Genomic DNA, 112,246 nt, shown 5'->3' with positions numbered 1-112,246 from the left:
GGGTTAGGGTAAGGCTTGAGAACCTCTGTGGCACTCACTTTGTTACAGTTACAGTGGAGAAATGGGTTAGGGTTAGGGTTAGGGTTAGTGTTAGGGTTAGGGTTAGGGTTGAGTACCTCTGTGGGTCATTAGAATGCTCTTGAATATGCTTTATTTTGCTCACTTTGTTACGTTTACTGTGTTTTCCTATATATCTCTCTATATAGTATTACACTCACTTTGTTACAGTTACAGGGGAGAAATGGGTTAGGGTTAGGGTTATGGTTAGGGTTCGGGTTAGGGTTAGGGTTAGGGTTAGGGTTAGTGTTAGGGTTAGGGTTAGGTTAGGGTTAGGGTTAGGGTTAGGGTTGGGGTTGAGAACCTCTGTGGGTCATTAGAATCCTCTTGAACATGCTTTATTTTGCTCACTTTGTTACATTTACTGTGTTTTCCTATATATCTATATATATAGTATTACACTCACTTTGTTACAGTTACAGGGGAGAAATGGGTTAGGGTTAGGGTTGAGAACCTCTGTGGGTCATTAGAATGCTCTTGAACATGCTTTATTTTGCTCACTTTGTTACATTTACTCTGTTTTCCTATATATCTATACATATAGTATTACACTCACTTTGTTACAGTTACATAGGAGAAATGGGTTAGGGTTAGGGTTAGGGTTGGGAACCTCTGTGGGTCATTAGAATACTCTTGAACATGCTTTATTTTGCTCAGAGCAAAAAACAGGGAGCAGAGGCCAAACATTCATGCTCTACTCAGTGTGTTGCTGGGCAGCAGAGTGCAGGCTCCGGAGAGGTTGCATTCAAATGCACTTTCATGTATGACAGTGAGCAGTGAAAGCAATGATGGAGGCACCGTTGCAAAGCTGCCTGTGTGCTGAAGAGGCCCAGCACCAGCTTTCCCTCCTGGCTCTTCTGCTGTGGGAGCAGAGGCCAAACGTTCATTCTGTGCTGGCTGTGTTGCTGCGCAGCAGAGAGCAGGTTCTGGACTGATTGCATTCAAATGCTTTTCATGTATGAAAGTGAGCAGTGAAAGCAACGATGGAGGCACCGTTGCAAAGCTGCCTGTGTGCTGAAGAGGCCCAGCACCAGCTTTCCCTCCTGGCTCTTCTGCTGTGGGAGCAGAGGCCAAACGTTCGTGCTCTACACACTGTGCTGCTGGGCAGCTGAGAGCGACCACCCGAGAATTTGTATTCAAATGGACTTTTAGGTATGAAACCGAGGAGAGACTGCAATGATGGTGACACCATTGCAAAGCTGACTGTGTGCTGAAGAGGCCCAGCACCAGCTTTCCCTGCTGGCCCTTCTGCTGTGGGAGCAGATGCCAAACGTTCATTCTGTGCTGGGTTGCTGCGCAGCAGAGAGCAGGTTCTGGACTGATTGCATTCAAATGCTTTTCATCTATGAAAGTGAGCAGTGAAAGCAATGATGGAGGCACCGATGCAAAGGTGATTGTGTGCTGAACAGGCCCAGCACCAGCTTTCCCTCCTGGCTCTTCTGCTGTGGGAGCAGAGGCCAAACGTTCGTGCTCTACTCACTGTGCTGCTGGGCAGCTGAGAGCAGGCTCCGGAGAGATTGCATTCAAATGCTTTTCATGTATGACAGTGAGCAGTGAAAGCAATGATGGAGGCACCTTTGCAAAGCTGACTGTGTGCTGAAGATTCCCAGCACCAGCTTTCCCTGCTGGCTCTTCTGCTGTGGGAGTAAAGAACAAACGTTCATGCTCTACTCACTGTGCTGCTGGGTAGGTGAGAGGTGTTGCATTCAAGCAGATATGAAAGTGAGCAGTGAGAGCAATGATGGTGACACCGTTGCAAAGCTGACTGTGTGCTGAAGAGGCCCAGCACCAGCTTTCCCTGCTGGCCCTTCTGCTGTGGGAGCAGAGGCCAAACGTTCATTCTGTGCTGACTGTGTTGCTGCGCAGCAGAGAGCAGGTTCTGGACTGATTGCATTCAAATGCTTTTCATGTATGAAAGTGAGCAGTGAAAGCAATGATGGAGGCACCGATGCAAAGGTGATTGTGTGCTGAACAGGCCCAGCACCAGCTTTCCCTCCTGGCTCTTCTGCTGTGGGAGCAGAGGCCAAACGTTCGTGCTGTACTCACTGTGCTGCTGGGCAGCTGAGAGCGACCACCTGAGAATTTGTATTCAAATGGACTTTTAGGTATGCAACCGAGGAGAGACTGCAATGATGGTGACACCGTTGCAAAGCTGACTGTGTGCTGAAGAGGCCCAGCACCAGCTTTCCCTCCTGGCTCTTCTGCTGTGGGAGCAGAGGCCAAACGTTCATTCTGTGCTGACTGTGTTGCTGCGCAGCAGAGAGCAGGCTCTGGACTGATTGCATTCAAATGCTTTTCATGTATGAAAGTGAGCAGTGAAAGCAATGATGGAGGCACCGATGCAAAGGTGATTGTGTGCTGAACAGGCCCAGCACCAGCTTTCCCTGCTGGCTCTTCTGCTGTGGGAGCAGAGGCCAAACGTTCGTGCTGTACTCACTGTGCTGCCTGGCAGCTGAGGGCGACCACCCGAGAATTTGTATTCAAATGGACTTTTAGGTATGAAACCGAGGAGAGACTGCAATGATGGTGACACTGTTGCAAAGCTGACTGTGTGCTGAAGAGGCCCAGCACCAGCTTTCCCTGCTGGCTCTTCTGCTGTGGGAGCAGAGGCCAAACATTCATTCTGTGCTGACTGTGTTGCTGAGCAGCAGATTGCATTCAAATGCTTTTCATGTATGACAGTGAGCAGTGAAAGCAATGATGGAGGCACCTTTGCAAAGCTGACTGTGTGCTGATGATCACTAGCACAAGTTTCCCTCCTGGTTTTTTGGCTGTGTGATCAGAGGCCAAGAGATCATGCTCTGCTCGCTTTAACTTCCGGGCAGCAGAGAACAAGCTCTGGATAGGTTGCATTCAAATGGAGTATGACAGAGGAGCCACAGCAAAGAGTTGCAAAGCTGACTGTGTGCTGAAGATTCCCAGCACCAGCTTTCCCTGCTGGCTCTTCTGCTGTGGGAGTAAAGAACAAACGTTCATGCTCTACTCACTGTGCTGCTGGGTAGGCGAGAGCAAGCTCCGCAGATGTTGCATTCAAATGCACTCTTAGATATGAAAGTGAGCAGTGAGAGCAATGATGGAGGCACCGTTGCAAAGCTGACTGTGTGCTGAAGATCACTCGCACCAGCTTTCCCTCCTGGCTCTTCAGCTTTGGAAGCAGAGGGCAAACGTTCGTGCTCTCCTCGCTGTGCTGCTGGGCCCCCTAGAGCAAGCCCCGGAGAGGTACAATTCAAATGGACTTTCACGTATGAAAGTGAGCAGTGTCAGGAATGATGGTGACACCGTTGTAAAGCTGCCTGTGTGCTGAAGAATCCCAGCACCAGCTTTCCCTCCTGGCTCTTCTGCTGTGGCAGTAAAGAACGACCGCTCATGCTCTACTCACTGTGCTGCTGGGCAGCAGAGTGCAGGCTTCAGAGAGGTTGTATTCAAATGCTCTTTCAGGTATGAAAGTGAATGGTGACAGCAATGATGGTGACACACTTGAAAGCTGACTGTGAGCTGAATAATCCCAGCATCAGCTTTCCCTCGTGGCTCTTCTGCTGTGGGAGCAGAGGCCAAACATTCATGCTCTACTCAGTGTGTTGCTGGGCAGCAGAGTGCAGGCTCCGGAGAGGTTGCATTCAAATGCACTTTCAAGGCAGGGTAAGTCAAAACCAGGCCAGGCCAGGCAACGCCATGTCAAGCAAGGACAGGAAAGACAAGGCAAGGCAAGACAAGGCAAGTCAAGGCAAGACAAAGCAAGACAAGGCTAGGCAAGGAAAGACCAGGCAAGGGAAGGTAAGGCAAAGCAAGGCCAGGCCAGGAAAGGTATGGGAAGTCAGTGCAAGGCAAGGAAAGGAAAGGCCAGGAGAGGCAAGTACAGTCAAGACATTGCAGTGCAATGAAAGGCCAGGCCAGGGGAAAGAAGGCCAGGCCAAGAAATGCAAGGCCAGGAAAGGCAAGGCCAGGCCAGGCAGGGCAAGGTAAGGCAAGACAAGGCAAGGCAAGGCAAAGCCAGTATATGCCAGACCAGACACTTCAAGGCCAGGCAAACCAAGGCAAGGCAATATAAGGCAATCTAATGCCAGGCTAGGCAAGGCCAGGCCACTCCAGGCCAGGGCAGGCCATGCCAGGCCACGCAAGGAAAGTCCAGGCAAGGCAACGGCAGGGAAGGCAAGGCCAGGCAAGGCAAGACAAGTCCAGGGCAATCCAGGCCAGGCAAGGCAAGGCAAGGGAAGGCAAGGCAAGGCCATTCCAGGCAAGAATAGGAAATACAAGGTAAGGCAAGGGAAGAGAAGGCAAGACAAGGCAAAACCAGGCCAGGCCAATCAAGGCCAGGGAAGGGAAGGGAAGGGAAGGGAAGGGAAGGGAAGGGAAGGGAAGGGAAGGGAAGGGAAGGGAAGGGAAGGGAAGGGAAGGGAAGGGAAGGGAAGGGAAGGGAAGGGAAGGGAAGGGAAGGGAAGGGAAGGGAAGGGAAGGGAAGGGAAGGGAAGGGAAGGGAAGGGAAGGGAAGGGAAGGGAAGGGAAGGGAAGTCAAGGGAAGTCAAGGGAAGTCAAGGGAAGTCAAGGGAAGTCAAGTCAAGGGAAAACGAGGCCAGGCCAGGCAAGGGTAAGCAAGGACAGGCCAGGCCAGGCAAGGCAAGCCCAGGAAAGACCAGGACTGCCAATACAAGGCCAGATAAAGCAAGGCCAGGCAAGGAATGTCCAGGTAGGCCAGGCAAGGCAAGCCCAGGCCAGGCCAGGCCAGGCCAAGCTAGTCCAGACCAGGCCAGGGCAGGGCAGGCAAGGCATGGCAAAACAAGGCAAGGCAAGGCAAGCAAAGGCAAGTCTAGACAATGCAAGGCAAGGCATGTCCAGGACGGGCAATGCAAGGCCAGTTAAGGCCAGGCAAAACCAGGCCAAGCAAGGGCAGGCCGAGCAAGGCCAGTCCAGGCCAGGCCAGGTCAGGCCAGTCCAGGCCAGGTCAGGACAGGCCAGGACAGGCCAGGACAGGCAAGACAAGGCAAGGCCAGACAAGGCAAGGCAAGTCAAGTCCAGGACAGGCAAGGACAGGCAATGCAAGGACAGGTAAGGCCAGGTCAGGCAAGGCCAGTGAAGGCCAGGACAGCCCATGAAAGGCCAATCCAGGCCATGATAGGAAATGCAAGGCCAGGCCAGGCCAGGCAAAGCCAGGGAAGGACAGGCAAGGCAAGGCAAGGCAGGCCAAGGCAAGGCCCATCCAGGACAGGCAGTGCAGGCGACATAAGGCAAGGGAAGGCAAGCCCAGGCCAGGCAAGGGCAGGTAAGGCCAGGTAAGGGCAGGTGAGGACATGCAAGTCCAGGCAAGGCCAGGCCAGGCAAGGGCAGGCAGGGCAAGACCAGGCCAGGCCAGGCCAGGGAAGTCCAGGCCAGTCCATGCCAGGATAAGCCACGCCAGGCAAGGCAAGGCAAGGCAGGTCAGGCAAGGTAAGGCAAGCTAAGGCAAGGCAAGGCAAGCAAAGGCAAAGCCAGGCAAACCAGGCCAGGCCAGGCGAGGAAAAGCAAGGAAAAGCAAGGCAAGCGAAGGCAAAGCAAGGCAAGGCCAGGCCAGGCCAGGCAAAAAAAAGGCAAGGCCAGTCAAGGCAAGGCAATTCAATGTAAGTCCAGGACAGGCAATGCAAGGCCATGTAAGGCCAGGCAAGGCCAGACAGACTAGGCCAGCCCAGTTCATACAAAACCAGGCCAAGCCAGGCCTGGCCTGGCCAGACAAGGCAAGACCTGAAAAATCAAGTCGAAGTAAGGCAAGGCAATGCCAGGCCAGGCCAGGAAATGAAAGGCATGGACATGCAATGCAAAGCAAGGCCAGGCGAGGGCAGGCCAGACCAAGAAATGCAAGCGCAGGAAAGGCAAGGCCAGGCCAGGCAGGGCAAGGCAATGCAATGGAAGGCAAGGCAAGGTAAGGCAAGACAAGTCAAGGCAAGGCAAAGCCAGGCAAGGCCAGGCAAAACAAGGCAAGGCAATGTAATTAAACCAAGGCCAGGGCAGGCCATGCCAGCCTATGCAAGGAAAGGCCAGGCAAACCAAGGCAAGGACAGGCAAGGCCAGGCCAGGCAAAGCCAGGCCAGTCCAGGCCAGGGAAAGGCATGCCTGGCCAGGCAAGGCAAGGCCAGGCAAGGCAAGGCCAGGCAAGGCAAGGCCAGGCAAGGCAAGGCAAGGAAAGTCCAGGGCAATCCAGCCAGGCAAGGCAAGGCAATGCAATGCAATGTCCTTCCAGGCAAGCCTTGGCAATGCAAGGGAAGGCAAGGCAAGGCAAGGCAAAACAAGGCCAGACCAGACTAGGCCTGGCAAGGCAAGTCCAGGGCAATCCAGGCCAGGCAAGGAGGGTCAAGGCAATGCAAGGAAAGTCAAGGCCATTCCAGGCAAGGCTAGGCAATGCAAGGCCGGGCAAGGCAAAGCAAGGCAAGGCAAAACAAGGCCAGGCAAGGCAAGGCAAAGCAAGGCAAAACAAGGTCAGGCCAGGCCTGGCAAGGCAATCCAGGGAAATCCAGGTCAGGCAAGGCAAGCAAGGCAATTCTAGGCCAGGCAAGACAAGGCATGGCAAGGCAAGACAGGGCAGGGCAGAACAAGGCAGGGCAGGGCAGGTCCAATCACGGCAAAGCAAGACAAGTCAAAGCAAGTCAAGGCAAGGCAAGATAAATCAAGGCAAGACAATGCAAGTCAAGTCAAGGCTAGGCAAGGCACAAAAAGGCAAGGCACAGTCAGGACAGATAAGGCATGGCAGGTCATGTCAGGTCAAGGCCTGGCCAGGACAGGCCGGGGCAGGCCAGGACAGGACAGGCAAGGCAAGGAGAGGCGAGGCAAGGCTAGGACAGGGCAGGCAAGGCCAGGCCAGGTAAGGCAAGATAAGACAAGGTCAGGCCAGGCCACTAAAGGGAAGGGAAGGGAAGGGAAGGGAAGGGAAGGGAAGGGAAGGGAAGGGAAGGGAAGGGAAGGGAAGGGAAGGGAAGGGAAGGGAAGGGAAGGGAAGGGAAGGGAAGGGAAGGGAAGGGAAGGGAAGGGAAGGGAAGGGAAAAAAAGGTAAGGCAAGTCAAGGCCAGGCAATGCAAGGGAAGGCAAGTCAAGGGAAGGCAAGGCAAAGAAAGGCCAGGCAAGGACTGGCAAGGAAAGGCAAGGCGAGGCAAGGCAAGGCAAGTCACGCCGAGTACGGATAAGGCAGGTTAGGTCAGGTCAGGAAATGGGAAGGCCTGGCCAGGCCAGGCCAGGCCAGGCAAAGCAAGGCCAGTTAAGGCCAGGCCAGGCAAATCCAGGGAAGGCCAGAAGGGCAAGGCAAGGCAAAGCAAGGCAAGGCAACGCAAGGCCAGGCAACGCAAGGTAAGGCTAGGCAAGGCATGGCCAGTCCAGGACTGGCCAGTCCATGCAAGGCCAGGTAAAGGCCAGGTAAGGCAAGGTAAGGAAAGGCAAGGCCCGTAGAGTAGTAGCAATGCAGGACAGGCAAGGCCAGGACAGGTAGGGCCAGGTAAGGAAAGGCCAATTCAGCCAAGGGCAAGCAAGGGCAGGCAAGGCAATGCAAGGCAAGGCCAGGCCAGGCCAGTCCAAGCCAGTCCAGGCCATGCAAGGCAAGGCAATGCAAGGTAAGGCAAGGCAAGGCAAGGCCAGATAAGGCAAGGCCATGCAAGGCAAGTCAAGACAAGGGCAGGCAAGGCAAGTCAAGCAAAGCAAGTAAATGCAAAGCAATGCCAGGCTAGACAAGGCCAGGAAAAGCCAGAAAATGCCAGGCCAGGCAAGGCCAGGGGAGGCCAGGCCAGGGATTGCCTTGCCTTGCCTTCACTTGCCTTGCCTTCACTTGCCTTGCCTTCATTTTCCTGGCCTTGCCTTGACTGGACTGGCCTGGCCTGGCCTTGCCTTGACTTGCATCGCCTTGCCTTGCCTCACCTCGCCTGGATTGCCCTGGACTTGCTTTGCCTGGCCTTGCCTGGCCTGGCCTGGCCTGGCCTTGTCTGGCCTGGCCTGGCCAGGCCTTCCCATTTCCTGGCCTTGCCTTTTCTGGTCTTGCCTTCCATTGCATTGCCTTGCCCTGCCTGGCATGGAATGCCCTTGACTTGCCTGGAATGGTCTTGCCTTGCCTTGCATTGCCTAGCCTGTCCTGGAATGGCCTTGCCTTGACTTGCATCGCCTTGCCTTGCCTTGCCTGGCCTGGATTGCCCTGGACTTGCCTTGCCTGGCCTTCCCTTGACTGGCCTGGTCTGGCCTTGCCTTGCCTTGCCTGGCTTGGCCTGGCCTGGCCTTTCACAGTATCACAGTATCACAGTATGCTGGAGATTGGAAGGGACCTCAAAAGATCATCTAGTCCAATCCCCCTGCCAGAGCAGGAACACCTAGATAACGTTACACAGGAATGTGTCCAGGCGGGCTTTGAATGTCTCCAGGGAAGGAGACTCCACAACCTCCCTGGGCAGCCTGTTCCAGTGTTCCGTCACCCTCACTGAGAAGAAGTTCCTTCTCAAGTTTAAGTGGAACCTCTTGTGTTCCAGTTTGCACCCATTACCCCTTGTCCTATCATTGTTTGCCACTGAGTAGAGCCTGGCTCCATCCTCGTGACACTCCCCCTTTATATATTTATAGACACTTATAAGGTCACCCCTCAGTCTCCTCTTCTCTAAACTATAAAGACCCAGCTCCCTCAGTCTTTCCTCATAAGGGAGATGCTCAACTCCCTTAATCATCTTGGTTGCCCTGTGCTGGACTCTCTCCAGCAGCTCCCTGTCCTTCTTGAACTGAGGGGCCCAGAACTGGACACAATATTCCAGATGGGGTCTCACCAGGACAGAGTAGAGGGGAAGGAGGACCTCTCTCGACCTACTAACCACCCCCCTTCTAATACATCCCAGGATGCCATTGGCCTTCTTAGCCACAAGGGCACAGTGTTGGCTCATGGTCATCCTGTCGTCCACTAGGACCCCCAGGTCCCTCTCCCCTACACTGCTCTCTAGCAGGTCGTTCCTCAACCTATACTGGAACCTGGGGTTGTTCCTGCCCAGATGCAGGACTCTACACTTTCCCTTGTTATATTTCATCCCGTTATTCCCTGCCCAACTCTCCAGCCTGTCCAGGTCTCGCTGGATGGCAGCACAGCCTTCTGGCGTGTCAGCCACTCCTCCCAGCTTAGTGTCATCAGCAAACTTGCTGATAGTACACTCAATTCCCTCATCTAAATCATTGATGAATATATTAAATAATACCGGTCCCAGTACTGACCCTTGAGGCACTCCACTAGTTACAGGCCTCCAACTAGACTCAGCCCCATAGACTACAACTCTCTGGCTTCTCTCCTTCAGCCAGTTCGCAGTCCACCTCACTACCTGGTCATCCAGTCCACACTTCCTCAATTTAGCCGTGAGGATGCTGTGGGAGACTGTGTCAAAGGCTTTGCTGAAGTCAAGGTAGACCACATCCACCGCTCTGCCATCATCCATCCACCGTGTTATTTCCTCATAAAAGGCTAAGAGATTGGTCAAACATGATTTCCCCCTGGTGAAGCCATGTTGACTGCCCCTCATAACCCTCTTATCCTTGATATGCTTTAAGATGGCACCAAGGACAAGGTGTTCCATCACTTTCCCAGGGATGGAGGTGAGGCTGACCGGTCTATAGTTACCCGGGTCCTCCTTCTTGCCCTTTTTGAAGACCGGAGTGACATTTGCCTTCCTCCAGTCCTCAGGCACCTCTCCCGTTTCCCAGGACTTGGTAAAGATGATGGCGAGTGGTCTAGCAATGACTTCCGCCAGTTCCCTCAGCACCCGCGGGTGCATCCCATCTGGGCCCATGGATTTATGGACGTCCAGATTGCTCAACTGATCTCTAACCCATTCCTCATCGACTAAGGCAAGTCGCTCCGTCGACCTGACTTCATCTAAGGTCTCAGGGGTATAGGGCTCTTCAGGACTGCCTGCAGCAGAGTAGACAGAGACAAAGAAGGCATTCAGTAACTCTGCCATCTCTGTATCTTCTGTCACCAGGGCACCCATCCCGTTCATCAGTGGGCCTACATTGCCTCTGGTGTTAGTTTTGTCTGCCATGTACTTGAAAAAGCTCTTTTTGCTGTCCTTGACCCTTCTTGCCAGGTTTAATTCTAAGGAAGCCTTAGTCCTCCTAGCTGCCTTCCTACATCCCCTAGCAGCAGCCTTATATTCCTCCCAAGTGGCCAGCCCCTCCTTCCATGACCTGTAAACTCTCCTCTTCCACTTGAGCATACCCAGCAATTCCCTATTTAGCCACACAGGTCTCTTGGCCCTCTTCCTTGACTTCCTGCGTGTCGGGATGCTCCAATCTTGAGCACGGAAAAAGCAGTCCTTGAATGTCAACCAACTATCTTGGGCCCCTTTACCTTCAAACAGCGTTGCCCATGGGATTTCCCCTAGCAATTGCTTGAAAAGGCCAAAGTTTGCCCTGCTAAAGTCCAGGGTTGCAATTCTACTTGGTATTCTACTAGTCCTACCACACAGGATCCTGAACTCCACCATCTCGTGGTCGCTGCAACCAAGGCAGCCCTCAACCCTTACTGCTTCAACCAGACCCTCCTTGTTAGTGAGGATGAGATCCAGCAGCGCTCCTCTCCTGGTCGGCTCATCCACCATTTGCAGGAGGAAGTTATCATCCACACACTGGAGGAACCTCCTGGACTGCGGCTGGGTTGCCGAGTGGTCCTTCCAGCAAACATCAGGGAAGTTAAAATCCCCCATGACGACCACAGCCTGTGACTCGTGGCATGGCCTGGCCTGGCCTTTCATATGCTGGCCTGCCCTTGCCTGACCTGGCCTTACCTGGCGTTACCTGCCTTTGCCTGATCTTACCTGGCCTTGACTTGCCTTGTCTTGTCTTGCCTGGCCTGGCCTGGCCTTGATTGTCCTGGCCTTGCCTGGCTTGTTTTTGCCTGGCTTAGCCTGGCCTCGCCTCGCCTCGCCTCGCCTCGCCTCGCCTTACGTTGTCTTGCATTGCCTGGCCTGGCCTTGCCTGGCCTGGTTTTGCCTGGCTTAGCCTGGCCTTGAATTGTCTGTCCTGGTCTTGCCTTGCCTTGACTTGACTTGCCTTGCATAGCTGTCGTGGTTTAAACCCAGTCAGGCAACTTGTTCACTCACTCCCAGTGAGTGGTGCCGGGCTGACAGCAATCGAGGCCCCCACCCTCCACTGGGGCTCTCCCCTTCCCCACTCCCAGAGGAACGGGGAGGAGGATCAAAAGGGTGCAACTCCTACCAGTTGAGACAACAGTCCAGCAACCAATGTACAACACAAATCACCACTGCTACTACCAACTACAACAATGATAAGGGAAAATAACAAGGGAAGAGAATACGATACCACCGGCCAAGAAACGAGTCCCACCCGGAAGCCGGTGTCCTTCCGAGTAACTCCCCGTTACCCCCCACCCCGGGCATGACGTGCTGTGGTATGGAATACCTCCTTGGCTAGCATGGGTCAGGCTCCCTGTCTCTGCTTCCTCACAGCTTCCCCTCCTCCCTGGCAGAGCATGAGCCTCACAAAGTCCTTGGTCAGGGTAAACATCACTTAGCAACAACCGAAAACATCGGTTTCACCAACATTGTTCCCAGGCTGGAAGTCAAAACACAGCACTGCACCAGCTACCATGAAGGAGAAACATGACTGCTACTGCTGAACCCAGCCTGGACTGGCCTTGCCTTGCCTGTCCTGGAGTGGCCTTGACTTGCCTGACCCTGCATTGCCTATCCTGCTTTCTGTCCTGACTCTTCTGCTGAGGGAGCAGAGTCCAAACTTTCGTGCTTAACTCACTCAGCTGCTGCTCAACTGAGAGTGGGCACAGGAGATATTGGATTGAAATGGACTTTTACGAGATAAAGGGAGGAGTGAGAGCATTGTGTGTGTCACCTTTACAAAGCTCACTGTGTGCTGAAGATGCCCAGCACCTGCTTTCTGTCCCGGCTCTTCGGCTGTGGGAGCAGAGTCCAAATGCTTGTTCCCTGCTCTCCTGCTGATCGGGCTAAACCAGGCACAGGAGATTTTGGATTCAAATGGACTTCTAGGAGATAAAGAGAGGAGCGACAGCAATGTGTGTGTCACTGTTGCAAAGCTCACTGTGTGCTGAAGATGCCTAGCAGGAGCTTTATGTCCTGGCTCTTCGGCTGTGGGAGCAGATTCCAAACCTTTGTGCTCAACTCACTCTGCTGCTGCTCAGCCTGGAGTGGGCACCTGAGAGGTTGGATTCAAATATACTTTGAGGAGATAAAGCGAGGAGCAACAGCAATGTGTGTGTCACCCTTGCAAAGCTCACTGTGTGCTGAAAATGCCCAGTGCAAGGTTTATGTCCTGGCTCTTCAGCTGTGGGAGCAGATTCCAAACATTTGTGCTCTACTCACTCTGCTGGCGAGCAGTCGTGAGTTGGCATAGGAGATGTTGCATTGAAATGGAGTTTAAGGACATAAAGAGAAGAGTGAGAGCAGTGTGTGTGTCACCTTTACAAAAGTCACGGTGTGCTGAAGACATCCAGCACCAGCTTTCTGTCCTGGCTCTTCGGCTGTGGGAGTAGGTTCCAAACGTTCATGCTCTACTCACTCGGCTGCTGCTCAGCCGAGAGCAGGCGCAGGGCATATTGGACTGAAATGGACTTTTAGGAGATAAAGCAAGGCATGAGAGCATTGTGTGTGTCACCTTTACAAAGCTCACTTTGTGCTGAAGTTGCCCAGCACCAGCTTTCTGTCCTGGCCCTTTGTCTGTGAGAACAGAGTCCAAACGTTTGTGCTCTACTCTGCTGGTGCTCAGCCTACAGCAGGCACTGGAGATGGATTCAAATGGACTTTTAGGAGATAAAGCGAGGAGCAACAGCAATGCATGTGTCACCATTTCTAAAGCTCACTGTGTGCTGAAGGTGCCCAGCACGAGCTTTCTGTCCTGGCTCTTCAGCTGTGGGAGCAGATTCCAAACTTTTGTGCTCAACTCACTCTGCTGCTGCTCAGCCTAGAGGGGGCACTGGAGATGTTGGACTGAAATGGACTTTTAGGACATAAAGAGAAGAGTGAGAGCAGTGTGTGTGTCACCTTTACAAAGTTCATTGTGTGCTGAAGATGCCCAGCACCAGCTTTTTATACATAGATAGATGATAGATAGATAGATAGATAGATAGATAGATAGATAGATAGATAGATAGATAGATAGATATAGAGATATAGATAGATAGATAGATAGATAGATAGATAGATAAAAAAAACGAATGAATGAAGGAATGTGAATGAATGAATGAATGAATGAATGAATGAATGAATGAATGAATGAATGAATGAGTGAATTGAAAAAAAAAAAATCCCCAGATTCAGCAAAGGAAATAAATGGACAAAGGAATTAAAGGTTGAATTAACGAATGTATGAATCCAAGAAACTTGTTAATGAATCAATTGGGAGGGCGGGGTGGCAAAGACCTAAATGCATGTCGGGACAAGGCGGGGAGCAAAGGCCCAGAGGCAAGCTGGATGCCACAGAACGGTGAAGTAGGTCCCAGGAGAAAAAAAAAAACAACGTTCGTGCTCTACTCACTCTGCTGCAGGACGTCTAGGAGGGGCAAAAGAGAAGCTGCCCACAATTGGACTTTAAGGAGGGAAAGCGAGGAGTGAAAGCAATGCGGGTGGCATTGCTGCAAAGAACACTAGGGAACTCAACAGAAGGCTACATCTCCTGCTCCCACATTGGAGGTGGCAGGCCAGAAAGTTGGTGCTGGGAATCACCTGCACAGAGTGAGCTGTTCTCCAGTGTCAGTAATATGGCAATGTGCACAGCCTTTATAATGTAAAGTCCCTCTTCCTACAGAGATTCTTTGATGTTCCTTTGCAAGATCCAGGCGCAGCACTTACAGACTCCAAACATCCAGCTAATGCACACAGATCTGAGGAGCCAGAGCAGAAAGATGCTATTCACAGAAGCAAGCAGGGATCTCTGCGGCAGTGTCACCAGCATGTCAAGTCACCCCAGGTTTCCTGCTCTAAACAGTAGAGGGAAGGCTCTCAAAGTGAGAACATGCAGCTCTGCTTCTCCAATGGAGGAGCCAGAGTGGAAAGCTGCTCCTCGGCATTAGAAGCAAACAAGCACCACTGCAGCAGTGTCACCAGAATTTCAAGGCATCCCAGCTTTCCTGCCTAAAACAGTAGAAGCAAGACTTTGGAACCTCGAACATGTAGCTTCCAATTCTCCAGTGGTGGAGCCAGAGCAGAAAGCTGATCCTGGACATTCAAATGAAGGAAGGCTCCATCCCCTGCTCCCAGTGTGGAGGTGGCAGGCCAGAAAGCTGGTGCTGGGATTCACCTGCACAGAGTAAGCTGTGCTCCAGTTTCAGCAACATAGCAAGGTGCACAACCTTTTTAATGTAAATTCCGTCTTCCTAAAGTTCCTCTCTGATGTTCCCTCACCAGCTCCAAGCGCAGTGCTCACAGACTCAGAACGTATAGCTAATGCATACAGATCCGAGGAGCAAGAGCAGAGAGCTGCTCGTGGTCATCAGAAGCAAGCAGGGAACTGTGCAACGGTGTCACCAGTATGCTCCTCAGCTTCCTTTCTAAAACAGCAGAAGCAGAAGCAAGGCTCTCAAAGTGCGAACAGAAAGCATCTGCTTCTCCAGTGGACACGTTGCTGTCGCTCCTGGCTTTCACACCTAAAAGTCCATTTGAATCCAACCTCTCCAGTGCCTGCTGTCGGCAGAGCAGCAGCAGAGTGACTTGAGCATGAACATTTGGCCTGTCCTTCCACAGCCGAAGAGCCAGGAGAGAAAGGTGGTGCGGGGCTACTTCAGCACACGCTGAACTTTGTAAAGGTGACACACACACTGCTCTCACTCTTCTCTTTATGTCCTAAAAGTCCATTTCAAACAAACATCTCCTGTGCCCACTCCTGGCTGAGCAGCAGTAGAGTGAGTTGAGCACAAACGTTTGGACTCTGCTCCCACAGCTGAAGAGCCAGGACAGAAAGCTGGTGCTGGGCGTCTTCAGCACACAGTGAGCTTTGCAACGGTGAACACACATTGCTGTCACTCCTCACTTTATCTCCTAAAAGTCCATTTGAATCCAACCTCTCCAGTGCCTGCTCCCATCTGAGCAGGAGCAGAGTAACCGGAAACCGGACATGGGAGGAGAATGTGGAGGAAGCTGTGTGGGTCTAACCAATACTGTTGCGCCTAGGAGGAGTGGCTGAATACCACTCCTATATAAGTGAACTGCGTCACAAATAAAGTAGAAGTTTGCTTCTCACCCATATTGGGTTGGCCTGTCTGCTTCTCCTTGCCGCTTACAAATGGCGCCCGAACAGGGACCATGGGCTAATGGGCCCCAGCTACCATGGGCTAATGGGGACCCGGAATACAGGGCCCTGGTTAACGGGGACCCAGATTACAGGGCCCCGGTTAACGGGGACCCGGATTACAGGGCCCCGGTTAGCGGGGACCCGGAATACAGGGCCCTGAGTATCAGGGACCCGGAATGGTGAGTGAGCGGCGCCGGCGGCAGCGGCTGGGGCGCGCGGGCAATGCTGCTGCAGTGGCGTGACGGACCTGGGTGCTTGGACTGACTGAAAGGAGTCCACCGCTGGGGCGAACCAGACACTGCTGCATCGGGAGGCTGATCCGGAGACCGAGGTTACAGGACGACCCAGAAGAAGACGATCCGGAAAAGGCCGGCCATGAAAATGGACCGAGAGGTAGCCCTGGACTTATTACAGTGCTTTTTATAAAAGCAGGGAATTGAGCCTGAGACTCTAAAGCAGCTAGCAGGTCTAGTGGCTGTAGGGAAGGCTAAGGGGTTTTTTGTAGATCCTAATACAGTTTTTGAGGAGAGTGAGTGGCGAAAGTTTGGTGATGAACTATTTGACTCAATGCTTAATGATGATAAAACGGCAAAGAAACTCAGTAAACCACGGAGAGAAGTAATAAACTGTATAAAAAGATACAAGGCAGAAAAGAAAACTGCCGCGGTAGCAACGGAGAAACTAGGAACAGACGTCCCCGGTCGGTTGAAACCGGGGGAAGATTACAACTCGTTTCTCCCAACTCGCGGGAGCACAGGGTTTCCCCTCCCCCTTCCTTTTCTCCCCCTCCTTCTTCATCAGAAGGTGCCGCGGAGGAGGTGTCACCCCCTGCTCCCCCACCACCCCAGTTCTGAAAGCAGTGATGCGCGGATTGACTCCACAACTCGTTAAAGTTGTAAAGTAGGTATGCTTTTTATTCAGCGCTGAGACACACGGGGATAATTCCTCAAAGTCATGCGTACCTCAGTGTTGTTTCCCTCTACATTTATTCTCTAAAGTTATATATATTCATAAGGTTGCACAACACGCCTATACATATTCATGTCCTATCCCCGCTTCGTATTATAATGAGCCAGAAGGTCCTCTGCACCTGCGCAGTGCCCCCTGTGGTCATGGGCAGGGGTCTCAAGATGAAGTAACTGAGTCTTCCTCCTGTTGGTAGGGGTCTTCAAGATGAAGTAAATGAGTCTTCCTCTTCTTGCACTTTTCATCTTTCAGTCTTCACATATGGCCTTAGGGTTTGTTCGGTGTCCCAGCCATAAACCATCTGCTTCTCCCCCTTATCAGTAGATTCAGGTGTCTGCTTTTCCTTATCAATAGCTGCTTATCAATAGGATCAAGTGTCTGCATTTCCTTATCAATAGCTGCTTATCAATAGGACCAAGTGTCTGCTTTTCCTTATCAATAGGACCAGGTGCCTTTGTTCTGCTTAGCAGGCATTTACAACAGACAATACTTTTGTTTAAGCAAGCAAATTCTTCTAACCCCCTTGTATAGCCCCCCTGTACAACCCCCCTGTACATTGGTCAACTCTCTGCATCAACAGGGACTTTGAAAAGGACAGAGAATGTATATTAGAAGGGATACGCATGATAAATGTCAAGGAATCCGAAAGATCAGCGCCGGATCTATTGGGGCGCCATTTTGAAGCACACAGTAGAAAATAGAGATCATGCGCTAGTGGGAGATTTAAAGGAACTGCAAGCCTCTCCAACCCACTATGCCCTAGAGTGGAAATTTTTAACTCGGTTATGGAGGAGCCAGGTCTGCAGAGGGCTACATACCGAACGAGAGACATCTGACAAGAAAGGCATAGCTGCGAGCAACGGAGACCCTGAGTTCAGCCCAGGATCAGACCCCGAATCCCCTGAATCTGAGCCAGATTTATATTCTCTGCTTCCAGACTCTGCCTTTTCGTCTCCCGGGTCGGTCTGCTTAGACTCACTGGCCCTGGAGACGCTCAGCTGTAACAATGGGTAACCAAGGATGCGATCATTACTGGGGAATTTTCTGCAATGGGCATCTTTGCATATCCTGTGTTTACTACACAGCAGGGGGCTAAAGAGTGGGAAGCTCTTGATCTCAAAATAGTTAAGGAGGCCTGACAAACAGTGACCACGTATGTGTTAAAATCCTCTTATACTCAAGCTGTATATGTTATGATTTTTTCTTGCAATTGACAGGGGGAGCCCATACAGTTTCTCTGTGATGCTCCTGTACTAGAAGTTGGTAAATATAAGTATGTCCAGGTTTCTATCAACCCTTGGAGACCTCTGTAGATACTGCTGGCCACTTCTTCCAGCACAGGCTGGCCACCTGTGTCGGAATGAGTGTGCATTTTGGTCAGTATAAAAGTCCAAGCCTCATACGATGTGGAGGAGGCAGAGCCTCTGCGGGGACGCCCGCTAAGGTTGAGCCTGCCACCTCGCACTGCAATGATGCTTCTCGGAGCTGGTTTGCTGTTAGTCTCCACAGGGTCCTTGTGCCACGTTCTGTACGTGGAACTGTAGTGGGAGTAATGATTGTCTGGATTTTGTGCTTCAAATATTGTAGTTGTGTGGCGTGTGCTTCTGGGATCCCATACGCATGTGTGTTTGTGTATGCTGAGGGCAGACGGTGTTCTGTGTATTTTTCTTGTAGTTGGGTTCATGTAAAAGCTTTCAACAGGTAGCTGTTTAACATTTCGGGCATGAACGTGTTAACGTAAAGGTGCGGTTGCCGGCGGGTATTTATGGTTGCTGCTGAAGCAGGCAGGCCGCTATAGTTGCTGCCCAGCAGGACGGCTTTTGCAGAGATTAAAAAAAAAAAAAAGAAAAAAAAAGGGGGGGGGGGGGAGAGAGAGAGTAATGATGCTACATTTAACTTTAACCTGTCTAACCTGTCTGCTTCTCAAGAACTGAAGAGCTGATAACCTGGGAGAGGGGGTACATTTGTGTCCTCCTGCCTACAGGTCCATAGCGACTGCCTGCAAAGTTTGTCAAGCCTTGCCATGAGCTGGACAGACGAATGGATAAACCTGATGCCTCAGCTACAGGAGCTGACCGTGAATACCCCAGGCAGAATGAGATAGACGAAGAGAAAGAACGATTAACTGCAAAACATCACTTGGGGACAACTGAAAAGTAACATCCTGAATGTATGTGCTTGTAAAGTAGCTATTATTAGAGGTTGTGATTTTGTGTATAAAACCACCTGTATTTACTAGCTAGCTGCTAATAAGAAACTGCACCTTGTATTGTATAGATTTGTCACTTGTAAAAGAGATGTTAGATTATGGAAATTTGCAGTAACTGCTAGAAAATGCTAAGGCAAAAGCTAGAAAGATTTTAATACAATGGTAGTCTTATAAAGCAGGTGATAGAACAAATTAAGAGGGTGTGAGAATTCCACTGGTAAGAAATTTCTTTGGCTAGTCCCTCACAGCCATCAGCATCTTCAACATGCTGCTGCACCCTGTAACAGTTACTCTGCTAATGTAAATGTGTGTGTGCCTTGCTGTAGTAGCGACTTGTTACTGGATAAAACAAAAGGGGGGAGATGTGGAGACAGTGTTCTCACAGGAGAATGCATAATTGGTACATAAACTTTGAACAGTCCTGAAAGATACAGCAAGGCCATGAGAGGCCCGAAGAAGCTTAAGCAAGCAAGATAAGAGGCTGGAATTCACCAAGTTAATGAGAACTGTGGACTGTTGCCAAGCTTTCAAGGTTGAGTTCTCACACCTGTGTTTAACCAATTATATGTTAGTCATTAAGGGTCTTCAAAACATGTATCCAATCATAATATGCCAAATCACTGTAAGTGCTTCAGCCGGGGCCTTGGCTCAACTAAGCAGACTGAGTTGCTGAGCTGCTAAGCAGACAAATACTACATCAAAGGCAATTTCTGATTTGTTGTTTAAATGTTGACTCTCTAAGACATGCAGTACTGCAGAACCTTTTGTTGTTGGAACAGGGACATGGATGTGAAGAGTTTGATGGAATATGTTGTATGAATCTTTCTGGTCATTTTAATTTGATACATGCACAGCTGAAAACCCTGGCTCAGCTTACCCAGCAACTGCAAGTGAGCAGTGACCTAGGGATAACTAAATGGTTGTCCTCATGAGGCATTACAGGTTGACTTAAAACACTGCTATTTGAAGTACTGCCCTTATGTATCATTGTTAGGTTAATCATTGTAACTATTAGACTTGCTTATAGTTGTGTGATAAAACAGGTGAACAGAATAAGCCACAATGTCTTGCTCGCACAAAGAAAAAGGGGGGAATTGTTGCAGAATGACTCTAAGAGCAGGGCCATGGAGCCCTGGAGGCCTGTGCGGGCAAGGCACGGGGTGGCCCCCACAGGTAACCGGAAACCGGACATGGGAGGAGAATGTGGAGGAAGCTGTGTGGGTCTAACCAATACTGTTGTGCCTAGGAGGAGTGGCTGAATACCACTCCTATATAAGTGAACTGCGTCACAAATAAAGTAGAAGTTTGCTTATCACCCATATTGGGTTGGCCTGTCTGCTTCTCCTCGCCGCTTACAGACACACACACACTGCTCTCATTCCTCTCTTTATGTCCTAAAAGTCCATTTCAATGCAACATCTCCTGTGATCGCTCCTGGCTGAGCAGCAGCAGAGTTGAGCACAAACATTTTGAATCTTCTCTCACAGCCAAAGAGCCAGGACAGAAAGCTGGTGCTGGGCATCTTCAGCACACAGTGAGCTTTGCAACGGTGACACACACATTGGTGTTGCTCCTCGCTTTATTTCTGAAAAGTCCATTTGAATCCAACCTCTCCAGTGCCCACTGTCGGCTGAGCAGCAGCAGAGTAGAGCACAAACCTTTAGGCTCTGCTCCCACAGACAGGTAGGGATAGGCTGGAGAGTAAGGAACTCTGTCTGGAGACAGGTGGTCAGTTAATAGAGTTTGTAGGTCAGGGTGTCCTGGGTTCAGCAGTAGCAGTCATTTTTCTCCTCCTTGGTAGCTGGTGCAGTGCAGTGTTTTGACTTTCAGCTCGGGAACAGAGCTGATAACAAGCGATGTTTTGGTTTGGCCAAGGACTTTGTGAGCCTGATGCTCTGCCAGGGAGGAGGGGAGCCAGGAGGAAGCAGAGACAGGACACCTGACCCAAACTGACCAAAGAGGTATTCCATACCACAGCACGTCATGCCCAGGATGTAACTGGGAGTGAGCCGGAAGGGCTGGGAGACTGCAGGGTTGGAGGAGGTATCGGTCGGAGCTTGGTTGGGCCTGGGGGGCGAGTTATCGGTCGGCTGGTGCTGAGGTGTTGTATTCTCTTCCCTTGTTATTTCCTTTATCATTATTATCATTGGTGGTAGCAGTAGTGATTTGTGTTATACCTTAGTTACTAAACTGTTCTTATCTCAACCCGTGGGAGTTGCATTCTTTTGATTCTCCTCTCCGTCCCTCCGAGAGCAGGGGGAGGGCAAGAAAGGGGGGGAAGTGAGCGAACGAATTACCTGACTGGGTTTAAACCACGACACAGGGTCAGAGGGAGAACAGCAATGGGAGACATTACTGTTGTGATCTGTCGCAGAGTGCCTGATCAAGAGGACACTGTGTATGGAGTGCTCTGTAGACAGATAGGAACAGCTTCATGCTCGCAGGCCCTTGTCCTTATGGGGACTTCAATCATCCTGATATCTTTTGGAGGGACAGTACAGCCTGGCACAAGCAATCAAGGAGGTTTCTTGATTGTGTGGAATACAACTTCTTCTGCAAGTAATAGAGGAGCCGAAAAGGAGAGGTGGCATGCTTGACCTCCTGCTTACCAACAGGGAGGGGCTGAGTTGGAAATGTAACACTCCAGGGCAGCCTTGGTTTTAGCAATCATGAGATGGTCGAGTTTGAGATCCTCAGGACAGTGAGAAGAGCAATCAGCAAACTCACTGCCCTGGACTTCAAGAGAGCAGACTTTGGCCTCTTCAGGAAACTGCTTAGTAAGGTTCCATGGGATATAGCCATAGAGGGCAGGGGGGCCCAAGACTCTTGGTTGATATTCAAGGATCACCTGCTACAAACTCAGGAGTGTTGTGTCCTGACTAGAAGGTAGTACAGCAGGAGGGCCAGGAGACCTCCATGGGTGGATAAGGAGCTGCTGAGGAAACTTAAGAGGGAAAAAAGAGGCTTATAAAAGGCGGAAGCAAGGACAGATGGCCTTGGAAGAATATAGAGATGCTGTCTGGAAGGCTGGGGCCCGCATTAAGAAAGCTAAGGCCCAGTTACAATTAAACTTGGCTAGGGATGTGAAAAATCCAGGAAATGATTCTATAGGTACATTGTGAATGAAAGACAAACTAGGGACAACATGGACCCTCTCCGGAAGCTATCAGGAGAACTGGCTACCCAGGATTTGGAGAAGGCTGAGGTTCTTAATGACTTCTTTGCCTCTGTCTTCACTGGTAAATGCTCCAACCATACCACCCAAGTCTTGGAAGGCAGACACAGGGACTGTGAGAATAAAGACCTTTGGCCCACTGTAGGAGAGGATCTGGTTCTAGACCATCTTAAGAACCTGAATGTGCACAAGTTCATAAAATCCATCTGCGTATCCTGAAGCAGCTGGCGAATGAAGTTGCGAAGCCGCTGGCCATCATGTTTGAGAAATCATGGCAGTCAGGTGAAGTTCCCAATGATTGGAAAAAGGGAAATATAACCCCCATTTTCAAGAAGGGGAAAATGGATGACCCAGGGAATTACAGACCAGTCAGTCTCACCTCTGTGCCTAGCAAAATCTTGGAGCAGATTCTCCTGGATGGCATGCTAAGCCACATGAAAAACAGCAAGGTGATTGGTGACAGCCCAGCATGGCTTCACTGCCTGACCAGTTTGGTGGCCTTGCATGATGGGGCTACGGAACTGATGGACAGGGGTAGAGCAGTTAACGTCATCTACCTGGACTTGTCCAAAGCATTCAACACTGTCCTGCATGACATCCTTGTCTCTAAATTGGAGAGACATCAATTTGATGGATGGACCACTCGGTGGATAAAGACCTGGCTGGATGGCCACACGCAAAGAGTTCTGATCAACGGATTAATGTCCCTTTGGAGACCAGTAATGAGTGGTGTCCCTCAGGAACTGCTGTTGGGACCGGTCTCGTTCAATATCTTTGTCGCTGACATGGACAGTGGAATTGAGTGCGCCCTCAGCAAGTTTGCCAATGATGCCAAGCTATGTGGTTCAGTTGATACACTGGAGAGAAGGAATGCCATCCGGAGGGACCTTGACACGCTTGTGAGGTGGGCTGATGCCAACCTCATGAAGTTTAACCATGCTAAGTGCAAGGTCCTACACCTGGGTTGGAGCAATCCCAGGCACAGCTACTACAGATTGAGTAGAGAAGGGATTCAGAGCAGCCCAGCAGACAAGGACTTCGAGGTGTTGGTCAATGAGAAACTTAACATGAGCCAGCAGTGTGTGCTCACAGCCCAGAAATCCCCCATGTCCTGGGCTGCCTCAAAAGCAGCATGACCAGCAGGTCGAAGGAGGTGATCTACTCTGCTCTCGTGAGACCTCACTTGGAGTATTGTGTGCAGTTCTGGTGTCCTCAACATAAAAAAGGCATGGAACTGTTGGAACAAGTCCAGAGGAGGCCACAAGGATTATCAGGGGCTGGAGCACCTCCCTTATGAAAACAGGCTGAGAAAGTTGGGGCTGTTCAGCCTGGAGAAGAGAAGGCTGCATGGAGATAAGGGTTGAGGGCTGCCTTGGTTGCAGCGACCACGAGATGGTGGAATTCAGGATCTTGTGTGGTAGGACCAGTAGAATAGCAAGTAGAATTGCAACCCTGGACTTTAGCAGGGCAAACTTTGGCCTTTTCAAGCAATTGCTAGGGGAAATCCCATGGGCAACGCTGTTTGAAGGTAAAGGGGCCCAAGATAGTTAGTTGGCATTCAAGGATTGCTTTTTCTGAGCTCAAGATCAGAGCATCCCGACACATAGAAAGTCAAGGAAGAGGGCCAGGAGACCTGCGTGGCTAAATAGGGAATTGCTGGGTATGCTCAAGTGGAAGAGGAGAGTTTACAGGTCATGGAAGGAGGGGCTGGCCACTTGGGAGGAATATAAGGCTGCTGCTAGAGGATGTAGGAAGGCAGCTAGGATGACTAAGGCCTCCTTAGAATTAAACCTGGCGAGAAGGGTCAAGGACAGCAAAAAGAGCTTTTTCAAATGCATGGCAGATAAAACTAACACCAGAGGCAATGTAGGCCCACTGATGAACAGAATGGGTGCCCTGGTGACAGAAGATACAGAGATGGCAGAGTTACTGAATGCCTTCTTTGTCTCTGTCTACTCTGCTACAGGCAGTCCTGAAGAGCCCTGTACCCCTGAGACCTTAGATGAAGTCAGGTCAACGGAGCGGTTTGCCTTAGTCGATGAGGAATGGGTTAGAGACCAGTTGAGCAATCTGGACATCCATAAATCCATGGGTCCAGATGGGATGCACCCGTGGGTGCTGAGGGAACTGGCGGAAGTCATTGCTAAGACCACTCTCCATCACCTTTACCAAGTCTTGGGAAATGGGAGAGGTGCCTGAGGACTGGAGGAAAGCAAATGTCACTCCAGTCTTCAAAAGGGGCAAGAAGGAGGACCCGGGTAACTATAGACTGGTCAGCCTCACCTCCATCCCTGGGAAAGTGATGGAACACCTTATCCTTGGTGCCATCTTAAGGCATATCAAGGATAAGAGGGTTATGAGGGGCAGTCAACATGGCTTCACCAAGGGGAAATCATGCTTGACCAATCTCTTAGCCTTTTATGAGGAAATAACACGGTGGATGGATGATGACAGAACGGTGGATGTGGTCTACCTTGACTTCAGCAAAGCATTTGACACAGTCTCCCACAGCATCCTCACAGCTAAATTGAGGAAGTGTGGTCTGGATGATCAGGTAGTGAGGTGGACTGTGAACTGGCTGAAGGAGAGAAGCCAGAGAGTTGTAGTCTATGGGGCGGAGTCTAGTTGGAGGCCTGTAACTAGTGGAGTGCCTCAAGGGTCAGTACTGGGACCGGTATTATTTAATATATTCATCAATGATTTAGATGAGGGAATTGAGTGTACTATCAGCAAGTTTGCTGATGACACTAAGCTGGGAGGAGTGGCTGACACGCCAGAAGGCTGTGCTGCCACCCAGCGAGACCTGGACAGGCTGGAGAGTTGGGCAGGGAATAACTTGACGAAATATAACAAGGGAAAGTGTAGAGTCCTGCATCTGGGCAGGAACAACCCCAGGTTCCAGTATAGGTTGGGGAATGACCTGTTAGCAGTGTAGGGGAGAGGGACCTGGGGGTCCTGGTGGATGACAGGATGACCATGAGCCAACACTGTGCCCTTGTGGCCAAGAAGGCCAATGGCATCCTGGGGTGTATTAGAAGGGGGGTGGTTAGTAGGTCGAGAGAGGTCCTCCTTCCCCTCTACTCTGCCCTGGTGAGACTGCATCTGGAATATTGTGTCCAGTTCTGGGCCCCTCAGTTCAAGAAGGACAGGGACCTGCTGGAGAGAGTCCAGCACAGGGCAACTAAGATGATTAAGGGAGTTGAGCATCTCCCTTATGAGGAAAGACTGAGGGAGCTGGGTCTCTATAGTTTAGAGAAGAGGAGACTGAGGGGTGACCTTATTAGTGTATATAAATATATAAATGGGGAGTGTCACGAGGATGGAGCCAGGCTCCACTCTAGCAAACAATGATAGGACAAGGGGTAATGGGTACAAACTGGAACACAAGAGGTTCCACCTAAACTTGAGAAGAAACTTCTCAGTGAGGGTGACAGAACACTGGAACAGGCTGCCCAGGTAGGTTGTGGAGTTTCCTTCCCTGGAGACATTCAAAACTCGCCTGGACACATTCCTGTGTAACATTATCTAGGTGTTCCTGCTCCGGCAGGGGGATTGGACTAGATGATCTTTTGAGGTCCCTTCCAATCTCTAGCATACTCTGTGTGTGTGTGTGTGTGTGTGTGAGATCTCCTAGCAGCCTTCCAGTATCTGAATGGGGCTTTCAAGGATGCTGGGGTGGGACTGTTCTTTACAGACTGTAGTGACAGGACAAGGGGTAATGGATTAAAACTTGAACAGGGGAAGCTTAGATCAGATATAAGGAGAAAGTTCTTTACTGTAAGGGTGGTGAGGCACTGGAATGGGTTGCCCAAGGGAGCTGTGAGTGCTCCAACCCTTGCAGTGTTCAAGGCCAGGTTGGACAGAGCCTTGGGTGACATGGTTTAGTGTGAGGTGTCCCTGCCCATGGCATGGGGGTTGGAACCTGATGATCTTAAGGTCCTTTCCAACCCTAACTATTCTATGATTCTATGATTCCTCTTCCAAATGAAGAGTGGCCATAGTAGAGTACCAGCTGGTTTTTGAAAGGCCCAGTAACCGGAGGCAAAGGCTCCAGCAAGGGTACACTGACCCAGTGCGATTGCAAATTTCACCAGCCAGAGAAAGACAAAGGCATCAGCTAACTGGAAGATGATGTATGTACAGTACAGGCTTTGTCCTCCATGAGAAGCAAAGGTACACCAAGCACCTGGACACAATTAGTCACCTTGGTTGTACATATAACCCCCATTTCAAGAAGGGGAAAATGGGTGGCCCGGGGAATTACAGACCAGTCAGTCTCACCTCTGTGCCTAGCAAAATCTTGGAGCAGATTCTCCTGGATGGCATGCTAAGGCACATGAAAATCAACAAGGTGCTTGGTGACAGCCCAGCATGGCTTTACTAAGGGGAAATTCTGCCTGACCAGTTTGGTGGCCTTCTATGATGGGGCTACAGAACTGATGGACAGGGCTAGAGCAGTTGATGTCATCTACCTGGACTTGTGTAAAGTGTTCGACACTGTCCCACACGACATCCTTGTCTCTAAATTCGAGTGACATCAATTTGATGGATGAACCACTCGGTGGATAAAGAACTGGCTGGACGGCCACACACAGATAGTTGTGGTCAATGTCCGGCTGGAGACCAGTAACGAGTGGTGTCCCTCAGGGATCGGTGTTGGTACCGGTCTTGTTTAACATCTTTGTCGCTGACATGGACAATGGGATTGAGTGCGCCCTCAGCAAGTTTGCAGATGACACCAAGCTGTGTGGTTCAGTTGATACACTGGAGGGAAGGAATGCCATCCAGAGGGACCTCGACACACTTGTGAGGTGGGCTGATGCCAACCTCATGAAGTTTAACCATGCCAAGTGCAAGGTCCTGCACCTGGGTTGGAGCAATCCCAGGCACAGCTACAGGTTGGGCAGAGCAGAGATTCAAAGCAGCCCTGCGGAGAAGGACTTGGGGGTGTTGGTTGATGAGAAAATGAACATGAGCTGGCAGTGTGTGCTTGCAGCCCAGAAAGCCAACCGTATCCTGGGCGGCATCAAAAGGTGCATGGCCAGCAGGTCGAAGGAGGTGATCCTGCCCCTCTACTCTGCTCTTGTGAAACCTCACCTGGAGTATTGTGTGCAGTTCTGGTGTCCTCAACATAAAAAGGACATGGAACTGTTGGAACAAGTCCAGAGAAGGGCCACGAGGATGATCAGGGGACTGGAGCACCTCCCGTATGAAGACAGGCTGAGGAAGTTGGGGCTGTTCAGCCTGGAGAAGAGAATGCTGTGTACAGACCTCATAGCAGCCTTCCAGTATCTGAGGGGGGCCTATAGGGATGCTGGAGAGGGACTCTTCATTAGAGACTGTAGTGACAGGACAAAGGGTAACGGGTTAAAACTTAAACAGGGCAAGTTTAGGTTGGATATAAGAAGGAAATTCTTTCCTGTTAGGGTGGTGAGGCACTGGAATAGGTTGCCCCGGGTGGTTGTGAATGCTCCATCCCTGGCAGTGTTCAAGACCAGGTTGGATGAGGCCTTGGGTGATATGATTTAGCGTAAGGTGTCCCTGCCCACGGCAGGGGGGCTGGAACTAGATGTTCGTTAGGTCCTTTCCAACCCTAACGATTCTATGATTCTATAAGGGAAATAAAAAGGGAAGAGAATACTCATCGCTACCCAACCCGACCAAGCAGTGAACTAGCCCTTCCAGGTAACTCTCAGTTACATCCTGGGTATGGCGTGCTGTGATATGGAATAGCTGTTTGGCTAGTTTGGGTCAGGTGTCCTGTCTCTGCTTCCTCCCGGCTTCCCCTCCTCCCTGGCAGAGTATGAGACTCAGAAAGCCCTTGGCCAGACTAAATATTTGAGCAGTAACTAAAAACATTGGTGTTATCAGCGCTGTTCCCAGGCCAAAAGTCAAAACCAGAGCACTGCACGAGCTACTAAGAAGGAGAAAAAATGACTGCTACTGCTGAACCAAGGACAGTATCCACCCCTTATTCCATACCATTCACCTCATGCTCAGATCCCACATTTTCAATATACCATCACTCTTACATATATATATGCATTCACACACACACACAGAGAGAGAGAGAGATCATTCCTTAGTGCATGGACCGATCGCTATGAAGCTGCTGAGTCCATTTGGTCCATGATGTCGGGTTCTATCCCTTCTAACAGTCTTTTGGGGCAGGAGAGGCTGTGTGCAGTGTTGGATCGTTGCCTGCTGATGCTGATTCTTTCTTTACTGCAGAACTCATCTGGTTTCATCAAAGTTCATTCTTGGGATGATGGTCGGAGGGAAGTCAGGGCCAGTCACTGGTGACCAGAAGACATCTAGTTGGTGGGCTGTAGAAGTATTACATAGCAAGCAACAGCATACAGTTGAGTTCATTGGCTGTTTTCCCCTAAAATCAAATCTCCTTGAGGTATACATCTGACTTCCCCATCTTCCCGCATTACCCACCAAGTATACCTAGGTCCCTGAGCAAAAGTAATCCCATGAGTGTGTTTGCCTTTACCTGAAGCAGGAATAACCCAGACTATCTTCCCAAGCAAATTCTTCATGTGCACCTGTCGTGGTTTAAACCCAGTCAGGTAGCTTGTTCACTCACTCCCAGTGAGTGGTGCCGAGCTGACAACAATCGAGGTCCGTGTCCGTCTCCCCCCCCCGCCTCCCTGCACCGGGGCTCTCCCCTTACCCGCTCCCAGAGGAACGGGGAGGAGGATCGAGAGAGTGCAACTCCTACGGGTTGAGACAAAAACAGTCCAGCAACAAATCACCACCGCTACTATCAGCTAAAACAATGATAAGGGAAAATAACAAGGGAAGAGAATACGATACCACCGGCCAAGAAAACGAGTTCCACCCGGAAGCCCCCTGTCCTTCCGGGTAACTCCCAGTTACCCCTCACCCCGGGCATGACGTGCTGTGGTATGGAATACCTCCCCGGCTAGCCCGGGTCAGGCGCCCCGTCTCTGCTTCCTCACAGCTTCCCCTCCTCCCTGGCAGAGCATGAGCCTCACAGAGTCCTTGGTCAGGGTAAACATCACTTAGCAACAACCGAAAACATCGGCTTCACCAACACTGTTCTCAAGCTGGAAGTCAAAACACAGCACTGCACCAGTTAACACAAAGGAAAAACATGACTGCTACTGCGGAACCCAGGACAGCACCACAGGAACTTTGTCCCCCTCTACAGCATGTAAAAGTTCTGACTGGGCTGGACCAGCCCTGTTGGCAGATCCTCTGGTGTTGACCACCAGTGTGTATCCCAATGATTGAAAGTTTCACCACCCATTGCTCTCAGTGTCCTTCGTATCCCTGACTCCAAAACCCAAGGGGTCGACCTCGAGTCTCCTGGAGCTTTCTGACAGAGGCTCCAGGTAGGACCGTTCTCCCCAGCTGTGGTGTACAGTACATTTTTTACATCTGGCCTGGTCCGGCCTGGTCCAAGGGCTACTGCATGAACTATCTCTCATTTGATTTGCTCAAAGGCTTGTTGTTGCTCAAGGCCCCATTTTAATCATTTTTATTCTGGGTCACAGAATAGAGAGGGCTTACAATCAAATTGTAATTTGGGATGGGCATACTCCAGAACCCCACAGCACCCAAGAAAGCTTGAGTTTCTTTCTTATTAGTTGGTGGAGACATTGCTGTTATCTTGTTGATCACATCTGTGGAGATCTGGTGACATCCATCTTGCCGTTTTATTCCCAAAAATTGAATCTCCTGTGCAGGTCCCTTGACCTTACTCCGTTTTATGGCAAAACCAGCTTTCAGCAGGATTTGGATTATTTTCCTCCCTTTCTCAAAGACTTCTTCCTCTGTATCGCCCCACACAATAATGTCATCAATGTATTGCAGGTGTTCTGGAACTTGCCCCTGTTCCAGTGCAGTCTGGATCAGTCTGTGGCGGATGGTAGGGCTGTGTTTCCACCCCTGGGGCAGTAGGTTCCAAGTGAACTGGACACCCCTCCAAGTAAAAGCAAACTGTGGCCTGCACTCTGCTGCCAAAGGAATTGAGAAAAATGCATTGGCAATATCAATCGTGGCATACCACTTGGCTGCCTTTGACTCTAGTTCATACTGAAGTTCTAGCATGTCCGGTATGGCAGCACTCAATGGTGGTGTGTCTTCATTTAGGCCACGATAGTCTACTGCTAGTCTCCACTCTCCGTTAGACTTTTGCACTGGCCATATGGAGCTGTTAAAGGGTGAGCAGGTCCTGCTGATCACTCGTTGACCCTCAGGTCTATGGATCAGTTTATGGATGGGAATCAGGGAGTCCCGGCTGTTGCAGTATTGCCGGCGATGCACTGTTGTCGCGACTGACACTTGCTGTTCTTTGACCTTCAGCAACCCCACAACAGAAGGATCCTCTGAGAGACCAGGCAAGGTGGACAGCTGCTCAATTTCCTCTGTCTTCAAAGCAGCAATACCAAAAGCCCATCGGTACCCTTTTGGGTCTTTAAAGTACCCTCTCCTGAGGTAGTCTATGCCGAGGATGCATGGAGCCTCTGGACCAGGCACAACGGGGTGCTTTTGCCATTTCCTCCAAGTCAGGCTTATTTCAGCCTCCAGTACAGTTAACTCTTGGGATTCTCCTGTCACTCCAGAAGTATAGATGGGTTCCACCCCTTGACAGCTTGATACCAGGGTACGCTGTGCACCGGTATCTACTAGAGCCTTATACTTCTGTAGGACTGATGTGCCAGGCCATCTGATCCACACAGTCCAGTAAATCCGATTGTCCCCTACCTCCACCTGGCTGGAGGCAGGGGCCCTCCAATAGTCATCACAACGTTGGACACTTAAGTCTTGTAGAAAGGGATTATTCTTCTTTATCACAGGAGCTGGAGTAAAATCTGCATTGCCACTCTGTATGGGAACCTGCTCACCAGAGACTGAAGCTGCAGCTTTTATGGGATGATCATCCTTGACTCTTGTTTTTGTCTTCAATTCACACACCCATTCCTCCAAAGCTGAAGTAGGTTTTCCATCCCACTTGCTCATGTCTTCTCCGTGATCCTGCAGGTAAAAGCATCGGGTGGCCTGTGGTGTACACCTTCTATATCTTCTCTCTCGAACAATAGGATGCCTTTTGTTAATAGCTGAGACGTGTGTTGGTACACGTGAGGAGCTGGATAGATCAGACAGATCCTCTCTCAACTGTTTGAGATCCTGGGACAGTATTTCCACAGCTGAGAGGATGGAAGGGGTGAGATTGTCTTCGAACTCTCGGAGTTTATGAATCATTTCATCCACTGTTAGTGGTACTATGTCATTCCAGGTTACTGTTGCCAATGAATGGGCATATGATGACTGTGCATTCCGTCTGAGTTTTCGCCACATGGGCCATGTACATTCGACTTCATCTGGATTTAAGGGTATATCCCCATTATTTGGCTTGATGTTCTGAGGTCAAGAAGTCACCTCTTCTTCTTCTCTTTCGTCATGTGATGATGACTCCTGATCAGATGCTGGCCCGGGTGGTGAGTACATTGTTTCTTCATCTTGCTTCAACTTTCTTGCCTCTTTTTTGCTTTTCCTCTTGTGTACACGGGCAACTGATATTGGTACAAATTGGTCCTCTGGTTTAGCTGCAGTGATTATCATTGTGGTTTGAGTAGCAACTGTACTTGTTACTGGGGGTGGTGTAGCTGCTGTGCTTGGAGCTGGAGTAGCTGCGCTGTCTGTTGCAGTCAAAGTTTGAGTAGTGACTTGTACTTGTCACTGGGGCTGGTGTAACTGCTGTGCTTGGAGCTGGAGTAGCTGCACTCTCTGTTGCTTTGCCCTCAGATCCAGGGACATTTTTTTCCTTTTGAAGGTGCTGAATAGTGTTGAACAAGGCCCTGTAAGCATAGGCCAAGCCCCAGCACATTGCCATGATTTGTCTGTTTCTGGTATGGCCAGAATGACAACACACCTCATTTAAGTGTTTTACTAATTTTTCTGGATTTTGCACTTGTTCAGTGGTGAAATTCCAAAGCACTGGAGAGGCCCACTGACCTAGATACTTGCCCATACTACCCCACACACCCTGCCACTCATGGCTGTCCAGCCTCGGGGAAAATCTCTTGGTCCTCCTATATCATTGTCTAACTCCAGACAAGGCCCAAACCTGACTGCTTAACTCTTGAAATCAGATGAAATGGTCGTGGGTAAGACACACTATGTATGTGTGCCAACAGCAAACAGGTCTCAAGGGTACTTAAAGGCCATTCAAAACCTTCAAAACTCCCCAAAGATGCTGTAAATGAGGGGGTAGGGCTGGGAGGGTAAAAGACTGTCTCCTTCACAGGTTGACCACCCAAGAAGGAGAAAAAAGATGTGTAATTGCTAAGCACTTCTATTATATATCTCCCAAAGTATAAAGGTGGTGACCACACTGGGAACATAAGGCAGATCAGTTTCATGATCAATGATTTTGTTGTATTACAAATCATTACCATAAAGTGCAATGAGACAAGAACCTTAGCCTAGATAAACACTAAGACAGCAAATACCAGCTGTAAGTAAGGTACAACATACTGAAACTGTGAGATCAGGAACAACAACTTTGAGAGCAAATAAATCAGCATTGTGATGAGTGGCTATTAATCCCAAACAATGAATGCTTATCACAAATATGATTGGACACACTCTGGTCAGATCTGTTGTTATCTCAAGCCTTTGTGCCCCACCAAGAAGAACTGTCATGGTTTAAGCCCAGGCCGTAAGTCAGCCATGCAGTCCGCTTCCTCACTTCCCCCGCTTCTCCCCCCTCCTCGCTCCCAGAGGGATGGGGAGAAGAATCAGAAGAACGTAACTGACTCCCACAGGCTGAGATAAGAGCAGTCCAGTAACTAAGGTATAACACAAACCACTGCTGCTACCACCAATAATAATAATGATAAGGGAAATAAAAAGGGAAGAGAATACTCATCACTACCCAACCCGACCAAGCAGTGAACAAGCCCTTCCAGGTAACTCCCAGTTACATCCTGCGCATGGTTTGCTGTGGTATGGAATACCTGTTTGGCTAGTTTGGGTCAGGTGTCCTGTCTCTGCTTCCTCCTGGCTTCCCCTCCTCCCTGGCAGAGTATGAGACTCAGAAAGTCCTTGGCCAGACTAAACATTTGAGCAGTAACTAAAAACATCGGTGTTATCAGTGCTGTTCCCAGGCCGAAAGTCAAAAACACAGCGCTGCACGAGCTGTGCAGGAGAAAAAGGAGAAAAAATGACTGCTACTGCTGAATCCAGGACAATTGCCCCAAGGCTTGCTTGTTTACAAAGCCTCATAGCTTGTTCCCAGAGTGTTTCTCATGCAAATCCTATCGCCTTCACCTCCCACAAATTCCTAATCCCTTTCTTTTTTAGGGTATCAGTATGGTGGGGAATTGTTTGAGATGCACCTAGCGACAGCAGTACGTTGATATTTAAACACCTGAAAATAACCCTGACAGAACACTTGATAATTAGTTCTAGTTTCCAAAAAATACTTAAATTCAACCTCACACTCAAGTCAAAACAGAAGTATTTTTGGAGCTTCATAAAGGTCATCACTGTGCCAAAGGCAGCCAAGCCTCTGCTTTGAAACCTGGCTGGTCTTTGTGCAAGTTTGAGGCACAGCTTTCAAATCATTCTGCTGCCTTTTGAGAACAACAAAAATAGAAATCCTCCTGAATTCAGGAATATTTTCCCAAATACACCGTATTTCTGCATCTTTCTTTCTCACCCAGTAAATAAAACTGGTTGATACTCACCTGCTCACAGGACACTGCAGGAAAAAAAAACTGTTTTAAATCTCTAAATTGGTTGAGCAAAGGAGTCTTAGCTGAACATGAAGCACTATTTTCAGATTTAACACAAGGAATCATTACTTAAGATAGGCGCATTTTCTCATATTGCATTTAATAGTGATTAAGATACACAATTATTACAGCTTTCACAGCAGGAAGTATTTGTAACACCTACCTCTGGGTCATAAGTCAGGTTTGCATACTTGAAGGGTGTTTGATTAGCCATGTAATTAGCCATTACATGACAGGTTCTCCTGATGCAGCAAGAAAATTGAATGAGGTATTTTCAGGAGGAATCACAGAGCTGTTTTGAGCAATGCAGGAGTCTGCAGTGGGTAACCACGAGCTCTAAAGCACTTGTGCAGGCAACAGAAAAACTGCTGTTGCTATGCAGAGATGTGTATGAAGGGTCGCAGACAAGACTGAATACTTTCATTACTTACAGAACTAAGGCTGACTTCATCCCAGAGCTGTATAACACGGCCAGAATGGGCAAGGGGAATAACCTTTAAGGTTGACTCAGTCTCTCCTGCACATCTACCTCTGACAAGGCACATTATGCAGTAGTAGCTCTTTGAGAGTCTGAATTTTGGAGTAAGTACACACAGAGCACATGGATAAATCAGCACTGTCCTGCACAGCAATAACTGACCCTCCTGGCATGAGAAAGAACAATTTGTTTGCAAGAAGTGAATGTCCCCTTTCTGACACCTTACCAAAGCCTTGCCTTTCTGGGAACAGACAGTAGCTGCTGTCAGGCAATTTAGAGGACTCAGGGCACTCTGTGTTCTCTCACTGCTTTCCTACATTATTCTATACAAAACACATGTGGAGCCCACCCAAGCTAAATGAGCAATCATTAACATCAGGTCTATAAAGCATACAGACAAGAAAGGGCATATTCACTCTTTGCTGAGGTTCCTTTTTCACCCCTTGAAGCCAAGCTTATGTAGTACAAATGACCTTGTATGATTCTTTGCCTTGGCATGAATTTTAGTACAGTTCTTTCTAATGAAATTAAATTCACTGTCCAGTTGGTACACCACATGCAAATGTCTGATGAGGAAGAGTGCACCGGTGCAGCAAGTGCCAAGTGACCAAATAGCCCTTTTAACACTGGTTTGGCTAAGGTGAAATAGCAGAGAATCATCTGGTCTTGTAGACCAGAAGACTGTTCCTCCAGAGAGGTACACAGACAGAAGATACACAGCTGTCACAGCCCCATAGGAAATACAAATTGCTATGAGTGTGAAGGTGACGATTGGGTAGAACAACATAGACATTATATAGCCAGCAGACCTGTGAAAGAAACAAAACATGTCAGTAAGATGCCGCAATTTAAGAAACAAGCTTTTTATTAGTCCTCTTCTAGCATCATCCTTTTTACTCTGAGATACTCATTGATAGTGGTAGCATAATCTAGAGCTGGGATCTCAGAATACTGCAGGTTCTTTCTTCAGATGTCTTTACATCTTCACTTTGTCGTTTCTACCACCTCACTTTGATCACCAGCACTACAATCAACATTAGCAATTTGCCATGTTCCAGCCTGTCTTCTACTTCCTCCTTCTCGATTATTGCTTCACAGATCCAGCTCTTTCCAGGCCACAAACCCATTTCAATCACATCTTCTTGTTCATATGCTCTTCCCTCAGCTCCTACATAACCGAAATTACCTCTTGCTACTTTGCATTTGAGGATTCTGTTCCCAGTCCCTTTGCTGCCTTAAGTACTGACTATTTTGGGGCAGTGACATTCAGTTTGTCTTTAATGCCAGGACCTGCTAACATCTTCCTGTGACTACATGACTTTCCTTGCATGTGCCCTAAATGAATGGTGCCTGCCTTTGTCTGCTGGCAGGCAGAAAGAAGAATGGCCTTTCACTGTTGGCAGGAACCTGAGTGCATCAGCTCCTACTCCTCCAGGGACTCCTCTCTGCAAGCGAGTAGATACAGCCCTGCTGGGTAAACCAGCCACAGCGACCTCAGAGGTGAGCACCTCCAGCTGGGTTACCTCATGGGATGGGATTGCAGAGAGCAGAGGTTTGTTCACTGAAGCTTACAGGTTGGTTCTCTTCACATTCTAGCCACCTATCTCTTCCTGTTACTCTAAATTGTCTTTCCAGTGACCCTGTAAGCTTATCACAAGCCTTTTTGTCTCTTAGTATTTCCTGCAGGATTGACTTGGCATTTCTGATGCTATGTGTTTGACAGGGGTCAGTTTCCAAAATGTAAGAGCAGACAAAGTTACCCAATTCCTGCTGCTAAACTAGTAAATGCTGGGGAGAGCTCAAGGGAACTGTCATGTGCAATCAGGAGCTGAAGAGCAACACATTGATTTCTGTCTGAGTCTAGAGATGTAGAAGGCCAGTAAGAGGCACACAGGAGAAACAGTCACTAAATACTAGCAGTGTGAGCAGCTCATGGGAGGCCCCTTGGTTACCACTGACACCACGGACAGAGTAACGAGTGTTAATTGTTTGCACCTATGCATTTCAAGACAATTGCAATATTTTTGAAAGAGTAGTTAAAAGGTATTCATAGAATCATTTTAGTTGGAAAAGACCTTTAAGAGCATCAAGTCCAACTGTAATTTAATACTGCTAAGTCCACCACTAAACCATGCTTCTAAGTGCCATCTAAGTATACTTTGAATAGGGAAGGAGGGCAGGAACAAAACAGTCTCCAAAATCATTGAGGAATAGTCTCTTCATTATTGAGAGTTCTTGAAATTGGCCACCTTAGGGACAGCAGATTGTTACTGGAAAGAAGCTGAGAGATCATGTAAGGAAACTGCATCTTCTTACAAAAACAGGTCAAGCTGTACACCAATAGTTCTGAAGCTGGAGCTTCATCTATAGGACTAAGAGCAGCAAAAAAGTGCTTTCAGTTTTCATCTTTAAGTGTACCTCAGCCCTCCCTTGCAGGGTGAAATTCATCTCCTCCCATCCTCACACACTCCAAATTCTGGCAGCTCCACAAAGACTCCAGGAGACTCAAGGGCAGGCACACAGCAGGAAAATGTGCAGAAGTTCACCAGTTTGTAAAATGTAGCTTGATTTCTAGTCTTTAGCAGCTTGTTTTGTATCTCCCAAATACAGGGCATGGGCTGTTAGGTTTACAGTAATTTCAATCATACTAGGAGAGGGAAAACTCTAACTTCAAACCTGGGCAGATGGAGCTTGTCTAGCCTTGTAAGGCCTTCCATCTAAGAGAAGGACACTCTAACCAAACCTACAACCTGAGGACTTTGCTGTCACCGTCCTAGCTAGCTAGGCCCTGGCAAGTAAACCTCAGGTGTAAAGGGTGGGGCAAGTTCTGCACAGGCTGCTCCTCACCTAAAAAATCCACTGTGCAGGCCTGAAGGGTTTACTCAGGCGAGGGACAAAACAGCAGGTGATAAGGTGCACTGGAAACTGCAGACCCAACCCTGCATGCAGGCAGTTCAGGACACTGGTTGCTCGAGATTGACCCAGGAAATGACAGTCTTGTTTGGAAACATCCTGTATGATCAAGCAGCTTTTTTTCCAACCGGATTTGCCTATCCCACATTGCCCTTTTAGTCCTCATCACGCTTGTAGTAAGCATGGGTAAAGCCCTTCCCAAATCTTTGTTCATGAAGCCAAGCCATCATCATCATCATCAATTGCACACAGTGCTTCACCTCATTCATTACCCACAAGAGTAAAAACATCACCCTCAAGTGACCTTTCCATGCTGCTGAAAAACTACAAAATGTTACCACTAGCAGGAAGTTTACAAACTTCCTGAAATCTTTCTACCTGTCAAGGTTGTGAACAAAAGTGTTGCAAAGCAGTAAAAGTGCTCCTGGATTTTAATGATCAGGAACTAAAGACGATAATTCAGTGCCAAAATTAATTGCTATGCTTAACTGCACAGTAGCATATGACAGGAAACAGGTACCTGGCTGAATGCAGAACTTCAGTATTTCCTAATCCCATTACAAAAATCTTAAATTCTGACTCCTGAGAACCAAAACATCAACAGAGAGGGCCGAAAACGAAAAGCAAGTGCACAGAGATAAACTCAGAGCTAACTCCATGTGCTCTAACAGAGTCCTACTTCCAAGGTCTATGAGACCTTAGCCTATTTGCAGTGAAATCCAAGGGTGTGTTAAGTCCATTTCTCCTTTCTTACATCCCCATTAAAACAAACCCAAACCAAACTCAAACCAGAACTAAGAGTTGGCACTGGATAAACCAGGAACCACTGTGAATAAAGCCTATCCAGATTTCAGAAAACACAGAATGAAGAGGCCTCCCAGCTCTCACATCCTGCTCTGCTTTCCTCTGTACACAGAGCTGAAAAGAAGAACCTTGAGCTACACCATATTACAATGTCTGGTCATGGAATTGTCCTTTTCTCTCTGCAGATTTATGCATGTCCAAAAAAAATGCTTGATTGGAGCCATAACGATCCAGTCTTTCCTAAATTAAAAGCCCCAGCCAAAACAACACCACTCCTCTACCACTAGTATGTGTCTCTCTGGAGACAGTCCAATGACAGAGCAAAGCTGGCAGCTGTAGGTCTTAGGCTCCTATTGACAGTGTCCCACACTTGGCACACACCTCCTTGCACCAAGGATACAGGGTGCCGCTAACAGCGTATGCACTCTTCAGGCAGGGAGCTGGGAGATAAAAAATGTTTTACTGCAAAAGAGAAAGCTCTTATAAGCACAATCTAAGTAACAGAGAACTGTATGCATCAGTATGATTATGACCTCAACACCACAGAGTATTGTTACTGGAAACAAACAAAAGTCAGATTTATCAAGAACCAAACCAATAGGCTGCCTCTGTAATTCACACGCACACACCCCGCACCACCACCCTACTCCCCCCCCGCCCTTGTGTTTTGCACTACTATCCATGAACTCCATAGAATTCTCTGCCCTTTCGTACCCTCGCTGCAGCTGTCAATCTTCAACCCCATTTCATAGCTTGGGGGGAGGGGAAATTCTACACACCCAGAGTTTGTCAGAATGGGCAGGACCCTGACAGTTCATCCCTAACAAATGCTGCTTTTCATAACAAGCATTTTGCATATTTACACTCTAATGATGTTCATCTGTATTATTTTGACACAATAAATAAAAAGGAGATCAAGAGTCAACTTTTTCCTGAAGAGTGCAGTTTTCTGAGATATGCTCTCCCATAACAGGTAGATGCACTTAAAGCAATAGACTTGCCTGAGCATTAGCTTGGCATGAGCTCCTTTCCCCTCATTTGAGTCAAAAAAACCAAAGAGACTAAGACAGTACAGGTTTGGACAAATGATTTTCACCTTCTAGTTGTGCTGCTGGAATCACACAAACTTGCTCTAAGGTTAGACAGCTGTCTCAGAACATTTCATCTCTTAGTTGTGTGCAGTGCTTGATTCATAACCCAGATCTTGTTTAAAGAGTCAGCTTTTGTCTGATTTCTATTTGTGTCACTTCAAATCCTACTGCTGCAATAGGAAGTAAAATAATTCTCTGGACTCCACCTCTAGAAGGCAGAGTCTTAAATGCCTGAAGCACACCTCCTCTGACCCTGAGACACATCCATTAATTCTGAGCGCCTCAGAGGGTTAGACAACATTTAAACCAGCCCAGCAGTAGTGGATGGTTACACACAGCAAGACCTGTCCCCTCCGGGTGAAACCCAGTTTTGTGGAGGGAGAGGAAGACAAAGGGAAGGTATCCCTCAGCTGTGGCATGTCTGGAGGTTTGCACAGGGACAGGGGAATTGGCTTCAGGTCCTGCAGCGGCCAGGTGAAGGGGAGCAGACACCGATGCGATGTACATTTGCAAAAAGCTCCGTTTATTGCTTACAAGGCTGCTATTAATATACTGTTTTGAGCCCCCTTACACACGATCACGCACTACTTGATTGGCTGCCCCGCTTAGTCCATGAGGTGTCCACGCGCCGCTATTCTTTTTATGATTGGGCCTAAATGCTTGTGTTAGCTTGGCATTATATCTTGCTTTGCGGTTACTGTTATCCTGTTGTTGCATTCCTTACTCGGGGTTATAAGTTCATATTCTCACAGCTTGCTGTAGACTTGTCCGACTGTCCATGCTCGACCCCCAACAAGGTCCCACAGTTTTGACACAGTCTCAGAATCCAAACCCAGACAGTCAGAGATGATGTTCATTTGCGATCCCAAGTACTATCAGTACCCCTAGCCATCAGAACTGCTCGTGGCAAGCTACCCCTGTGGTGATGCCACTGCCAGGTAAGAGCCAGCTCCCTGTGACCGTGCCACAAAACACTTTTCAGACTGGAGCTGTGCTTTCATGTGAACACTTACAATCTGCTAAGTTGTGTGTAAGAAATAGAACCACTCACAAGGCCTGCTTGGAATGATCATCGAAGGACAATCTTCATCACGTAGGACTTGAGCAACAGACTAAAAAGGGGAAAAATAGGAATGCTGAACACATAGCAGAATTAACTACGTGGGTTTTGTTTCCCACCCACTCTGAGAAAATGCCCCAAACTGGACTCTGTAGCCTCCTCCCCAAACTTGACTGCTGGAGCTGCAAGACACATTCATGATGTGAGAATCCAGCCTCTCAATGTGATTTGGGAAAAGACTATTCTTTACTTTTCTAGTGACAAAAAAGAAAAGACCTCTTCACTTTGGATCGGCAGGTGAGGCAGTAATGACTGGGCGATTGCTCCTTGCCTCCCCCTTACTTTTATCTTAAAGAAGAGTAAGAATTTAACACAACTAACATAGCTGAATTGCAAGGCAGTTTAGAGATGGGAGAAATAACACAGTACGTTTGAGTCCAAAATCAGTTCCATGAAAGACAGACTCTTTTCCTAGCTAAATTACTGAGGAGCTCTACATAACTCAGGAGCCTTAAGAACTGGTTTGAGACACTCTGCTCTACTGCTGTGGAGTACTTAAGTACTAAAGGATACTTGCCACAGTACTGCAACCACATGGGTAGCTGCAGATACTCTTTAAGGAAACAGTAATCACTGAAAGAGTTAGGGATGTGATGTGCATACAAGACCTTCATCCCTGTCAAAGCGTATGCATGGGACAACTCCTTATACGGTGAAATCAGAAGAATTCAAAGCTTTGCTGTAGCTCAGTAAAATCATGCATATTACACATTGCTTGAAGAAAAAAAGTATTCCATCACCTCCTGATACATACAGACCTTGCGAGGACTGTTAAAACCAGGTCTGCAGAACTGCTTGAAGTAATTCCACTGATCGGGTTTGTATCTGTAGGAAGCCTGAACATCAATGTAGGTCACAAACCTGTCTGGGCACTTTGAGACACAAAGCTGCAAGAAAAGAAGACACACTGGGGGTAGAGAAGGGTAAGGAAAGTCAGTGCAATCAAAAAGCAACAAAAAAAGTCACTCGTAAAAGTGCCCCGTTTTACGGAATTGCCTTCAGTAATGTTTACTGCAGCATTTGGAAAGGGACGCAATGCACTCGTGATTTCCTAGGCGAGTACTTCTCAAACTCTTTGGTAAATACTTTCCAAGTCTCTCCCCTTCCCTGGCACATCCAGCACCGCCTGTATCCCTGTCGGCTCCACACACCCTGGTGGATCCGCAGAGCTTCCAGGCTGCTGGGGAAAAAAAACAACTGTTTTTTAACAGCAGTAAAAACCATCTGCTGGGTCCTCCTCTGCTCCCTCAGCAGCCGTGTCCTGAGTGAGGTGGTGCAGTTGCTGCTCTCACAGTGCACACCTCATGTCCTTCTAGCACATTTGTAAGGAAAACTTTACTCAGTAAAGGCCTCGTGCAGCTAAAACTGTTCAACCCTTCTACACAGTCTCTTCAGTCAAACACAGCTCCATGGTTTTGTGTCAATCACTCAGAAGTGACTTTACTGCTGACTAATGATGAATGTTCCCTGGTTACAAAGCAGGAAGGGTGCACATGCCAGGAATGAAATTCTGAGCACTTGAGGTACAGCCATTATAAACCAGATCTGTGTGAGAAATCAGGCAAGGACTGGGGTTTGGTGGAAGCATCCACTCAGAAGTTAGGATTCATGGAATGGAGAAGCAGCTGTCCCATTGCCCCCGAAGGCTCTGCTGGGCTCTGGAACCATGCAAGTGTACAGCCGGTCTGACTCCTTAGTGCTCCTAAACACTCCCGCATAGTCTGAAGTCCATCTGTTTAGCAAGTTTCAGCCTTTTCCAGAAGGCTGTTCACCGTTTCCAGAGCTGTGCTAACCAAACACACTTTGCAAAGCTCTGCTATCCAAGCACCAGAGGACATCATGCACGAAGCTGTGCTTCACCTCAAGGGATTCCATCATACACGATTCACCTGAGGGACTTTTGCCAAAAGATCTTGTACTAATCCTCAGAACAGGGTGCATGCTGCAAGAGGTCATTCTACACGGGTGCTACAGTCCTGCGCACTACCCACAGGCCAAGGAACAAAGAAGTTTTGTCTTGCTGGGACAAGAGGTAACTAACAAGTATATACTTTACTCTGACCTCAGCTTCTCACCTGTGAAACAGGCAATGAAACATGCTGTCTATGGATGCAGTGAACTGTAATAACAGTTTGCGAATCCAGTGTTTTACTCAAGAACTGAAGCCCTTCCCACACCAGTTCTTGTTTTTTTCCCTCCTGCTGTTTGATATGAACGGGACAGGAATGAAAGACCTTGTTTGCAGCTCAAAAGAGGAATTATCAAAAGAGCTTTTCACAAGAGACCAGAGAATTAACCATCTGCAGGAGCAAACAGCCAAAACCATTCCATGCTTTGGAGATGTTGTACATTTGGAAATCAACAAAACAACTACTCTGCTCCCCCAGACTCTCCTTCAACAAATATTTCACCTTACTCGATTCATGACTACTGCCAACTTGCCCACAGCCCCAGTCACATCCCACACAGTGACTGGAGGATTTCTGAACAGGCTGGAGTGTTCCAGTAACAGAGTCTAAAGACTGCAGGGTAACGGTGTCAGTGTTTGCATGTGAACAGACAGGGATTCCTGGAACAAACCTGCTGCTGACAGAGAAAAGTTTGCATTCCAACAGCAGCTGGTCAGTGTTAAGAGGACTCTTGCTATTCTTTGCTGGAGATTTCCATCTCTTCAGCTGTGTCAAATAGTCCATATGGTCACACTAACTGATAGGCCAGAAACATCTATCAAGGACAGGGATCAGAAGTAAGGGCAAGCTGGAATGGGAAGCATTTTTAAATGATAGTTAAATAAAGACAATTAACATTTGGAATCAGTAAATTGGTGACCATGTAACAACCCTCATCCAGATTAATACTGGACCTCACTGAGTATTGTCAAGATGGCCAAGACCATACTTGGTCACCTGCAGCTTAGTTACACAGTACAAATACTCTGGCAGCAAAGCTGGATCAGAGCAGCCCTTCACCTAAATCCTCTGACCTACCCCATGCCATAAGTTGTTGCCCTAGAAGATGGAACAGATGAGCATAACTGTGCAATTGTTCAACAAAGCAGGTCAGTGAAATGGTCTCATGTAAAAAACATCAGCAAGATGATGTTAATCCACACAAGCTCAGTGCCTGGGTTTATTTCATAGCTTCACAAGATGCTGCAGCACAGCCAAGGAAGTACAAATTGCGGCACAAGGCAAGAACAAGCTTTCAAGATCTTCACTTTTCAAAGTGCTGCAGGCTCTAACCATACCCAGATACTACTGTCACTGGGGATATGCACATCTTCTTGAACACATCTACTTTGGAAAACCCTAGATGTCGATCAGAAGTATTTTCTGCATGCACTGATTACTACTCAACATCTGCTTGTGATGAATTCGTAAGTTACAAGTTGCTGCATTCAGCTAAACAGACCATTTTTTTTTTTGTCAACTCTTATCCAAAATACTCAGTTTTGTGCATTTCTCTTTATTTTTTCTGACCACCATAGGCTACAGGGACTGTGTGCTACAGGTCATCTATAAACCAATCATGTTACATTTTGAAGGATATGAATTTTTGAATCAAACAAATGTATGTCTAGTTCTTAAGCACAATGACTAAGAGGAAAGGAAGATACATTATCTCAGTATTTCACTCACCTGTGTTGTAGGGCACTGTAGGTTTATTAACACCACGGGGCTGGCACATTTCAGAATGTTGAAGTAAAACAAAATGGTCTTGTTCCTATGGAAGTGGACATAAGATAAGTAATATTGTAATTATGGGTGCTTGCATATCCTACCATTCAAAACCGGACAGCATATATTGATATTTAAATTCTATTATTGTGATTGGTCATATTGCAAATACAAAGCAAAGAAAAACCACCCCCAAAAATCCCAAGCAGACCCTGGGTGTTTCATGCCAAGACAGCGCCGAAACCAGAAGCATTTGGTCTAAGGAACTATGCGAGTTAAAGAATGCTAACTTTTGAGAAGGCTTTTTCACCACATGGTTTTAAGATGAAACAACCGAGGCACTGTTAGAGGCATCTGTAGTCCTGCCTCTGAGAAGCGAGGTCTGTAAAATACCCCTGCAAAACCTCTGTGGTCCCTCTGCTTAAACTGAACACAGGGTGCGCACTCCATGCCAAATCACTACTGGCAAATGCTACACTGTGAAAGCTGCCTGTTTCTGGCTGATCAGAAGGTGGCACCAAAATCAATCAAAAGCTTTTTATGGCTGAAACCTGAAAGCAGCTGGCCAGGAAAAAGAATGATAATGATAGCATCTGCTCCTACCCCTGACAAACCTCCTGCGACGTAAAAAAGGGACAGTCTGAGGAGTTTGCACCCCAGATCCTCACACGTGACAGCTTCTGGAATTTCACTGCACATTCAAGCTCCCTTTAAAACTGGGGTTAGCTCAAGTGCCTCACATTTTACAAGGTTAAATTGTTTTCACCAAGGTCTGTTCTGCGATGCACTGGTAACAAACCACGCATCCTGGCAAAACCAGTTTCACTAACATGAGCTGTGATTTCTGCAAATCCACAGAGCAAACTTTTGGACTGAAATGCCATCGCTCTGCAATAGCTCCTTGACAGTGCTCATAATCCATGAGCTGCTCAAGGCCATTAATGGAATCATTTTTTTTCCATAGGACTTAGCCCACTTGCCAATTTCGACAGCAGGAAAGAAAGTTTAAATATGTGTGTGACATAAGAAAACAGCCACCGAGAACTAGGTCTGTGTTATTTATAATGAAATTATGCTGTATTCCATGATTACACTGTGCTCTGCAGGAGGCAAAACAAGCGTACAGATTACATGGAGATTAATGGATGGATTGCAGGTAGACACAAAGAGGCCTAAGAGAGACTCTCAAGACAGCACAAAGTAGAATTAACTTGACTGCATGGAATTCACTGGAGTCCAAATGGGTTTTTGCATCAGCTGTGAGTGCTGGCTTGGTTTTTAGCTTCTCTTTTCTACTCCTCAGTGAGGCTGCTGTGAATGCTTGTTCCAAGCAGAAGACTCAAAGCCACAGAGACTGTGATCACTGTCCAAGAAAAACTTCTCAGAGTAAGGCCTTAGGGACTCAGGAAAACCATAGTCCTGGGTTAGCCTTTCACAGTGCTTACTTTCAGGGCAGCAGAAAAACCTGACAATAGCATTGGTGAAGGCAAGATGAGCACATCCCACACCTCCACTTTCAGGGACCAGAGGTACTTGTTCAGAGGGGCCTCCTGGTCTACTGCCATGATCACTCCTGCTTTCCAATAGGTTGTGTTATGTCTCTTTTGGCTTATATTTTTATAACAAACTCCTCAACGTGGCCAGTAAGTGCCAAAATGCAGTCTCAGCAGCTGTATTACTTTGCAGCAATCATACAGATGGAGGGACATTTGTGGATAGGAACTGGAAATCACATTGTAAAAAATAACCAAAGGGAAGTCTTGATTAACAAATAGAAAGAAGGAATGGGAGTGTAACAGAGCAGAAGGAGGAATGGGAGTGGACGATAACAGAGACACACATCTGGCTACACACCGCACAGTGCATGGACACTGTGGGTCTGAGGCTCCCAAACCCACCTGCCCATTGCTTCGTACTGACCTTAGGGCACAAGAGCAAATTGGGAGTGAGAAGGGGAGCAGACGAGGGGTGCAGTGAGGGGAACACACAACACAACAACTTTTGCTCCTAGTTTTAACTCTTCAGGAAGTTGGCCTCTCCAAAACCTGCTGTGAAGAATCTCAGAGGGTGGAACAGGTCTTCTTACACCATTTAGTCTGTTTCCTCTGTAAAAAAACTTGAGAGGATATGAAGTCCTAGCTCTGCCTCTGTTCAACTCCCCATCTCCTGCTCCTTCCCTTCTGAATGCCCTTTGGACAGAGTCTTCCTCACGGTTTTTCCCCATTAGAAAACTAAATGGGAAAAGAAAGAAGCAGCAAAGAGCTGTTACCAAAAATTAGCTTCTGGTTTGCTTCCTGCAGAGCCTCGAGGTTCTTGACAGTGACAAAGGGCATAAAGGGTGCCTAATACTTACTTTTTAAAAGGGAGATGTTGAGGGGAAAAAAAACAAACTGTCTTTTACAATTCTGTTTCATAAAGCACTTAGATTTTTCAGGGGAAACATCGATGTGACATCTTTCCTTCCTGAGCAGCTATTTCCATGCAGAAGTGCTCTATTGAGATCAACTGATTCATTTAACTCTCACAATTCAGGATTTAAAACCACTGGGAAACAGAGACAAGCAAAGGAAGCCACTCGGCAGGTATGCCAGGGAAGGTGTACTTAGAGCTGCCTGCTTCCAGACCTCTCAGTCTCCTCTCTACTGGCTCTGGGTAAACACCAGAAATAAAACCCTGAGAGGTTTTCCTTCTGGTCTCTTCTGTTATTTGGTGCATGTTGAAAAAAACTAAGACCCAGGCAATAATGCTTTGGGACTACTCTTGCTCCAAGGTGGATAAAAGAATTAACTATCCAAACCTGGGTAGTAAGAAGCTGTGCCAGCTAGCTCACTTGCTATGCAATTAGTGATGCCATTTTTAAGCTATGTTGATCCTTTACCAGAAATATTCTCTGAATGATGAAAACAACTGTATTCTGACAATAATTTGGATTTACACCAAATTGCACCAAGCAACTCATCTATTTCCTACCTTTATGTGCTATAAAAATACAGGAAGAGTATCGCTGTTTCTTCAGCTTCCCAAGAGAAGCCCCAGCAGACAGAGAAACTTGAAACCTCACACCTTATTCACACTGCATGAGTAATAGAGGTATGTGAATGCATTCAGTACTCACTCACTGGGGGCATCCTTCTGACTGCAGAACTGCCAGTAGCTGTCAGTTAGAGTGTCAGTGACACTAGATAATGGTCCATAGTGGAGCATACAAAAATAGAAAAGTACTGCTTGTCCGTGGTAGCTCCTCTCTGAAAAGCTCAAGATGTGCTTTGGCTCATCCCCAAAAAGTCACTGGCCACTTCTTCCAATGTAGGCTGGACCCCTACATCAGAATGAGTGTGCATTTTTGCTAGTATAAAAGCCCAAGCCCCATGCGATGCCGGAAGGGACACACACCAATGTTGCCTCTTTTTAAGCCTGCCACCTCGCACTGTGTTGATGTTTCTCGGAGCTGGTTTCCTGGTTGTCATCACATGTTCTTTGGGGTTGGTAATATAACCAAACATCAGACATATCCTTTACTGTATCTTTTGATACCTCTGCATTTTGCCTGTATTAATAAACTAGTTATGATTCTTTATTGTGTTGCATTTCCCTCAACCCAGAATCCTCAAACTCTGGAACAGTTAGATAAATCATTTTCCTGGGGTTGCTGTGCACCCAAACTCCAAACATACACATTGTCTTTTAACATGTTACTCAAGTGTACACAGTTAACAGTTGAAGCAGACCAGCATGAAAATATATCACTTCTAATGAACCATTTAATCTCTGTTGATAGAGTTCCTAATGAAACACCAAAACATAAACCAAACTAAACTGAACTAAGAGATGGATGAATCAGGAAGAAAGCAAACCAGTCCACTTTTTACCTTCAGGGCACGTGTATCTGGCTTGTATCCAAAATACGACACAATGGAATTAAAAACTGATGTTTATCAAAAGGCGAAAGAAGAGGAGTTAACTATGTAGACAAATCTGAGTGCTGACAATATTTCAATGGCATTGAATTCATGGGATTAACCGGGGGTGTGATGGATACAAGCAAGGTGTGACCGAATCTAATGGATCCCATTTGCACGAATGCATTTGCATGAATGGAAATAAACTCTTGCTTTGGAGCTTAAAACATTTCCTGACCTCTCACTTGGCAACTTTCCCATTTTTCAGTTATTAGGTCTGCACCTGGCAACTTGTGTATTCTATGGACTAGCCACAACCATGGTACTGAATGGGGAGAGGTTTATATTGAACTTTTAAACTTCTTTTTTTCCACTTTGAAGCATGATTTCTTGCCAAGCCATTTCCACCTGCACCATGCAAAATGCAAGAGATGGCATTTTCTTGACCTCCATCCCTGGACGTCCCCTTCCCCCCACACACCCCCCTTCAAATACTTCTCACTCACTAGAGAACTCAAGCAAAAATCTGTCCCATGGTTCACATTCCATCCTGCTCATATTGCCAGTGTTAGAAGTGTTCCAGTTTTTCTGCAATGTGCATTGCCAGAATTAAGTACATCAAGCTAAACAGAGTTCTGATCATTAGGTATTAAGAACCTATTTTGTCTGGGGTACTGCAATCCTTTCTCGGAGTTGTGTCCACACAATTGCATTTCCAATTGCTTTGAGTGGACACATACCAAAGAAAAGTGACTGGAAAAATGGTCCTGAAGTTGTGAGCTTCTTTTCACACATTCTACACTTTCCTGTCCTGAGCAACACACAAGTCATTAAAACCTAACTGATGAAAATGAGAGGCTTCCTTTACCTGTTAAATATTTCCTGATCTTTTTCCAACATGAAAGTCCATGACAAAATTCCTCATACTCAGTGCTTTCAGGGGAAGATTTTCTCATAGCCAAAGTAATTATTACAGATTTAGCATTTTAATGCGCTCGAAGAGTTGGAAAAGACTTGCAACTGACTTTCAGCTGTACAGAAAATCTGCTGTGATGTGCTTTCCACCTAGTTTGAGTAAGCCACAAAACAAATAAACAAAATCACCTCCAACACTTGCTGATCAATGTTTATCACTACCCAGGTTTTGCCAAAGAATAAAGAGGAGGCCATGAGGATTATCCTCTAAAGAAAGTTGGGGCTGTTCAGCCTCGAGAAGAGAAGCTGCGTGGAGACCTCAGAGCAGCCTTCCAGTATCTGAAGGGTGTCTAAAAGGATGCTGGAGAGGGACACTTCATCAAGGACTGTATCAATAGGACAAGGGATAACAGGTTCAGACTTAAACAGGGAAAGTTCAGGTTAGACATAAGGAAGAAGTTCTTTACTGTGAGGGTGGTGAGGCCCTGGAACAGGCTGCCCAGAGAGGTTGTGGGTGCTCCATCCCTGGCAGCGTTCAAGGCCAGGTTGGATGGAGTACCGAGTTTTGGGGTGTATCCCTCCCCACCATCTTCCCCTGCCCCAACCCTTGCAGACCCAGAATCTTGGATTATTTTGGGGCAACCACAGTGGCTCCAGCTCCACAAGCACAGTCCATCATGGAAAGGCCTTTTGTGGGGTATCAGCCCCAAATCATGCTGTTAGCCCCCTTTCTTCAGAGGACGCCCCCATTCTTTACTCATCTGCTCTCCTGCTGAATCATTGCCCCTCCCCCCCCGCCCAGTGACACTGGGGTGCCACAAATGACACCATCCATCCCCAGATTCCCCCACATCCCCCTTTTCATTTCACCCCCATGAAACACCTGCAAAACAATGAGGAAAGCTGCTCATCACTTTAGTAACTGCCATTCACACAGGTACATGCACCCCAAGAAAAGTTCAGAAGGATGAGGGGGCAGCACCCACAGCCCCTGTCCCGCAGGCTGCAGAGAATGGTGCCACTTTTCTCACTCAGGCTCTGCTCCACGACATCCCCTCACCATCCCCGTTCTGGGACAGGCACTCCAGGGCACCATGGTCCTGGTCCCCATCAGCCAGGGGGTACCTATTGAGCATCATGATACATCTGCAGTAAAAGGCCTTGAAGGTACTTTTCTTTCCCGCCCCTCCATGGAGCTATAGACAGTGCTACCAATGACCCTCGAATTCAAGCCCACTTATCCACTTATGACCGTTTACAGGTAATGTAAAAATAAGTCTGAAAATATCTACTTCTATCTACTTTTTGTGTTCTGGTCCCGCTCCTTGGTATACAGATGACACTAAGAAAACACACCAAAACCAAACTCCTTCTTGAGCATGTGTTTCGAGAGAGCAGAGTGCAGAGCAGATAAACACAGAGTCCTGACAGGCTGGAAGCAAGCCCAAGGCTCTGAAACAAGGTGCGCAGAAGAGGGGGACTGTTCTGATGAGGTCAAACTATGCCAGGCTTCCAGGCATGCCCCCAGAACTGTTCTTCCTGGTGCTGCAGTGGCTGACCCCAAAAGGGATTTGTGCACCCTGCCCAGTCAATGTCTGAAATGCCTGTCACTTCCCATCTGGTTCTTCTTGTTATGAAACCTGAACACAAAATACTTCTTTCTGCCATGGTCCTCATTGAGGTAGACAACAAGTACAGTATTTACTGATGGAGGTGATGAGTGAGAGACTTGGCAACAAAGGCATGAAGAAAGGTGAACTGCGCTTAATAGTTTAAATCAATAAAAACCCTTCCTCAGTAAAAAAACACTGCGCTGACTACAGATGTTATTCTGTTGCGCTGGTATGTTTACAAAGATAGATATGTTAAAAGGAAATTGATGTTATAAATATACATAAAATATATTGATTGTTACAAATTACATATTGCGCTGTTCTGTATTACCCATTTAATAGATAAATGAATAGTAAATTCTGTATATGCACATACACATAAATGAAATGTAAGAACTCTAGGCCAAAGTTGGTTAGATGGAAGGGAAGAAAGATATATTTATTCACACTGGAACACATGGCTGCCGTCACTCAATGAAGTTGTACTAAAAAGAACCCAAAACCCCAAGGAGGAAGGATATTCAACTTCTCATTGATTTCCTGTTACTCACTTTCTAAACAAAAACTGATCAACCGTGTCATCACCACAGTAATTTGTTGTTAGTATGTTACAAAAAAAAAAGCTGTGACTGCCCAGTTCTGGAGGGGAAGTGCTCCTGGACTTTGTGATGGATTAAGAGTAATGACTGGTAGAGCTGGAACCCTCCTGGAATAGGGAACAACAGGATTTATGGATGCATGTTCAACAGTGCAAGTAGAGTATGTCTGTGAGAGACAAATGGACCATCTATTTCAAAGACTCTTTTCATTAGGCAAGATCTTTATTATGAGATGTAAGAACCATAATAGCAGATACATCAGAAGAAAATACTAAACGTTATACAACTTCTTTGTTTCTATAAAATAATGAAAGGGATAGAGTCGTCCATTATAAAAAACAACTGTGTTCCTCGTACCGAGTAAATGCTTTTATTTCAGGTGTGTTTTGTGGAAAAACCCCATGAAGGATATTCACCCTTTCAGTAGTGAATATAATTCAGACTAATCATTAAGAAATTAAAAACATGTGGAAAGCAGTGTTTTCTAATGCTATGGGAAAAAACAGAATCACCTCGCAGTCACAAAAATTAGAGCAACAGCCTGTGCAATATGTTACTGTTGCTCATCGCTCTGTCGAGGTGCATGACAACTGGCTTCATACTTCTTCAAGCCTTTCAAACGTATTGGCAAACTGTCTGGATCCAATCGAGAATTTCTGGCAGTCTGAACCAATCTCATTGCTAAATGGCACACAGCTGCCTGTCTCATCATCTCAGGAGTGCTCTTCTGCCTATGCTGTTCTCAAAAACACACCCATGCAGTAAAATAGGAAATCAATTCTCTTCTGTTATTAAAATGCTAATATTAGCTATTTTCCAGCCTACTTCTGACCTCCTGATTCTTGACTTGTACACCAATATTCCATCCTGAATTCCTTCATCCTAAGACTGCTTTGGGCTGTCACCTAACAGCAACCTTCAGTATAGTATTTTATAACTGGTTCAGAAATACCCTTTGCTAAAACCAGATCCAGTGCCTCTCCCACATCCTTTCAGGAACTGAAAATGTCTTTGAGTTTTATAAAACCTGTGAATTACCCTATTACAATTTTCTACTACATACCAAAATTTGTTTTGCAATATGATTTGTGATTTCCTTTGCATCCACAATGATAGATGATGGTAGGGAGGAAACTTTTAATCCCAAACATATAAAAGGACAAATCAGGGGGTTTGTTGTCATTTTCCCCTACCTTCCACACTATGTCTGCCAGAATTAATTTGGCCTATTTTTTGAAGGGAGAAATTTAAATTTTTATTAAAATAATTTTTATATACATTTTCTCTTTGTGTCTTTTTCTTTTTAATAAGCGGTACAGTTTTAAGAGTTACAAATGAAATGTCTCCTGTGTTACCTCTGAGATACGCTTCCACGTGAAGTTACTTCTGGTAACACTGTAACTGTGCAGGATGTGGCACATGAGGAGTTAAAGCTGGAAAAATGGCACGCTGATGCTAGCAGCTTCTCTGTTTCTTTCTTTTAATTGGGTAGGCCAGAAAATGCCATGATTTCGCTAAATGCTCCCTTACACCCAGGTACCGATGTTACGCAACTCTGTTGCCAGCAGCCAAACTCCCGCACACTCAGGGTAAGGAAGAGATGTACATTTTTTTCCCTGCCCTAACATAGATTTTTCCCCTCTGCCTGTGGCCCCGGGTGCTCTGAAGAAGCTGTGCTTCCTCAGGTGCTTTCATATTGTAGGGTTAAAAATGAAAAAGAGTAAAGAAGAGCCACTGCCCTCTTTCTTAGAATGCGACTCTGCTCAAGTAAGGGCTGTGGTAGCGTCTGAAATTGAGCTTGTGCAGCCAAAGAGAAGGAAAATCATTTTGAGATTCTGATAAAGAAACATTTTAAGTCCTGAGCGGCCGGCGGGGGGAGGGGGTCTCGCGGCTGCGGGAGCCTGTGGAACCCCGGAGCAGACCCTGCCCAGCCCCGCGGAGGGCTCGTGCGCCCCCTCCCGGCCGCAGCATCCCCGTGGCCGAGCCGCGGATCTTGGACAGCGGCGCCCCCTGCCCGAGCCCTCCCCGAGGAGCCTGTTCCTCACTAGAACCCTTTTTCCCAGCGGCCTCGCCGCTTCCAGGCAGTTCCCGGACCCCGTCCCGGCCGCTCCCACGGCGCCGCCCTTATTTATCGTGGGCAAACCCCCTTCCTCGCGGAGGGCCGGATCCAGCCTTCCCCGTCCTCCTCACGAGGGGCTGGTCTTGGGTAATGCCGCTCCGCGAGCCTTTGCGGAACCTGCAGTGTCAGTATCGCTGGGAGCCAAAGCTCCGGGCCCCGCAGCAGCCACACTATGCTCCTCCGCACCCTGCACGCTTGCATCATCCTTTATCCCGCAACCCAGCAATAAAGGGATGGCTCCATCCCGTCAAGTGCTTCGTTTTATTCCAATCCGCATGGAAAGCAAACAAAAAAGATTCCTGCATTCTCTACACTGTGCACTGTTAATTCTGAACACAAATCGTGACTGCTCAACACTCAGTCCCATGGCCACACCAGACAACGCAGACAGCGGGGGCCAACTTCTCCCACCCCAACCCCAGACAAGCCACCCCTGAAGAAAAGCAACCCTCAGCTACAGACTGCGAATCTGCCCGTGGCAGGGAAATGGCAGCGACCACAACTAAGGCCATACGGAGCTGGGGAGCAGAAGCAGCTCCGCACCTCCTGCTGACGGGAGCACTACAGTCCCGGGAACAAGCAAGGGACACACACGGAGGGAAGGACCCACATGGAAAACTTGGCAATCAGCAGCTGTAGGAGCAAGGAGAAGGTTGGTAACCGACAGGAACTATAAATAAATAAATAACTCGCCCACCAGCCAGAGCTCCTTAAAAAGACAAGAAGAAAGTTGTGAAGTTAAAAACCAGACCTGGAGCAACAAGAGAAACGGTAAAATCTCATATCACTAAAATCACTATTAACATCTGTACAACAAACTTTGCTCCTGTAGAACTGTCGTGGGTTAAAGGGGACAGAGCATAAAACTAGATGGGAAAGGAAAACACTAACCAGCGAGGAGCGAGAGCAATGCCAGTGGCACCGTTGCAAAGCTCACCATGGGAAGACAAGGCCCAGCAGCAGCAGCTTTCTGTCCTGCCCTTCAGCTGTGGCAGCAGAGGCAGGACATTCATGCTCTGCGTCCTGTGCTGCAGGATGGCTGGGAGCGGGAGTGTAGAGATTGCACGTAATTGGACTTCTAGGTGAGAAAGACGTGAGCGAGAGCAATGCCAAAGGCACAGTTGCAGAGCTCACTGTGTGGAGACGAGGCCCAGCAGCAGCTTTCTGTCCTGGCTCTTCAGCTGTGGGAGCAGGGGCTGGATGTTCGTGCTCTGGGCACTGTGCTGCAGGACGGCCATGAGCACGCACCGCAGAGGTTGCACACGATTGGACATTTAGGTGGGAAAGCAAGGAGCAAGAGCAATGCCAGTGGCACCACTGCGGAGGTCACTGTGTGCAGAAGAGGCCCAGCAGTGTGAGAAACAGTCTCTAGATAAAAACTTAAGCTCAGGGTAGACACAGCAGTGAAGCAGCTATTTATTAATGTTTGTGCAAAAACGGGTGTCCTGGCAAGTACGCACACACAGCAAAAGCAGAATTATGATTTATACTTCCTACCCCATCTCCAAGTTCACTCCTTTGTTTCCCCATTGGTTGGGTACTCCAAGGTTTACAGCCTGTCTGACGTGTATAATCTACATGCTAAATGTCCCGCCTCTGCTTACACCTCCCCTTACTCCATTTCATATGCCCTTTCCTCTTATTTATCTCCTTTTATGGTTCAATTTCATAACTCTCTTGGCAGACATGTGGTACCCCAACTCACTCTTTAAGCCTGTGCCAGCTTAGTTTCCTAGGTTGTACAAAGATAGTATTCTTTTTTACCACAGTGTGTATCTTTCGTCCAGAGATGATATTGTCTTTAACCACAGGGTGTGTCTTTCTAAGTTATGGTGTCTCAAGCCCTTTGTTTCATTCCCTTAGTAACTTAGCCCTAGCCCCAATATTGAAAAATCTTAACATTGCAAAGCCTTAATATTAATCTTAGAGTGCTAATATTGTAAAGCCGTAATATTACAAAGCCTCATCCCCAATTATATGAAAACAACACTGTTTCCCTCACAATTCCCCCTTTCTCTTATTTATACTATTGCTGGTTTTTTGCACTTCTTTAAAGAATTGTCCTGTATGTCACTTCCAGTCTGGATAATGTAATTTCATATTTTTCTTCTGAAGATAAGCCATCCAAATCATCTTCACTTTTCTTTTCTTTTACAGAAAGTATTTTATCAGAGTAGGGTGGTGGTCCCATGAGCATTTGTTTTGACAAAGTTGTTCCAATAAGAAGTTGTACAAGTCTTCCTACATACGGAATTACGCAGCATACTATAGCTATTAATATTACTGCTACTATATTTAGGGAAGTAAAAATTGGTATCACTATTCCCCTCTATTTTCCAAAATAGGATTCTAACCATCCTGTTAATGAACTATCTATTCTCTAATTTTCAGCCAATTCTTCCACCAAGGTAGCAAGGCCTTGTATGACCCTGGTCACAATTCTGTTTGGTGCTGTATTATTTGGAATAAATGTGCAACACCTATTCTTTAGCATTATGCATACTTCTCATTTTTCAGCTAGTATATCTAAACCTATTCTATTTTCCCATGTCATTCTGCTGGTAGCATCTAATTGTTTTGCAGTTCCTTTTATGGCATCCCTGTCATGATACATAAACTTCTGTTGATTATAATAAATATAATTTATCTAATCTATATTTATATTGATTGTAGCTTACCAAAACACACACACACAAAAGATTCAAACCCTGTTGCTCCCAAGTTCCTAGCTTTGTATTCATCAAGAACTCCTCAAGGGACTCCAACTGAATCAATATAGGTTCTTTCACCAAAGGATGTCCCTTCTCTTTACGCCTTTATTCCTTTCTCTTTATGCCTTGAGGAGTTTGTTTCCCTTTGAAATGCCATTGCCAATTGAACAATTGCACAGGATCCCTTCCAGTTCGGAGGAAGTGTAGACCTTAGGTTTTTTTTTTCCCACAGCACCACCATAAGTTGGCTCTTGGAATTTTTATAGCTGAGTAGTTTGCACCGTTGCGGAGGTCTGTGTCTGCACAAGAGGCCCAGCACCAGCTTTCTGTCCTGGCTCTTCGGCTGTGGGAGTAGACGCCGCACGTTTGTGCTCTGCGCTGCAGGACGGCCGGGAGCAGGCGCCAGAGAGGTTGCACGCAATGAGACTGGGAAAGCCAGGAGCGAGAGCAATACGGACAGCACCACTGCGGAGCTCCGTGTGTGTAGAAAAGACCCATAGCTGAAGAGCCAGGACAGAAAGCTTCTCCTGGTCTGGCTGCAAGGCTGGGCAAGGTAAGAGCTGTGTGGCGGCTCTGCCCTGGGGCTTCGATGACATTCCGCAGCACCCCGAGGCCATTCCACAGCTCACTGGCAGCTCCAGCTTTTCCTTCGAGAGCCTTTTCCTGAAGAAACCTGGCTGCTGGGCTGGGTTTCTGCTTCCAGCCGCTCGCTTCGCTCCGCTCAGGGTCCCAGCGCTGCGGACCGAAGAGCAAGGGCGCGGACGGGGAGCGGCGTCCCGGTGGTGGGAAGAGCCCGTCACCCTGAGGCTGGGAGGACGTTTCTAGCCAGGCTCTGGCAGCGACAGCCCCGTTGCTGTGGCAGCGAGGGCCCTTCAAGGCAGACCCTGCGCGGGCGGAGGGGGGGGGGGAGCCCCTGTCGCTATAGTAACGGGGGCCTTCCTCTGCGGGAGACTCACATCATGGCGGCGCCTTTGCTGATGGCGGCGCGGTGCGGTGCGCGGGCCTTCGGCACGGCCGGTGAGACACGGGCCGGGGAGCTGCGGTTCCGCACGGGTGGGCAACGGGAGCCGCTCGGGGCTGGAGGGGGGGCAGGAGAGCTTGCGGACGCCTGGGTTCCCCAAGCGGGCTTGGGGTGGCGCCGGCCCGGCCCGGCCCGTGCTCCTGCTCTCCGCCCTCCGCGGGCTCCCTCGGTCTCGTTTCCCGTCCTGTGTATGAAACGGAAACTCTCTTCGCTTCCAGCCGCGCTCCGATGGATAATTTGAGGTGTCTTTGCTCCTTCTGAAGCCGCTGAATTCTGTCGCAGCTCAGGCTTTCACCTGTGAGTCAGGACATGGTGTGTGGGAAAGGCTCTTTTTTTCTCTCCTCGGCTCCCGCACATAGGATATCTTTTTCTTGCATGCAGCCAGCCTCCTTCACAGCAGCTGCCCTGCAGGACAAGGCAGCGAGTACAGGTGGCTCCAGTTTAACGTTTCCTTCGCTTTCCAGGCATCTAACCACTGCCGGAGCTCTCCTGCCTCCTCAACACTTTGAATTTGTTTCATTTCGGGCTCCACTGATTAAGTGTTTGGTGACCTCCTGAGATGAATGGTAAAATGGACCTTCTTTGCAGCTGGAAGGGCAGCATCTCTATCCTCTTCCTCCCCTCCCACGAGCAGGAGGTGCTGGTACAACAGTCATTGATCTCTGAGAGGGCTCCAGCTGTGAGGGGGGATGCAGCAGGGAGCAGAGCATGGAGTAGGGTTGCCCAGAATTGGAGACCATTGAATAGGGTAGACATCAACCTGGGGAGGCCAAGTGAACTTCATCTCTTGCTAAAAGCTTCTGTGATTCCTGGGTGTGGTGGAGAAATCCCCCTTTGTAGTGCCTAGCTCAGTAATATGCCTATGGCCATCATCCTAACCTCTTTCTGTTGGGTTTTTCTAGTGTCCTGTTTTCAGCTATGATGTCCTGGAATAGAGAGAATTTTCTTCTTAATAGCTGGTACAGCTTTTTTTCCATTTCCCCTTTTGTTTTTTTTATACTCTCTCCCCTTCTTATTTCTCTTATTATTACTATTATTAGTAATATTAGTAGTAGAATATCGTACTTTAGTTATTGAACTGTTCTTATTTCAACCCATGGGTTTTTACATTGTTCCTGTTCTCCTCCCCATCCCTCCCAGGGGTGAGTGAGCAGCTGCCTGGTGCTGAGTTACCAGCTCGTTTCAAACCACAACATCCAGACAGAATTCCTGGTAAATTTCCTGAAGCTTACCAGCCAGCTGATCTCCTGGGAATGCCAAAATCCAGTTCTGGACCAGGGAAGACTACTGTGTAATGTCCTGGGAAATGTGACTCCTTGGAAGGAGGAGTAAAATCACAGGAAAGCAGCTAACTCCTGAGAAAGTTAAAAAGGAGATTTTACTTTTCTTTTCACAGCCTGATTGTAAACGAGCAGGGAATATTTTCATCTGGTATAGGAACAAAAAAATTATTTGTTCCTGAAAATCCTTTTCGTGTTCCCTTTTTGGGGAAATATTTTTCTGGCTACCTGTTGTCCCATAGGTGATCCCTGGCCCCTCTTCAGGGTATGATTACATCGCTGATAGCAGCAAGAGCAGCCATGCTGCTGCTTCCCACCAAACACCATTTGTCTGTTCCCTCTGCAAAGTGTTCCTACTGGGTTCTGCTTAATCTCTGTGTAAGGAGAGCAAGAGTAGTTGTATTTGAGATATGCCGGTTCCCAAAGTGTCCTGCTCTTCCCCGGGCCCTTTTCTTCTCTGCTTGCAAGGAGGCTCTTCCAGAAAGATTCCCATCTGGTACGGCTGTGGGTGAACTATGTGTCACAACATCTGCTTTTAGGGGGCTGCCACCGGAAAACTTGACTTTCAGCCAGGGTGGAACACGGATGTCTCTGCAGTACCTTGTCTTAACAGCTGTGGCCTCTCTTTCCAGAAAAGCCAGCTATGGAAAAGAAGGCACTCTCATCTCCTGCTCACCAGCTGCACAAGAACTTTGAAGGTAGGATCTCTCTTCACTTCAGCACGTAGATACATGGGGGCAGCTGAGGACTCCGCCCTTGCTCTTTGCCCTTATATCCTGGGTTCAGCAGTAGCAGTCATTTTTCTCCTTAGTAACTGGTGCAGTGCTGTGTTCTTGACTTTCAGCTGGGAACAACGCTGATAACACCGGTATTTTTAGTTGTTGCTAAGTAATGTTTAGTCTGACCAAGGACTTTCTCAGTCTTGTGCTCTGCCAGGGAGGAGGGGAAGCCAGGAGGAAGCAGAGACAGGACACCAAAACTAGCCACAGGGGTATTCCATACCACAGCATGTCATGCCCAGTATAGAAACTGGGGGGAGTTACCCAGAAGGGCTAGATCACTGCTTGGGTCAGGCTGGGTATCAGTCGGTGGGTGTTGAGCAGTTGTATTCTCTTCCCTTGTTATTTCCCTTATCATTATTAGTGGTAGCAGTAGTGGTTTTGTGTTATACCTTAGTTACTGACTGTTCTTATCTCAACCCGTGGGAGTTACATTCTTTTGATTCTCCTCCACATGTGTCTGGGAGCAGGGGGAGGAAGGGGAGGAGTGAGTGAGCGGCTGTGTGGTTCTGAGTTACTTAAACTAGGACCCCATAGTTTGCCTAATGTGTTAACTAAAGGCTTGGCTGGTCAGTGAAATTTGGGTCCTTCTCTCCTATGATGCTGATGCAGATCTAATCCTACAGAGATGACCAAATGAGAAAAAAAGATGCAGCCGTTGTGTCAGGAGGGATTCTGTCCAACTTCCAAGCAGGGGCAATAGTTCTCTGGCACAGCTGAGATCTGCTTGTCAAAGGCTGTGCTTTAACCAAGATTAGTATCTGTTCAAATTATGGATGGGTTTTGGGTGCTTTAGGTGAGCTTTTTTAATCCCCCTTTTCTTTGCCTAAACAGTGTTCAAGCATTAAAGCACCCAAAGTTAGCATTATTTTTTCCTAGGAGAAAAAAAAAAATGTGGAAAAACTGAACATAAATGTAACTCTTGAGTGTATGAAGTGCAGGGAGACTCAAGGGTGTCCCAGGTCCCTGCAGAACCTCCTTTCGTGGCTTTGAGCAGATACGATCTGCTGTCCCCATGTGCACATGGTAGGGGATAGAGCTTGGCTTAGCACAGAACTGTTCTTCTAAATAACATTTGGTTTATTTGTTTTTCTTATTATTCTCCTTTCCTATGGGATAATTTCCAAATTTAGATGATCCTTTGGCAGGGCTTTTATCTAATGAGGAGCAGGATGCTCCCAAAAAGCCATCTTCAACTGGCACTAAAAGCAGCTCTGAAAAGAACACAGAACAGAGCAAAGAAAAAGGTAAGCAGAGTTGCTTGATGCATTTTCTTTGTATTAAGTGAATCAGCAGCTGGCTGAGTTTGTGTGAGGTCCAAACTGATTGAATTGAATTGAAAGCCACCTAGTCCATCTCTTATTAATAATTTATAGAACAACTTGGTAACGGGGTTAACTGTGACCCAGCTCATTGAGTGCTTGATATTTTCAGTTTGCCACAGGTTTCAGAAATGACCTTTCCTCTCTGGGAATGGAGGTTCAGGTCTCACATTTGACCTCATCCAGCCTTTTCTGCATGTTGCCAGATGAGAACGAGTTTTCTGCGTTAGGATTTGGGTTGCTGAGAGCATCACCTATCCATGCCAAACCACAGTTGGTGCACCTCTCAGTGGGATCCGTCCACACTGTGGCTGTGTTACTGGCACTCATCCCTCTTGTTCCTGCAACAGGGACACTAATCATAAAACAGTTTCAGTTAGGAGGGACCTTAAAGCTCATCCAGTTCCAACCCCTTGCCACAGGCAGGGACACCTACTACAGCAGGTTGCTCCAAGCCCTGTCCAACCTGTCCTTGAACACTGACAGGGATGGGGCAGCCACAGCTTCTCAGGGCACCCTGTGCTGGGGCCTCACCACTCTCATAATGAAGACTTTTTTTCTAACACTGAAGCTAAATATCCCTTCTTTCAGCTTAAATAGTCTGATAGTCCTCTAAAAATCACTGTTCCCCCTGGTAAATCCACCCCGCACACAAGCAGCAGCTAGTAGATTAGGGCAAGGACTAAGGTGCCTTGGTGGAGCAGGACTTTGGGTGACAAGGGGCAGGAATTATCTGATTGGAAACTTGCAAAGGTAAAGGAGCTCCTGGTGTTAGCCAGAGCAGAAAACTCAGTGATACCCAGCAATGTACCATCAGTGGATGCATGGCCACAAACCAGGCAGTAGCACATTGCCACTTTGTCATTTATTATGAGATGTGGTTACTTGGAAGAGTTATTTAAAAATTACTTTTTAAATGATCATGAGTGATAAGAGAAGTCAGGGATGCTTTGATCTCTTGTTAAACAAAAAAAAAAACAAAACTCTGATCAAATCTCCTTCCTTGCTTGATCCCATCCACAGAGCCACCTCAGATGCCCCTGCACACCATGGCACCAGTCCAGAGGAGGGAGCTCACATTTGAAGATGATGATGAAGACTTGATGGATGCACTGGGGTTTGGGAGTGGCCCAAAAGGAGGTGAGAAGTAAGGAGAGAAGGCAAAAGAGTAAGGACAATGAAGAGGTAAAGTAGGGGATGTCTTGTGTGTTGAGATGGTGCCACCATGCTGGGTAGGGGGCGCTGGAGCTTCTGCCTGTGGCTCCCAGAAAGGGACAAGAGCAGCCTTGTTTGGCAGAGAAGAGCCAGAGCCCCCTGGCAAGGCTGTGTGCTGAGGATGAATCCTGCCCCTCAGAGAAATCAATCTGCCACTGTGTCCCTAACAGAGAGGAGCTCTGTCCAGCCCACTCCATGGTAGATGAAGTGCTGGGACAAGGCTCCATGGACAAAAATCCTGAAACAGCCAGGCAAGGGAGAGCACAGGGATTTCAAACTGGATAAAAAATACCAAAACCAGCCAAGTGAGCACAGCCAGGGATGCTGGGAAAGTCTGCAGAGGTGATAGCATTGGCTTGGGAGAGTGAGATTGATTTTTGATGCCCTTGCAGGGGAAATACCCTTTCTTTGCAGGGATGCTAATGGGCTGTCAGGCAGTGCAGGGAAAGGTGCAAAAAGTGTAGTACTTTGGCCTTGAGGCAGCCTGGGAGCATTTGCGCAGTAGCCATAACTCCATTGCCTTTGGACATGGTCTGATTTCCAGCAAAGAAGCTTTTCCCAGCCACACTGAGGAGGCACTTGCTCATGGGTTCCTGGGGATGATGGTTCCAGCTGTGTTTTCCCAGAGGCAGCAATCCTAGTGGAAATTACAGGGGAGGAAAAGGGCTGGTGCTTTTGCAGATGGCTGTTCCTCTGGGTGCTGACTCAAGGCTGCTTATCTGAACAGAGAAGGAAGATGGATGGGACAAGGAGGATTTTGACTTTGGAGCATACCGGCCCACAATGGCCTCCATGCCCAGTGGCCAGCTAGGGAGGAGGCAATCTGTGAGGTATTGTGCTCTGTGAGTGCATGGCTGCTTCCCCTGTGACAGAGCAGGCAGAGTCCCTCGGGTCCCCTGGCAGGCAGATATGCAACTGCTAGTCCTTGCAGCAGGTTTTCTGCTGAGACCATCAGTGAAGCAAAACCAGAACCTTGCCACAAACCTTCTCCAGCCAGCCAGAACCCTGTGTGGGGCAGCAGGAATAGAGGAGACTGGCTGGGTTTGAAAGATGAGGCTTTTATGGATTCAGAGCTGTCATCCCCAATGAAAGCCAGTCCCACAGTGAGCCACCCCAGCCCTGCCACAGCCAGGCAGCACCGCTCCACCAGCCAGCTTCCGGCAGCAGAGAAGGCAGCACCTCAACCTGTCCCACCAGAGGAGGAGGAGGACTGGCTGATGGCCCTGTTGGCTCGCAAGAAAGCCCAAGCACAGGCAAAGACCCAGGAGAGAAATGCCAAGCCTTCAGAAGCTCCAGGCAATGGGCTGGATCCCCGGTCTCCTGTCAGGTGAGGTCATGATTTGTGGCCACAGCTCTTGCATCTGTACCACATGTAGCTGCTCCAGTAGGACCTCTCAGAAACCCTTGGCTCCAATTAAAGAAAATATTTTTAAGCACTATCTTAGTCTGGCTTGGGGTAATAATGCAGGGCTTTATTCTGCTGATAACTGCCTGCAGTCCCATGAAACCTCTGTTCTCTCCTTCCAGTTTTGGCCAAGATTGCACACACTGCCCTGGGTCCTGCTTTGGTCACTGGGAACTTTGTCACTGGGAGGGAAGGAAGCTGTGAAGGACTGTCAGGCTCTTGCTTGTTTGGTTACAGTGGGACAGCCAGCTTCAAGCTTCTAGAAATGCCAGTCAGGATAATATCCATGTGCCTCTCCCTGAGCTGTGACACTGCTGTGCATCACTGGTGTCTGTGTACCCATCCAGGAAGCTGGTCCCCTGGCTCAGCACCGCAAAACAGGACTCAGCTCACCCGTTGGAGTCTGTGCAAGGGGATCCCACCAGAGATGACAGCGCCCTGGGTGTGTTTCATGTGGTTGTACAATTTGGGCAGCAGTATGCAGAAAGAGTCCCCCTGCCCTGAAAAAAAACCACCCCAAAACAAGGCAGGAGCCGCAACATCGTTGCCCTTGGCCATGTGAATGCTGCCCAGGCTTTGAGCAGTCGTTGTCAGAGAGGGCTGCCAAGCTGCAGGATCCCACCATTCCTATTTTGTGACATGGTGGGGACATGGTGCTGAGACACACTGAGCTCTGCAGTTCTGCTTTTGGGGTTTCAGAGGGCTGCAAGGGACTTGCTGTCTCTGAGCTATGGGTGGGCTTAAGTTTGTGCTGTCCTGTGTCTCTCCCCTTTCCCTCCTGCTGTCCCCATGCTCATCCCACTAGTGCTGTCTGCTGGAAGACCCCCTGCTGCTGTGACTGAGGCTGTGCAGCAGTTCATGGGCCACTGAAAATGACTTAGAGGAGCCAGCCTTTTCCATAGGTGATGGAGATGGAGCTGTGCTTTGCCCCCAGACTTACTCTGCAGAGCAAAGTCCCATCATTATTGTGCATGAGGTGGGGTAGGGGTGCAGATGTGGACAAGCCAGTCTGAGTATCCATCCCCATCAGCAACCACTGGAGGGAAGGAGCAGGATCCTTCTTGCTCTGCCCATGAAGCCCTCATCCTTCTGGGAGGGAATGGTTCATTTCACATCTGAATCACAGGCTTGTCCAATTTTCAGTCCCTACAACCACGATCCCACAAGAGCAGAAGATGCCAGTCCCTGCTGTGCTCACTCAGGTAGGTGCTGGGGCTGTGCCCCTGAGAGGTGCAGGATCAGGGCAGTGATTGTGAGCCCTGCCCACCAACGCACTGTGATCCAGCTCTGTCCATGTACCCTCAGCAAGAGGAAAGGTGTGCCCCACTTTGCCTCTCTGGGAGCCTGTGTACATGGAGGCAAAGTGTGTGGAGAGCCCTGAAATGCCACAGGTTGTGTTTATCAGGCCAAAGCACATGTGTTGTGAATGCTTTGTAAATCACAATGTATTTACAACCCTGTGTTGCCTGAGCAGCATTACATAGTTCCCCAGGCATATATATATAGAAGATAAGTAGACAACAGAGGCTCCAGTTGATAGAAGACTTTCTTCAGCTGTTTTTCCCAGTATGGTGGTGAAGATGCTCTGAGATTGTTTCTAGACAATGGAAGGGAAATTAGAGTTTTGGTTTTTGAAGCCTCCATTTCTCATTTAGCTTAGCCTCTGTGCCTGCCCTTGTGGCAGAACACACGCTTTCTCCTAGAGGACTCATGGGTGTATCCTTGAGTGTCTCCCCAGAGAACGAAGAGCCCAGCATGCTTGTGTCTGGGGTAGAGGCTGCTTGCTGGGTGTCAACTGGAGAAAAAGGGCCCAGGGTAGCAATGGGCTTGGGCTGGAGAAGGATAGAGGAGGGACAGCAGAAGGCTGGGGGTAGATTGCCATTCCCATGCTGGGAGGAGATGCTTTACCTCCCTGAGAGCATCCCTGTGTCCCTGCATTTTGCTGCACCCAGGGCACATCTGCAGAGTGCCCCACAGTTGCAGGTGAGGCTCGTGCCTTCCTTTGGGGGCTGATGGCCCCACCACAAAGCCACTGATTCCAAAGAGCCTTAATTTTCTTTCTTCATCTTCTTAGGCAGATTCTGCAGCCCCAGGCTTGCTACATGAGAGGAGGCTGGGAGCTCCCACAACCCAGCTCTACAAGGATGCATCAGGCTGTCATGCAGAGCTCCTCAGGGCCCAGGCCCGTGTGGCAGAGCTGGAGAGCCAGGTGAACCCCATAGCCTGCTGGATGCAGACCATGGGAGACCCAGGGGAAGGAGAAGGGGTTGCGTCTGCTCCAGATAACATCAGGGTGATGGGAGAGAGGAGAAACCTCCCTGTCCAGGGATGTCTATGGTCACTAAGAGCTGCTGTAGATCTCTGTCCCTGCGGCAGCACAAGGATCTTCTCTGGGTGCCCAACAGGTCCAGATGCTGGAGATGGAGCGGGCTCAATACAAACTGATGCTGGAGCGTCTCCAGCAGCGGCACCAGGCAGACCTGGATCATCTCGAGAGCACGTACAGGTATCAGGCTCTCACCTCTGCTCCCCTTTTCTGTCAGGTCTTTGCCTGCAGCCCCATCCATCTCCCCAGACTGGGAATGCTGGGGCACTTCCCAAATCTATCCATGGGATGTGCAGGGACAAAACCATGTCGATGTGGACCTGGTGGGGGCAGAGAGCAGCCCATGGGTGAGCCGAGGTGGGGGTCCACTCTTACCAACACTGTCCCATGGGTGACAAGAAGGAGGGGTCAGTCCCATTGCCAGCACATTGCCAACCAGGACAGTACACTGGGCAGTAGCAGGGGGGTTCAGGGCTCAGACTGCAGGGTATCTGCATGTTTCCCCATGCACGCAGTGACACTGGTCTGCTCCTAAATCCCTGTGTACACTTTGAGTGGAGGGTGATGGGTATTGCCATGAAAGTAACACTTGCTCCTTGCTGTGACCTCCCTGGGCCGGAGCCGGGTGAAGATGCTGGGTAAGAGCAGCATGAGCAGCACACATGGGGCTGGTAGTCCCAGTCTTACCAAAGGAACCAGGGAGCAGTTTGGGAACATAGTGAATGGAGAAGTCAGAGCCTAGAAACACTGGGTTATGGGTAGCTCAGTGGCTTTTGGAATGAGGATTTGCTTTGTAGGTAGAAATGGGGAGATCTGGCTGGGCACATTATTTTAAAGTGAATGCTCTGAACTTTGAAAGATGCTGAATGCATCGTTTTACCTCCCCCAGATCCCTTTTATTCTGGTCAGTGAGTCGCTGCTGACCACATAGTTTGGGTCAGTGAGAAATCAGGTTTTGGTAGAGATGCCCATAACTGCCAAAAGTGGTTCACTGAAATGTGGGTGCCTGTCATGGGATGCCCCGTAACAGACTGCCATGCCAGCTCAGCTCCTGGGACCTGGCTCTCAGCCCCACAACCAGGCCTCTTCCACAGTTCCTGTCATGGGGAGCACTGGTTTGAAACAGCCCATGGCGGGCTCCTTCCCTGTGTCCTGCAGGACATTGGTCCAGGAGATGCGCAAAGACTACGAAGAGCAGCTCCAGCAGCTGAAACGGCTGAAAGACCTGGAGATTGATGCAGTGACCAGTTCGACCTCACATACCAGGTGCTGACACGTGGTGCCATATCCCCATGAGTCCCTGGCCATGGAGTTCCCCGCTCTGCGGGAACCAGCATGGAACCATGGCAGGAGGTGCCATCCCCTCTCCCACCCACTGCTTCCAGGGGTGCTGATCTGTTTAATATCCTATGGTACTCTAAGCAGCAGCTCTGTCCTACCGCTCTGCCATGACCCAGAGAGGTTCAGGGCAGGGCTGCCCAGCGTTTGGCCCACCACACATCTCCTTCTCCATCACGGTGAGACTAAGTGTGTCCCCTCCCTCCTCTCCGCAGGTCTTTGAATGGTATCATCGAGCAGATGGAGAAGTTCTCCAGCAACCTGCATGACCTCTCCCACAAGGTGGAGGCCATGCACCAAACCACATCCCAGGAACTGGCACAGCAGTGGGACAAGCAGCTCAAAGGTACTTCTGTTCCTATGTGCCAGAATGTCTGCAGGATCCCTGCCAGGGCTGGGGACACCCAGGAAACAGGGAGAAGTTGCCCCAAGTCAGCCAAAGAAGCTGGGGGCCAAGGCCTGTTTTGGTCACTGGACACCTCCGGGTCTCCCATTTCAAAAACAGTGTCCTGGGGATGCACAGAAGGTGATGAGCATAAACACATGCAGCTTTTCTGTGAATGTGGTGCAGACAGAGGAGGGCTTCCCACCTCATGCTGCTCAGGGCCCTGCTGCTTCCTCTCACCAGTGCTCGAGGACAGGCTGTCACAACAGAAGAGGGACATGGAGGAGGAGCGGAGCCAAATCCAGGAGGTTATCACTAGAATGGAGTCCAGGCTGAGTGAGCAGGTGAGCTTGCACTGTGTTTGTTGCTCAGGTCAGCCCTCCTGTCTGGGTGTGGGATGTATGCCTTGCCCATTGGAAGTCCCTGGCCTGGAGCCTGTGAGTGGCATCTGTCTTTCCTCTGTGTCTGAACCCAGGAGAGATGGAGGCTGGTGGCAGAGCAATCCAAAGCAGAATTGCTGCAACACTCACTGGAGGAGCAGCGGCGAGGCATGACCCAGCAGCTTTCCATGGAGCGAGCAGAGCTGGAGAGAGAGAAGGTGAGGAGGGGCAGACATCTCCAGGTGCTTTCTGCATGTCCCTTGAGTCTGATCAGGGCTGCAGTGTAGAAGAGAGATTTGGATACTGGGCTGTAGCATCCTTCCTCTGCCCTCTGCCTCCTCAATCCCACACCTGGTCTCACAGTGAATCACAGTCAGACCAACCCTCTTGCACACAGATGCAAGAGGCTTCTGTGTGTGCATGATGCGCACTGGTTGAGGAGCATGGGGCCAGAGCTCTCTATGCAGGGTTCATGACAGGTGTCATAGGCTTAAACAAGCTTGTAGACGTTGTGTGGTGTTTGGTGGCAGAGATGAGTTAAAGGAGAAAAATACTGTGGCAAATGGGACTTGGTGCTTTTCTCTTCCTCTCTTGCGATGCTCTCCAGAGTGCATTGCTGGAGGAGCGACAGAAGCTGAAGCGTGATATGGACCGAACCCTGCAGATGGCCTCCCAGAGAGAGAGCACCATCATGAGCCTGGCCAAGGTACCACAGTAGAGCCCCTTCCTGTGGCCTCCAGCGCCGCTTGGCAGGCTCACAGGTGGGTCCTGCCTGTGGGGAGGCATTCAGCATTGCCTTCAGGTGTTTAAGACCGAGACTTGACTCAGGGTGCTGAGAATCCAGCTGTTCCAGAACAGCCTACGCCAGCCTGTTTTAGAGGTGGGCTGAAGCATCAGTTTCTGTCTCCCCTTTGCAGGTGAGGAGGTTGGGCAGCCAGCCCAGGTGCAGCTGCCTCCGTTGTAAGTCTGGCGAGATGAAACCCCTGTGCTGGGTAAAGCAAAATCTCCCTGTACCATGGAGATGTGTCCAGTGCCAGTTCTGCTCCCCACTGGGGCTGTCCAGAGGGAATATGTGGCACAGGCAGCGTGGCAAAGCTGCATTTGTAAGGACTAGAAGGGTGAAAAATACTACATTCAGGCTGAATATTTCCACTGCTGACAAAGTGCCATGCCTTGAGCATGTTTTAGGGTATGCAACATGGTGGGAGGCTCTGTCCTTTCTGGGGAAGGAGTGTGTTTGTTTATCTGTACAGTCCAAGCTGTGCCACCCCTGCCCCCCAAAGGTGGGTGTATGAGGATACTGCTTGGGTGCCTGGTGGTGCTGCTCTGCACCCAAAACTGGCACACATGAAAAGCTCAGCAGGGCTGGTGATGCACTAGTTTTCCCCATGCCCATGCTAGGAGCAGGCAGAGCTGAAGATCCAGAGCCGTGAGTTGAAAGTGAAGGAGAATCACTTGTTGAGGGACAGGGAGCTGCTGGAAGAAGCATGGCAGGAGCTGAGGCGTGAGAAGGAGAAGGTAAACAGGGCCGCACTGTGCATCCAGAACCGTGAGGAGGAGATTAAAAGCACAACCAAGGCAAGTGGAGCATCTGCACTGCAATTCACAACTGTATGGGGGCCAGCAACAAAGCTGGGGTTTCCCATCCCTCCCAAAGTCGTGAATCCTAATCCTGTCCTGGGAGGGGGACAAGGGGATGCACAAAGGAGCCCTGCCTCAGGGCAGCGAGGGTCCCTGTCCCCAGCCTCTCCAGCTGCTCTGTCTTGCAGCTCTCATCCCAGAAGTATGAGGAAGGGGAGCGAGCCCTGCGGGAGGCACGCAGGGTAGAGTCCGAGCACCAGAGCAGGCTGCAGGTCATGCACCAACACTTGGAGCAGCTAAAGCAGCAGGAACAGCGTCTGCACCAGGCAAATGCCCCAGATCTTCCCTTCTTGGCTTGGGGCTGCCATGCCAGGGGCCTGGACCTTTCCCAACAGCTTCTCTCCTGGGGATGGGGCAGGAGCGGCTGAGCATGGCTCGCCAGAGGAAACAGCTTGAACAGCTACGTGAGGTGCTACCCAGGAACCCTGTGATGCTGCAGACTACGGGCAAGGACCTCGGTGCCGCTATGAAAGGCCTTTCCACCACACTGCGTAAGACTTCCTGCATGCTGCTGGTGGGAAGCGACATGCTGGGGGGCAGCTGCACTTGTATTCCGCTTCTCAGGAGGCTTGAGGTGTTCCTAAGAGCTGTTTTAGTTCCCCTGTATATAAACCTCAGATATGACTTGGCCTCCTTGTCCTCTGAAAGAGCTCGTCTGTGCTCTCTGAGTGAGGGCATTGCCTGGAAGGAGAAGGAGGGGTGAGGCAGGTGGGTTAAACCTCCTGCTTGCACTGGGAGCTGGGGAGGACCCTGCTGCAGGGACATGCAGGCAGCAGAAAATGAAAAGGGATGCTTTGTTGTCTCCTTAACAGCGCAGGCACTACGCAATGTTACAGGCTTTCTGCCTCCTATCCAGGAAGCCCTGTCCATGGCCAGCCCCACTGACCGCTACATCAACCTGCTGCTGCTGAACTACAGGGCCCAGCAGGTGAGGTGGTAGGAGACCACGGGTGGAGGGAGCTTCAATCAGCTGGGTTGGAGCAGGCTGGATGAAGCCTGGTAGTGATAGGCTGGAGGGTCTCCTGAGATCATTTCTGAGCTGCTGGGCTGGCATCTTGAGGGGCAATACCAGAAGCAAGGATGGGTGGATCCTCACACCTTGCCTTGGGTTCATGGAAAATATCCTTCACTTTATGGGGTTGCCCCTCTTCTCACCCCATCCCTGGGTGGAAGAAACTAGTTCTGCTGGACTCTGGCTTTGTGATAACCGCGTCCTCTCCTGTCAGCTCCCTGATGGGTCCTTCTCCAGGCAGGGATGCTCTTTGAGACTTCCTCTGTGTGAGGTTATGGGCTTGTGAGGTGGGGCATTACACCCAGGGGGTACCACAGACAGGTACCTGCCCACATGAAAGAGGGTTTGGGACACTCCCCTTACTCATGAGTGACACCTTGAACTGTGACCCCGTTCCTGTGGCTCTCTGATAGCAATCCTATCCATCCTTCTCAGGACCACCGTTTCTTAGAAAATGAGCGTATCTTCCTGGAGAGCCTGAAGAAAGCGCCCTACACCGCTTGAACCCTGTCATAGTGAGGAGGAGGCAGCCCTACACACTACTCTGTGAATGGCTGTGTCCATCTTCTTCAGGAGGCCACCATGCCCTCTGCATGGGCTGGGAACGACAAACATTAAATAATCCGAGTTTTCATGGAGGAACTGTCCTTTTCTTTAAAAACAGTCTTGGCATGTTCTGAGTGTGAAATCCCTGAGGCTGCAAGGACACACTTTGTCTGGCCTCCACCGCACAGGCCAGTGCCACTGGCACTTCCTGGGAGGCAGTTGCCCTTGTGGGCAGGATTCAGTTGGTATGCTGCTGGCTCTTGCGTAGGACTGTGACAACCCAAGCCATTAGAGGGGGTGGAGGAGGTCTGGTCTGGCTGCAAGGCTGGGCAAGGTAAGAGCTGTGTGGCGGCTCTGCCCTGGGGCTTCGATGACATTCCGCAGCACCCCGAGGCCATTCCACAGCTCACTGGCAGCTCCAGCTTTTCCTTCGAGAGCCTTTTCCTGAAGAAACCTGGCTGCTGGGCTGGGTTTCTGCTTCCAGCCGCTCGCTTCGCTCCGCTCAGGGTCCCAGCGCTGCGGACCGAAGAGCAAGGGCGCGGACGGGGAGCGGCGTCCCGGTGGTGGGAAGAGCCCGTCACCCTGAGGCTGGGAGGACGTTTCTAGCCAGGCTCTGGCAGCGACAGCCCCGTTGCTGTGGCAGCGAGGGCCCTTCAAGGCAGACCCTGCGCGGGCGGAGGGGGGGGAGCCCCTGTCGCTATAGTAACGGGGGCCTTCCTCTGCGGGAGACTCACATCATGGCGGCGCCTTTGCTGATGGCGGCGCGGTGCGGTGCGCGGGCCTTCGGCACGGCCGGTGAGACACGGGCCGGGGAGCTGCGGTTCCGCACGGGTGGGCAGCGGGAGCCGCTCAGGGCTGGAGGGGGGGCAGGAGAGCTCGCGGACGCCTGGGTTCCCCAAGCGGGCTTGGGGTGGCGCCGGCCCGGCCCGTGCTCCTGCTCTCCGCCCTCCGCGGGCTCCCTCGGTCTCGTTTCCCGTCCTGTGTATGAAACGGAAACTCTCTTCGCTTCCAGCCGCGCTCTGCAAGCGGGCAGCCCCGCTGGGACCGATGCCCAACGAACATATCGACGTCAGCAACTTGGAAGCGCTGGAAAAATACCGCAGTTTCACTCGTTACTTCAAGTTGGCGGAAAAGGAGAGCAGGAGACCCCGGTGGTGGAAGACGTACCGGCAGCACACCAGTCCCCAGCCAGGTACTCGTGGAAGGAGCTGCACATAATGGTTTTGCTGCTAAAGCTCAGGAAACTGGGGGTGTCTCTGCAAAGAGCTGATTATGTGCTTTGGCACGAGGCTTGTCCTGTTCTGATGTTTTTGTTTGTTTTGTTTCAAACTTTGCAGTGCACAAACGTCTTCAGGGGAAAGGGGACTACAGTTTTCTGAACGGAGGGAGGCTGGCCACCTCCCAGAAGATGTTGAGCAGAGTAACAAAGTGATTCGTGGGAATCCCAGGGCCTAGAGCTTTAGACTTGCAGCAAGTAGCACAGTTCGGCTACTCTGCTGAGCATCCCCAGCGACCAGACCTGCTCACCAGTTGGGAAACCCACAGGACTGGGAATGCTATGAGTTGGGGAAGGAAGGAGCAAAAGTGTAGAGATGGAGGGGGAAGGTGGTAGAATTGAGTCCTCTGTGTCTTGAAGTTTGCATCTCTCTCACACTCTCTAGGGTGCTGCAAGGGGTTTGTGTTTGAGGTGTTCACATTTTTTACATACATAACTTTTTCATCCCTTTCTGAAGAGCCAAAGACTGACATCAGTTTGCCACATGATAAGCTGCTGCGGGCAAAAGAAATCAAGAAAAGAAAAAAGATCCTGAGGGAGAACCACCAGAATACGGAGATGGAAAGAGCAGCCCGGCTCCGGACTGGTCTGTGCCCTACCACCTCTTCTCCCTGCCCTGGCTGCAGTGGGTGCCCAGCTGCCTCCTGCAGCGTTTCTCTCTCCTTGCAGTGCTGATTCCCCTCAACGAAGTCAGAGCTGAGTGGGAGAAGAGCAGTGGCCCATTCCACAAGCAGCGTGTAGCAGAGCACTGCGGGATATTTCGTGACTTGTTCAGGGGAGCCACGTTCACCCCTTGGGTTACCTTGAGGGTGGAGTACAGCCAAGAAGATGAGCACCTCGTGCCAGTATACTATGGGAACATGGTAACTCCATCAGAGGTGTGTGAGGGGAGCAGAGAGCAACCTCAACCCTATGGGAAGCCTCTGTGTTTCTGTCAGATGCTTCTAACAGGCATTGTTTGTTTTGGGGGATTTCTTTTAAAAGGGTATTTCCTCTGTGATGAAGGAAATCTGTTTCCTGGACATGAGAAGGACAGAGCTTTGCAACAGGATCACTGTCTACCAGCAGGCTGATGTTTATTAACACTCCAGGGGGCTCTCCATGTGAAGCTGGGTGGCATGTCTGTGTTGCATCCTGGCCTTGTCCACAAGAAGTTCATGTTCTTTGCCTTGGAAATTGTGATCTGGTCTTAATAAAACCTGTTTGAGCAATGTATGTTCTTTTTATGTTGTTCTTAGGCTTCTGGTCCCCCTGCAGTGTCATATGAGGCAGATAAAGGCTCCCTCTGGACCTTGTTGCTCACAAATCCAGGTGAGTAATGAGTTCTTTAACAAAACATGTTTAAACTGGTTATTTCATTCTGCTTTTGGTTAGCTTCTGTTTCCTTTGGGAAATAACCAGAGATGATGTGATACCTGCTAAGCAGGGACATATTACATATGCAGAAAAGGCTGTAGCCTCCCCAGATCTCTGGCTGAGAGATGGACAGTGACACGTCAAAACCTCTGTCACAGTGTAGAGGAAACAATTCCCTGGCTCCCATCTTTTGTTTACCGCCAAACTCCTCTCTCCCTTGGCAGTCTGCCTGGGAGGCAGGTTAGCTGACATTGTTTGAAACCAAGGCACAGCGAAGTGAAGCAGGTGGTCAAGAAGTTCTGTTAGTCTTGGAATTACATCTGTAGAGTTTTTTCTCCTCATTTTAATCCCAGTCCGATTAGAATGAGTTACTTTTGTGATAGGAGAGGAATGCTGGGAGGTCTCGAGCTGCACCCTCTGTTCAAAGCGTTTACTCTTTGGGGTTGATACAAACACCAGGGTGCCCCTAGGTCACCTTTCTTTGTTTTTTTTGTGTTTGCAGATGGACATCTAAGAGACACAGACTCGGAGTACCTCCACTGGCTGGTGTGAGTACATCAGAGGCATGTACTGTTTAGCCCAGGGAAAGCCCAGGCAAAGGCCAGGCACAGGAGGTAGAAACTCTTCCAGCATAGCTGGGGAATAAACATTTACTACAGCAGTTCAGTGGCTTGCTTTGGTACTCCTGCCATTAGCTTTTTTGCTCCTGTGTTTTGGGTTCTGCTAAACATGCAGAACACCGTTCCAGGTGTTGTTGCTGTTTGGCATTCAGAGCGCTGGGTATGAATTTTCTTCCACTGAAAGCAGCCTCTATTATCTGTTCATTTGTCAAAAGGGGCACCAGTGACATCAAAATGCTGCATAGAGTGATTTGCAATTCTGGGTTGAGTCTGCTGATTCTAATGGAGGGAAATGAATGGGTATATGAAGTAAACTTCTTTGTGTTCAGGACGAATATCCCAGGCAACAACTTTAAGGCAGGTAAGGAGATCTGCCACTACTTGCCGCCCTTCCCTGCCATGGGAACTGGCTACCATCGCTTCATCTTCCTCCTCTTCAAGCAAGACTGCCCCATAGATTTCAGTGAGGATGTTCGGCCGATGCCGTGGTAATTCAAGCTTTTGCTGGGCGGTTTTGCACTCCATTGGCTTGGCTGTTAGTGCTATGATCACATGGTTGTTACTGCTGTAGGAGAGCAGTTCCTTTTAATCTGCAGGGTTGTTTGGAGTTGTTTTGAGGTTTTGTGTCACCTGAAGCCACAGTCTCAGCCCTGCAAGCACTGTGGTGTCCTGTTTCTTTAAACAGGCTGTTAAGAAAGTGGTTTGTCCTGCATGGGGCAGGAATGTGCATGGAGCGGGAGAAGCTGTGAGGTTTACTTTTGGTGACTTCCTTTTCATAGAACCCTAGAAAGGTTGGGTTGGAAGGGACCTTCAGGTTTATCCAGTTCCAACCCCCTGCCACAGGCAGGGACACCTTCCACTAGAGCAGGTTGCTCCAAGCCCCTGTGTCCAACCTGGCCTTGAATACTGCCAGGGATGGTGCAGCCACAGCTTCCCTGGGCACCCTGTGCGAGTGCCTCAGCACCCTCACAGGGAAGAAAAGAGGTTATATACCTCTGTTTTATAGACTCGGTGGTTATGTGGGGAAGTAGTTGCCTACCATGATGCTGCAGGAAAAGAGGTTTACCTCGGATGTTGTGCTTATGTCTTGTTTTCCAGCCACAGCCTCAAGATGCGAACCTTTAGCACATTTGACTTCTACAGAAAGCACGAGGATGCAATGACCCCAGCAGGGCTGGCATTTTTCCAGTGTCAGTGGGACAGCTCCGTTACTGAGGTCTTCCATCAACTTCTCAGTAAGCAATGCAGTGTGCAGAGGTGCTGAAGAGAGCCTGTTGGTGGACTGGGACACGGTCCTGGGAGTAGGTGCACAGGGTTGCTGAGTGAGCTGTGACTGGATGCTCGCACTTGCTCTTGGCAGTTGTTTAGAATCTGTTACAGCACAGACTGGGTACTTACTGAGCCATCATCCCCCAAACAAACAGCAATCTAGAACAGCCTCTCAATGTTTTGATTGAGCATTTTAAAGTAACAGTGACAGAGCCTTCACCAGCATGTGCTTGACCAGCCTTGGTCCTGTGTGCACATGGGGGCCCTTGCTGGTGAAAGGGGATGTCTGAGGTTTGGGACTGAGCCATCTTGCTGACGTTCTGCATTACTCCTTTCCAGATATGAGAGAGCCTGTGTTTGAATTTGTGCGGCCGCCCGTTTACCATCCTCCGCAGTTGAAGTTCCCGCGTCACCAGCCTCTGAGGTACCTGGACAGATACCGAAACACTCAGGAGCCCACCTACGGCATTTACTAGGGACCCAGACACTTCTTGCAGCACTCGGGCATAAGCTGGGTGCCGGCCAGGCAAATGGAGCTGCCAGTGTTCCTGCATTCACACAGCTGGGGGCATCTGCACCTCTGGAGGGAGACAACAAAGTCTCCGCCCCCCAGCTACTGGTTCACCTGTGCTGGCAGCGCTGGGAACTGAACAGCTGGGGGCGACAGGGCTTGCACTGCTGGCAGCTGCGTGATCAAAAGGCTACTTAAGATGGATGAAAGCAAATCCATGGCCAGACTGAAACCTTGCTACTCGTTGTATAGGAGATCTGATCAGTATGGGTGTCAGGGTAGAGTCCCCCCAGAGATGCCTTGATTTGCTTCTCTGCAAAGATCACAGTTGCACTGCTGCCTGTTCATGGAATGAAAAGAACCAGGCCAGCCTGGATTTTCTTCTTTTGGAGTGCTGCAGTTTAGGACTGTTAGCTTTTGTTTGTGCAGTTCTCTTAGAGACGAGTTTGATTAAACACCCTGAGTGAGGCTGGTGAGAGATGTCTTTATTGGGAAGAGCTTAGTATTTTGACCAGCTGGCATGAAGGATCTCTGGAGGATCTCAGAGGGGTGGACTAACAATACAATCACATAACAACCTTAATTTCCTGAGTCAAAACACTTGGCATAGCCGAGGACATGAGTCCTACCAAAAGGTGTCCCTTCTAGGGAGGCTGAGGAGTACAAACCCATCCATCTGTCCCTGTGATGTTGCGTCAAATTTTTACCCCCACTTAGGGACAGAGTTGGAATACCTTGTTAACTATTACTGTACAAAGTTCTGGGGGGCAGGACTGTGTTCAAACCCTGCATTCCTTGCTGTGATGTACTGCTTATTTCTTGGTACCAGGTGACCCGCTGCTTAGTAGCAGGTGTACAAAACGTTGATTGGTATCAAGCAGAAGAACAGGGCCCTGCAGCATCTGCCCTCTTTCGTGTTGCTCCCCAGTGCCACAGCAGCACCAGCCACCAGACCTCATCTGGTTTCCATGCCTACTGGAGTCACCCTGAGCCTCATCACCCACCTTGACCTTTTGCATTTTTACTCACTGATTTATGTTTCCAGTGGAGAGACTCTGCTCTCTGCTGGGCTCTTTCTGAATCCTCCGATCACATGTTCAAACACCCAAATACCAACATGCTGCTGCAACTGCCTCTTCCCAGCTCTGGTTCACAGTAACTTTTTCTGAAGTTTCCCCCTTCATCAGGAAATAAGAGCTTCCAGCAAACAACTGAGATTGTGCTGAAAAATTCTTCCCTGTGAGGGTGGTGAGGCACTGGCACAGGATGCCCAGAGAAGCTGTGACTGCCTTGTCCCTGTCAGTGTTCAAGGCCAGGTTGGACACAGGGGCTTGGAGCAACCTGCAGTAGTGGAAGGTGTCACTGCCTGTGGCAGGGGGTTGGAACTGGATGAGTTTTGAAGGTCCCTTCCAACCCAAACCAGTCTGTGGTTCTATGACTTGCCAGCTCCCTGAAGATCACATCTCCAAAAGTAAGGAGATAAGGTTTAGATTGTAAGGTTGGAAGCTTTTCTCCTGAAGACAGGGTAGAGGTACGCAGTGCATGGGCATCACTATCACCTCCAGGCAGAATACTCTACCTGAGCAGAGGCAGGTTGCTCAGGTGATACCTTTCCTATATTCGGAGTACTGACATGCACAGATGTTGCAAGGAACTTAGTAGGAAAAGGAGTGGTGGGTGTGCATGGGCATGTGCAAACAGCAGGACCTCTAGTTTAAAATGGAAAGATGCAAAGGCAGAATGTAGCCATGTCTGGCTGCTGGCATGTATCATAGCCCTTGTCACTGCAGAAGCAAGCGATGTGGCGGCAGCAGCAGTGGGTGCCCCTCTCTGTTGGTTCTGTGGCTGGATGATGTCAGGACCACTGTGCTGCAGTCTCTCTGCCAAGGAGGACTGCTATTCTCTGCTCAGGAGACATGAGGATACCAGGAAGTTCCCTCAAAGGGCAAAAAAGGGCAAAAATCAAACTATACATCCTATGTATACCCATGCAATGCATGCACCAAAATACACATTGCTCTGATGCTTGTCAGCCACTTGTGTCTGTCTGCCTGTGGTGGTGCTGCAGTGTTTCATTCTCTCCAGGGCCTCCTGCTGTACTTCACAGCCCTCCCTCTCCCTGAGAGGTGCAGCTGTAACCCTCCCCATCTTCCAGGTGTGTGGCATAAGCCAGTACGGTGAGGGTGCACCAACTGGGTGTCTCCTTTAAGAGCATGCCTGGCTCAGAGCTTTGACACGCCTCTCGGCTCCTCTTCTGAGCAACTAAGTTTCTATTTCCCCAGCTTGTCACCCTGATCTGTGGTGCAGGCAGGATGCCATCACCGACCTCGAAGAAGCTGGAGGGGAAGTTAGTGTGCTCCATCTGCCTGGAGCTTTTCAGGGTGCCTGTGACCTTGCCTTGTGGGCACAACTTCTGCAAGCTCTGCATCAGCAACCACTGGAAAAAGCAAGAACAGGAGCCTGCCTGGGCAGAGAGCGGCTACGCGTGCCCTGAGTGCCGCAGGGGCTTCAACCAGCGGCCAGAGCTGGAAAAGAATGTCACCCTGTGCAGCGTGGTGGAGCTGGCACGGGATGGCGTGGCGTGGGTCTTGGACACAGGTGTGAGATGGCCCACGGTGAGCTGTGCCCACAGCATAGGCACCTGCTGGAGCTGTATTGCAAGGATGAGCAGCGGTGTATCTGCTGTGTCTGCACGGTGTGACAATGCCAGCGGCACCAACGGGTGCTCTTTGAGGAGGAACACTCAAAACAGCAGGTGAGAATGATGGGTGGCAAGACTGAGGCAATGAGAAGGGTCAAGCAGGGGAAGTTGTGGCAGCTCGGGCATGGCACAACATCCACCTCGCTGTCCTGTGCCCTGCTGTGGGGACATGGTGAGCCTCCATGTACTGCCCTGTGCCTGGCCTCAGCTGAAAGGGGGACTGGCATGTGCTTTGATCAGACAGATGTGACAGGACAAGGGAATGGCTTTAACCTGCCAGAGGGGAGACTGAGATGAGCTCTTAGGCAGAAGCTCTTCCCTGTGAGGGTGCTGAGGCACTGGCACAGGGTGCCCAGAGAAGCTGTGGCTGCCCCATCCCTGGCAGTGTTCAAGGCCAAGTTGGACACAGGGGCTTGGAGCAAGCTGCTCTAGTGGAAGGTGTCCCTGCCCGTGGCAGAGGGTTGAAACTGGATGAGCTTTAAGGTATCTTTCAACCCAAGCCATTCAATGATTCTGTGTCAACAGCACCCAGCTGCTCCCTGACAAATCTGAGGCTGTCAAGAGCAGCAGAGAGCTAAATAAATCCAGCAGCACCAGAAGAACAGTGCCGTAGGTATTTGTGACCCACTGATCTAGAGGGAAAAGTTAAAAAAGGGGTGAAAAACAGCCTAGGATTTCACTTCTCTCTGACTCTAGATGCAGCCTCTCCCCTTCTCAAGCCTTCTCCTTCCCTGTGGGCCTTGTCATGCAGCCTGGAGAGGGCTCCCTGGTGCTGGGTAGGGGGCAGCATGCTGCACCACAGTACATTGGTGCTTCATTTCACAGGCTCTTTTGAAAGAGTCCATGGAAGAAGCCCAGAAGGAATCAGAGAAGATCAAGCAGGTGATGCAGAAGCTGGAGGAGCAAACACTCAGCATCAAGGTAACACCGTGGCTGCCTCTGTGCCAGGTGCAGGGGTGGAAGTGTGCCAGCTCTAATGCCTCCTCTCCACCCAGGACTCTTCCGAGGGGCTCAAATTGGTCATTCTGAGCAAATTTGCCCTCCTGAAGAAAGCCCTGGAGGATTGCCAGTGGCAGACAGTGGCCAAGATCGAGAAAGAGCAGGCTGTGGCACTGGGACGTATGGGGGAGGACTGGAACCGCCTGAAGGACCGCCTGGACATTCTTAGCCAGCGCAGGGAGAGGGTTCAGCAACTCCTGGGCTGCCCTGACAACAGGACCTTCCTCCAGGTACCATCCCACAGAACTGCACACACACAGAACCACAGAATGTTTCGGGTTGGAAGGGACCTTAAAGCTCATCCACTTCCAACCCCCCTGCCATGGGCAGGAACACCTTCCACTAGAGCAGCTTGCTCCAAGCCCTGTCCAACCTGGCCTTGAACACTGCCAGGGATGGGCAGCCACATCTTCCTGGTGCTATGTCCCTTCCCATGCCCTTTTGGTGAGGGCAGATACTTGGTCATCCCCATTCCCCAGGAGAAACACATCCTCAGCTTGGCTTTGGGATGTGATGGGGCTGCAGGGAAGTGCTGTTTTTGGGAGGGGTCCCTGAAAATTTGGGGGACAATGCTGGATTGGAGTGGATGGTGCTTGCACATAGGGCCATGGGCAGCATCTCCCACCCCCAAACCACTCTGCAAGGCTCTTCTACCACCAGCAAAACAGTCTTATGCTGCAGCTCCTCTGCTCCCCACGGCTTCACACTCACCCTGCAACTGACCCCTGCGCACCAGCCACAGCTGACAGCAAATGTTTTGGGGATGCCCCCATCACCCACTGGAGAGTGTGTGGTTGGGAGTCGGAGCTTCTGATCCTCCTTAGGCCAGTGCATGCATATCTGTGTGTCTGTCCACAGGAGTTCCCCCTGCTACCATCTCTGGAGAGCCCAGAGGTGCTGCTCCCAATGGACTTTGATGTGGTTGGCATGGTCAAGCCCATCACCGAGATCCTCAACAACATCTCCAGGCTTCTGCTGGAGGACCTGCCCAGCTCTGTGGCCCCCAAAGCCCCTGACCCTATTGTCCAAGGTAACTTGTCTGATCGCAGAGCCACCCCAAAGGGCTCCAAGTCATCCTGAATCACTGCCTGGCCCATGTCACTGTTCTGGGGACAGGGCTGCTGGGCACAGAGGGTTGGGATGGGGACACACATCATGTTCAGCAGATGGATGTCAAGAGAGGAGGGAAAAAGCTGGGTGGCTTCCCTCTGGCTTTCTTCCTCGCTGGCAGTGTCAAGTTGCAGTGGCATGTGACCACTCCCAGGCTTGTATACAATGGGCTTCCTCCTCCCATCAAAAGCCAGGGAGAAATAGGTTTTTGGGTGGCATCACTCAAAATACTTGTCCCCATCCTACACAGGCCCAGTGCATCCCCAGGAGATGGTGGTGAAGGTGGCAACCCACCTCCCTGATTGCCAGTTCCGAGCTGAGCTTCTGAAGGGTGAGGAGAACATGGGACTCCTAAGGGACAGCACTCCCCTGGGATCCCAGCAGGCGAGGGAGGTTGGTTGTGGCTGCTGGGACAGGGGCTCCTTCCCTTGTTCTTCCAGTCCCTCTCCCTAAACTCGGAGAATGGTGGTGCAGGGCTGGGGTGGATGGGCTGGGGGATATTGCACAGCTGGGAAAGGGCCATGAGGAGGATTAGGTGCACCAGGGAACACTTTCCCATGAAAATGGAGGCTGCCAGTGCCTGGCATTGGGTCAGCCGCTGACCTGGATCTTGCCTCATACCCATCCTCTCCTTTCACCTTCCTGGGGTGTCTCTGCCTTCTGTTCCTGATGATCCATATGTAAACATGGTGCTTTTCTGCAGGCAGTGCAGCAGCTGGCAAGTGATCACCCCAGGCGGGGCCATGAGCTGCCCTGCATAGCACAGCACCAGTCCAGAGCCCTGCCTCAGTCATATCCAGGCATATGGCCCCAGTGCTGCCAGCCACAGTCCTTCATGTCTTCTTTGGGCCCATCCCACTCTAATTCCTTAGGGATTTCCTCTTTTCCCATTTCCTACTTGTCAGGAAGAGGGCTGGATAATGTTTAGGGTATGTTGGTCATGTCACTCTTGCCAGGAAGACGATTGATGTCCTGGGACCTGTGAAGATTCCTTCCATCAAGCCCCCCAAAACATTCTTGGGGTTATTAATTGAAAAAAAAAAAAAAACAACGAAAAACCAAAACCCAAAGTTATTTCTGGGCAGCAGCCTCAGCTCAGCGTAGCTGCCAGGCTGGGGTATTGCAGGAGGAAGATGAGGTGCTTGCGGCCAGTGAATACCCATGGCTCAAGAACTTATTGCAGACAGTGCAGAGGAAGATGACTCCCCACAGTACCGTATTTGCTTACTTAATGCCTGGGTTTCTCCCCCTCTCCCCACCCACACCCATCTCTTGCTCTTAAAACCAAGCACATCTCTTCCAAAATGACGACAGAGCCATGGCTGCTCACTGGGTTTGAGTCAGACTGTGCAAGAAAAGCAGGAAGCGCTGCATCTTCATTCCTCACCAGCTACTTCTGGACTGTTTCATTCCTTCTGGGAAGTGGGCAGGCAGGTATTGTGTCTCATCCTGCTGCTCCTCCCCTCCAAACACACTACAGATTGCTCCCTTCTATTTTGGGAGCCAGCCCTATGCAGTTTAAACCACAGCACTGCTGGGGAAGATCATGCCAAGGGCATAAAGGTCTGATGAAGCATTTCAGCCCCATTCATGCTGTTGCTCTTCCCAGACCACCGCAACCTGACCTTTGATCCCAGGACGGCCAACAAGTGCCTGGAGCTGTCAAAAGGCAACTGGAAAGCCAAGCACAGCCCCATCACCATCTGTAGGTGGCATGAGCAGGAACCCCGCTTCGAGCCCTGGCAGGTGCTGTGCAAGCAGGGCTACAGCCATGGCCACCACTACTGGGAGGTGAAGATCTCCAGCCACTCCGTTGTCCTGGGGATGACCTATCGCAGCCTCCCCCAGGAGCGGAAGCAGGGACACAATTTCAACACTGGTCTGGACAGGGGCTCATGGGGGCTGCAGGTGCTGGAGGATTGCTACCTGGCCTGGCACAAGGGCCGGCCGCAGAAAATCCAGGAACGGCTGTGTAGGAACCTGGGGGTCAGCCTGGATTATGACAAGGGGCTCCTCTCCTTTTACAGGCTTGGGGAGGGGACATGGCTTATCCACTCCTTCCATGATGTCTTCACCGAGCCCCTCTATCCCGTTTTTTGGCTGTGTGAGGGGCGAGCAGTGGAGCTGTGCTGGAAGGATTAAGCCAGCACAACCATGTGGCTCTGCAAACTAGACCAAAAGCCATAGGCTGGTACCATAGCTGAGCTGCAGCCAGTGGCTGTCACAGTGCGAGTGAGACCCCAGTGCCAAGTGGGGTGCAGTGTTTTAACAAGAGCTTATGAGGACACACATACAAATGAGCCCTCTGATTTGCATGTGCAAGTATCATGCAGATAGCCCAGTTAGGGCAGGGGAAAGATTGCAGGGGCCAGTTACTGTGTGAGGTGTAGATGGGGTGAGGTGGGGAGATAGGGAGGGTGAAAGAATGAGTTTTTTTTTTTTCTACCCTTGCCCAATCTCCCAAGCCTAGATTCGAGGTGAGGGGAACCCTAGAGAAGGGTGCTGTGGAGAAGGGTGCTGTTGGAGGGAGCCCTGTGCTCATCCCAATCCTCCTGTTTCCCTCTTGCCACTCTTGGACATGGCAGAACAACTTTTTTTTGGGTGCCACGCTGCATTTGTTCAATGTACAAAGCTATTTTCCCCAGTAAAGCCCTATTTTACTATTGTTTTGACCTTTGTGATGGTGGAAGCCGTGGGACCAAGCAGTGGGGGGGGTGGGGGGGGGGTGAGCTGGGTGCCCTGGGTACTGTGCTCAGCACTAGAAGGTGCTTTATTTACAGTAGCACTGCAATGAGGAAACCTGGTTTCCTACAGCTCTGCTCCAGGGTTGATCCAGCACACAATAAAATCTGAAGCTTTGATTGAAGCTTTCCCAAGGGTGAGACCGCAGGTCCGGGATCTCCTCCTCTCCCCCAGAATGCTGGTGAAGACTAACAGGGTGAAACTGGGCACTGGGTTCAAAGGTGCTGGGGACATGCAGGGCGATGCCTGGGGAGTGAATCACATCAGCTTGTTTCCTTTGGGGAAAAAAAAAGGGTTTAAAAGGCTCAATTTCCTTCAGGGACAGATGTGTTTTGTTGTGCTGTGTTTCCTCCTTTACTCCTCACCTCCACGCTCCTCCCAGCTGTGTCCTCAGATGGGACCTTGGCCCAGCATGGACCTGGGAAGCCAAAAAGTTGTATCCTCTACACAGGATGTGTCTGGAGATGCCATGTTTATCAGACAGATCCTCATGTTGGGAGCACTTTGGTGCCTTCCCATCCCAGCCTGGTGCCTGCCGGGTGCAGAGAAGGAAAGGACAGGGACAGAGGCAGGACCTAAGTGCTGCAGCTTTTCCTGGACATGGGAATGGCTGATGTGGGGCCATAGGCATGAGGGTGGTAGGAAAGCACCTGCACCTATTGTCCTGGTTTAAGCCCAGCTGGTAACTCAGAACCACGCAGCCGCTCCCTCACTCTTCCTTTTTTTCCCTTTTGCTCCCCAGAGTGATGGAGAGGAGAATCAAAAGAATGTAAACCTCACGGGTTGAGGTAAGAGCAGTCCAGTAACTAAGGTATAAGACAAATCCACTACTGCTACCACCAACAATAATAATGATGATAAGGGAAATAACAAGGGGACAGAATATGACACTAAAAGGGGAAAAGAAAACAATAAACACAAGTGATACCCAGTACAATTGCTCACCACCTGCCAATTGATGCCCAGCCCTACCCAACCAGCGATCTGGGCAGCAGATCTTGGAAGGGCGATTGGGATGGGCTGGCAACAGCTTCCCTGGACAGGAGATTTTGCAGGTGTGCAGCAGGTACCCCTGGGGGCACCAGAACCACGGTCCAGATTCCAGCAGGATGCATCCTTTAGGACATAGCAGGCCATAGTGGGAAGCAGTGCATCCCTCTGGGGAAGTGGATCTCCAGAAGGCAACAGATGCCGGGGAGAGGGTCCTCCCAGGGGGGTGGGTGATTGGGGACCAGGTCCCGGGGATGGGGGGGTCATGATCCCCGGGAGGCAGCCGACACCCGGCAACTGCGGAGAGCGGAGTGGCGGCAGCGGCTGTTGCGGGCGCGGGTAGGCGGAGCGGGCGGGCGGGCGGGCGGGGCGCGGCGGCCACCCGCCTCCCGCCGGGACCGGGGGCTGGGGCGGGCGGCGGGGCTGGCTGGTGTTGGGTACTCAGAGATGGAGACTGCTCCCGGGGGCGCCTCGCCGTTCTCCGCTGTGGCGCTGCGGCTGGCGCTGGGGGCTCCGGGTCTGCCCGACGGCCCGTTCGGCTGCCCCATCTGCCTCGATCTTCTGAAGGACCCGGTGACTGTGCCGTGCGGGCACAACTTCTGCCAGCGCTGTCTGGGGGCGCTCCGCCAGCGGGCGGGCCCCCCCGACGGCAGCGGCGGGGCGGGCGGGGCTGTCCGCTGCCCGCTCTGCCAGGAGCCCGTCCCCGCAGCCTTGCGGCTCCGCAAGAACCGCGCCCTCTGTGAGGTACTGCCGCTGCTGGCGGCCGCTGCAGGCGGCTCGTCCCCGCCGCCGCCAGCCGCCGGGTCCTCGATGGCACCGGGAGCCGAGGAGGAGGATGCGGCGGCGGAGGAAGGAGCGGCGGTGCTGTGTGACGTGTGCCCGGCGGGGTCGCGGGCTGCGGCGGCGCGCTCCTGCCTGGTCTGCCTGGCCTCCTTCTGCGAGGCCCACCTCGAGCCCCACCGGCGCGCCGGCGCCTTCCGCGCACATCGCCTGGTGGCCCCGCTGCGGCGGCTGGAGGAGGGGCTCTGTCCTCGCCACCTCCAGCCCCTCGACGGCTTCTGCCGCGCCGAGCAGGCCTGCGTGTGTGCTCGCTGCCGCGCCCACGATCACCGCGGCCACGAAGTGGTGCCCCTCGAGCGGGAGCGCGAGCACAAGGAGGTGCGTGCGGGGCGGGTGCGGGACGTCCCCCTGCCGGTGGGACCCTGCTGTGGGGTGTGCGTGCGGGGCAGCTCTGGGATGGGCTCATGCAGCACCCACGGGAAAGCTAATCCCCACTAGTGGAGTGTGCGGGAGCAGTGCCAGAGGATGCCATACAAACGGTGTGTGCTGTCGCCCTCTCCCTCTCCGCCCCCAGGGGACCTCTCCTCAGCACGGGGGACAGGGTGCTGTGGGATGCGGACAGGGCAGGAGATGGGGACAAGCATTGGGGCAGAGCAGCTGCCAGTCAGCCCAGGGGGCGGTTGTCCCACTGCGGGGCTAAGTTTGCAGTCATGGGTGTGGGGCTGGGGGTGAGGGTGCCTGGGACACCCCACTGCAGCCACCCCCATAGTCACAGGGTGCTTGCCTTCTCTGTCTTGTTCCCACAGCCCTGTCAAGGCAGTTTTTGTTGGTGTGCTGGCCGCCTGCCCAGCTGCTGCTCCCCCAGCCCTTTGTGTCCTGGCGTTTTGGCAGCAGGGTTTTTCCATCATTCCCATTCCCAGATGTGGCTGAGTCACCTAGAAAATTCACACCCACAAACTGGGGCTCCAAATCCAACTCAGTATTGCCTTCATGGGCGTTGCTGCCTTGAGCATACAGGGCCTTTGTGGGTCACAGCCTATGAAGCTCGCAGCATGGTGGCACCTCTGCATTGCTGTGGGGCATATGGAGAGGGTTCGCTTTTTCCAGGGGGCTGTGGACATGCTGGCAGGGAGCACAGTGGCAGCCCCAAGCCACCTCCCACTCCCTCACCAGCTCATGGGACTGCAGGAAAACCCTTTTACTGACATTATTAGTCATCAGGTGCCTTAAAATAGAAAGCCTCTGTGATTCCCAGATCTGAGGAGCTGTCGGGCCTCGGCAAGCACCGCTTAGCATCACCTGCATGGGCTGGGAAGGATGGACAGGGGAAGCACCTCTGTGGCCTCACTGGGCACAAGTGCTGCAGGGAGCTGGGGTGAGGGGTTGAACATGGCGGCAAGCTGCTTGTTGCCCTGCAGGGTCTTGAGGGACCTGTCCTCATGCTAGTGCTAACAATAGCATGTCAGGAAGCACTGCATTCAGACCGTGCTTCCTTTGCAGCCACACAGCACCCCGTGCTCCCTAACTGGTTTGCTTTGCTCCCAATGAAAAACCTCCAGGGGAGGTTGGAGAAATGTTGAAGAAGACTCCAGTGCTGCATTTGTGCGTGCTCTGGGCCTGCCTTTCAGCTTCCACGCCAGTCCCTGGTGGATTTTTCCCAGCCTTGGAATACACACTAGGAACATGTTGCTTCAATTGCTGCCTGATGGTTTTGCTTTCATATTCCCATTTTCTTTGGTTTCAACTGGGACCAGGGTGGGGAGCATGGAGCTGGGCATCAACCTTAGCAGCCCAGACGAGACGGAGTATTTGCAGGTTGGATGTTACAGGGTAGGAAACCAGGAAAACAACTTGCACTCTTCACCTGAAGCCTAGTAGCAATGTCAGTCAGAGAGGGGGCTGAGGGTTGAGTCTAGGGAGAGCTTGGGTCCCATGTACCTCCCTGCCCCCGGGTTGGGGGACGGCGCTCAATGTTTGTGCTTTGTGTCTGCAGGCCCAACAAGCCAAATTCCTCAGTGATGCTGAGAATGAGCTGGAGGAGCTGGCAGTCACCATTGCACAGGCCAAGAAGATGGTGGAGCTCATTAAGGTGACTGTAATGGGTTTGCTCAGCTTTGCTGGGCTGGAGAGCAGCCATGAGCTTTTGGGGTGCATGGCATGTAGAGGTGGTGTTCACAAGGGAGCAAACGGATGGTAACCCTGACAAGGATCCCTGAGGATTCTTGCTCCTCATCTCTGCTACCCCTCACAACATCTCTGGTTGCTTTCATTTGCAACCTGGTGCAAGGACTGTGCCAGGGCATCCATTGGCTCTTGCAGCTTCTTTCTCCAGACCCATGGGGGTTTTGTTCCCCTTTGCCCCTTGTGCAAACACATCATGGCCTGGGGACACAAGACATGGTGGAGCAGTCTGTGCCTAGCCAGGTCCCTTGACACCTGCATTGTGAAGTGCTCTGAGCTCTTGGGTGAAGGGTGTTACACGGTGTCAGAAGGACCCCACAGAGCTGAGAACTGGGTGCTGGGCAGGGAACAAGGGGGCTCTGCACCCTTGCCTGTGGCAGGTGACTCCGAACCCTCTCTCCCTGTGCTCAGGGTGCTGCCATGAAGGAGAGGGAAAAGGTTGAGAAGCTCTTTGCAGAAGCCTCTGAGGTCCTGGCAACCTTCCAGAAGGAGGTGGCCAGTTTCATCGAGGAAGGGGAGCGCTCCATGCTGGGGGAGGCTGAGGCTGATCTCCGCTGGAAGGAGGAGAGACGAGCCAAGCTGGTCCAGTGCAAGCAAAACCTGGAGAATGTCCCCAGAACTGACACCATCTACTTCCTCCAGGTGCCTGGGTAGATATAGCAGAGAGAAGGAGCTGATAACCTGGTCTTTTGGGGGATTTGTCCCATCTCATGTGGACCCAGATGCCAGGAGCCCTGGGATGTGAGGGCTACAGAGTCTCTCTCCTGTTGACACAGTCCTGTTTCCCCCCTGCTTCTGGGGGGGGGGCGAGCAGACAAGACCCTCTTCCATTGCCCCCATCTCCGTCCTGGTTGTGACTCAGGAGCAGCTGATGTGCTGCTCAGGCTGGGGCACAAGGTGGGGCAGAGAGCAAGAGGTTGGGGTGTCCCACTGCTACCATCCCGCATCCTCCCCTCCTTGGCAGCCCAGCAAGAGGAGACTGGTTTGCAGGGGAATGCTGCTCTGTGCAAGCTGGGCATGGGTCTGGGTTTGAGAGGGAGTGGAGAGAAGGCGCCAGGAATGTGTGACCGGGAAAGCACTCTCTTCCCTTTCATAATGCTGTCCTTGTGCCAGGTCCTGAGAGCTGCCAGTTCCCAAATCCTCTGGGGCAGGGTGGGGTTGTGGAACAAGAGACAACTTTGGTTTGTTTGAAAGCTCCTGAAACTTGTCTTTTTTGCTCAGGAATTTCAGGCCTTAAAAGTTGCGATGGAAGAAAACCTCTCACCAGCTCTGAGCTTCCCAAACGAGCTGAACTTCACCAAATGCACCCAAGCTGTGAGTGTGGTGAAGGATGTGCTGTCCGCTGCCTGCAAAAAACAGTGGGACCACTTGCAGGGGAAAGGGATTGATGAGCAGAGTTACCAGGAGATAGAGGAAGGTTTGTGTTCATCCAGCCCTCTGCCTGGAGGTCACCCCAGCACGTTTTGTCCTCCCAGCATAGGCGGGAGGTGCGTGCAGACACCATGGCCCCTGTGAGCAATGGCCCCTCTCCCTCCAGCCCTGGAAGCTGCAGGGCACAGTTGCGCTGTGTTGTGCACTTCCTGTCTGGGCTTATTCCTTGTCTTTGAGGTTTTATGATTTTTTTCCACAGACACTGGAGAGGCAGCAAACAGCCTGGGAGTTAGGGAGGGCCCTGTGGGGGGCAGCAAGTGGCCAAAGAGGCCTCCCATGAAAGGGGACTCTCTTCACAGGACAGACGATCCTCTTCATGGGGGAGGCTGTGGTCTCCCAAACCTACCAGGGTTAAAAAGATGATAAGGTAGCTTTCTCCTGCACTTTCTCATTTAGGTTGAGCTCTCTCCTCTCTCTCGTTTCTCAGATGGCCATAATGACTGTAGCCAATTTGTTGCTTCCCCTGCTCATCTCCTTGAGGTGGCAAAGATGGCATCTGTCCTTCCCTGTACATGAGCCAGCAGGGATGTGCAGGGGGAGCTATGGATGCTGGCCTGGGCTCGAGGCCCACAGCAGCTGGGTACCATCAGGGTGTCAGGCAGGCGGTGATGCTCCGGTAACACCCTTGCTTGTGGCATCGGTTTCTTTGCTAATGACAAACCCTTCTGTCCCTGTCTCTGCAGTGTTGGCTGTCTCCAGATTACCAGAGAAGTTAAACAGTCCCGCCTGCCAGGAGAGCCGTGATTACTTCCTGAAATGTAAGCAAGGGACTTTTGCTTTGACAGTTGTTACTAAGGTCCATCTTCCCTTTCCTTTCTCCCAGCCAGCAAGCTCCTTCCCACATGCCCGTCTGTGCTCATCCCAAGTCAACAGCTGGCAGGAGCACTGCCGCCACTGGGGGAAATACTGCTCAGCTAACAAGGAAGCTTCCTTGCTTTCCTGACAACAGTCATAATCTGTTTAGGTGTTTTTTTTCCCCCCTTGTCCATAGTTCTGATGGACCAGCTGACAAGGGCTATAGGTGCACTGCGTAATTTCTGCTGCCTTCCAATCCTTGACAAATTGGATCCTCCATTAAATTAAATCAGAGTTTGTGCATCTGCCTTGTGGACTCTGATGAGGGTAAGCTTCAGCGGCAGCAAGCAGAGGGATAATTCTGTGGCCACACAAAGACAGTGGAGCAGAAAGGACTGAGGCTGGAGAGCACAGGGCTGGGCTTGGGCTTCAACACCCTGTGCACCCCCCACAGCCTTTACACGGAAAATGGGGTCATCTACTGAGACAGGGAGCTGGGCAGCAAAGCCTGGGCTCAGGCAGAGTCTGCTGTGCCGCTTCTATAGGCTTTGGATGTGCCATGGTTCAGGCTTGCAATACAGTTGGCAGCAATATGTGTCCAGGGCTGTTCCTGCTGGGAGTCCCCTCTGTCTGGGATCCAGTGGCAGTTCTCATATGGCTCTGCATATTGGGGGCTGTCTGTGCTCCAACAGGAGCCATAGGGCAGCGAGAGCCACCTGCAAGGAGCAGCTGGTTTGTGGTTGTTATGTGATTGGCTTTCCCCTGTCTTCTTGGGGTCCCTCCTTGTTGTGTTTGTGGTTGCCAGAAATCTGCTTTTGTATGGGATATTACTGCAACCACTCTGTCAGGTAGATTCTCCAGTGTCTGGTATCATGGTTGAACTAATTGAGTAGCTTCCCTGCTCTCTCCTCTGCCTGGTTACCTGTATTCATCCTGATTATAGGGGTATCAACTGTTCCAGAGCCTTATCCTCAAAGGATAGGCTGAAATTGGCCATGGTATTTAAAAACAAGTGATGGTAGAAGTCAGAAAGGATCGTGCTAATCCCTGAAGGCTGAAGCAGGGGATCAGAGTGGGATGGGAGGGGGGAGATTTCCTCCTGTTTCCCTCCTCATCCTCATGTCTTTTTTTTTTTTTTTTTGACCCACACAGTTGCCTTCATCATTGACCTCGACAGTGACACAGCTGACAAGTTTATCCATCTGTTTGGCACCAAAGGGGCTAAGCGGGTGCTGTGCCCCATCCCTTACCCAGAAAGCCCCACCCGGTTCATCAATTGTGAGCAGGTGCTGGGTTTGAATCTCATGAATCGGGGCAACTACTACTGGGAGGTGGAGCTCATCGACGGCTGGGTCAGCATTGGTGTCATTGCTGAGGACTTTGACCCCCGCGAGTCCTACACCCGTGGCCGCCTGGGGCGAAATGAGAAGTCTTGCTGCCTACAGTGGAATGGACAGAACTATGTGGTCTGGTTTGGGGGCTTTGAGTCTGTCATTCAGCAGCCATTTTTCCAGACAATTGGGGTCTTCCTGGAGTATTCAGAGAAGGCCCTGACCTTCTATGGAGTCAAGGACTCCAAGATGACCTGCCTGCAGCAGCTCAAGGTCTCCCCTTTTGCCAAGGGTATATTTGACCCATTCCAGAACAAGATCAACCACCAATTTGCCTCTCTTTTCTTGTGCAAGCTGAAGCCAGCCTTCTTCCTGGAGAGTGTCGATGCCCACCTGCAGATCGGGCCACTGAAGAAAGACTGTGTTTCAGTGCTAAAGCGTAGGTAACTGCTCAGAGAGTGGGAGCATGGGAGGACTCAGAAAAGTCTCTCTTGCATTGTATTGCCGCCATCACAGCTTCTCTTTGGTAGTGTTGTATATCTCTGTCACAGCCATCCTTGTTCTGTGCTGCCTGCGTCCCAGGGTGCATGAAGCTATCTGATGGGCAGAGCCATGGGCTGGGAGCCAGGAGGGAACTGGATCCAAGTGCCAGCTCTGCTCCTGGGCTGCTGAGCAAACTTGGAATAGTCTCTGCTACTCCCTGCCCCTCAGTTTCCCTTTCAGGGACTGCGATACAGCCTTTCTTGGTAAAGTGCATTGCTTAGGGGAAGTGCCACATCGATTTGAAGCTGTTTGTTGTCCAGCTGCCAGGCTGTCCAGTCCCTCTCCTTGATATCTGCTAACACTGCTCTGATGACTTGTATAGATGCTCCGTACTGTGCCTTACTTTGGTCACTATGTTGCTGCTGGTTTTTTGAAGGACTGGCTCATCAACACCTTCCACATGTTCCTTATAAAGTGCCTTTGAAATAGCAAGCCCTGCATGGACTGGGTGAGCCCCCAAAGCAGATGCAGTCACTCCCCTGGTGCCTGCATCACTGTTGTGCCTTGGTGTGGGTGAGCAGGGTGCTCCAGGGCGGGTGGGATGCAGAAGAGGATGGCTGGGAGTATGCTGCAGTAATGCAGTACCTCTCCTTGTAGGGCTGTCCACCTGTTAGTGCTGCAGACATGAAACGAGGATCTTTGCCTTCCCTCACACCACAGCCAGGAGGTACTTTGGTCTGTGGCCAGCCTCATTTGGGAAAAGCTGTGGGCCTGCGTGTATTGGAGCCCCATGGCTGTGGGGCTGTTCCCCACAGCAGCCAAAAATCCCAGCTGGGAATTGGGAGAAACATTTTGCCAAGAAGCAGCAACGCTGTTCCTTGCCTTGAGATGGTGAAATGAGCAGCTTGGAACAATTTTGAGGATGCGCTTTTAGTAAACACGTTCCTCGGGAACTGCTTACCAAAGCTTTACAGCCTAATTTTCCCCCAACATTTTTGATGGCACTACTATTTTAAGGGATTTTAATACTGTTTAACCCCCAACTCTTAAAGTACCCTGGGCATTTTTTTACAGCTGCATTTACTTGAGCTGTAAATGCACCCCTTAGCTTAGGGAGTTTTTTAAGTTGCAAAAGAGGTGCTGTATGGCCTGTTCTAGGAACAGCTGTGAGCACATGGATTAAAAGCACAGTATCAATCAGTTATTAAATGATACTTAAGACTCTGGTAATAAGTAACAATTAACAAAAACTACTCTCAAGCAAGTTTCCTCTCTGGGAAGGGTGGAAACTGGAGGCTGAGAGCCAAAAACCCCAGTTCACATGTCCTGAGGTAGCTTTTCCAGAAGGAAAATACAGAAATACTGCCTGTGAGGGCAGCACACTGCAGCCCCTGTCTCAGCACAGTGTGCTCTTCCACAAGCTTATCTTTTCTAGGATTAGTTTGCTACCTGCCTCCTTGCTTTACAGAATCATACTGCTGTTTAATAGGCACCTAGAGAGAAAATATATTGGGTCAGGTTCTTTGCTGGTATGAGTGGGTTGGTGATGACACATCAACGGTCAAAAGGGATAAAAAATGGCCCATTTAGCTTAATATATGAAATATATATATTCTGTAAAAGATAAGCTGGAAATCGTAGTATTCAAGACGAGCCAAGGGAAAAAAGTGAACATGAATAAAAAGGCAACCACAAAGCTGAGAGGTTTAAAATTAAAGCCATGTTTAGATAAACACTAAGGCTTAAAGAGCTGCTTAATTGTAACTTGTTTGCCAGTGCTGCCAATTCCTGTTGGCACGGGAAGAGGTGCTGGTTCCCTGCATATGGCCGCTGCTGTGGGTTCTTATTCTGGGGACTGAAGGGTCTAAATGCAGCTGCCCCTCACTTGGGGCAGGGCAGGTGAGTTGGTCTGGGAGGGGCACCGCTGGGATATGTCTGCAAATCCCTTCTCTTTGTCCTCTGCATGTGGTGTCTCCTAAAATGCTGCAGATGGTGAGAAAAGGAGAGGAAGGGCTTCCAGAGTGTAATCTTGGCCTTTCTTGGTCAGTGGGAATGCTGCCCAGGCTTCTGTCCTGATGGGAATTCACTCTGTGTCCTGAGCTCCTACCTCAAAACCGCTTTGTTTGCCTCATGCCAGGCACTCTCCTGCAAATCTCAGCCTTTGCATGAGATGTCAGCAGTGACACTGTGCAGGTGGCACTGCTGTTATTGGTAATACTGGAGAGGACTTGGTATCAGAAATGCCTTACCAGATAAGAAGGGTGAAGACATGCAACTCCCAAGAGGAAGAGGAAGGTAATCTTGGTCTCTGCTGCATGTCTGCAGGAAGAGATTTCGCATGGAGGCTCACATCTAGGCCCTAAATCTCCTTTATTTAGGCAAAACTCCCACCGTTTGCAGCGAGGAGTTTTGCCAGAGTAAATACAGCAGGTCTGGGCCTTTGCCCTGTTTCATTTTGCTGTAGGCAGATTGATAGCTCTGTGGGGAAATCCATGCATAAGTCACACATACCTCCCTTCTCTGTGTTGCCCAATGCATAGACACAAGTCTCTGAACTCCTTCAGGGTTTGGAACGGTTTGGAGGGATCCCTTTCCATCCTGTAACCACATGGGAGCAGGTCAGGAGGACATGTTTGGTGTTTGGGCTTTGCTTCTGATTGTGCTGCTGCTTTTACTTAATTCACCTCTGCCCCAAGAGCTGGGATGCTGATATGCAGCTTTGTGGGGGGTTTCTGAGTGCTCCTGTAGATAGATTGCAGTTGGGAAGTGCTACCCAACTGTCTCCTTCCTGCTGCTTGCTTTTACCCTCGTTGGAAGCACTGTAAATCCTCGTGGTTTAACACATAAAGCAAATCCTGACTGATGTAAGACGGGAGCAAACCCCCAGGGTGTTGGACCAGAGTTTGCTGTGTTGCCTATAATATGGGGTGTAAACTGGAATGATTAGGAAATGTACGCTACCCAGCTCTGGGTCCATGATTTTGCTGCAAACAAAGGGCTAAATGTGGTGTATGATGACTTTAGATGATTAGATAACACTTGGCAATTGAAACAGTCTTTCCATGTTCCCTTGAGTTATTTCTGCTGTTACAGAGTGTTCCTCTTTTAATTAGGATTTTTCAAATACTGTATTTTACAGTGTGTGAAAGAACTGTAAGAGAATAATGTAATGATGTTAGAGACTATGATTTGCCATTAAATATTGTACAGACATCACTCTGGGTTGTCTTTCCTGTAAATACCAAACCATTAGAGTTGTCCCATTATCTTGTGTTTATTTTTCCGTGTCCTGTACGTCTGGCATAAAATAATACAGATTTTATTTTCCAAGTGTGTCTAAGGGAATTGTGCCAAATACATATTTTTATTGCTTGACTGTAAAAGGAGCAGAATAATCTTAAAATCCAATAACAATATTGTCAGTCCTGGGCAATTCAAAACAATGAATTTTCTCAGTGCTCTCTTCTGTCTTGGTCCTCAGACTAGAAATAATAAAGATGAATAGATTAGGCACTTTTCTCTCAGTGTTTTCAGTTTTTAGAGTATAAATTTCCAAGGTTTTCTATGTGATGAGGAGGTCTGTATCTTCCCATGTATACTGGCATTTAAACCAGTACCTTTTCTAAATGAAGGCTGTGTTTCTTAATACCAATGTTGGTTGGAGTGAGGAGAGAAACATTATTCAGGGAGTCTTGGCTCATACGAGGTGGCAGTGCTTCACAGCTGGGTGCCTCAGTGGAAGCTGAGCAGATGTCTGTTACTGACTTTAATAGGAGAGGAATCAGAACGTTTGTTATAACCATTTCTTAAAAGGGAAACTTACAGCTTATTGAAAAAGTGGATATGAAAAGCAGAAGTACGCTCTTTTCTGCCAAGAACCATACAGATTATGTCACTGCATTTATTTAAAGCTGGTTTCCATTATGTAGTTTTTCTGCTTTTGCTCGCACACCCCATCTGGTTCTCAGGCACTCAAACAGGGCTGAGCTGCAAAGCCTGCAGGGAAAAGCTCAAATCTATATAAGAAGGTAAAATTTAAGGTAATATACGCTCTTAATAAATATTTGTGTATTATTGATATACAGTTGACAGTTATTGCTATGAGAAGCCCTTCAAAAGTGTTGATTGGTTTTGCAGGGCTCCTATTTTTAATGAAATCATGCAAACATTAATTTTTTAAGAGCTCCTCCTGCTTGTGCACCTGGAGGCAGGAGATTAGACCCTCACTGTAACTCTGCAAAGAAATTTTCACAGAGATTTTCCTGCTCCCAGATTCCCTCCAGACAGACACAGTCCTGACTTGTTCACAGGGCAACTGGTTAGCCCTTCCAGTTCAATACTTTCCAATATAAAGGGGTAATTTTAGGATGTGATTGATTCCAGCATGGAAAGCAGCCAACATTGGTCTCAAAAATACGTTTGCAAGTGTGTGAAACATTAATTGTGGGTCAAAAGTGAATTAAAAAATGGTTGAAAACAGAGCAAACATCTTTGCTGTTTAAGGGGCTAAGCTTCATTTTATGCGCAGTACCACCATGTATGTGGGATGATTTTTATTAAACTCTACCAAACGTTTGGATTCTGCCCAGCCAAGTTCTGGAAGTCCATTTTTGTCTCCGCTTCACTTAATTTGGGGCTTTTCCCTGGGAGATCCTACCAAAGAGTGTTAAAATCACTTGCGGTTGCATGAGATGTGTGAACAGCTCCTTCCTACAAACAAAACCGGACAGCCTCCTAGGGAAAAGGTTTTATTCTCTGGTGAGCTGGCCAGGAAATGTGTTCAGGATAAAAAATGAGGTGCAAACAGCAGCAAAAGACAGCGTTTTAAAACAAAATGTCAGTGTGATCACTGTCGGGATGCTCTGTGAACTCCCACCCGCAAAGCGCTGCTGTGCCAGAGCACCTGGAGGGCAGAAATCCCAGGAAAAGTGCGAGCTTCCAAGTTCAGGCGAGTTCCAAGTAACTGAAACCACTTTGTTATATACGGTCAGCAGGACACATACTCAATGATTAATGGGGTTTGTAAATATGTTAGAGAGCTCTTCCAAAAGGGAGACTGGCTCTTTGGATCACCCCTCCTCTTCTGTATTAGAAAACTGAGCTAGTTTAAAACCTAAACTGGGTTGCGTTCGGTAAATTAATATTGATCATAAATCGTGGCGGGAGAAGGGTCCGAAGGCTGCGGGTGCCCTCAGGGGCGGCCAGGCTGGGGAGGGAGGTGCTTCCCTTGCTGCGCCGGGCTCTGGCCCGGGAGCGGGCAGTGCTGGGGCACCAGCAGAGCGGCAGCGGACACCGCCGTGGCGGCCGCCACCGGACTACAGCTCCCAGCATGCATCGCGCGGCCCGGCCCGGCCGGCCCACCCGCCACGTTCGGCGCGGGTGCAGAGCGAGCTGCTCGCCGGGGGAGGAGGAAGAGGAGGACATGGCGCTGAACAGGAACCACTCGGAGGGCGGTGGCGTCATCGTTAACAACAGCGAGAAGTGAGGTGCCATCCCCTGCTCCCCGCCTCCGGCCGGGGGATAGCAGGGTGCTGCTTACTCTCTTCAGGAGGCGCGGTTGTGTGGGGAGAGGAGGGGGATGGGGGTATATAAGGAAGGGGTTGGTTTAACCCTCTCGGTGCCGGCGTGGGTCGTCCTTCCTTCTTCTCCTTGCGAGCGTAGGGGCTGTACATATCTCCTTGCCCCTGGGACTCCCTGGCGGAGACTCTGCTGGGCTTCTGTCGTGGGCTTTTCCCACTTAGACTGCTCCCCTCTGCGGCCTGCCTGCTGCTGACGCCTCCTCCTGCCTCCTCCTATTGTCCCAGCCTCTCTCTGAGTGCTCGGAAAGGGCTGGCAGAGCTCATCCCCCCAGCCAGGTGATTCCGGCTAGGGCCCAATCTTCTCCTGTCTCGACGCAGTGTGCCGCTATTCAGGAGCTGCCCGCTTGGGTTTCTTTGCACACACGCCCCCTCCGTGTGTGCAGGAAGGAGCCGCGCTGTTGGGAAAAGGCGCTAGGATATAACCATGGAAACAGAAAGCCTCCACAGAGCTGCCTTTGTCTGCCTGGCTGCCCTCACCATTTGTGTCTGCCGGCGTGCTCTGTTTCTGACGTGGCAGTCACCTGCTTCTTAGGCAAAGGAGTACTTCAGTTTTCAGGGTGGCTTTCCATAGGGCCACTTAAACATTGGTACAGGAATTCTGTGCCTGACTTCAGTTCGGGATGTGACCGTTCCTTGAAGAATTTAGCAAGATCAACTCTGGGGCTTAAATTTGCATTCACTAAAACAAACAACTGTGTATTACTGTTCCAAGTTGTCAGCCTGCCTTGGATCAGGGTTACCTCTCATGTGGCAGCCTATGCTGCTTGTGGTGGTTGATTCAGCTGATGTGCTGTAGCCCAAGCAATGCTGCTGGCCCCTGTGCCTTTCCAGAGCTGGAAGGACAGCTACTGGCTGGCAGAAGGAAAGGGCAAGTGACTGAGGATGGTAGCACGTAAGCTGCCAAAGGAAAAGGTGGTGGAGGTTTCTCTGCCTTTAGGGATTAGAGTCCCTAATGTGGATGCTGTTACGTAATACAAGTTACCAGCTGTATCTGTGCAAGGGTATTGCACTGGTTTTAATAAGATCAGTTTTGAATTGAGAATGAAGGAGTCAGTGCAGACAGCATGGGTTAATAAAGGCTAGTGGCGTAAAGGGGGAGTTCCTTTCCATCCTGTTTCTGTGACAGAGATGCTTAAGCTGTGGTTAGACCTTTGATAGCTGTGTTTCGCAAGGCATCCCAAGCAGTTCCTGCTTCAGCAGTCCTTCCTCTGTTGTGTTACTTGTGGTGAACCAAATTAGAGAACTGATCCAGCAGAAATGCAATGCAACTTAAAATTATATATATGCCTTGATATTTTGATCAGTTCAGTTAGTTGGGTTCACTGCCTGGCTATGCAGACAATGGTAGCTGTGCCAGCACACTGAGGAGGGAGCACAAGGCTGAGAACAAGCAGCAGGTACTGCATAAGTTGCTACTGCCAAAAAAGAACCACCAAGAAAATGCAAGCCAGAGTGATTTCTGATTTTTGTCTGCTGAGCACTAGGCTGAGGTTAAAGGCAGTTTTGGTAGGTCAGTAAACACCTACACGTGTGTTGTACTTCTGACTTGAGCTATAACACTGTTAACACTGTGTTGCTTCTCTCATCTTGTTTGTAGTGTTTTGATGACCTATGATCATGTAGAAATTACCTTCAGTGATATTGAACCTATGCCAGATGCGTTCAAAGGGACCAAGAAAGGGAGTGTTTTCTTGACTCCCTACCGAGTAAGTAGTAAAAGACTTTGTCTTGTGTAAGGAGATAGGGGCTCTTTGCAATTCTGTATTTAAATGTCCTCGGTGCGTGAAAGTCAGGATAGTCTACTACCCCTTGAATTATGGCTCATCCTCTCCCCCTGGGGAGCATTATGAATTCATTGTACAGCCTATCTATTTGTCAAAAGGTAATAAATCTGGTTAATTCTTATAAAGGCAGCTGTTTAGTCCATCAGGCGTCTTTGAGATTGGAAATTAGCAGTGGTCTGGAAATGCTGAATGCAAGAGCGCAGCTACTAGATCATAGCTGTGTGCAGCAGAAAGTTCTCTGGAAGCTGGGAAGAGTATTATCTAAGCAAGTGTAGCCTTCCTGGAACGCTTTATTTCTTGAGGCTGCAGTTTACCCTTGTGACTGTTCTGTGTAGCTTTTGGTTTGCACAACTAGAGATGTAGGAGGGAGTTTCAATCCAGCAAAAAGTCACTTCGCATAATGAATCAGGCCTGTGTTTCCTGTTTGTTTTAAATACCCTTTGTAATGTTTTCTTTTTAGATTATCTTTGTGTCGAAGGGAAAGGATGCTATGCAGTCTTTTGTGATGCCCTTTTATTTGCTGAAAGATTGTGAAATTAAGCAGCCTGTCTTTGGAGCAAATTATATCAAGGGCACAGTGAAAGCAGAAGCAGGAGGTATGTACAGCACAGATGTAAGTTGTGTCTTAGTTCAACTGCACAGTTCATGAGAAAGTAGCAGTGTAACTGAAGCTGGATACTGGCCAAATGGGTTTTTACAGTGCTGCTAGAATGTGTCTCGTCTTTGAAATTAGCAGCCAAAAATATTCTCCTTGTCTGCTCCCTGCACAATTACAGTGACCAGATGCGTTCTGCAACTAATCTCACTCCTGCCCTCTGTGCTTTTGCATGACTTTAATCAGCCAGGTGATCTCACTGAGTAAACATCAGAGCAGAGTCAGCAGGAGTGAGGATGTCATTCTGCATTGCTCAGTGGAGTTACCTGATAATTCTGAATCCGGGTCCTCTTGTGCCGAAGGCTCATGACCCTTTCTGGGTTTGTTTGGGTTTTCAGGAGCACTGTTCCCCATCATCAGTTTTTTTGTGCAATTTGGGGAAAGGCACACAATCGCTGTAGTGTATCTTAGCAGTAAAAATGATACTTGGAAGGGAATGGACTGTCTTGACACCAAGGAATCTTCCAGGGGTGGTTTCATAGTGTGTTCAATGAGAAGTTTGTGGTAGATATCTTCAACACGATTTTTTTTTAATCACTGCTTTATGCTCCCCTTTTTACCAAAGACACATAGTGCACTAAACTCTTTTTATCTCCAGCTTGATTTAGTCTATTGGTTGAGCGCTGAAATCGGAGTTCTTAAGAGCCTTCAGTCTGTAATCCTGAAATCAGCATTGTAGCTTCTGTAAAGGAGCAAAGTGGGACCATCCAGCATGAGAGGAAGCCTGAGCAGTAATGACAAACACTGTAAGCTGTGTGAAAGGCAAACGACTTTAGCTAAATCTTTGTGAATTTTCCCAAAAGGCTGTCTTTTTTAATGAGGATGTTGCTTTAACAGCTGTAAGAGTCTGGTTTACCTCAAAGGGCTCTTGAGTCTACATGTCCCTGCTTCAGCACTGACACAGCTTCTGTTTTGATGCTTTGTTGGGACTCTGGGCTGTGCTTGATTTTCTTTTTTAGTCTGTAATATGAGATGTTATTATTTATTTTTTATTGTTATTATTATCCTGACTTGAAATTGAGGACTCTAATGGATTTATGTGGAGCATGTTTTTCATTAATCTCTTTTCTGCACTGGGCACTCAAAGACCCAAACTAATTTATAGCCAACAGTTAGGTGTAGTTGCAAAGGCTTTTTAGCAAACAGGATTAAGAAAATCCCTGTCTTCAGCACTAATCTTCTACAAAGCTAGAGCAAATCCAGCACTCCTGATAGCTTGGTCTGTTGACAGCTAGTGTGGTAACAGGCACAACTTTAGAAAGCTTCTGAAGATCTCCCTCCTTGATGTCTCTTCTTCAGGTATCTCTTGACCTGAAAATACCCCAATGTGAATTTTTCCAATAGGGTAATTCTACCATTTTATCTGCATCTTTTCCTTCAGTTTTTGGATAAACTCTTTAAAGAATTGCGTACAGGGTGTCTGTAGGTAAAGCTTAGAAGCTAAATAGCATCAAAATGGCTTCTTGCTTCTGAATTCTGTCTTTCTTCCCTGCAGGTGGCTGGGAAGGATCTGCTATGTTCAAGATGACTTTCTCAGCTGGAGGCGCAATCGAGTTTGGCCAGCGGATGCTGCAGGTGGCATCACAAGGTACAGGAGCCTGGCAGTAGTGCCAGAGAGTTCAGTGGTTTCAGAAGGCCTTGCCTTCATTCTATAGCAAGGGTGATTTCAGGTTGGATTCAAATTGATGCAAGTTTCAAGCTGCATCTGGAACCTGCTTGCTTTAAAAAATAATTACATAATAGATTAAAATAATTTTTTTTTTGCATCCAATGAACAGCAGAGTTACTGGGATGGAGCTATTTTTTCAGATAAGGACTCTAATTTTCTTGGAGTTCTTGGCCTGTGTTTGTTGCAGGCTTGATGTTTTGATGAGGTCAGCTTATCTTTACTTTTCCAGTTTCCAGAGGTGAAATACCCAATGGAGCTTATGGCTATTCCTGTATGCCGAATGGATCCTATGCTTTTGCACCAGCTGCAGCTAATGGGGGCTATCCATACCCCCCACCTCCTCCTGGTAAGTCTGGGAGTTGAAGATAGGGATTATTCTAGTTAGCAACAGTTAAAATAGGTAAAAAAGAGAAGAAACACTGATTTTACATAATCAAATTGGATTTGCTTTTATTTGATCTGATGCTTTGTGCCACTTTTGTTTCTGAGCTTGACTGTATTTTCCTCTGGCTTGTTTTGGCTGTGTGCTGTGACCCTCCCAAAGGAGTGAAGTGTTTGCTGTGTTACTTTTTTCCTGACAGAGTTTTATCCTGGCCCTCCTGTGGTGGATGGAGACATGGGTTACATGCAGTTTCCACCTCCGCCATACCCCGGGCCCATGGAACCTCCTGTGAGTGGGCCAGACCTGCCCACCACTCCTGCAGGTAAGAAGCATGTTCAGATGAATTAGCTCACAACATTTTGTTACCTATGAAATAGACATTGTTCGTTGTCTGTTATCTCTTGGGGAACATAGAATGTAGAAACTGCACTTAGAAGTTAAAAATATTTAGAAGAGGGATTAAGGAGCTCCCCTAATCTCCACCTCAGTCTGGAGGCCAGCCTGATTCTCTCCAGGGTAGATATTATTAGCAGATATTTCGCAGCTGTTTTTTTCTTGTTGAAACAGAAAAAATACAGTTTATGATTATCCTGCTGTGGTAATCTTGCTGGTGAAACGTGTTTGTAGTCCATTTTAGTTAGCAAAGCAGGCTTTGGTGATACTCCACCTTCTCCCATTTCACTCTAACTTTATTACTTCTGTTTAAACAATATGGAACAGAGGAATAGATGATGGAGAGAAGCTGGGGAAATAACAGTCTCATTTTCACTCTTTGTGGTTTATCAAAATGACTTCAAGTGTGGTCTTAAAAGGTTTGTGGAGGAGGGGGGAAGAGAGCTTTTTGTGGTTGGACGCAGTCATAGATCTCTTACAGGTAATGGTATTTGTCTCTCTTTGGGTTGAATAAACAACCAATCACCTATGAACTATTATTTGGGAAGTGGCACTGATCAAGATGGTTGTACAGGTTTTCTGTATTCTGCAGAAATAGACAACCTGGATTACCTTCATAAATCACCTTTAAAGAATGAGTCCCTGAGCTGCTATAAACTTCTGCTGATTTTTGTTTTCTCTTGTGTTTTTACATCCAAGAAGGAGGTTTGTTAACTGCCTTTTTAAGAGGTGTTGTCTATTCAGGCAAAACTGCTGTTAGCATTTATTTATTAACTACAAGGCTACTCCCAGGTGACATTTCCAAATGAAATCTTGGTCTGCTTCATTTTGCACTTGAAAATCCTGTGGCAACTGGAAGAGATAGTGCTCAGTCATCTTGTTTGTTGTAGCTATTTTGCAACTCAAGTGTTGGTCAAATAGTGCTTTGTTAGTAACACTTTCTGGCCAGGAATATGTGGAGGTTTTTTTTCAGTGTAGAAGTTCTGTGTGTGTCACTAAATCTGTAACTTCTCTTTCTGTGACAGCTGAAGCGAAGGCTGCCGAAGCCACTGCCAGTGCTTACTACAGCCCAGTCAACCCACATAATGTCTACATGCCTCCGGTGAGTTCCTGTGTCATCCTGGGTTTGCAGTGTGAGGTAAATGTGCACTTAGCTGTTCTTTTTCTCAGTGACACAGAAAAGTTTGTCTGAATTCATTTCAGTGTTTTTGGTTGGTTTTTTTGCAGGGTGGTTGGGGTTGCTTTTGTTTTTCTTAGTCATGAATTGATGTTCTTTTATTGTCTTTATTTCAGGACCAGCCACCCCCTCCTCCATACTTTCCACCAGAGGACAAGAAAAACCAATAAGCTAGCACAGAACTTCTCCAAAACTCATTGCTTTCTTACTTCCCATTTTGGCAGAATCTTGGGGCATAGTCCATAGCACTGAGGAGCCTCCACCAAGGCACACAGTTTTCATGGACTTTAGTGGTAGATACCTGCAGAGGAAGGGGAGAGATTTCGGCAGCCTGGGTTCTCTTGTAGAGCTCTGAGGGTTTGCTGTTCTACTGCAGTATTCCCTTCTCCCTCTGCACCACATCACTAGAACTGGAGGTTCTTTTCATCTTTTTCCCTTATGTCGGTTTCTTTTTATTCTTAAATTATACCTCTTTAGAGTGAGCAGCTGCTCCAAACTGATGATTAAAGTGCCCATAACATGGAAACAAAGTTTGGGGGTGGGGGTGTCTTGAATATACCTTAGTGTGCAGCCAAGAGCATATGTGGACATTCCTCTAAAGAGTATCATATCGAACTTTCCCCTCTACTACTGAGAAAGGGTTTCAAACGGAATCTTTGTCATCTCAAAGGCAATGGACACCTATTGCTTTTTTCAGATAACTGTTAAACTTCCTTGGGTTCTTTGCAATTGTAGCAGATAATCTGGTAGCCCTCCACATTCTCCTGCTGTGCACTGTGTGTGATGATGCTGACAAGCTTCCATTCTTAAGAAAGCATAATACTCCTTACAGGGTTGATGAGTAGCTAACTAGTTATAGATCATATGAGAACACTAATTTTCTCACGTCTTTATTTATCCATTTAGATTTGTGGACTTGAGATCAAGTTCTGAATATTCTCTTTAATTTTTCTTTGATGTAATACACGTTACACGTTTTGGCCAGTGAAGTATCTTACGGCTGTGATTTAACTGGTGAATTAATACCTAATGGGGAGAAAATAATTTCTTCTGCCTTGGAAGGTCTTGAGAGAATACACAGATCACTGGGACAAGCTGTTGGGTACAGCTGAGCTGCTTTTTTGAATGCTCTTTAGTGTTGTTAGTGTTCCTGCATCAGCTTTGAAAATACTGCCTGGAAACTTGAACATGGGCTCATTAGACTGAGGGAGGGTTCATGCCTTTCCTTTCTGTAGCATTGATTCATCAGTCTCATTAGCAATGACTCCAGTGTGCAGAACCTCTGCAAGACTGATCAGAATCCAGGTTGTGAAACTTTGCATTATGCAAAGCTTTGCACAAACCAGACTTGACTGTCTTCTGACAGCTAAGAGAGAAAATCCTTCCCAGCAAGTGTGAAGAAAGATTGTGCGCTAGGGGAGCTGCTGAGACCTGCTGCATGCAACCTGCTTGGAGAGAAAAAAAAAGGTCCACCCCTCATTTTGTTTGAGTCTAGCTGATTAATCAAATTGCTACTGTCTGTACACTGACTTTTCTAGAATTGCTATTGCAGTGATGTAAAGAAATGGTTATGTAAAAAAGAAATAATTATTTTGAAAATGTTTGATTAATATATTGTGAAATGACTCTTGAATGCAGATTTGTTTTGCTGAGACTGTGAACTAAAGAGAAATCTGCTCAAAACTTAATGTGTTTGTGCACTTCTGTGTGAATGGGCAAACTTAATGGTGATTTAGTAGCTTTGGATGGAGAGAGGGAGAATTAAACAGCAAAGTCACTTGGATTTTGTTCTTGGCTACTCATTGCTGACATTAGTCACTTGGTTTCTCTTGACTGACTTTGTGAAATGAAAAATAAGATGTTAAAATCTTTTGTCAAACACCATTTTGCTACTCCTATTGTAAACTGGTAAGGCAGCTGCTTAACACTTTATCCAGATGGTTGCAACCTGATAGAAGTAGTTAAGGGATGCAGTGTAGTTACTGCATCTAAAGTGTTTCTCTAATTAGAAGCAATCAATAATTTAATCTTTTTTATTGTTTGTTTTAAGTGTGCTGAGGTGCCTGGATCGTTCTGCTCTGTTAGGTCTGAACACTCTAAGGTGCTGTGCTCCACCTGGTAACTCTCCTCCCTGGCAAAGTGGAGCAGTTGTTCCTCAGGCACCATGAAGCTCCTCCCAGGTGTGCTCCAGCAGTGCTGCAAGAGCTGTTGCTCCTCTGAGCAGAATTAGGCCTGTCTGTATATTCTGGAGCAGGAAGTGTCCCACGTGAGGTCTAGTCTTGTGGTTCCTCCAAGATGAGGCGAGTCCCTCCAGTTTGCACTGACATTTGTCGAACAGAAGTTCAGAAGCTGCTTTATGGGTGACAATCAAACCTTGCCTGGCTTCATTCCTCTTCGCAGCTGCCACTAGCAGCCTTAATTCTCTTGAACTCCCTGACCAGTGTTTTCCAGATACTGCTCTCCTATATATGATTTTCAGCTTTCATGTCCTCCCAGCATTTTAAGGCTGGTTGAGCTGTTTGGGTTTGTTTTTTGTAGCAAGAGGTGGTTGGAGAAGGAAAGCATGAAGAGAGAAAATATTACAGCCCAGTAGGAGCCTAATAAGTCTTGGTTTGTGAATTAGATGAGTTCAAATCAGGTTTCCTGAATCACATCAGTCCAACTGTAAGATGCTGAAGAAAGCTCTCTGTACTCTATTTTAGTTTAAAATGTCTCCCAGACGGATTTAAAATTTCCCCAGACATATGATCCTAGAAAACAGATTGCACAAAGTTTCCAGGTCTCTCACCCAGCACCACTCACTGTGGAGCTCATGCCAACAATCACCACAAACTCAGGAAGTTTTTAAAAATCTTCCCTCAACTGGGTGTTGGAAGAAGAAACATTAGGTATCTGCTCTGATGAAAACTTGGCTCTGGTTCAAGCTGAGTGTCTGTTCTGCTAGTGGAGACAAGTGGGAAGATCTGCAGAGAGACCATGAAGTTTGGTGCCAGGAAAATAAAAAATATGTTGAAAGGCTGAGTCAGGCTGGAATAAATGAAATACTCCTTTCCTCCGCGTGGGTGAGCTAAATTAATGACTTTTGAGCTGTGACCTTTTTACATTGGTTTGTCAGTGAATGTCCCTGTTCTTCCAGGCTAGAGCTTGACATAGTCTGTGGGGAGGTGAGAAGAAGCAAGCCTAATTAAAGAGGTTGTTTATGGTGGTCTTGGTGCATTTGGAAAGGTGCTGATGAGAAGTTAAGCATATTTTGGGAACACTGAATCTGTGGGCCCGGAAGGCTGGGCAAGTCACTGAGTCAGCAAGGCTCATGCATGTATTAGGTTGAGTGGAGCAGCACAGTTCAGGAGGATGCAAATTTTGGCCAGACAGATGCTGGTGAGAATCCCTGCCTTGGTTGTTAAAACCCCAAAACCCAAATTTAGCCTAGATTTTTAGCACTTGCTCCCATATCACTGATGGGAGCTGTACTCTTAGAGCGTGTCAAAGGGTCAGCTGGTTGTGCTGCCAGCATAGAAAATTTTAAATATTAAAGTGGGGAAGTGCAATTCAAAGTCTACTTCTGCTCTGGAAGAGGGTGAGAGTAGGGCAGGAGGGAATGTTTTGCATTAATACACCTCCGCATCTGGTCCCTTCTTGCATAATTAATCAACTATGCAGCAGAAAGGCTGTCATGTGAGAGCTAGATGAGTGCCATTAAATTCCAATATTTGGATGCTATTACACTATTGAAGAAAAAAAGGAATAGTTAATGTTAGATCCAGTTAATCTTTTGGCACAGACTGATATTCTACTGCTGTGTAGTTTTGTTTCCCTGATGTAACTTCACCTCTTTATTTGAGAAGTCCCTTGCTGCATCTTCTGCCTCCTACCCTGCTCTGCATGTGCAGCTCTTTCCCCCTTCCACATGAGTGTGGTGCAACCAGGCTATTTCTAAAGTGCTTTGAGAACTTACACAAAAACCTGTTACCACAGGAACTGCAGGTACTATGTCATGGTTTAAACCCAGTCAGGCAACTTGTTCACTCACTCCCCCCACTTCTTTCCCTCCCCTACTCCTGGAGGGACGGAGAGGAGAATTGAAAAGAATGCAACTCCCACGGGCTGAGATAAGAACAGCTTAGTAACTAAGGTATAACGCAAATCCCTACTGCTACCACCAATAATAACAATGATAAAGGAAACAACAAGAGAAGAGAATACAACAGCTCAGCACCAGCTGACTGATAACTCACCCCCTCCAGCCAGACCAAGCTCTGACCGATACCTCCTCCAACCCCGCAGTCTACCAGCCCTTCTGGGGAGCTCTCAGTTACATCCTGGGCATGACGTGCTGTGGTATGGAATACCTCTTTGGCTAGCTTGGATCAGGTGTCCTGTCTCTGCTTCCTCCTGGCTTTCCCTCCTCCCTGGCAGAGCATGAGGCTCACAAAATCCTTGGCCAAACCAAAACATCGCTATCAGCTCTGTTCCCAGGCTGAAAGTCAAAACACTGCACTGCACCAGCTACCAAGAAGGAGAAAAATGACTGCTACTGCTGAACCCAGGACATACTACTTATAGATTTCCTATGATCAGCCCTGCAATCTTGATATCCCTGGAAGCTGGAGAAGGCTTTTTCCCTGGAAAGATGGGATATGTGCATGCTTGCCCAGGATTGCCTCCAGCTGAAGGAAAGCTGAGCCTTCTTCCACACCATTCTGCCCAGGTTTTACCTTGAGTGCTCATGCTTCATGCAACCTATTTCCAAGAAAAAGAATAAATCATTATTATGCATCTCTGCTCTGGAGCCAGGCTGAGAGAGCTGGGCTGGGTCAGCCTGGAGAAGAGAAGGCTCCCGAAGGGGAGACCTGAGAGCAGCTCCAGTGCCTAAAGGGGCTGCAGGAAACCCGGAGAGGGGCTCTGGACAAGGGATGTAGGGACAGCACAAGGGGAATGGTTTCAACCTGCCAGAGGGGAGATTGAGGTGGGCTTTTAGGCAGAAGCTCTTCCCTGTGAGGGTGCTGAGGTGCTGGCACAGGGTGCCCAGAGAAGCTGTGGCTGCCCCATCCCTGGCAGTGTTGAAGGGCAGGTTGGACACAGAGGCTTGGAGCAAGCTGCTCTACTGGAAGGGGTCCCTGCCCGTGGCAGGAGTTGGAGCTGGAAGAGCTTTAAGGTGCCTTCCAATACAAACCAGTCTGGGATTCTGATTGCTGGAAGGAATGTGCTTGAGTGCACATGGGGACCATGGTTAAGCCTGCCTGGCCAGCACCCTGCTGTCCTGTGTCTTCCTTGAGACCACATGGTCTTTCCACCACTCTGAGCCATAGACAGTAAAATTGTATCTCTGCCACATGCTGGACATGGGAATTGATGAGCTGTGGCCTGCAGTGCTGGCTGTCTTTGCAAGTGCTGCTGGCGGTAGCAGGAGGTGTGGGGACAAGTTCGGATCTAGCTGTTCCCAGAAGCAGCCATGAGCGGGGCCAGCCCTCACCATGCGGATGGCTAATGTGATCATATCACAGGTATTTCCAGCCTTAAACAGCTGCCAGGTTGGTATCAGAAGATAGGTTTTGCTGAGGCAGACTGTGATCGAAAGGTGGTTTCAGGTTTAAAGCTATAGAAGTAAGTTCAAGTGACAAATGTGGGGGTTTTGTGGGTTGTTATGAAATTCCAGTACATGCAGGGCATAGATCTTCATTTTAGGCAAGGGTTTCCTTTACAGCTGTGCAGGGTATTAGTCACCCGTCGGCTCTCCCACGTGAGTCAGCTCAAAGAGCTGCCATCATGAGGCTTAGCTGGAAACTGGTATTTCAGCACTCTCCTTGCTCAAGGGCCATCACTGTGCTGCTGGGAGAGGCCACAGCAGGGTGTGAGGAGACCTACACAACTGCAAGGAACCACGAGCAGGAGTGGGGACTTGTACCTGCCCAGTGGAGGCTGCTGGATCTCACGTCTCAGGTGCAAAAGGGCCAGGATCCATCTCTGCTGCATCCTCCCAGCCATTTCCTACATATTTCCTACAGTGTCCGGATACTGGAGCCAAAGGTATCAGCTTGGACTCCATTTGCAAGCTTGATTCAGCAAATCCCATCTTTCTAAACCTTTCCTTTCCCTTGCTCAAGTCCAGTCTCTCCTTCTCCTCCATGCACTTTGCTTCATAATGGCTGGGACTCAGTCACTCTCCCCATGGCACAGACTGGCTGCAGTGGTATTCCATGCTTTGATATGTGTGAATGGGACCTTGGGGTGGTGCAGGGGGTTACCCTGCTTGATGCACTCCTCATGGGGCTTTGACATGAGTGTGGGAGAGGTGGTGGTGCAAAAGCCATGAGGAGACCATTTTGGTGCTTAAACTGGTCAGTAATTTGGTGTATGTGTTCTAGGATAGTCACAAAACTGCTTAACAGGCACCACGGTTCACGTGCAATACCTGGGTGTCTGCTGCAAGTTCTTCCACCTTCCCGAACATCTACCCTGGCCCCTCCTCAGCTCATGCACATTCTGTAGGTCCTGCTGCTCTGAACTCAGTGCCCCAAACCAGCAGATGAAATAGTCTTGAAATGTCTGTCCCCCTCTTTCTTGTCCCTGCAGTGAGATTAGCTGTGGTAAAGGATGATAAACCCAGTGGCATTCATCTCACTGGAAAACGGAGGTGAAAGAAATGTTTGCTGTGTACACATAGCATGTGGCAGTGATGGAGAAAACATTTTAAAGCTGTGACGTGATGTTGCAAGCCAAATGAATGCCATCCAGGCCTGTACCTGAAGTCTGTGACCTTCTAAAGGGCACAGCTTGGCATCACAGCAGCATGTCTTCTGGAGGGGATGGGGCTGTCCAGGGAAGCCTCCAGGGTGATGGCTGCTGTGGAGGCAGTGTGGCCAGAGTCATCCTCACATGCTCATGCCGTGGAGCTGGCAGACCTCCCGCCAAACCTGTGCTCCTGCCTGGGGCTCCCAGGGAAAATTCAGCTTTCACAAGGGCCCTGTCCCTGTGGGTGACTGGAAGTCCTCTTCACTCTTTGTAGAAGAATGGGGTTTGCCTTGATGTCCTTCAAAGATGATGTGAGTGGGATGGGGGGTGCTGTTTGTTCCCCCACTTCTTTTCAGACACCGTCGTGTTTTGTGAGGTGCCCTCAAAGCACTCAGGAGAGCTTCTGGAAGGAAAGATGAGGGATTAGGGTAGAAATAAATGGAAGATCCCACAGTAGACAAGGAGGGGAAATGACTGGCCATTTTTACCTCCCTGGATGTGAAATTGCTGCTCCCAGAGCACACAGCACTGGGCAGCCCTGAGGAGGGGGAGGAGGATCCTACCTGTTCTCATTTTGAAACCACTTTCCTCTTCTCTGCCTTGTGCTTCTGCCATGCACCTTGCCAAACCTTGGAAGGTGCAGCCTGGTTGCAGAGTCATTGGATCCCATGTGTAAAAGAAGTGAGGGAGGGACATGTTGAAATCAATTTTTTGACTATTTGCCCATTCCCATCCAAGAGATTGAGATAAGAGTGAGGGCAGACTGAGGCTCCAGGATTATCAAGCCAAGAGGTAGGGAGACAAATGGCTAATAATACTTGCAGAGGGTCTTTTCATACCCAGTTTTCCTTTAAAGGGAAGATTATACCCTATAAGGAGGGCAATAATGCTTGTTCTTTTGCATATCTAGGTTTTTTATTCAGCAGCACCTATAACCCTGTGCACGAGTGAACAGCCAACTATTTGTAGCAGGGGCAGACTGTAACCCCTACAGCCTGTAAGGAAAAGGGGTTTTCCTTTAGGATGAGCTGTTTTTAAAAGGAATGGAAGGGCTCAGTGCATATATATGGTACATGCTCCCAGCTAGTTACTTTGGGAGGCAGACTGACGTTGTGGGGACGACATCATCCACTCCTTTTGAAAAACAAAGTCCCTTTGCAGCTCCTGTCTTGGGGCGTCTGGGGATGTTTTGCTAGTTGTCTGCAGGTTTGGGGCATGATGTTCATAGGGATTGTTGCTACTAATCAGAAATCTGTGCTAGTTCTGGGGCTACTTTTAGGTTTTTTCCTATTGTTTCTTGGACAAGGAGTAATTCAAGGTTTAAATATGATGAGATATGGGAGCTCAGTGACTTTTGTTGCAAGTATTTTGCAGAGCAGTTGGTCGCTGGTAAAACCCAGGGAAGAAAGAGGATATTTGCTCCTTTTGAAGCCTGATCACCAAATAACTCCCTTGACACACACAGAGGCTCAAGACCATACAAGCCCTGCACAGAGACCTTCTGTAGGGATCGTGCTGGCCTCTGATGGGTGGCGGGTGCTGCCCACCCTGCCAGGCTGTGCCTAAGCATTTCCCAATGGCATTACAAACCAGCCCCAACACAGTGATGGGCTGGGGAACTTCTGCACAGAAGCTGAACTTTTCCTCCCTAAAACCTGCAAAATCCCAGCACAGCAGCGTCTCCAAGCTGGAGAACAATTGCCTGATGCTTAGCAATATTTATGATTGCAGTGAATTTTATTTCTATGGCACTACAAGGAGAAGAGAGGTGAATTTGAAGATTAACTTAACTCTTACCAGTTGTTCTCTCTGTACTGGGTGAAATAAGAGATATTCCTTTGACCCCTGGTATTTTTTGTGGGCAAGAACCAGCCTGGGGATGCTGCGTCCATGTCCTGCCTTTAACTCGCTGGCTGCTCTTTGCTAGGCCAGATTTTGCTTTTGCAATCAAAGCTAAAAGCAAAGATGACAACAATCATTTTCAAATGCCATTGTGCACTTTACTTCTCTACTTCCCAGTGACAGCATTTTGCAGTGGAGCACGAGTGTGCTCCAAGGTGTGTGTCAAGGCAGAGAGATCCAGAACCGAAACCAGCTCCTCCACTGTGTCTCACTCCATCAACAAGAGAGGAGATGTTTTTAATCTCTTTGCCCAAGGTGAAGCAAATGCTAGGCTGGCTAAAATCAAGGCTGAGGCTGACAGGGCTGAGCAAGGAAGTCTGAGTGTGTCTGCTAGCATAGGGACAGGAACCTTCTTTGGGCCTCTACCACCAAACTGTGGAGTGCAGAGGAAGTGATGCTGAAGCCCAATTCATAGAATGATGGAATGGTTTGGGTTGGAAAGAACATTAGAATTCATCCAGTCCCAACCCCCTGTCACAGGCAGGGACCCCTTCCACTAGAGCAGCTTGCTCCAAGCCCCTGTGTCCAACCTGGCCTTGAACACTGCTAGGGATGGGGCAGCCACAGCTTCTCTGGGCACCCTGTGCCAGCGCCTCAGCACCCTCACAGGGAAGAGCTTCTGCCTAAGAGCTCATTTAAATCCTATCCAATAATATCTAACGTAATATCTAATAGAAATTTAATCTGAATTCCTCAGGAATACTGCTGGTTGGATAGGGCTTGGAGAAACCTAGCCTAAGGGAAGGAATCCCCGCCCATGGCAGGGGGTTGGAACTAGTTTCCAACCCAGACCAGTCTGTGATTCTACGATCCTATGAAACAGGAACCTATGAGAGTGCAGCATCACCCATGCTCATAGCCCTGCTTCACAGAGCCTGTGGCTTCTCAGCAGCCATATGCTTCTGAGGACAGTGGCAGCAGTCCAGCAGCAGTGACATGCAAGTCTCAAGTACAAGCTGATGTCCTTCCCTGAGCTGTGGGTCCGTCTACTGAGCAGTAAATGCTTGTGCAGCTCAACAGCCCTTCTGAGTTCTGGCCTGCTCTTAGTTCTGTGTGTGTAAGTACTTTGGACATCCAGGAGCAAAACAGCTTTTCCCTTGGCCTGCTGCTCTTCCTGATGCCCACTCACGCCTTCCCCCCATGTACCACCAGCACAGGCGTTTTGATAGGAATTAGCAAGGGGAGGGTGCTGCTGCAAGTCTGTGATAGGCAACTGCTCTGAATTGCAATCAGATAATGTATTTACCGAAATGAAAGATGACAGTGAAGCACAAGTTTTTAACTCCATTTCCTGCTGCTTTTTTTTCCTCAATAACCAACTCTGCCTGGACAGCCCGTTCAGGAAAAAGACCCTGTGCCCTTCCCCAGTGCTGTCACTGGCA

The 112,246-nt window shown here is 49.2% G+C and overlaps 6 protein-coding genes across 12 annotated transcripts; 5 read left to right on the top strand and 1 right to left on the bottom strand.

Annotated features, from left to right (window-relative positions):
- Nucleotides 1-39,703: 39,703 nt before the first annotated feature.
- Nucleotides 39,704-110,979, bottom strand: LOC134171488 (choline transporter-like protein 5-A). Of its 6 annotated transcripts, none has more exons than XR_009967651.1 (4): nt 46,626-46,651; nt 43,472-43,556; nt 40,592-40,720; nt 39,704-39,825 (listed from the first exon to the last, which is right to left on the bottom strand). XR_009967651.1 is itself a non-coding variant. In XM_062633756.1 (4 exons), exons 1-4 carry the CDS (start codon nt 46,636-46,638, stop codon nt 39,803-39,805), a joined length of 270 nt encoding a protein of 89 aa, XP_062489740.1. In that variant the 5' UTR covers nt 46,639-46,670; the 3' UTR covers nt 39,704-39,802. The 6 variants fall into 6 exon arrangements, 2 of the variants coding, with proteins under 2 accessions (XP_062489740.1, XP_062489739.1); XM_062633756.1 differs by having other exon boundaries at nt 40,588-40,740; nt 46,630-46,670; XM_062633755.1 differs by having other exon boundaries at nt 40,592-40,740; nt 46,630-46,670.
- On the top strand, nt 56,113-70,147 carry FBF1 (Fas binding factor 1). Its single transcript, XM_062633751.1, is given in 21 exon segments — nt 56,113-56,383; nt 58,300-58,365; nt 59,580-59,693; nt 60,792-60,915; nt 61,154-61,214; nt 61,216-61,288; nt 61,711-61,813; nt 61,915-62,310; nt 62,736-62,830; nt 63,532-63,590; nt 64,463-64,597; nt 64,794-64,894; nt 65,873-65,980; nt 66,268-66,398; nt 66,681-66,781; nt 66,913-67,035; nt 67,425-67,523; nt 68,219-68,395; nt 68,817-68,949; nt 69,271-69,386; nt 69,906-70,147. Coding segments are annotated over 21 exon segments (2,442 nt in total). The 5' UTR covers nt 56,113-56,325; the 3' UTR covers nt 69,975-70,147.
- MRPL38 (mitochondrial ribosomal protein L38) lies at nt 70,558-75,521 on the top strand. Its single transcript, XM_062633749.1, has 9 exons — nt 70,558-70,811; nt 71,029-71,208; nt 71,750-71,878; nt 71,962-72,170; nt 72,531-72,603; nt 73,151-73,196; nt 73,598-73,756; nt 74,367-74,503; nt 74,877-75,521. The coding sequence occupies exons 1-9, from the start codon at nt 70,754-70,756 to the stop codon at nt 75,011-75,013; spliced, it is 1,128 nt and encodes a 375-aa protein (XP_062489733.1). The 5' UTR covers nt 70,558-70,753; the 3' UTR covers nt 75,014-75,521.
- Nucleotides 77,307-93,804, top strand: TRIM47 (tripartite motif containing 47). Its single transcript, XM_062633723.1, is given in 13 exon segments — nt 77,307-77,637; nt 77,640-77,803; nt 78,575-78,670; nt 78,745-78,978; nt 79,607-79,778; nt 80,109-80,300; nt 81,468-81,962; nt 83,874-84,748; nt 86,364-86,459; nt 86,963-87,193; nt 87,773-87,968; nt 88,666-88,740; nt 89,930-93,804. Coding segments are annotated over 13 exon segments (3,729 nt in total). The 5' UTR covers nt 77,307-77,360; the 3' UTR covers nt 90,556-93,804.
- Nucleotides 80,301-82,521, top strand: LOC134171485 (E3 ubiquitin-protein ligase TRIM65-like). Its single transcript, XM_062633750.1, has one exon. The coding sequence runs from the start codon at nt 81,449-81,451 to the stop codon at nt 81,998-82,000; it is 552 nt and encodes a 183-aa protein (XP_062489734.1). The 5' UTR covers nt 80,301-81,448; the 3' UTR covers nt 82,001-82,521.
- WBP2 (WW domain binding protein 2) lies at nt 95,916-104,013 on the top strand. 2 transcript variants are annotated; one of them, XM_062633746.1, is made up of 8 exons: nt 95,916-96,072; nt 97,768-97,876; nt 98,415-98,550; nt 100,105-100,197; nt 100,508-100,624; nt 100,860-100,982; nt 102,079-102,155; nt 102,347-104,013. In XM_062633746.1, the coding sequence occupies exons 1-8, from the start codon at nt 95,921-95,923 to the stop codon at nt 102,398-102,400; spliced, it is 861 nt and encodes a 286-aa protein (XP_062489730.1). In that variant the 5' UTR covers nt 95,916-95,920; the 3' UTR covers nt 102,401-104,013. The 2 variants fall into 2 exon arrangements, with proteins under 2 accessions (XP_062489730.1, XP_062489732.1); XM_062633748.1 differs by having other exon boundaries at nt 95,939-96,077.
- Nucleotides 110,980-112,246: the final 1,267 nt, after the last annotated feature.

The sequence above is a fragment of the Pezoporus occidentalis genome, unplaced genomic scaffold (genome assembly GCF_034315485.1).
Source record: "Pezoporus occidentalis ecotype Australia unplaced genomic scaffold, CSIRO_AGI_Poc_V1 ctg400, whole genome shotgun sequence".
In the NCBI taxonomy this organism is placed as follows: domain Eukaryota; kingdom Metazoa; phylum Chordata; class Aves; order Psittaciformes; family Psittacidae; genus Pezoporus; species Pezoporus occidentalis.
Note: the sequence above shows the minus strand (reverse complement) of the source record. Positions and strands in the feature narration are given on the sequence as shown.

Coding starts and splice junctions, on each gene's coding strand:
- LOC134171488 (XM_062633755.1), bottom strand. Junction 40,741..43,471: donor TACAGTGCCCTACAACACAG/GTGAGTGAAATA, acceptor CTCTACCCCCAG/TGTGTCTTCTTTTCTTGCAG. Junction 39,826..40,591: donor GTTTTAACAGTCCTCGCAAG/GTCTGTATGTAT, acceptor TCCCCTTTTTAG/TCTGTTGCTCAAGTCCTACG.
- MRPL38 (XM_062633749.1), top strand. CDS start 70,754: ATGGCGGCGCCTTTGCTGATGGCGGCGCGGTGCGGTGCGCGGGCCTTC. Junction 72,171..72,530: donor ACATGGTAACTCCATCAGAG/GTGTGTGAGGGG, acceptor TGTTGTTCTTAG/GCTTCTGGTCCCCCTGCAGT. Junction 73,197..73,597: donor GAGTACCTCCACTGGCTGGT/GTGAGTACATCA, acceptor CTTTGTGTTCAG/GACGAATATCCCAGGCAACA.
- LOC134171485 (XM_062633750.1), top strand. CDS start 81,449: ATGCTGTTGCTCTTCCCAGACCACCGCAACCTGACCTTTGATCCCAGG.
- WBP2 (XM_062633746.1), top strand. CDS start 95,921: ATGCATCGCGCGGCCCGGCCCGGCCGGCCCACCCGCCACGTTCGGCGC. Junction 96,073..97,767: donor ATCGTTAACAACAGCGAGAA/GTGAGGTGCCAT, acceptor TCTTGTTTGTAG/TGTTTTGATGACCTATGATC. Junction 102,156..102,346: donor ATAATGTCTACATGCCTCCG/GTGAGTTCCTGT, acceptor TCTTTATTTCAG/GACCAGCCACCCCCTCCTCC.